Genomic DNA, 144,179 nt, shown 5'->3' on the forward strand with positions numbered 1-144,179 from the left:
CGATATCATAAATTTGGATATCTGCCGATACCGATATGAATCCGATATAGTGTTTTTTAATCAACAAAACTGTTTTTTTAAATATCTTGCTGCATTTTGTATAAGTTCATACTCAAGTTTAAAACAACAACTACACTAAAGCTATTCTGTTATACCTGTATGCAAAAAAAAAATTTCATAGTTCAGCAATACTGATCAATCTAATAAACTTAAACCTACACCATCCTCCCTATTCTGGTATTTTAAAGAGTACTTAGCATAAATATTAAGCAACCTAACTAATAGGGTTCCAACTCCCAGCAACAACAAAAATAAATAAATAAAAAATAGGGAACCACCCCTCACGCTCCACCTCATGATGCTCCTGAAGAAATTCTATGACTCTGTTGTGGCTTCTGCTATCTTTTATGGCGTGGTCTGCTGGGGCGGCAGCATCTCTGCTGGGGACAGGAAGAGACTGAACAGGGTGATCCAAAGGGCCAGCTCTGTTCTAGGATGCCCTCTGGACCCAGTGGAGGTGGTGAGTGACAGGAGAACGGCGGCTAAGCTGTCATCCCTGATGGACAACATCTCCCACCCCATGCAGCAGACTGTGACAGCACTGAGCAGCTCCTTCAGTGGGAGACTGCGGCACCCACGGTGTGGGACGGAGAGATTTCGCAGGTCTTTCCTCCCCACTGCTGTCAGACTCCATAATAAAGACTTTAACTGATCAAGCACACACATCCATACATATGCAATAATACTAAGTGCAATCATCCTTTCTGTCATCGTTGTATTTTTACTCAGTTGTATATAGTATTTGTATTTGTATTCTATTTTTATCTTATTGTATATTTATTCTATTTTATTCTACTGTATATAGTATTTTATTTTATTCTATTCTGTACAGTTGTGTACTGTATTTATTCTTATTGTATTCTAATTTTTGCCTCATAACTTTTGCACTGTCCACTTCCTGCTGTGACAAAACAAATTTCCCACGTGTGGGACTAATAAAGGTTATCTTATCTTATCTTATCTTAATCGACGTAATCAACCTTAATTTGATGCAGTGTGAAAAAAAATGCACAGAAATCAATTATTTTTCAAGAATAATTAAATAGATTCAACATCTTTCTTCAACAGAATTGCAGACTGCACAGATGGTACCTTCCCAAAGGAAAAAGTACTATAGCTTACTAGGGTATATATATTAGACTTTTTTTTTTTTTTTTTTTTTTTTTTTTTTTAATAAATAGGACAGGGGGAATGAATGAGAGAAAGAGGGGGAGAGAAAGAAAGAAAACCAAAGGGGAGAAGAGACGGTGAGAAGGGGGGGGAAGAGAGAGAAAAAAAAAAAAAAAAGAACTCCTGGGTCACCTGTATGGAGAAAAAAAACAAACAAAAAAAACAAACAGAGGAGACAGCAAACAACAAAGAGCAACATAATAATAGAGAAAACAAAGCACCATCACAATAAACTAGCTAGCCATAGATATCAATATTTACTAAATAATAAACGATATTGTGCAGCACGCAAGATAGACAGCGCACAGTGTGCTTTGAGGTAGCAGCCAAGAAAGCTTTAGTCCGCGTCTGTGAATACCCATGTGTGCATACCTGTGTGGATCAGCATGCTTGCATTCCAAAGGTTTCTCCATGTAATGATCTGCTAGGGAGTGTGGGGGGGCCACAGCCCCGTCCTCCAGGGTGTGAAGCGGGTATGGAGGAGATCAAAACTCCAGACATCCAGAGGCCCCCAGAACACAAGAGACCATGGAAGACCAACAGAGGGGCAGCCGCGCCACTGTTCCAGTAAGAGCTGAGGAGAGTCCCAGATGAGGGCTCGCCCAGCAGCCGCGGAGCAGAAGTCAGGGGGAGTTGCAGTGACGCGCCCGTGAGCTCCGCCGGCCCCCAGCTGCGCCTGAGTGACCGAGCCCCAGGCCGAGAGGCCGGGGGCACCCCACCTCCAAAGGGGCCCGAGCGAGCCCCAGGCCCCAGGCCCTGACAAGCGGCCGCCAAGGAGTGAGCCGGTGTGTACCCGGACGCCCACCCCCAGACACAAAGAACCACCAACACACCGACACCTGAGGGAGTCCGCCACCGGCAGGGGAAGTGGTGGTGGGTGGAGATAGGCCTCCAAACCTTGGAGGGCCTGAGGTGTCCCCAGAGAGGTGGCGTCTGATACCCAACCTGACATATAGACACAGACATACAGGCACACACAGACACAAACATCCATTCCCACCCTCATGCTCTCATATGCACTCACTCCACACTCAACCAACGTGGAGACAGACATAAAGAGACGCTGTACACACGATCACACTCCCCAAGCGTACTCTACAAACCGGGTCTAGGTACCCTTGCCCCTGGAGGGGGGAATTGCACCCAGACCCAGGTGGTGTTACCCTTTTCCCTGCGGTGGGGAAATATATATATTAGACTTAATAGTTACTATATACAGTAATGGACTTCTATTCATTTTGCATCAAATTAAAACTTTGGGTGTCAGATAATTATTTATTAAAAGCTAGACATTTTAAATGAGAATAAGAAAGAAAAGTATGTCTTTGTGCCCCCTTTTCCCTGTTAATGCCCTATCGGCCCCCCTGGCTAAACTTTGCTAGATCCGCCCCTGCACAGTTACCAGCCGTCAGCTACGTAGAAAAAGATCCTGGAGTAGAAAGTAATATTAAATACATTCTAACAACAGCTTATCAAGCTTAAACGTGCTGCTGCTGTTCAGCCGCTGGTTTCCTCTTTCTGGTGCAAAGTGGGCCAAAAGCAAACTAGAGACACGGACTCGCAACAGAAAAGCCGATCAGCTGATCGTTAAGCAGTTTCATGATTGAAGTAGCAGCAAGAAGAGGCAGTCGCTCCATATATCGCTTGTTAAGCTTAACGCAGGAATGCTTTACAAACATTCAGAGATGGACTTACACACTTGCTTTACTTCTCTCGGGATAACTTTGTCGGAGATGAAATGCCGGGTTGCTAGCGAAGCTCCAAATGCTATCCAGACCACCGACAGGTCCCGCATGCCACAGCCGCTCTATCACGTGATGCATACTGCTCCGACGTGCTAACGTTCTGAGGTGAGTTACGGCGTGTTGCAAGTTTTGTGAGGTGCTTTCATGATATTTAATGGATCGGATTACATTTTTTATTTTTCTCCGATATCCAATCCAGTAATTTAGGTCAGTATCGGACCGATACCGATACGTAATATCGGATCGGTCCATCTCTAGTTTATTTATACAGAAACACCAGATGAAGATATATACAGTGCGAGGGATCAGGGGCTCCAGGGATGCAGGGAAGGAAGGTGTTAGAGTGAATTGTTAAATGTTGTCATTTTATGCATGCCAACTCTGATGAAAGGAATTCCACTGCCCCCCTCCCCAGATCTCGAGGTTCTGGGTGGGGGGGTTGTAGTCCTTTATTACAGACACATCCTTGTGCTTTTTGATGTAAGCTTCCTGTGTTTACGACCCTTTGGTCAGCAGGACGACACACGCACATTCTTACTTAGATACAGAAGTTCACACATATACATACAATGCCTTGTCTTAGAACCATGTGGGCGTTGCTTTGCTGTGATGTGTTTTGTGTGAACTGTTTCTCAATAAAAGGCAGCGAGAGGAGGCCGGATTTGGGGTCATTTCATGGTAGACATCAACGAGGCCTTTGCAAGTGAAACGATCGATCGCTGTTGCCTTGTTTTTCTTTCACGGGAATAAGTCCTGGATACAGCGGGGTCTGAGTTTAGACCCAACAGAAGGGAAACAGGTCCAAAATACACACTCCTCTCCAGTGTTGGTCAAGTTACTTGAAAAAAGTAATCAGTAACTAATTACTGATTACTTCCCCAAAAAAGTAATCCCGTTACTTTACTGATTACTTATTTTCAAAAGTAATTAATTACTTAGTTACTTTTTAAAAACCCGATTTACAACCTGAATAGGTGATAAAGCGATAGATCTCTCAGCCCAATTCTACTTTTTCTACATAATCCATCATACAAAATGTAATCAAATGGAAAAGTATCTTTTTTTTAACTTGTTTTATCAGTTTTAATCTTTTAACTTTATGCATCAAGCAAAACTTAATTATATGCAACATTCTCTGACTTGACTAAATTAGTTTAACATTTAAACCTATTTTCTGCACATTCCAGCACATAAAATAAAATATTTTTTGTGTTTACACTCACTCTTTCAAATAGATGCAAGTAAAACACAGCAGAAAATAAATAAAGTCAAAGACTCAGCGGTCCTGTTGCTCTATTTTCACCTGTAAACCAGGACTGCGGTAGGCGGAGGTTTACCCTGGTGCAGGTGTGCCCCGGTCAGTTGAAGAATCCGCGAGTTTCTCTGTGAATTTCCCATTACGTCGTTGCGCACTCGGTGCTTGCTTGGAAGTTTAGGGGGTTTTTTTCGCTGTAAAAATAAGTTTTCTTCCCACGCACAACGGACACTAATGTTTTTGTCACTTTTTATGGAATCAAACTCAAAGTAAGGTCAGTACTTCCACGCTTTAAACGCTGCACGCTCATACTCTCTCCCACAATCGATATGTGATCCATTGTTGATCTGCACACAGCTGTTGTGACGGTTTTAGTAACGCAGTAACGCAGCGTTACTACGGGAAAGTAACGGTAATCTAATTACCGTTTTTGCAATAGTAATCCCTTACTTTACTCGTTACTTGAAAAAAGTAATCAGATTACAGTAACGCGTTACAAGTAACGCGTTACTGCCCATCTCTGCTCCTCTCCAAACTCCTCTTCACGCACTCGTGCTCACACTCCAAAAAACTCCACACCAGACTTCCAGACTCTCAGATAGGACAGGAAACAGGGATAAGTCCAGGATTATTGTGCAGCACGTAGGATTGACAGGGCACTGTGTGCTTTGAGGTGGGAGCCAAAAAGGGTGTAGTTTGTGTGTGTGAGCACCTGTGTGTACACCTGTGAGCATGAGCGCACTTGTATTTAAAAGGTTCCTTCATGTAATGATCTGCTAGAGGGTGTGGGGGGCCATAGTCCCGCCCTCCAGGGCATGAAGCAGGTATGGAGGAGATCCAGGCTCCAGACATCCAGAGGCCCTCACAAGAGACCAAGGAAGATCAATGGAGGGGCAACCAAGTCACTATCCCGGAAAGAGCTGAGGAGAGCCCCAGATGAGGGGTCACTCAATAGCCGCGGGGCAGAAGCCAGGGGGGGTTGCTGTGACGTGCCCGTGAGCTCCGCCGTCAACCAGCTGTGCCAGAGTGACCGAGCCCCAGGAGCTCCACCTCTTCAGTGCAAATCTCCTTACTTATCCAGTCCAAGAACAACTAGTTGTAGATTCTGGTGAGGTGGATCTGTGAGCTGGTGTGTCATTCACTCATGGCATACAGTGTGCCGTCATCCATGTACGGGAGGGGACTGACAGTCACTTCACTGCTGAATCAGTATCCATATCTGTTGTTAGTGATGAGCTGGCTTGGGCATAGAGACCCAGCAGAACAGTGGCAAGGACAGTGAATCACCAGCTTAATTAACCTTGCATACACAGCTGTGGTTCTGTGAGCTTTGCAAAGTGTCTTTTTCACTTGTTACTTATTTATTTATTTGCCTGTCCCATTCGGCACTGTAGCAATCAGAATTGTTGTCTGAAAGCCAAGAAAAGATTTTTCCAAATTCTTAATTATTTGTTTGATTTTTTTTTTTTTTTACTTTTAAGTTTTTACAAACGGAACAGACATGGCTGGAGGATAGGACAGGGAAAGATGTAGACAAGAGAAGTTCAAGAAAAGGTCCCAGACATCTAAAGGCCCTCCAGAGCGCGAGAGCCCAAGGAGGACCACTGGAGGGGCGGCCGCGCCACCCTCCTGGAACGGCCTGAGGAGATCCTCAGACTGGGCGTCACCCATCAGCCGCGGCGCTAAAGCTACAGGGAGCTGCGGCAATGTACCCGCAGGCTCTGCCAGCTGCGCCAGAGCGGACTGAGCCCCGGGACCAGAGGCTGAAGGGGCCCCCCACCCTTCAGGAGGGGCCTGACCAAGCCATGAGCGCCAGGCCCCGCCAAGCAGCCACTGCAAGTGAGCCAGCCACCAGCAGGGAGTGTGGTGGCTGGCTCAACGTGGAGACAAACAGAAATGAACACTGTCTTCTTGTCTTTTTCACTTGTTAAATATCAGTGTGGGATTTATTTTCAAGATAGACATCCAACATTTCAGTATAGAGTCATTTGGATTACTGAGCGTATTGCTGCTGTCACTGGGAATAAGAAGCTCAGTCGTCTGAGCAGCAAATATTGGAAAAATCACATTTTATTTTTTACCCTAATTTGTTTTAAGCTACTCACATACCCAATATAAAAGTCTTTATAAAGAAAAGGAAAAGTCTAAAAGAAACAGTTGTCGTCTTGTTAAGGTTCAAATATTTGCACACAACAATCACCCCCTTTATGCACTTTAACATACTTAGATTCAGCATAAGATATTAACCCCCTTACAACAACATATCATCACTAAACTATAAATTTCCTATCCAAATCTGCACTCCTGAACAGTCTGCTATACTTCCTCTCCTGAAAACCTCAGTCACACACACACACACACAGGAAGCTTCTTCGTCACCACTTACTCCAGCTAATTTGCATACTGAGTCATATCTCAAGAAGTTGCCGTAACAAGAGAAACACATGTTTAAACATTACCAACTTATTAAATTATTTTATTTCTTTCTACAGTGATCACTGGTTTTGATCACTCAGTACCAGGGCACTCCTAAGTCACTCTTTTAAAACTACTTCAATCACTTTTCTTTTTTCATAACTCACTCCCTTGTCATAAAGCTTCTTTTGGGCTATTCCTCAACTTCAAACTCAAGTGTATTTTATTAAACTTTCACAGCATTCTGTCACTCATACAAATAGCAAGCTGATCTTCATTGCGTATGTTTGTGTTCTTAGCCAGGTTTAATCAATGTCTATGCATTAATCTTCATGAGCTTGTCCTTGTAAGGTTAATGCATTTTCTGCTTATGTATGTGAATTTCCATATGTTGCTTTTTGCAGTGTTTCAGACTCCTCCACAATTCTCCACTTAAACAGTCAGTTTTCTCTTTCCCAAAATTTGCTAACCCAAATTTTAAGTTCCCACCTTAAATAACAGCATTCCTGGTCCTCAAACATAGGTCAGAGTTTGATTGTGAGGTTCAGGGACAGGGACACATGGCGCTGTGAACAATTCAACCAGAAACTTGCCTTAACATGTCCAGTCATGTTAACCTATAAGTTTCTTCCGACCACTGCATGTGGAGAATTGATCCAGGTCTGTTTCGCCCCTGAAGAAACACAACTGAGACATTTTCATTATTATCATGAGGCATCTGAATGCAATATCAATGCTGTAGATTATATTATTAATGCAATGGTAATGATGATGATTATTAACAATAGCAGCAAAATAATTTCCCTGATCTCCACACTCTTCAGTGAATAATGCTCATAACTATATCTTGTGACATGAGCTGTGTGTAGTGATGGTAAATTCGATTCTTTTTACTGAATCGAGTTTTAATGAGTCACTCACCAAAGTGAATCGGGGTTTTTGAGTCATTTGATTCACTGAGTCAGTTGACCAGAGAGTGCAAAAAATTTACATTTTCACTCAAACTTAATTTGTTTCTCTTTTCATGTAAATCCCACTGCTAAGATGAATGATTCTAAAAAAAACCCAACTATTTTATAGAGCAAAAAAAGAGCAAAAACATTTCTAAAATTAAGCAATTTCCTATCAAAATTGCTTAATAAACATTTATTTTGTTTATTTTTATTTTATTAGTATTTTCCTTAAATGTGTTAAATATATATTTTCTCATCGAAATGTCCACTGAGCTGCCAGGGGGCGGTAATGCACCTTAATATTGGTTGCCAACCAAGAAGAAGAAGAAGAAGAAGCTGTTTTTTTTTTGTTTTTTTTTTCCAAAAATTTTAACTTTATTAAGAAACAGTATACAGAACATGTATACAATCAGAACAAAATTAACATATGCCAGGGGGTGTAATACAAAGAATTACAAACATTCAAATAATTTGTAATTACTACAAATAGTAATAGTTTTCATAGCCTTTTTGTTAAGTGATCCACTAATCAATTTTATGTAACATAAAACATCATTATAGTAATGTTTAAAATTAGGTTTTTTGTTACTGTATTTGCATTTGTGAAAATAAAATTTAGCTAAGATAACTAACAAGTTTATTATAAAGTAAACGTCTTCTTTTTTTTGCCTTCGAAAGAAACAAAATACAACATTTTCCCATTTCACAGTAAAGTCTTTGTAGAGATGTCCAGCAATGAATCTACTGAAGTCTTTCCAAAATGTTCTAGCGTATGAACAGATCCAGAAGAGGTGTTGCACAGTCTCAGGATGGGTAGTGACAGGGTGAGAGTGATTCGTTCGTTCGCTCTATGTTTCAGCACAGGAGGGAGGGGGTGAGTGAGTGAGTGATTCTTTCGCTCGCTCTATGATTCAGCACAGGAGGGAGGGGGTGAGCGAGTGAGTGATTCGTTTGTTCGCTCTATGATTCAGCACAGGAGGGAGGGGGTTAGTGAGTGAGTGAGTGAGTGAGTGATTCGTTCGCTCTATGATTCAGCACAGGAGGGAGGGGGTGAGCGAGTGAGTGATTCGTTCGTTCGCTCTATGATTCAGCACAGGAGGGAGGGGGTTAGTGAGTGAGTGAGTGAGTGAGTGAGTGATTCGTTCGCTCTATGATTCAGCACAGGAGGGAGGGGGTGAGCGAGTCCTGAGTGATTTGCTTACGCTTACGATTCAACACAGGAAGGGAGCGAGTGAGTAGCTCAAATGTGCTGTTAGCATGTTAGCAGAGCGATGCTACTGTGAACCGAGGAGCTATTTTCTTGATGTGAGCTTCTACTCAGGGTTTTTTCTTCCAGTTCAGAGCAGAAATGCTTTTGTTAAGAAACTGGCTGTTGTGTCCCCCCCCCCCACACACACACACACAATTTTAATTATAAGCTAGATATATTTCTACTAAGCGAATTAGTTTGCTAACAAAAACAGGGATGAGTCAGTGAGTCAGTTGGGCTTGTGAATCATGATTCACGAGTCAGTAAAGTGATTCTCGAGTATTGAACGATTCGTTCACGAATCGAACATCACTAGCTGTGTGCAGCAGTCAGGAATGGAGGACCCAAATGCAGACTCCAGGACGCAGAAGGTGAACTCAAACAGCCTTTTTGCTGGACCCAGTGAAAACTAACCTAACTGAGGAACACAAAGGCAGACATAAAACACAGCCTGATGAGGGTACAACATAACACTGACGAAGAGAAACACACTTTTTTAAATACACTGAAAAGCCGGCGATTGAGACACAGGAGAAGAGCACAGCTGGGAGCACAGCTGGGAGCAAAGCAAAACTAGAAACACTAACATGAGACATGGACTTTCAAAGTAAAACAGGAGTGACACAGAGACGCAGACTTGACTGAACTGAACTTGAATGAACATGACACATGGAACACAGGGAAGGTACAGATACTGAAACTAGAAACTACTACAACGAAATAACCCAAAAAGAACTAAAACCACGAATAACAATAATCAAGAAATATAAATAAAACACAAAACACACCCAGGACCATGACAGGTTAATGCCTAAAGCATATAAACTTAGCACAAAAAGTAAGGAAATTTATTTCGTTTGCTTATTTCTTTGTTGTTCATGTTGGCCATAAATCTTATACTGTTGGAAAACTTATTTTCCCTCTGTATGGTGCCATATTTGGAAGTACAATGCATGCAGGTATGTGTCCAGAGGGTATTTGTGGATTGGTACTACCATTATATCTGGCAATATTAAGGGTCAGGTTAAAGCCTTGACTTTGACTTTTCCTTTAAATGGAGAAGAATAATTTGCATTACTTAGTCCAGATTTCCACAGGCTTTGCATACTGAGGAAGAATTATTTGCGCATACAGGTAAATGTGTCAACCACTACCACCTCTTTCTGATAAACCCTTGTCAGTATCACATTTAGGTCCAAAGACTGAATCAGTTCTAGCATAGTAACAACTGCAGTGCAAACTGCAGAAATTTAGGACACATTTGCTCGTAAATGTAATTTTGGGACAGATCATGAAGCAGTTAACATTAGGTAAGATTCTTTCATTATCTTCTTTCATGTCATGTTTACATTACTTTTTGAGAGATAGATAGTTGACTGGCAACCCTTTCCAGGGTGTACCCCTAGGAAAGCTTGGATATTATTTAAGGCAGTACGTAAAGGTTCTGCTTTAAAGGATCTTGATTATTTAAAATATGAGGAAATAAATGTTCTTACATTATTCTTATGAATGTCTTTACAGTCTTGGAAACACACCTAATTCTACTTGCAGGTCAGTGAACTCCCAGTATTTCTGAAAGCCCTGTTTCTCCTCGGGTAGTATCTCCCACAGCAAATCCCTGTCACCTTCTCAAATGATAAAATTTACTATTAGTTGTTGTCTTAATTTCAGAATTAAGTAGCAATGTGTTATGCTGGCGTAAAATTATGACCTTTCTTCCACAGGGATGTGTTTTCTACCTTTGTATCCCTACCAGATCCAAAACGTCTTATTCTATAGTCCAAAAACATGGTATGAGGCACAAAGCTACTGCAGAGAGAAATGCATTGACCTGCTCACCTTTGACAACATGAAACAGATAGAAACAATTGTTAATTTTCTTGAGAACAAATACAATGATGCTGTGTGGTTTGGGCTTTGGAAAGGCAAGACTCAGAGATGGCACTGGTCTATGCCAAGTAACAATTTCTACAATTATTTGCCTTGGGGCTCCAACACAAATTACAACTGTGGTACATATGAAAATAGGAGTTTGTCTTCAGACCCTTGTCATTACGCCAAAAAATTTTTATGCTTTGACGGTAAGAGAGTACCACAGCTACAATATACCAATATACAAATTAAGTATATTAAGTTTGTTTGCTTTTCTTTAATTTTCCTTTCTTTTTATCAGGAAAGAAAAAAGGTGCTGAGCAGTATATTCTCAGTTCAGCAACAATGGGTTGGAGTGAGGCTCAAAACTACTGCAGAACCAACCACACAGACCTGACCAGTGTGAGGAATGATGCAGAGCATCAGATAATTCAGAGTCTAGCTAATGGTATGGATGTTTGGATTGGACTCTTCAAAGACCCCTGGGAGTGGTCTGACCAGAGTAACTCCTCACTGAGATACTGGCCAGTAGAGCAGAAAATTTGGACTGAAGAAACTGAGCACTGTGGTGCTTTGATGAAGAATGAATCTGGTAAATGGGGGCAACTGCCATGTTCTAACAAATACCCATTCTTATGTGTCTGTAAGGTCAAAGGTAGGTACTTAATTTACAGCATCTCTTGTTGTTTTTACTGTGTAAATATCTGAACTAAACACACAGAAATGATGAATGAACAATTTTCTGCTTATATGTTCCTTTCCACTTATAATAGAAACCACAGTCAAAGTGATTAAATTGAGAATCAGCCTGCAAGACTCTGGGCTGGATCTAAATAACCCTACCATACAAGAGAACATCTTGAAGCAAGTAAGTCTTGCAGATCTTTGCTCTAAGTGTTTTGCCTCCTACATTCTGCTCAGAGAATAAGAAAATACAGTATTAATGACCTACTTTAAACCAGGCCAAAACATGTTGTCCAGTCCTACCTGCAAGGTAGTAGCTGGGTTCAATGCAGGCTCCTCCAGTCTGTATGCCAAATATCCTTGGGCAAGAGACTAACCCTATGTTGTTCTCCAATGCATCCATCTGAGTATGAATGTTAGATACTAAGCACTTAACAAAACGTGATTGGGTGAATGAATTAGTTGAATAAAGCGCTTTGAGTGCTCAGATAGAGTAGAAAAGTGCTATGTAAGAACCAGTCCATTTACCATAGCACTCCTTTAATGATAATTTACTTGCTGTTGTTGTTGTTGTTTGGTAACGTGGCAAGTTAAATAGTTGATCACAGAAAATTTGGACATGTGATGTATCTACAAGATCTGAAGATCACATTATGTGCTTTTTGTTGTTCTGTTAGAACATTTTGTGTAAGATGTCAGATCTAAATGATCCTATAAACAGGTCTTGTTTTTTTTCTGTTTTCTAGCTGATGGCTTCAACTGGAGCTAACATAAATCTGAAGTGGAGAAAGCAATCCAGTGGAAAGGTTTTCATCAAAGAGATTCCCTAAAGTGGCTGAGCGCTTAACACCAGTTTTCTTATTTATTGATTGGTTTGATTTGATGATTTTGCCAAACATATAACAGTATGCTAAATCCAACAGCACAGAGGCAGTGTAGAAGCATAACCTACGAGTATAAAACAAATAATCCAAACTGACACTTTTTCCAGGTTTAATAAATATAGGCAACTATCTTACAAGCACCAAAATTAGATCTGTTTGACACTGTCTGAACAGCAAAACATTTCTGGATTTTTATATATATATACATATATATATATATTTATTTATTAGGGGTGCAACGATTCACAAAATTCACGGTTCGATATTTTTTCGATACAAAAAAATGTTCATGCCTTTTTAATTTGTCATTTATTAAAATTATAAATATATATTTTAACTCAAAAGTACAAGATTTCAATTTTATGTTGCTGAAACAACAAAGTAATAAAAAAATTTATCTATCTGATCGACAAATCACTCATCTTTGGAAAAGAGAGTTTATTACAGAGAAATGGCTCTTTCCAAAATAAAAGCTATACTATACGCTTCTTCTGGGCTATATTCTCAGCAGCATATTAAACATATCAGGTCCCCATAAGGACAATCATGTGCTAACTCAGTGAATCTGCGTTCGACTACGCCTAGGCTGCACTGTCGAGCGCAGATCCACTGAGCGCTCAACACAGACAGCATCGTCAGAAGAAAAGTTGATAAAATAAATTAAAATTCTTGTATTGTTCGATACATATGCGTACCAAACCGAAAGCACTGTATCGAACGGTTCAATATCGATACGAGTATTGTTGCACCCCTAATATATATATATATATATTCCTTACTTGGACTGACATTACAGAATGAAATGTCATTCATTTCATCTTCTCCTAATTTACATAATCCACACAGGTATCCATGTCTGCCAACTTCACAGAGTAGTGCAAGGATTCCTGTTTGGAACTCTGCAAGTAAACAACTCATGTTGCTGATAAGAATTCCTGATAAGTTTGCAATAACATACCGTTCAGGACTGTAGTTTTGCTTAATTTGAATATATATTTGTAATTTTGGCTTTCATGATATTTTAATGAAAGTATCTTTCTTTTAATTGTGTTCAAAATGAGTGTGCAGCACTTTTGCTTCCTCAAAAACAGTATAGCCTACAAAGAATTATTATTTATGTATTTATTGATTGTGTTCAGCTTAATTAACATCTTATAGTTAGATTATATTTTTATCGTATTTATCCAAGAATTAACTTTTTCTTAGGAGTCAATCAAGCATCTAATAAGAGTTTATTTTGTCTCCATGTAAACACCCACCAAGCAAGTTCTGTGTAGAATCTGCTGTTGTGGAGATCAGAGAAATATTTTACTGCTATTGTTCATGGTCATCATCATTATCATTGCATTAATAACATAATCTACAGCATTGATATTGTATTCAGATGTTTAAACATATTGGCACCCAATTAGCCTTTATTACAGGTGCAGTTATAACCACTTTAAACTGTTGAGTTAAATCTATAATCTTAAATGCTTTGGAATGCTTTTCATAATCTTAAATGTTTATATGTAGATTACATTGCATTATAAAAAAAGGCCTAACTCTGAGTACACTCTGTGCCAAAGTAGACAGGGATCGCAGGCTTTTGCAGAGCGTGCTTGTGAAAGTGAAACTAAAGCAGAGTCTAAGTGTAAGTTACTTTGAGGAGCTGTTGGGAGGATGCTACTCATTTATAGGTGAGAGGTTAATCATATTTTGCTTGTGACTGCAAAACTGTGCCTGCAAAAGAACAGTTTGTTGCAGAATGTGTGCCTGATGTTCCAGACGATAAGGCAGCATCCGGCAGCGACAGGAAGACACCTGGCATGGAGATGAGGCGATGTTGCTTTTTCAAACTGTGTTAAAAGTCATTGTGGTTTTGAAACTTATGCATGTGATGACCCATGAGGGGGCGTCATAAATTTCCCTGATGATATAAAAACAACTGATTGTGTATTGTTAGAGAGAGATCGATGCTGTCTGCGTACAGTGTTCATCTCCCACACGTGTGTTCATTAAAATCATCGTTTGACTTAACCCGGCCAGACCAGTGTTGTTATTTTGGATTTCCTCCTATATCCCTCCTCAGTATTTGAACCCTTAACACTGTTTTACATCCTTTACATTACCCACACCCTGTATCATAGTTGTATATAAAACAGACACATGTACGATAAAGCTGAAATTAAAACATCCAAGATCTTTTCCTACAGTTTGCTTTCCCAGTCAAATTGAACCATCTGAATTTTCAGTTTCACAGTCCCTCAGAGTCTTAGAATAATAATAATAAGAGTAAATCCTAACTATGTGAACTGATATGTATATTAAAATGTAAAATCTTTAAAAGCCAATGCCCTTTTTTCTTCTTTGATTACCTTTAATATTACCTTAAAAAAACAGAATAAAACAGCTTTCCACTGGAACCTATTTGTGAAAGCTGGTATGTAACTTGTAGCACTACGTAGTCTCTATATATGAAATCTTTGCAAAAATAAATTATTATAAATGCAGCAGGTCAAATCAGAACAGACTTTCCTGTCACTGCATCTACTCAAGTAATTTATTGTATTTATTTTATCTCATTTTATTCTTGTATACCGTGGCACATTTTTATGTTTATTTTATTTTGTTAATTTATGCGCTTGGATGACAATGAAACCTTGAACCTACTGTTCAACATTTGTTTTAAGTCAGTGTTTTTGACCACAAGTTGATGAAGCCTTCTAAATTTATTTCAACCTAGCATATTTGCCATTAACATGACTGTGGCTGAAAAGTAAAATGCCTACAGATTTTGACTTTCTTAAAAAGCTTTCGCATCACAAGTTCATACACCATAAACCTCACTACATCAGTAAACACATACATAATAAATTAAAAATTTAATTCAAATTTAAAAAAGAACACACACATCGGTCTCCTGTCTTTAGTATCTTTATTCTTATTATTTTGTGAAAGCTCATCAAAAAAACATTAATTTGAACTGTGGCTGATCTACGTGGGTTGGAGAATTTAACATCTTAGACAAAAAACTGCCTCAGCACTTGTTTATGACCTCTAAAATAGCCTATTAAATCAGGACTTCCCGAAAAAGAGCTAGGATGTGCCAAGATTTCTCCTGAAGCTCTTTGCATGCTGATGTCACAAACCTAAATCCAGACAGGAGACTTTGCATATAGTCAGGCTTCAATCTCTTCAGAGGAAATTACATGTATTTACTTTCATTCCAGTCGTCTAGCTCTACTTGCCTAAATATGATCATGAGATTTTAAGACAATATTATTTAATGATCAACAAAATGCATATAAAGTGAAATGCAAAGAGAATTCTAATCAAACAGACCAATTCACGTATGTACCGCGGCACAGAGGTTCGGAAACACTGGGCTATAATACATACAAATCTAAAAAATATTTTAATGAGGGGCTACATAAATAATATTTTTGTCACCTCAGACACATCACAGCAAAAACTTTTTTGTGTGATTTTCAGACATTAAGCTTGTTATTGGATTGCATTTAAACATTGATTAATTGAGGTATTTTATTTCCCTTTATCTTGTTTTACTTCTCTCTTTTCTTTTTTTTTCTTTTCTTTTTTGTCTTTTTAATCGTGGTACTTTATTTGTGTAGACTTAGACTTCTTTTTTTTAACTCTTTTGTCTTCTCATTGATTTTTTTTTTAATTTCATTGAACTATATTCTGCTTTTCAGTTATTTAATTTTTTTTTTATTATTTTATCATTTTAAATTAAAATATCAGAGAAAGTTTAAAGGGTAAATTGATTTTTGCTGGAATGGCAAACAGCTGTGAATCAAAGAGTCCCAAAATACACATTTGTAAGATATTATTTTATCTTCGAAGTATATACTAACTATTGTGCTACTTTACATTAAATAAATGTAACATTACATTCAAAATACTAAATTGATTAAAATGCTAAACAAGGTTTTTGTTTTTCTACTTTATATACCCTAAATAAAGGACAAATCTAATAAATGGTTGCTGCATTCCAAAGAATCCCCTGTGCTGAAGTAATATGCCTGTTATCTTATTCATGTTGCTTGAGTGTGTGCAACTTATTTTACGATTTCTTACAATTTGATGAGAACTAGTCTTTTTTTCTTCTTTTATTTGTGTTCTAATTGTACTTCTTCATAAGCACAAAAAAGTAGAAATGTTCAAAAAAGAAAGACAAGAGAAAACAAGAGATAAGACAAAAAACAGCTCACATTGTGTTTATGTAACCAATACGTCTACTCACCAAAGAATGACTGAAGCAATATGGATAACAGCAGAGGACAATTTATTTAGGGTCTGATGCCGATTTACCATCGGTGTCCAGCACTTTAAAGGATTGATGGACTGGAGCACATATCCCTCAAAACATTCTATGTACAGCATATAATCTTTTTCAAAACCCTGACTATAGATCCCCTGACCTCCCTGAACTCTTGGTAAATGGGCATAACATTACAGCTAACAGTCTAAAAAAACTCCCAAATTAGGGAATTATTCACCAATGTTTTTTTCCCTTATAGATCCAATCCAAATTCCATCTCACATCTGTTCCTTGGTGATCAAAAGAAAGAGATCAGAAACAATTACCTAAAACTTCCCATTCCTCAAAGCTAAGGAGGTCCACTACAAAATCCTTTCTGGTATTTACCCTTCCAAAGAATTTCTCAGACGTCGCTTTGCTATTGATAGTAATTCTTGCTCTTTTTGTGATGGGGATATTGAATCAACAGAACATTTATTTTATAATTGTATATTCTGTAAAGCCCTGTGGAACGATGTGCACTACTGGCTCTTCCCAAAGATTCCAAATTTACTTGAATTTTCTAAAAATGATATTATCCTTGGTTCTCTAAGAAAAGAAAAGAAGCTTGAAAGTGTTCTAAATGTAATAATTATTATGGGCAAATTCTTCATTCACAAATGTCGTTTTCTGAAAACAAAGCTGTCCTTTTGTACTTTTCACAAAGAACTCTGCCTCTTCCTCTCATCTGTTAAATTTATGGACAAAAAACAAGCTCTGGTTCTGAATCATATGATTATTGAATTAGATCTGCTAGAAAACCCCTAAGGTATAACGTCTTTTTTTTTTTTTTTTTGCTTGTTTGTTTGCTTTGATTCTGTTTGGGGTTTGTTTTTATTTATTTATTTGTTGTTGTTTGTACTTCCTGTTCATTATCTATCTTCTATATGTTGGAATTCAGCCTGTTCTGATAATATTTCATGTTGGGAAAATAGAATCTTTGTAGAGATTGCCATAATTGTTGTACATTTCTGTGCAATTAAAAAAAAAAAAACAACAACAACTTTCTAGACTTCTGTGGAACTCATCAGTTTTTTTTTCAAAATTAGATCTGTTTGACACTGTCTGAACAGCAAAACATTTCTGGATTTTTATATATATATACATATATATATATATATATATTTATTTATTAGGGGTGCAACGATTCACAAAATTCACGGTTCGATATTTTTTCGATACAAAAAAATGTTCATGCCTTTTTAATTTGTCATTTATTAAAATTATAAATATATATTTTAACTCAAAAGTACAAGATTTTAATTTTATGTTGCTGAAACAACAAAGTAATAAAAAAAATTATCTATCTGATCGACAAATCACTCATCTTTGGAAAAGAGAGTTTATTACAGAGAAATGGCTCTTTCCAAAATAAAAGCTATACTATACGCTTCTTCTGGGCTATATTCTCAGCAGCATATTAAACATATCAGGTCCCCATAAGGACAATCATGTGCTAACTCAGTGAATCTGCGTTCGACTACGCCTAGGCTGCACTGTCGAGCGCAGATCCACTGAGCGCTCAACACAGACAGCATCGTCAGAAGAAAAGTTGATAAAATAAATTAAAATTCTTGTATTGTTCGATACATATGCGTACCAAACCGAAAGCACTGTATCGAACGGTTCAATATCGATACGAGTATTGTTGCACCCCTAATATATATATATATATATTCCTTACTTGGACTGACATTACAGAATGAAATGTCATTCATTTCATCTTCTCCTAATTTACATAATCCACACAGGTATCCATGTCTGCCAACTTCACAGAGTAGTGCAAGGATTCCTGTTTGGAACTCTGCAAGTAAACAACTCATGTTGCTGATAAGAATTCCTGATAAGTTTGCAATAACATACCGTTCAGGACTGTAGTTTTGCTTAATTTGAATATATATTTGTAATTTTGGCTTTCATGATATTTTAATGAAAGTATCTTTCTTTTAATTGTGTTCAAAATGAGTGTGCAGCACTTTTGCTTCCTCAAAAACAGTATAGCCTACAAAGAATTATTATTTATGTATTTATTGATTGTGTTCAGCTTAATTAACATCTTATAGTTAGATTATATTTTTATCGTATTTATCCAAGAATTAACTTTTTCTTAGGAGTCAATCAAGCATCTAATAAGAGTTTATTTTGTCTCCATGTAAACACCCACCAAGCAAGTTCTGTGTAGAATCTGCTGTTGTGGAGATCAGAGAAATATTTTACTGCTATTGTTCATGGTCATCATCATTATCATTGCATTAATAACATAATCTACAGCATTGATATTGTATTCAGATGTTTAAACATATTGGCACCCAATTAGCCTTTATTACAGGTGCAGTTATAACCACTTTAAACTGTTGAGTTAAATCTATAATCTTAAATGCTTTGGAATGCTTTTCATAATCTTAAATGTTTATATGTAGATTACATTGCATTATAAAAAAAGGCCTAACTCTGAGTACACTCTGTGCCAAAGTAGACAGGGATCGCAGGCTTTTGCAGAGCGTGCTTGTGAAAGTGAAACTAAAGCAGAGTCTAAGTGTAAGTTACTTTGAGGAGCTGTTGGGAGGATGCTACTCATTTATAGGTGAGAGGTTAATCATATTTTGCTTGTGACTGCAAAACTGTGCCTGCAAAAGAACAGTTTGTTGCAGAATGTGTGCCTGATGTTCCAGACGATAAGGCAGCATCCGGCAGCGACAGGAAGACACCTGGCATGGAGATGAGGCGATGTTGCTTTTTCAAACTGTGTTAAAAGTCATTGTGGTTTTGAAACTTATGCATGTGATGACCCATGAGGGGGCGTCATAAATTTCCCTGATGATATAAAAACAACTGATTGTGTATTGTTAGAGAGAGATCGATGCTGTCTGCGTACAGTGTTCATCTCCCACACGTGTGTTCATTAAAATCATCGTTTGACTTAACCCGGCCAGACCAGTGTTGTTATTTTGGATTTCCTCCTATATCCCTCCTCAGTATTTGAACCCTTAACACTGTTTTACATCCTTTACATTACCCACACCCTGTATCATAGTTGTATATAAAACAGACACATGTACGATAAAGCTGAAATTAAAACATCCAAGATCTTTTCCTACAGTTTGCTTTCCCAGTCAAATTGAACCATCTGAATTTTCAGTTTCACAGTCCCTCAGAGTCTTAGAATAATAATAATAAGAGTAAATCCTAACTATGTGAACTGATATGTATATTAAAATGTAAAATCTTTAAAAGCCAATGCCCTTTTTTCTTCTTTGATTACCTTTAATATTACCTTAAAAAAACAGAATAAAACAGCTTTCCACTGGAACCTATTTGTGAAAGCTGGTATGTAACTTGTAGCACTACGTAGTCTCTATATATGAAATCTTTGCAAAAATAAATTATTATAAATGCAGCAGGTCAAATCAGAACAGACTTTCCTGTCACTGCATCTACTCAAGTAATTTATTGTATTTATTTTATCTCATTTTATTCTTGTATACCGTGGCACATTTTTATGTTTATTTTATTTTGTTAATTTATGCGCTTGGATGACAATGAAACCTTGAACCTACTGTTCAACATTTGTTTTAAGTCAGTGTTTTTGACCACAAGTTGATGAAGCCTTCTAAATTTATTTCAACCTAGCATATTTGCCATTAACATGACTGTGGCTGAAAAGTAAAATGCCTACAGATTTTGACTTTCTTAAAAAGCTTTCGCATCACAAGTTCATACACCATAAACCTCACTACATCAGTAAACACATACATAATAAATTAAAAATTTAATTCAAATTTAAAAAAGAACACACACATCGGTCTCCTGTCTTTAGTATCTTTATTCTTATTATTTTGTGAAAGCTCATCAAAAAAACATTAATTTGAACTGTGGCTGATCTACGTGGGTTGGAGAATTTAACATCTTAGACAAAAAACTGCCTCAGCACTTGTTTATGACCTCTAAAATAGCCTATTAAATCAGGACTTCCCGAAAAAGAGCTAGGGTGTGCCAAGATTTCTCCTGAAGCTCTTTGCATGCTGATGTCACAAACCTAAATCCAGACAGGAGACTTTGCATATAGTCAGGCTTCAATCTCTTCAGAGGAAATTACATGTATTTACTTTCATTCCAGTCGTCTAGCTCTACTTGCCTAAATATGATCATGAGATTTTAAGACAATATTATTTAATGATCAACAAAATGCATATAAAGTGAAATGCAAAGAGAATTCTAATCAAACAGACCAATTCACGTATGTACCGCGGCACAGAGGTTCGGAAACACTGGGCTATAATACATACAAATCTAAAAAATATTTTAATGAGGGGCTACATAAATAATATTTTTGTCACCTCAGACACATCACAGCAAAAACTTTTTTGTGTGATTTTCAGACATTAAGCTTGTTATTGGATTGCATTTAAACATTGATTAATTGAGGTATTTTATTTCCCTTTATCTTGTTTTACTTCTCTCTTTTCTTTTTTTTTCTTTTCTTTTTTGTCTTTTTAATCGTGGTACTTTATTTGTGTAGACTTAGACTTCTTTTTTTTAACTCTTTTGTCTTCTCATTGATTTTTTTTTTAATTTCATTGAACTATATTCTGCTTTTCAGTTATTTAATTTTTTTTTATTATTTTATCATTTTAAATTAAAATATCAGAGAAAGTTTAAAGGGTAAATTGATTTTTGCTGGAATGGCAAACAGCTGTGAATCAAAGAGTCCCAAAATACACATTTGTAAGATATTATTTTATCTTCGAAGTATATACTAACTATTGTGCTACTTTACATTAAATAAATGTAACATTACATTCAAAATACTAAATTGATTAAAATGCTAAACAAGGTTTTTGTTTTTCTACTTTATATACCCTAAATAAAGGACAAATCTAATAAATGGTTGCTGCATTCCAAAGAATCCCCTGTGCTGAAGTAATATGCCTGTTATCTTATTCATGTTGCTTGAGTGTGTTTACGATTTCTTACAATTTGATGAGAACAAGTCTTTTTTTCTTCTTTTATTTGTGTTCTAATTGTACTTCTTCATAAGCACAAAAAAGTAGAAATGTTCAAAAAAGAAAGACAAGAAAAAACAAGAGATAAGACAAAAAACAGCTCACATTGTGTTTATGTAACCAATACGTCTACTCACCAAAGAATGACTGAAGCAATATGGATAACAGCAGAGGACAATTTATTTAGGGTCTGATGCCGATTTACCATCGGTGTCCAGCACTTTAAAGGAATGATGGACTGGAGCACATATCCCTCAAAACATTCTATGTACAGCATATAATCTTTTTCAAAACCCTGACTATAGATCCCCTGACCTCCCTGAACTCTTGGTAAATGGGCATAACATTACAGCTAACAGTCTAAAAAAACTCCCAAATTAGGGAATTATTCACCAATGTTTTTTTCCCTTATAGATCCAATCCAAATTCCATCTCACATCTGTTCCTTGGTGATCAAAAGAAAGAGATCAGAAACAATTACCTAAAACTTCCCATTCCTCAAAGCTAAGGAGGTCCACTACAAAATCCTTTCTGGTATTTACCCTTCCAAAGAATTTCTCAGACGTCGCTTTGCTAGATTAGATTAGATTAGATTAGATTAGATAGAACTTTATTAATCCCTCGGGTGGGTTCCTCTGGGAAATTCGATTTCCAAAAAGCACAGCACCGACAGAAGTTTCAGAGTTACAGAATATTATATATATATATATATATATATATATATATATATATATATATATATATATATATATATACATACACACACACACACACACACACACACACACACACACACACACACACACACACACACACACACATATATAAATACAGAGACAATATAAATAAAATATACGAAGGGGATAAATAGAATAAATAGGAATAAAAAATAAAAATACAAGTGAATGAATTGCACATTTCAAGTATTGAGTCTATTGCACCGTTGACTATTTACAAAAGTATTGCACAAAAGGTATTGCACAGTGAGGTGAAGAGGCACTACAGCTTAGTTGTTCCCTCCTTTGTCCTCCTGTTTCCCCTCCCTCTCCCCTCCAGAGAGGAGTTAAACAGTCTGATGGCGTGTGGGACAAAGGAGTTTTTAAGTCTGTTAGTTCTTGTCTTTGGGAGAAGCAACCTGTCACTGAACAGACTCTTCTGGTTGTTAATGGCCGTGTGCAGAGGATGCCTGGCATTGTCCATAATGTCCATCAGTTTCTTTAGTGTCCTTTTCTCTGCCACTGTCACCAGAGTGTCCAGCTTCATGCCGACCACAGAGCTAGCCCTCCTGATCAGTTTCTCCAGCCTGGATGAGTCCCTCTTTGCTGTGCTGCTCCCCCAGCACACCACAGCATAGAAAAGTACTCCAGCAACCACCGACTGGTAAAACATCCTCAGGAGCTTCCTGCAGATGTTAAAAGACCTCAGCCTCCTGAGGAAGTACAGTCGGCTTTGGGCTTTTTTATACAGGTGCTCTGTGTTGCATGACCAGTCCAGTTTATTGTCCACCCACAGCCCGAGGTACTTGTACTTGTTGACCACCTCCACCTCCTCCCCCTCTATCTGAACCGGCAGTGGACCTGCTCTAGACCTCCCAAAGTCCACAACCAGTTCCTTAGTCTTTGAGGTGTTGAGTTGCAGGTGGTTTGTGTGACTCCATGCGACAAAGTTCCTCACCAGACTTCTGTACTCCTCTTCCTGATCATCCCAGATACACCCCATGATGGCTGTGTCGTCTGCAAACTTCGGAATATGGCATAATTCAGAGTTGTAGCAGAAGTCAGAGGTGTACAGGGTGAAGAGAAGAGGGGACAGCACAGTTCCCTGTGTGCTATTGATAGTAATTCTTGCTCTTTTTGTGATGGGGATATTGAATCAACAGAACATTTATTTTATAATTGTATATTCTGTAAAGCCCTGTGGAACGATGTGCACTACTGGCTCTTCCCAAAGATTCCAAATTTACTTGAATTTTCTAAAAATGATATTATCTTTGGTTCTCTAAGAAAAGAAAAGAAGCTTGAAAGTGTTCTAAATGTAATAATTATTATGGGCAAATTCTTCATTCACAAATGTCGTTTTCTGAAAACAAAGCTGTCCTTTTGTACTTTTCACAAAGAACTCTGCCTCTTCCTCTCATCTGTTAAATTTATGGACAAAAAACAAGCTCTGGTTCTGAATCATATGATTATTGAATTAGATCTGCTAGAAAACCCCTAAGGTATAACGTCTTTTTTTTTTTTTTTTTTTTTTGCTTGTTTGTTTGCTTTGATTCTGTTTGGGGTTTGTTTTTATTTATTTATTTGTTGTTGTTTGTACTTCCTGTTCATTATCTATCTTCTATATGTTGGAATTCAGCCTGTTCTGATAATATTTCATGTTGGGAAAATAGAATCTTTGTAGAGATTGCCATAATTGTTGTACATTTCTGTGCAATTAAAAAAAAAAAAAAAAAAAAACTTTCTAGACTTCTGTGGAACTCATCAGTTTTTTAAAGGGGTGTTATCTCTTGCACTTCACTGTTGTGACATATGATGAGAAAATGTGACATTATATCTAATCCTCATATTTCTTAGATTTTTTTGTTGCATTGTTCTAAAAAGTCAAAAAGTCCAGACGGTGGATTAAACGTTGACGTATTTTTGACTGTGACACATATCCTCCCTACTAGGGGTTGGCAGTGGTACGTTCCAGATGACAGCTCGTTCTGAGCTAGCCTTCATGCCTGAGCATCAGCATACTGTCGGAGCCACGGACAGTGTAGAGTTATTTGAAAACTCGGTGGTTTATTTGTGCCATTATCGTCTCGTTTGAAGCTAATATTGGCCAGAATGTCTGCTTTAAAGAAAGGAGACTTGTCACCAAGTGAAAAGGAGTTGTTTGAGGTTATTACTGCAGGTAAGCTGGCTAACGCTAATCCCTGAAAACACCATACAGCAGTTAGCTCTTGTTAGCTCTTTGGAGAAAATGTGACTGAATTAAATAACTGAACCGCAGTTAAAGCCGTGATGCATGTTTGCAGCTTCTTTATTAATAGCAGTTGACTTTAAAATTAGCTGTGTCAAAGCTTGTGAATAGCTGATGTTAGCTCAAAGCTAATCATTCAGGCTAAAATGTAGTCCCACCTCACTAATGCAAACTTGCAGGATAACATGAGTTTTAAACGTGATCTAAGTGGACCGAACTACATGGTAGATTAGAATGATTATGCAGTGTATAAGTTGGACTATGGCAGACTAATTTAGAAAAAAAATCTTAATTTAATATAGTTTAGTAGCTGTAAATCGTAGTGTTGTGTGTACTGAAATAATACTGAGGGGTTTTTTGTCTTTAGGAAACGTTCAAGAGGCCTCAAGGTTGCTGGGCTGTAAGGATGTTCGAGTCAACTGTTTGGATGAGGTAAAAGAGTATGTCTGATCGCAATATCGAGAAAACAAAACATGCACATGTAACAAAGCACGTTATCTGTCTCGTCTCTTTTACGTATTTAATCGAATGTTGACTTGCAATGATAATTTTTAGTTACGTTTAATTTATATTAACAGCGTATGCACTAATAATTCTTTTTTTGAGTACAGATACTAAATCTGGTGTCATAAATTGACAACTTACTGGACATTTTTCAAAAGCTCCTCTCTACCTCGTTTACAAGGGTCAGGGGGGCGGGGGCATCGATTTATATTATTTCTTGTGTCTTATCCTTGTGACAAAAATCGCATTCATCTCTAATTACGATATAATCATCAGGCCAAAAGGTTCAAATGGTAAAATAACTACATCTGAGACACCATCTGTGGTTTCATCTAAAAAGTAAGTCTTTTCATTTCAGGACTGCAGTGTATTTGTGGAGCACACATGATGAGCTATTTAAGACAAGGTCAAACACATGTGTTGCTGAATAAAAGGACAAATTATAAGTCACCACTCTGAAGGACTTTAGAGGACGTTTGTCCTGTCCACCTGTCAGAAGCAGATGGTTGTAGTTTGATGGTTTTTAACTTTACTGTACCTGTAGCAGATGGTGAAGGTAAGTACAGACAGATAATAAAAACAAGCATTTTAACTGTTTAGAAGCAATTGTAGTAACCTTTTTTTTTAATCTATTAGTTTTGAATTTTTTTTCTGTAAATATTTCCTTATTTCTAATCTTTGCTTAAATGCAATAAATATCAGCAGCTTTTCTTAACTTTTTTGTCTTATCCACAGTATGGGATGACTCCTCTCATGCACGCCGCTTACAAGGGAAAAGCAGACATGTGCAAGTTGTTGCTTCAACACGGTGCAGATGTGAATTGTAATGAGCATGAGCATGGATACACAGCGCTGATGTTTGCTGGCCTGTCAGGTAAAACCTGTGTGTGCATGTTGGTTTTAATCGCTCCAGCAGCATCACTGAAGAATCAGTTGTTTCTTTATGAAGTGTTGTGACTTTCCTTCTTTTGTGCCTGCAGGAAAGACTGATATCACATGGATGATGCTGGACGCAGGGGCAGAAACAGACGTAGTTAACTCTGTCGGAAGGACTGCTGCACAGATGGCAGCTTTTGTTGGTACGTTTGGAGTAACGGTTAGCTTTTAGGTCTAGTGGTCTACACACAAAGACAAAAAGACAGAGACAAAACCTTTTTAGTCAGATTTTTTTTTCTTCTTTTTGCATTGGAAAAAAAACTAGAGATTGGCATTAGCTTCAGTTTTTTTTATGCATTTCTTTTTCTTAACATCCCTTACCTACCTACTTGACCTACATTAGATACAAATTATTGGAACTGACTGATCTTGGGTATGATCACTTTTTTTGATTACATCACTTCATTTTTTGCTAGCTGGTACATTCCACCATCCGTGCCCTCCATACACACTGAAGAAATCTTAGAATTGCCTTTAGTATTTCCGTTTGACTGGTCATTTGTTGTACATGTGCTAAAACAAATGAACAAACTAATTTGTTCTCTCTTTAGGGCAACATGATTGTGTCACAGTGATCAACAACTTCTTCTCCCGTGCCAGACTGGATTACTACACTAAGCCTCAGGGTTTGGAGAAGGAACCCAAGCTACCACCCAAACTTGCTGGACCTTTGCATAAGGTCATCATGAGCACCAACCTGAACCCTGTCAAGGTAAAGCTTCCCTGGTTTCTAAAAGGTCATGATATAAAAATATATAATTGATGCAGCTATTGTTATTACCCACTGATACAGATTAAAGTGCTGTTGCAGTCTTTATTTATTCATTTGCAAATATTACTCTGATTTCTTCTGGTTATGGGCATTGTGCAGCAAACTTTCAAATACATTTTGTCACTGAGCAATGGGGTATAGTTAAAAACAGCCAGATACTGGTTTAGCTCTGATTGACTGGTCAACAGCAGGGATGTCCTGTGGTGCACTTGGAGCTATGAACGGAACTGAAAACAGATTTTTACATCACAGATTATGAGCAAAGACATGTAAACTGCATTTCTTTTACTAAGAAGAACCTCGGTGTTTGATTTGTTTTCCAGATGGTGATGCTGGTGAAGGAGAATCCTTTACTGGCGGAGGTGGAGGCGCTGGACAAATGTCGCCGGGTGATGGAGCTTATCTGTGAGAAGTGCATCAAGCAGCAGGACATGAACGAGGTGTTGGCCATGAAGATGCACTACATCAGCTGTGTGCTGGGAAAATGTGCCTCCTTCCTCAAAGACCGTGAGGACAAGCTAGACGGTCTCCTTAAGAGGTGTGTGATCTAAAAATGATCTTTGTTAGACCTACAATAATCTAGTGTTTACTTTCTGTGCTTTTTGTGTGTGTTAAATAAATGTAATGATAGCACAGGTTAGAATGTGTTCTTAATTAATTTTTTTAATGCTTCTAAGCAGCTTTTCATGGTAGGGCATTTGTTTTTGTCAGTGTTGTGACCAATATGGAGCGTAACAACACTGATGGTGACAGAATTGTTGGTTATTCTACCCACTCTAAGGCTACATTCACACTGCAGGTCTTAATGCTCAATTCCGATTTTTTGATCAAATCCGATTTTTTTGTCTGCTCGTTCACACTACAAATAAAATGCGACAGCAAACGCGCTCTAGTGTGAACGCTCAAAGCGGCCCGCATGCGCAAAAGAAGACGTCACACACAACGCGCTCTGTTTAGACCCAGAGCAAACCGTATTGTTTGACTGCTAGCCCTTAATATAAAGACTTCGGACTTCATGTTTCCCAATTTTTGCTTTAAGTTATTTTGTTATTTACATAATAATGTAGATAACCTAATAATGATCCTTATTGCTGTTTTAGAGGAGCGGTGCTTCAAAGGATAGTTGCAGATTTCTGTCAGAATCTGCAGGTTATGCAGTACAAATAAAATGTTCACGTTTCTCCAACGTTGTCTTCCCAGCAGTCTCACCGGATGGCCAGGAAGCATTCGCAATTTCTTCTCGGGCGCTTCTCCGGCGCTGATAATTGGCGTCTGTCTTGTGTCAGTGACATAAAAGACGGATTTAATGCGACATGACCGTTCACACAGCAGTCGCTTTCTGAAACATCGGATATGTATCAGATTCAGTACCACATACGAAAGTGACCCAGATTGGATTTGAAAATATCGGATTTGTGCCGTTCACACTGTCATACCATGATCGGATATGGGTCGCATAGGGTCAAAAAAATCGGATTTGATGCGCTTTCGCCTGCAGTGTGAACGTAGCCTAACACTCAAGCCTGATCCTGAGTGGAGCTATGTCTGTTAAAACCAAAAATTCCAAAATGCAGTGAATTTTATTATTTTAAGTTATTTTTGAGATGACATCCACTGTACAGTTATAAATGCCTCTAATCCTTGTTTTCCAGCTTGCTGAAGGGTCGGGACTCTGATGGTTTCCCCGTGTATCAAGAGAAGTTTATCAGAGAATGCATTCGCAAATTCCCATATTGTGATGCTACTCTGCTGCAGCAGCTGGTGCGGAGTATCGCTCCTGTAGAGATTGTGAGTTTGCAAATCCAACTCACTGGAAAGCTAAATGGATCAAAAGGCTAAATTAAGCAATGTGTATCTTTTCATGAAAAAAAAAAAAAAGTCAGAACTTTGTTTTGAATAGGTTTCATTCAAGCTTAATGTATTTTGTAATTAGCTGTGTGTGGTGGTTGATTTGTGTCTTTCTTTCTAACATCATTGCAGGGTAACGACCCCACAGCTCTGTCAGTGCTGACTCAGGCCATCACCGGTCAGGTCGGCTTCATGGACGCAGAGTTCTGCACGACCTGTGGAGAGAAAGGAGCCGAGAAGAGATGCTCCATCTGTAAAATGGTGAGCGTCAGAGCTACAACAGATTGTCGGTTTTACCTCAACAATGAAGCCTGTTGTTGTTTCTTTGTTTTAATTTGATGTGAAATTTTTAATTATGACCTTTTCTGAGAGTCCTTTCTTTAACTGACTGCTTGGATTGTTTACCTTTTATGACATAAACGGTGTACAAATAAAGTTGTTGTTTTTTTTTTCTCACCAGGTGATCTACTGTGGCCAAGCTTGCCAAAAGATGCACTGGTTCACCCACAAGAAAGTTTGCAAGAAGCTCCAAGAGCAGAGAGAGAAACAAGAAGCAGAAGCAGCCAAACTGAGGATGCAACAGAACAAAGGTATTTTCTTCATTAGAAAGCTAAAATAAGTCACACAAAATAGTAACGCAAACATTTGTCCCACAGAAGCTACTAAATGTAGCTTCTGTGTTAAATGTTACAAAATGTGTGTAATGACAGCGTTCTATTAAAGTAGAATCAGTTCCATTTTAAGGTCATTTTAACATCAATATCTGACTTTTTACTTAAAATCGTCTGCTTCAGGATCAGTGTGAATAGAGCCATCATGTTTCAATATTTTTCTTTAAATTTCACTTTTGAGAAAACCCTTAAAAGCTCTAATTTTCTGCTTATGGATTTACAACAAAAAATATTTTCAAATTTAAAAAAAAAATTATGCTTTTCTTTTTACATTCTTAAAAAAAGAAAATTAAAAAAAGGGAGGCATACAAAATAACATCACTAATTAAGAGCTCATTTGAATTTTCTCCCATATTTAAATAAACTCACAGTAAAAGCATGCTGTGAAAGACTATATTAAAATATGATCAGTTTAATATAGAATTTTAACTGACGGTCATCAAGAGTTGATCAGGGATAAAACACAAAGCTGCATGTGATTAAAATAGGTTTGAATGACTTGTCTTGTTTGTCTTTCAGAGGAGAGTAAAGCTGTGCAGGATGCCACAGACTCCATGCAGGAGCTTTCAGTAGACACTAGCAGTGAGGTCACCCCTTCAAACACTGCAGCAGAAACGGTAACATCAGACCCTGCAAGCACCCCAGCTGCTGGCAACTGATGAACATCTGACAGTTGAAGACAATGACCATCTTCTCTAGGGTCTATCCACACACCACAGATAGAGAGCAAACTGGCCATAAGAATAAACGCCAGATAAAGACTCGAAGAAGGACTCATATTTATTAACAATCTAAGACTCTCACCATAACGGCAAGACACATCCGAGGAATGCCACAGTCTTTGTGTCCTTTTTCTAAGTTAACTTTTCATATGGAATTGTTATAATATCTGAATGTGAACACTGCATAGGCTAAAGTGTTTTTGGTAGACGTCACTGGGAGGGATTCGTAATGGCTCACATCCATTATGGAAAGCAATTCTGCCTTAAACTGTAGCAAACTGTGGGAATGAAGTAACCAATCAGAGTTGTTTCTTTGCAGTTATTTGATGTATTTCTGGGACGTCTTTTGTACTGAAAACATTATGGGAGCTGTGAGTGAAAGGCATGGCTGAAAAATGTTGACCAAAAATGTATATTTTTAAATATAAATGCCATCAGTTTATTTTTCGTGAATGATGAGATGTGACTTTAATTCTCAGGATTTTCCAAATTCCGACTAAATGGAAACATTTACTCCAGCATCCACTGTTGAACAAGGACATCATGTCAGGATGGCAAGTGTCAGTTTGTCTTGAAAGATCTCACTGTTTTAGTTTTGATGTTCTTTCATTTGTTGTGCACCATGAATTATTAGAGAAGCTGAAGTCAAAATATCAAGTTCATTAATGCTGTGATTGTTCTGAGAGCTGGTGACTTCAAATACATTAAACAGAGACCAACTTCACTGAAATATGCTGTAGATTCTCATTTTTTAAGTGTATTTATTTATGTTTGTTCACTCACTCCTGAAATTATCAGGGTGTGTTTAGTGCAATCGATGGCATGTAAATCCTGTGAAACACACTTGCCCCTGATCACAAATCATCACAAACTGCACATTACTTTTGTGTTTCCAGCTGTGCTCGATGTGCCCTATTGATTTGTTTCGAGTCTTCCTGAGGCCTTGACAAACATATTCAGCATAGCTTTCCTTTATTGTTCAAAATGCCAATTAACACTTTAAACCTTTACCTATAAACATTAAAAGTTACCAAGATGCATTCTGGGACTTGACACCTTTTCATAGTTTAGTAAAGACGTGGAAAATCATTTTGGCATAAGCATAAATGTCAGCGATGGACAAGGAGGCAGAGCGGTTCTGCTAATCAGAAGGTGTTTCGATTTATCCAGTATGCATGCCAAAGTGTCCTTGAGCAAGATACTAAAACTCAAATTCCCCCTAATGCATGGATCTAGGTATGAGTCCATGATGGGGTAAAGACATTCAAGGAATAGAATAATGAGCTGTATTGATGTGCAAATTTGTGAACGGGTGAATTTGAGAAGTTCTTTGAGTGCTGGTATTATTTATCAAGTGTATTACTTTGAGTTTTTTTGGTCAGAATAAAGTGGAAATATGTATTTATGATATATTCTGAGTGATAACTGGACTATAAATCAGTTTTTATTCTGTAATTGTTAGCTTTAACTTTGCTAATTAGGACCAAGCATGAAAACATCAAGTATATATGTGACTCACATTGTTTGTGCTGCTGTAACTTTACTGTATGGTTTCCATTGGTGGTATTTAACATCCAGAAGTGACGCATGTGAAAGAGCATGGAAATATCTTTTACAAGGAATCTGTAGTTCCGAGTATGTTGTCCAGGAAAGAACTGGTTAAAATGCGACGCTTCCTACTGATTTGAAATCAAGTCTGAGTATATCCTGTTCAGCAGACATAAACCACATTCTCCTGTCCATTAACCCATTAAACTCTCTTGTTTAGTGCACACTTAAGATGACTGTACAAACTGTTACTGCCAGTTTGCATCTATCATTTCATTTTGCATTTTATTCTGTTTGACATTTGTTTTAATTTCTTTTCATCTCTGGGGTCATCTGTGGCTCACTTTGTGTCAAATAACATTTTGGGGTATTTCAGATTTATTTTTACGGTCAACTTCTTCCTGTGATTGTTATTGGTCTTGGGGGAAATCTTCAGTTGTAGCTCTTTTTTTTGTCTCAATCCTTCACTGTTTTGGTTTACTGGTACTTTAGGCTATTCAAATTTACGTTTGCAGTGCACCTTTTGCTCTATTTTGAACATATCACAGAAATAATGAGAATGGAGGAGAAACTTTGCACTGTGTAATGACTGAACTTGCATAGGAAGTTAGGAAGCTATCACTGGCATCTTCCAAAAGCCACAGACTGGAGGATGCGGTGACAATCCTGACTGTAAATCTGGAATGACGTCTTCCTCTCTGCTGGCTCCACTTCTAATAACACAACAGAGACAGTTCCTGTGTTTGTAATGACAAACCGCGTGTCCGATATGTCAGAACATTTCAACATCTTTACCTTTTCCATCTAAGATCTGGAGTGAGGGCAGGCGATGGATTACATGTTGGCGATAGCCAAGTTCATGAGAGATGGGATTGAGGAAAAAAGCTGCATTTTAAAATACACAGTATAGTCAAACATCCACATTTGCAAATGGATCTTTAAAGCATGAACAGAATTTCTCAGGCCAGGTTGTTGATCGGTGATGGGTGTGGTTGATGGTTCAGGACTCACTGGCATTTTGGAGCTGCTGCATCCTCCTGAGCTCGTGCATTGTGTCCTCCAACCCTCTGATCAAGTTGTTGTGAAGAAACAGGATTTGCAGGCAGGTCAGATGACTTAGAGCACCTGTGTGGGAGAGAAAGTTTTAAAAAGTCATGACTACATATGTCTTCTTTTCTAGAACTTTTTCTTCAGGTCCCTACAGCATATCTATATGCACAAATGTGCACGTCGAGGTGAAAAATTACTTTTAATAATTAAAAATAATTTAAGCATTAATTCCAGCACATTAGAGTAAAATGTTTTTTTCACCACTTTATATTCATCTGATTTGTGTAGTAACTTTAAAAAAAAAAATCAAATAACTAATCTAAAAATACATAAGTAAGTATATATGAAAGAAAATAAATTGTTAAATGTTAAATCATTAAAAAGATGGGACTGTGTTATAACAGAGGAAACTATGTATTATTTCAAAATAAAAGTACAAAAGTGTTTGCCACAAATGTGTTGTAGCCTCCCCCAGTATTTCAGGGAGTTTCAGAATTTAGTTTAATAAGGACCTTATATACATGATTTTTTCTTGTAATTCAGGTGATGCTCTTTCTTAAAAGAAAGACTGCAGCGCTTGTTTCAACACCTAAAAATTAAAGTACCTAACTAAATATGTTGCAAACTGTGAGTAAAAATAGAAAAATATATTATACGCATATTTTAAAAAAATCTACCATTAGACTTTCTTTTGACCCAGTAAAAATTATGAGTTTGTGTTTCTTTTTGTTGTTGTTGTTGTTTTTTGTTTGTCTCTTTTTTCATTCAGGGGAGAATGAGAGGTTAACCTGAGACAGACTTGATGTTGTTATTTTGAAGGTAAAGCTCAGTCAAGCAACAGTTGACGGAACGGCAGCTCAGCTCTCTAATCTGTAAGAATTAGAGAGAAATAAATTTAATCGTCTGTTCCATCCTGTATGCAAAAAAAAGCTGTAAGTAGATTACCTTGTTGTTGTTCAGCCACAACGTCCTCAGAAAGTGAAATCTTGATAAATCAGGAACACTGGTGAGTTTTCTGTTTAACACAATACAAACCGTCTAAATAATCTCTGGAAATTTTTCCTCTGTAAGTTAAAGATATACATATATTTTAGAAAAGTAAATGCTTTTCTTACTTTGTGGCAAGGCTGAGTTGACAAACATCGCAGTCCCTTCTTATTCCACGCTTCTGGAGAGAGTCTTCGATGACCTGTGGGTAGTAGGAAAAGGAAAAAAAGGGGTAAAACATACATTCATGGCTGTGAAATGGTTGTGAGTGGTGTTGAGGTTAAAGCCGATTCACCTTGCCCACCTCCATCTTCTGCTATATTTCCTGACCAAGGCACACCTGTTGCCAGGATACACCTGTTGAAATCACAACAAACACAAAAGTTGCTCTTCTATTTCAAAAAAAATATGTGATTGTGATATGTGATGTTGTTGGTTTTTCTCTCATAGGGCTGTGGGAGATTTACGCACTTTTTGTTCATTTTTGCACAGGTTAAAGAGTTTATGTTTGTAACATCTGCAGGACAGCCAGAGATCCAGCAGAGGGCAATGCTTCACCAGACCTGAGTGGCAAAGTCAGTAGAATTCATTTAGGTTAACACAGTACATGCAGCAACCTAAATGATTAGTCAGATTTTTCTATTATCGCCAGCTGCATTTCAGCCACTTAGTGCAGTGATTCACATTTAAGTAACAACAGTTTAAGTCTCCATATGTGGAAAGTCATGTTTAAAGTACTTTTTTCCCATTTACTTTATCTGAAATTTGACTGTTTGTTTTTATTAACGTGCTTGCATGAACTATGTGTGCAACAAGGATGGCTTTTTGACCCCAGATACTATGTTTAGTGTCTGTTAGTCATAAGTAGAAACTGTCTCTTATGCTCTCAGACAGTTAACTGTTATTTAATGTGACTGGGCATGAAACAGAGCACTAAAACCCATTTGTGAAACTGACAACGGGAAAATTTGCTAAGTTACTTGTTCTACATTTCTTTCTTTGTCATGGCTCACTCGTCTTCACATTGTTGGAAATAGTTTTACTTGCATAAATGTAAAATCAGGCTACACTGTTACATCTTCAACATTACATAAATATTTTAAATAGAAAATATGTCTATGTAAAGTTTTAATAATCATTTTCATTTACAAATATTTACATTATTATTTTATTTATGTCCTTCATAGACTTCCATACATAAAACTGAAATTATGGCTCTTGAGGAACTTGTGTTTGGTCACATCTATTCTCAATCTAATCTTAATTGACTTAATCGCTTTTGATTAATCAAAGTACTGATATACTGTAAATAGCCTCAGCTTGCGGTCAATTTGATGGGTGTTCAATCACATTTCATAATCTTCTTTATCAGCTGGAACAGGCTGATTGTAAAGTGGTTGCATAAAAATGAAAACTGTCAGTGGGAAGCATGATGATGACAAGAGTGATACCACTCCCCCTCTTTTGTTTGTATTATACATACAGAAGCTGACTAGCTTTGTTTACCACAAATGCTTGAAATGCAAAAACAGCTTGTTATAAATGGTAACTTAAGACAGCTAGCAGCATTTCTAAAACTCACAAATAACAACACATTTATTTGCCTTACATTGGCGTTTTCTACCTTTCCTTTTCACTATAACATTTCAAAAGTGTAAAAAGCAAACTGGCTAAACTCTGTATTGGATTCCACTATGACACCATGAAATCTTGTTGTTCTAAGCACCTCGGAGGACCTGCCAGTGTTCCTCCATAAATTTCGTTTGTCACATTCTCTTTTATCTTTTTGTGTAATCCGGGATTATGATGTTGAAATTTAGGGCTGGATCAGGTGACCCTGAATCCTCCGTTAGTTACACTGCATTAGGCCTAGGCTGCTGGGAGTTCCCATGATGGACTGAGTGCTCACTCAACTCTTTTCATTTCAACATCATTTCATTTAATCATTAGTTATTATTCATCTCTTGCCGTCTTCCAAAGTGTGTGTTTTATGCTGTCTTCCCAGCCGGTCATGGCAGATGACTGCCCCTCCCTGAGCCTGGGTCTTCCGGTTGTTTCTTCCTTTTGAAAGGGAATTTTTTTCTTCCCAGTGTCGCCAAGTGCTTGCTAATAATAACAGTGTAAATACCAGACAGGTAAACTCGGGAGAGAACAGCAGTGACTGAGACACCAGCCACGTTTTGTTCAGCTTCTGCTGAGAACTTTTCCAAACTGTGTTGCCACATTGACCCTTCCTTCTTGGCTTTGTTCCAGGTGTTGTGCATACCTTTTGTACCCCTCCGGTTGCCCTCGCCTCACCTCTCATTACTGCATACGGGCACTTCCTGGTCATGCACACACTCCTGCTTGTCAATATGCTGTTAACCCGGCCACCTTTCATTTCCCATGAGGGTTGGGGGAAGCGTGTTCCTGCTGCTGAGTTAGAGCGTGTGCAGAGAGGGAGTCGCTCTCACCTTTTTTTTTTCTTTTATATGGTGAGGACACAAAAGGTAGAGCCTATCATGTTTACCCTTCGGCTTTCACCCACTCCCATAAGAAGCTCAGAGGGGCGTCAAAGTGTAAATAGTCCTCTGAGAAGAGTTGGCCACGTTGTCCTTTATTTTCTCTCGGAAGTAGAGTGAATGAGCCCCCGGTGTTCCTGTTTGAGGAAAAACAAAAGAGAGAGGAAACAATAACAGAAGCTCAGTGTCAAGCTTAATGACAGAAACCAATCATCTGCGGAAGGGATAGAAAGGAATTACATTTATGCAGGTGTGGTACTACACTGCAAAAACACCACTTATGAATGAAGCTTCCAATTTAATGTCCATCTCCAAAGTCATATTAATCTGTCTTGAGAATTGTATGTAGTCAGTAGCATTGATCATGTTAGAAAATCCTGAAAGGTGTTGAGCAGGCCAGTCAACGTCTTTCTCACAAACTGGGAAAACCATTTCATTATGAACGTTTCTTTCTCTCCTGCACAATTAAATTTTTCTTTTCACTCAAACTTTTTTCTTACTTTCCTCCCTTATTTTGTCTTGTTTCTTTCCTTCATTGTTTTCTCCTTTTATCTTTCCCATTTCTATTTTTCCTTACTTTACTTAATTTGTTTTTCTCAAGTCTCTTGATATTCGTTTCATCCTGCTAATGTTGTTTCTATTTGTTTTTCCTTCTTAATTTCCTTTTTCCTTTCCATTTTATCGTTCTTCTTTCTCTTTCCCTTTTGTTTCTGCCTTTCTGCCTTCTTACATTCTTTAATTTGCCCATCCTAACCCACTTCTTTCCTAAATTTTTGACAATTCTTATTAATTTTTAAACAAATTTGGAAAATTTTGATTTTTAACATCGTAGTCCATCTGAGTATTTCTTCCATCTCACTCAGCAGAAGAATGACATCCTCAGGCTGTCTCTCCTGAAAAGGGAGACCAGCCCTAAAAAGTGTTTGTGTTATAATAAAAGCAAACAGGTAAGAGATCTTGCATATCAACTTTCATTCACATGAGCAACAATTAGTGCCTGTGCATGACACCGCTTTTCATATCTGTAAGACAAGCCTGGATTGAGTGTTCCCCACAAAAGTAATTATATCTCTTGTTGTTTTGTACAGCGAACATACAAAGACTCCAGTTAGTCTGGGCACTTGAATCATTAGACGTGTAACTGACAGGAACTGAGGGGTCGGCAGAGGGAGGATACAGCAAATTACCCACACACAGTATCAGCTTTCATCACTGAATTCAAGGCAAGTCCCAACGTGGAGTATGTCTAATGTGACAAACTGAGCAGGAGGTACAGCTTAACCCGGTGTCTTTAACCGTCAGCCTTGCAGACGTTTGCAGTTAATTTTCTAGTATCACTACTGAAGACGAGCACTTTCATCTGCACTTATAATTATCAGGTTTAGTCATGAGTGATGCATTTTTTTTTTTAAACTTTCTGCGATTGGTCTGGAACACAGAAAGTCAGAGAGGTTAGATTTTTCTTTTATTTTGAAGAACATGCTGTAAAATTGTTCATAGTTCAGTCATATTTACCTTTATTTAGAGTCAAAGAGCATATTATTATAATTAATCCATTATTTTCATTTCCAGCTCAACTCTATTTTTATTCTTGGACTTCATTAGACGAGCATGAGTCACCATTCTTATGTAGCTTATACTGAATGTTGGTTCAGTCCTTAAGTTCATGCACAGTTTGAAGCCAGCTGTTTTAGCTCATGTTTTTTTAAGCCCACCGTTCCTTTAAGCCTGCTTTGGCTACTCCTCACAAAAAAGAAGGTTTGAACAGCAGGTGGGTGAGGCTGTGTGCCTGAGGTTATCATATAAGGGACATCCACTCTTTGACATGATAAATAGCCAAGAGCAATTTTTTTTTAGGGTAAAACTGAGAGTTTAGAGCAGTTTGAATCTCGAGATTCTGGCTCACAGGGACTCTGCACATACACAGACCTCATTATTATGAGGTCCACTTTATAGACTCTACCTATTCTGGACAGAGTATATATTTTTCAGCCGCATGCAGTTTGGATTTGTCTCATGTTTTAAATTTCACTGTAATTTAGGAAATCAAATTCACACGCACATGGATAGATGGATGGATGCCACATTGTGAATTATACTGACTTTGCTTTGCTGACTCCTGCTTCTCTCGTGCCACCATTAAGTTCACAATTGAGGTTGTATGAGTGCCATGAAATAGCATGGAGATGGTGTGATGGTTTGCACTGTTGCCTCACAGCAAGAAGGTTCTGGGTTCAAATCCAGACTGAGCCTTTATGTGTGGAGCCTGGCCAGCCTGTGTTACCTCCAGTTATTTGAACTTCCTCCTTGTATAAAGACATGTAGGTTGAGTAAATCAGTGACCCTAAATTTGCTCTAGGTGTGAATGGTTATCTGTCTCTATGTGAAGGTGGTATACCGTGCAACTTGCCCTATGACAGCTGGGATAGGCTCCAGCTTTCCTGCAACCCTCATTTAATATGCAGAGGCGAACAGATTTAGCACAGACATTTATGATCTTCCCAGGATGAGCCTAAAATTTGATGACCCTAAAACTTTCGCTGTAGTACCATGTGATCAGGTATAATTATTAATTTGTCAAATCAGTAATGATGTTTATAAGCTAATATTTACATTGCCATTGTGTTCACTTGTAATCATCACATTTAGGAGTAATTAGCAACTTTGAGGAAATCACAGGCCATCTTCCCATGAACCTCTACCAAAGAGTCTTTTCATGACTAGATGAGCTGCGCCCTGCTGGCGCAGTTGGAATCAACTGGAATCCACCATTTATGTGTTTGTGTTGAAAACACAGACGTTCCTGAGCCTCCCATAGCTACTATCAAAACTGTTGCTTTTTCTCTTCTTCCATCCTTATACAGACCACTTCGTGTAAGGTACTTTTTTGTACTTGGTAAGAATCAGCAGGTTTGGCCTGAAGTGAAGTCCCGATGGCTTTAGCAGATATCACTTACATTGGGAAGAGGCTCTGCACTGAAGAAATCCACCACTTTCCAAAGAGCTTGGGAAAGCCAATATCAGCTGCCATGACCGCAGTAATGGCACCATATTGGGAGCTGAAAGTTGACCTGGAGAAGCAATTACAGTCAAAGTTGGTAAAACAACTTCAAGGTCAGACATGGCGCTCATTTGTTTCATGAGGAGGATTGTTGTTAATGAGCCAGCCATCCACAGGGGCCAGCAGGCAGGGGCTGTTAAGCTGGGCAGTGTGGTGGCAGAGGTTTTGGTTGGTTCTGGGGAGCCATGAAGCTTCCCAAACACTGTGTGATGATAAAAGATGTGGAACAACCAATGACCCCAGGAAGCACCATATAAGCTGTACAGGTGCATTAAGAGTTTCATGAATTATTTCTACATCTTTTTCAGCTGACATAAAAAAAAGCCTCAGAATTTAAGGTATAAGACTTTCACCCAACAAGGACCATTGCTGCCGATTGCTTTCCAGGATGCATTTCCGCCAACATAAGCAATTACTAACGGTACACTATTTATATGTGTTTTAGAACTTATGTAATGATGCTCACACTTAAGCGCATTTAACCAATTTGGGTTTTCACTGCTCTGTTATGTTGTATATCCAGTGCAGGTCTGGAATATTTTAATATTTGTGTTGCTGAGAAATTATTATCTAGTAAATAATATTTAATTAGAGCAAACAGAAATCAGTCATGGTATTCAGAGTTGAAGTAATCTGGAATAAAATGCAACCACTGATTTAGAAACTATAACTGTACGAATAAGCAGCAAATAATTGACTTTGATTGGTCAAAAATGTTTATTTAAATCAATACTTTGTCCTCCTCTTTGGACTTAAAGTGGCCCATACACCTTTAAAGTGGCCCATACACCTTTTTAAGCACCTTATGCCCCTTCATGCCACTTAAAGGATACACTGAAACAAACCAGCTTTGCTTTTTTATAATATCAACAGCAGGAGTCACTAAAAGCTAATCTGTTTATTATGGGAACCCAGTAGCAGTCAGTCTTATTGTATGACACCTCAGTGAAACTATTACTTCAAAACACTGGCACACAATAGAGCCCTTTTTTTTTTTCTTAAGCAGAGGAACAAATCTGATTTAAGAACGTTTTGGAAGTCAGAATCATTCCTGATCTCTAATAAAAAAGGACTGACTACTCAGCTGCCTTTTCTCGAGAATGGAAAAGTTTTATATGATTTATCTGTTTTGACTTATTCTCTGTATTTAAGATGTATAGCTAAACTATTGCATTCAGCTAACTCAAATTCAGACAAAAAGCTGCAATGGACTTCCAATCTAATCAGCATTTCTTGGCTTTTCTGCCCTCCTGTAGCAGATTAAATTAAAGGTTAAGCTCTCTGATATTTGATTTTGGTACGCCGTCTCCAAAGAATACATGCAAACTTGTAATCTTGTTTCCATTCACTTGATTCTGGTATGACAAATGAGATTATAAAGAATTATTCTGAATCATGATGAAATTTCTTTAATGAAATCCCAAAGATAGTTTTACCCACACTGTGCCTGTAATTGCTGTTCTTATTTGGCTGAGTCAGAAATTAGTTTTTATGCCGATAAAGGTCAGAGCTGTGGAAACTTGGGAGCATTATATTTCTGTTTACTGCTGTTTGTTAATTTAGCCCAAACTGAATCTGAATGTTTAAGTGAATCAGCAAAACCTGTTGATGTGCCAACTGCTCACATAATCCCATCATGCTCATCACCCTTTCTGCATACTGTTTAGCTCTCCAAAATGAAAAATAAAAAACTGGGCGGGGTTGTCTTACTGGGGTATACTTTTGGCGACCAATCAAATCTTCTCGATGAAACGCACCTGAGAAGCTGCCAAAGCGAGAGGCGGGCGGGCTATATAAAACCCACTGCCCTCACATGTGTCCCTCAGCATCGGTTCGCTTATAAGAGGCGACTGCTTCTCGTTTCCAACGTTACACACTCTCTCTGTCCCCAAACGCAGCCATGCATCTCAGCGCGCACGAGTCTTGCCATTCCCTCTTCTTGTTTTGCATCCTGCTGAGGAGTTGCCAAGCCTTCAAGAACGACGCAACGGAGCTCCTGTTCTCTCACGTGAGCGCCCCGGTGCCGGAGGTCCAAAGCAACGTCTCCATGAACCGTCCACGAACCGGCGGGAGAGGAGCGGGCAGCGCGGCGCACGACAGAAGCGGTGAGTGGAGTGAAGGGACGCATCTTGTTTCAGAGGACCAGAGGATGCTCCTCTGCTTTGGCATTTTTGGAGTTTGCAATGAAGTTTATTCTGCTTTAAACTTACTTTAGAGAAAAAGGTTCTGCTTTGTTGCAGAATGTGTGTTTTTTTTTTAAATTGCTTATTGTAAATTTCTGATGTTTGGAGGTGTTTCGCATGATATGCGAATATATCCTACCATGTGTGCCTTTAGCACATTGTAGACTGTTTTTGCATCTTTAGAAGCTTGAACGTTTTTAATTTATCTAGTTATTCTTCTCTATGAAAAGGTGTTTGCAACTACAACTAAAACCAGTTTATGAAGATCAGGTTATAATACTTTTTAAACCACAAAGATCAAATGTCTTTTAATCAGGCACTTAATCCCATCATCACCATACTGTTCCCATTTACACATTCCTACATTCTTAAAAGGGATTATTTTACACTAAATCATCACCAGTTTGCAGACATGACTGGAAGCTTATCGGAGTGTCTAGACTGGAAAGACATGGAGCAAATTTAGGGGTGTTATAAAAGGGAAAGATGGGCAGTGAATGCAGTGAATTTGAGCACACCAACCCCCCCCCCCCCCCCCCCCCCCCCCACCCCCCCTCCCCAGTGATATATTGCTCAGTGTAACACACACCTGATTGGCTGGGGTCCAGACAGGGATGCAAGGCTCTATCAGGCCGAGCAGCGGACTGGATGAAAGTGTTCTCCCATACCATTGTGGCGGATTACTAAACAGGGGGAGGGGGTGAAGTGGCAAAAGGAGGGAGAGATCAGGCTGGAGCCTTCCTTCATTCATCAAACACTGTCACTGAGAAGGGAGGGCATTGTATATGAAGTTGTTTCAATGGACTCAAGCTTGGGTTACAGTGACAGAGGGGAGAGCAGTGGGACACTGTTTGTAGCCTACGGGAGAATAATGTTGCTGTACAGAAGTAGACCCGCTTCCCAGATTTAAAGAAGAGAGTTTTTCTGTTTCACAGTGCTGTAATTACTGAAGTAGAAATGTCAGGGTGCTCCTCTTGTATCGTGTGACTTGCCAGAGGCTGCAAAAGGACTTATGACTAGTACAATGGGGGTAATCTTCAATCAGACCAAAAACTAGAGATGCAAAAACTCTAAGTATAGCACTTGATTGGAGCTTTGCAACTGTGAGAATCTTCTGCTTTTATTTTTCCCTTTCAAAAAGAGTACACAAAGAAATCTGTGAAGTAACTAATAGTCAAATAATTTGTTGCAGCCCAGTTTCTGTCTAGCTGCCTACATATATTTCTTCATATTCTCACACGTCTTTGTTTCTGCCTACAGAGCAAAGTCAAATTGGATGCAGAGAACTGAGGTCCACTAAGTACATCTCTGATGGTCACTGCACCAGCATCAACCCCATCAAGGAGTTGGTGTGTGCAGGCGAGTGTCTCCCAGCTCAGATGCTGGAAAACTGGATTGGCGGAACCCATGGCAGAAGGTTCTGGAATCGACGGAGCAGCAACCAGGACTGGCGGTGCGTCAATGACAAGACCCGTACCCAGCGCATCCAGCTGCAGTGCCAGGATGGCAGCACAAGAACTTACAAGATTACAGTGGTCACCTCCTGCAAGTGCAAGAGGTACTCGAGACAACACAATGAATCCGGAAACAAGTTTGAGGAGTCGGCCCTGTCGCCACCGAGGCTTCTCCACAAACACAAATCTAAGAGCAAGAGAAGGTCGGGGAAGAACAGGCTGAGTGAAAACTGGCACGAGACTGAACCCTGAGAGACACTGAACATGCAGAGTGACTCTAAACCTCAAGAAGTTTTGTCTCAGTGATGTTAAGACACGACATCCAGAAACAGCAGTTGTGGATTATATGTGTGTGACTGGGACTTGATTTATGTGAACTGGTTCCTCACCATGATGAAGAACTCCAAGCAGGACTCTGAGAACTTTTCTTGACATTTTAATCCACATGCTTAAAGCTAATATGACCAGGACTTGTCTGCAGAATGTTCTCCAGCCATGAACCATGCATAGACTGTCCTCTAGCCCTGTGCATGTGTTCATATAGTCATTTGATATGCAGATGGAGATCTTTAACTAACGAAGCGCCAACACCAATAAACACTACCCAACATCTTAAAATAATATTGTGTAAATAGATGTACATATATAAAATTCATGCTTTATAAAGTATGTCCATTTGTATAAAATTTTACCATGTAAGATTTATGATGTAATATATTTTATTTGGCAGCGAACCTGATAAGTGTGGCTTAAGTGCAGTCAGCATGTGGGTGAATCCTCTGGAAAAAGCTTTGTCATCAATCAATCGTGTAAAAATAACATTGTATGAAATAAATATCCTTTTTTTTTTTAATCATATGTGTTGTTTCTAGTAGGAATTTTTGGTTTGATGTGTTTCATCTTCAAGAGGGCTCTCATTAAAACTTAAAGCCTCGGACATAAAATGCACCAATAAATTTATATTTTTCAGGTAAGAAAGCTGGATGGATTCAGCACTGGCATATAGCATGATTTCTGCCATAAACACATTTCCACCTATCTGCAGTGTAAATGGTCTTGAAACATCTCAGGAATTAGGACCTCCCAGTCCTGACCAGTGGTCCTGCGGACAGGAGCAAATATTTCCCATAATTCTTTTTTGGAATTACTACGTTACTAAAATGGGAAATTAAACACCGTAACGTTTAAATTATACTAATACAAACAATAAATGAAAGAACAGTAGATGAAACTGATTATGATGCTTCTGGACTCAATTAAATAGTTTGAGTATTAACATTAGGGAATTACCGGGCTAATTGTGTTAATCAAAAATAAAAATCCCCTGGACTTTTTTGGAAACCAGAAAGACATACGTACAAATGAATGCATAGAATAAAAAGTACATTATAGGTGCACAAATGTAAGTATTTCTAAAAGTTCTCTCTTTTACATCCTGCGTTTTCCTCTTTAAGGACCACATATTAAAGGGAAAACACTGTTTTCTTACTTTTCTTCAAGTCACATAAACTTCACAAAGCGAAGTTCACAAACTGTTACCTTTAATCCTCTGTTGTGAAGTGTAGTTAACTTTTTAAAATCAAAATAAATACTCTACGAGCTGTTGTAAGTTCATAAATTTTACATTTGCAACTTTCAAACGCTTTTATATTTATTTTGAAGCGTTCACCGGAAGTGTTCGCCATCGATAATCTGCCCGCTTCACAGCGGTGGTTCCCCCTTTTCCATCCACGTTTTCGGTATCTTACCCACCCCGCCCATCAGAAGGGAATGGATAGCTTTGGAAAGTAACCTACAGTGAAACCCCTCACACCCCTATCTGTAAACATATTGAGGTCAGTAATATGAACACGCGGGGTGATAACTGTGAACCGCACAGGCCCGCTCATCCCCGGATTTTCACAATGTGCGAGGCCGGGAAGAGCGACCACCACTCGGCAGAACGCTGCGTGGACTTCCCTGTATCGGTGGTTCTTCCTGCCGGAGGCACCGGAGAGAGAACGGGACTACAGACACCAAAACAGTTCTGCACGTTTCTTGGCAGACCGCTCATAAGCTACACTATTCAGGCTTTCGAGAGGTAGGAAACGTCTACGATAGGAGAGGCGACAAGATTCAATCCCCGTTAGTTATTAGGGAGACACGGAAACAGAAGGAAAAATGCCTCAGCTACTACCACCATGGCCGGATTAGTGGCTCGGGTGGCCCATGGGCAATATTTAATCGTTGGGCCCCCGCAGTGCACAGTACAGTCAATATCTGATTGCTCATTAATAATCATATTAAAAATATATATAAATACTGAAATTGGGGGGAATCCTGGTTTCTAATTCAAAAGAAAACAGCTTTGGCAATTTGAGTATTTGCTTTGGCTTCAGCAAATATGGTGGGCATATTCTCCTATTTTGTGACATATGCACAAAAATTGTGGATCATTTCTATTTTCAGTACATTTCCTGGCTTCCATTAGTTATGAAAATAATTTAAAATAGAAAAATATCTCATTCCCACTCATGCATTTTCAGCCCTAATACAGCAGTCACCCCTATCCATTTGAAAAGGAGCTGTACTGAAAAAATCTAAATCTGGTCACTTGTTTTACGCAGTCCTCTATTTGATGTGCAGATGTGGCATACATAAATGTTATGCTTTGCAGGCGACTGAACCCTAAGATCAGGTGTACTGTAGAACTTCTATTTTTACAATAGAAGTTTTTATGTCGTCATCCGATATATATCGTTATATTGAACAGCCCTATGTACTGATGCAGTATGAGGAAAATAATTACTTGGAAATAAGTTGCATAATATTTTTTTTTGTTCCAGAAGATTTTTCTTTGCATGCATATTGGGATTAGCTAAATTTTGCACAACTGGCAGAGGGGGTCAATTGATAACTTTTTCTCTGTCATGCTCCTTCAGCTTTTCTAGCATGTTAATTCTACCTTTCTTTTTCAACCTATAACAGTCCATTAAGTGTTTGTACCCTTTCACATGCTTTGTCCAATTTGGTGCCTCATTCTGATACACCAGAGACATTTTTGTGACTTATTAACCTTTGTAGGAGTAAAATCTGCTCACTCAATTTTTTTATTTTACTCAATTTATGATTGTCAAAGCATTAGGGTATTTTTGTTCAGCAAACAAACATATTTTCTACAGATTTTTGGCTCAATAACTAAAGTGATGAAAAGATGGAGCTACTCTGTGTTGTGATCATTGTTTGACCTCCATTACAACAATACCAAGACAGCTGGTTTTTGAAATCTGATGTGTCTCCTAGCTTGTTGTCAGTTTATGTGCCTGTCAGAAAATTAACAAGCAGAAAAGACACAGCCTGTGTGCCCCTCCTCGAGGTTACAGGGAGGCTGCCAGGGGTCAGGGGCTGCCAGTTTGCTGGTAAAAAGTGGCTTATTTGAACCCAGAACTTTTATTTTGTTCATGTTTTTCATGCATTTTACAATCAGCTACAGCTGCAGGTAGTACCTTATTAGCTTGGTTTAACATTAAGATCCAAAGCTTTTAATTTTCTATAAAAGATGAGATGATACATTATAGTTATAAAACAAAGGTGCTGGCTGGCAGATTTTTGAACTAGTGGACATCCACTAGTCCCCCCACTTCACTTCTCCATGCTAAGCTAACGGTCTCTTGGGGCTACTTTCCTATTTAAGTCAAGTATGTGAATTTAATGTAAACTGTTTGCAAGAGAAACAACTATACTATTTTTTACCCAAATGCATATGTTTTACTAAATAATAAGAGTACTTTAAGCTAAAATAAAATTAAAACAAGCATTTTTAGCGTGTTAATTGTCATATAAATATTATACATATTTATATTATACATGTTTAAGTGGTCAGAAAATGTCATCCAGTGTTTTGGGAACTTTTCAAATCTTTCCTGACTTTTTCCACATTACACAGCCTAAAAAATACTAAATATTTGAGTACTTGCAGTCCCAATTCTCCATCTGAGGGCTCAGTTTACAAATCAGGCATTTCTGAGCTGATGTTTCTTTTTCTTGCAGTATGCCATGGATCCAAAGCATTGTGGTCGCTGTTGCCAAAGAAAACATGGACCTGATGATGGACATCATCCAGCGGTTTAAGCACAGAAAGGTTCGTGCGGTGCCAGGAGGCTCGACGCGTCACAGGTCGATATGTAATGGTGTCCTGGCTCTGGGTGAGGAGGAGAGGCCAGCAGTGGGCAGACCGAAGGTTGTCATCATACATGATGCTGTTCGGCCTTTTGTGGAGGAGGATTTTCTGTGCAAGATAGCAATGGCTGCCAAGGAACAAGGGGTTAGTGTGACTAAAATGATTAATATTTAAAAGATTAATCACGTATTGGAACCTGACCTGAAATCCACCCAACATGTTGTTACATTTGCTGCTTATTTTGTGTGTTGTTTGGAACAGAGTTTTCATCCTTAGATTGTCTTATTTCCAGCACCTCAAATCTGACCTTTCCTGGAGTAATCTGTTACATGGTCATGTAATCATCCTCTGTGTGTATGTTCCTCTTTTGCTTCTGCCTTGTAATGATTGTTCTTAAAATATCTTCAAACGTTAATATGTACACAAGCTGGCTCATAGCCAGTAAAAAAGAGGGAAGACAACATTGGTTGTGATGCCAGTAATACTTTAATTTACAAAAGTAAAAAATAATAAACATGACATCTGAGGAATCAGAGGTATAAGTCGTGGCATGGAGGCATAGATAAGTGAAGTGTAAGTGAGGTGGTCTGGGCATCAAAGCAAACAACAAATGGAAACCTGGAGGTGTCATTCCGAGGAGGTAGAGAGAGATGACGCTCAGGCTTACTTGAGGTATAATGCAAACCCTGCACAGATCAGTCAGTGGAATGACTCTGTCCACCACCGAGCCTCTGCAGGAGAAAACCTGGCAAAGTATACAGGAAAGGTACTCGGCCTAACTCGACTCGCTTATCTATAGGGAAAAGAATACAGAGCTAGGGAGCACACAGCTCGGCAGGAAGACTGTAACAATATATACATGAGAGGTAACGAGGGAAGGAGAAACAGATGGGGAACTAAACACAGCTGAAAGCAATCTAGACAACGAGCAGGGGGAAGGTTAAACACAATACAGTAGATGTACACAAGATACAAACAAACCACTATCAAAATAAAACAGGAAATAAAACAACTAAACATGGAAACAGCAAGGCAGTGGAACACTAAAAGGCAAAAGAAAACAGAGACAAGACTGGAGGAACAGAATGGAAACAGCAACTGTTAAGAATAGTAAAGTATACTAACCCAAACATAGAACCACAAACCTAAACTGCACGTCCTGAATAATCAGCTAAACACAAACAAGAGCCACTGGGAAAGTATAATACATAAAACCAACATATAAACAATGTTATATTTAAAAATAAACATCAGTCAAACATAAATCACATCAAAAAAACAATGACAAAAACAGGATATCTGAAGGTGCTACCGTCAACTAGGAAGGAGTCATTACTTAAAGCTAGGTTCTAAAACAAAACTTCCTCATTTTTCTATGGTGTTTCCATCTTCTCTACCCGTCCTGCCACCACCACTTTTGAGTCTTACACTGCCATTACATTAATAGCAGTGTAAGGTTGGACAGCTCTTTTAAACTCGAGAAACAAATCTCCTCTGTGGTAAAAAGCAGTTTCTACCAGCTGCGTCAGATATCTAAAGCAAAGCCATAACTTCCTTTGAAGGACCTTGAAAAGCTCATTCATGCTCTTATCACTTCCAAATTAGACTACTAATTCTCTCTACTCGGGCCTCCCATCTTCCTCTATTCACCAGCTCCAGTTAGTTCAAAACGCAGCTGTGCGTCTCTTAGCTGGTACTAGAAATTCTGCCCACATCACACCAGTTTTAGCCAACCTACATTGGCCCCCCGTTGATTATCGTATCAATTTCAAAATTCTTTTGCTTACCTTTAAAATTTTAAACAATTTGGCTCCCAGCTATCTATGCGAACTCCTTCATTTGTATATCCCTAACAAGGCACTTAGATCTTCCAATCAAAAGCTCCTGACGCAACCGAGGTCTCGTCTGAAGTCCAGAGGTGATCGGGCCTTTGCAGTCATAGCTCCCAGACTCTGAAATAACCTCCCTCCTTATATTCGTTCTTCCGAGTCTTTTAAATTGCGTCTTAAAACGTATTATTTTAGTCGGGCTTTTGATTCAAACTAGTATGTTATTTCGTGGCTAGTTTTTGTTTCAAACAATTGTCATATTGTTTCCTGCCCTCCTTTTAACTGTTTCTTTTGTATTCTGTCTTATGCTATTGCTCTGACCGACTGTGAAGCACTTTGGTCAACTTTGTTGTATTATTATGTGCTATGGAAATACATTTTGATTTGATTTGAATAATAGTGGCATCATTAGGACAGATGTCATTAGATGTGAAGGTTAAGTACCACATGACTGTAAACGCATACAAAACAGCAGAGTGTATCTAACAGCGATGGCAGGTTGAAGGCAGGATTGGACACCACTGGTGTGTCTGCTATGTGCTCAGCAGACACTGGGTTTGCGGTGAAACCCAGTGTCTGCTGAGCATACACAGTTATTTTCATTACAAACGTGTTCTCTGTTGTCGTAAACAACACACCTAGGGCCTGTTCTTCGTACCTCGCTAAGTAAGTTAGCTGGATTAGATTGTTGACGATTTCGCGTGATCCTGGATCGTTCGGTTCCCCGAAGCTCATCCGGGACTTGCTGTCATAGCAACAGAGCCGTAAGCGTAAACCTGCTCGGGAGCAGGTTCACTTTATGTAAACAGGATTAGATCGCGGCCACGCAGGTATGTCCGCTTCATTTATACGAAAGCAACAGCGATATTCCACCACTGTTTCACCATAAATAAATAACATCAATGTAACTAAAGATAATGCAGCACCTGATCCTTTTATTGATGTCACACAGATACATACAGGTCATTTCCTAAAAAAGGGAAATGTACTATTAACATTCTATTACATGTATGTGATTATTACAGATGTAATTCATATTTCAGAGTAGTAATTGTAAATTACTTCGTGTAATCAAGATGAGAGACCACGGCTATAAAAGCGAAGGTGGATTTGGGAAGCCTGTCGCAGCCATGTCCTGTCCGTTTACGCGAGCCACCCATTGCGGAAGGTGCAAGATTGATAAGGAGAGTCCTCAGAATCCAGCGTATATTGCGGGATAGACAGGATCCTTTAGCTCAGCGCGACAGTGTGCTCATTGAGAGATATCGATTTCCCCGTGAGGGTATTATTTACTTAACCAACTTGTTGACGAGGGGGTGCAGGACCACCACCTGTCTTTTTTTGCTCTGCCCTTTTCTTGGTTGCTGTTATAAACTAACAGATTATTTCAGGGTCTCTTTCCAAGAGACGAAAAGCAATATAAGTGATAAATATTACCATTCTATAGAATAGTCTTATATTTCACTTTTACTTGTTCCCATGTTCTAGTGGGTCCTGTTGTGGCTCTAATGTGAAAGAGGATATAATATAACAATATAATATAATGTAATATAATATTGGATAATATAGTGTAATATAATAAATCTACCCTACCGCCTACTGGTGTTGGCCAGAGGGGCCGATGGCGCGATATGGCAGCCTCGCTTCTGTCAGTCTGCCCCAGGGCAGCTGTGGCTACACCTGTAGCTGCCTCCACCAGTGTGTGAATGTGAGAGTGACTGAATAGTGGCATTGTAAAGCGCTTTGGGTGCCTTGAAAAGCGCTATATAAATCCAATATATTATTATTATTATTATTAAATTACTTACGAGTTTAATTTGTCAGCAACTTTCTGCCAGCCCTCTCTCCTTGCTTTTGCAGCCTTTGCAGTGTTCCCTTGCGTTCTGATTTAACTCTGAAACTCCTGAAATCCCTCACTCAGGAGTTCTTGCTCTGCTGCCGAAAAATACCGAGCCGAGCGCACTCCTTCGACATTTTCGCCGACCAATCAGAGGGTTGCCGATCACTGTTTCTGCTATCGATGCGTATCCCCTTTTACGGCACCCAGTGATCGCACATTACTTCATCCAGCTGTACTAATCGTCAACAGCAGGTGTGTTCGGGGAACCGGATTAGCGCGCTCACGGTTAGCGCGATGGTTTGGTCTTGGATGTTTCATTTGATCTTGGATGTAGTAAGCGACGTACGAAGCACAGGGCCCTAGAAGAAGAACGACTATTAGTGGCTCTAGCTGAATTTCCCATTAATTGAATTCCCCAATGAATGAGGTGAATTTCCCATTGATTTTCTTCACTGAAACATAAAAATTTATAAATCTATGAATTTTAAGTCTTAAACCAAAACAACAACAAAAAACAACTGCAAGGTGACTTATGACTTAAAAAAGACATATTTATGTTTAACAGTAAAGGAACGACACATCCCATAACTCATTACAAATCCCAGCGTCCACAACAAACAACTTCCAACCTTCTCAAATGTAATCCTGTCCATTACTGCAATGTTAATATGGTTAATATTAATGTTGTATAATAAAAATTATTTATATATATATATATATATATATATATATATAGTAAAAGGCAGAATAAAGTCAGAATAAATTAAATAATCTTTATAGTAAGGTAAAACACACAGATTTCTTTCGGCAAGTTTCACTTTGCTGGTGCATAGTTGTGTATTTAAATCTCAGAAATTGTCATATCATGAAAAATCTGGTACGTATTCAGGAAACCTCTGTTTTCATCACAGGAGAGAGAAAGATCTTAATCCTCCTGCAAAAAGAGGAAAAACCACGAAAGCCACTCGTTCCTCACGCTTGGAAAGCGTACCTAAATGAAATTGCAACTTTAGTGCATACTTCATTTTTTCTTGTGCTTTAGCAGAAAACCAGAGAAGGCCAATTAAAGCACATGGTGTAAACACATCAGACATCCTGCTGTTTTATTTTTCTGTGAGGAGTACAAGAAAGTTAGCCACACACTAAAATACAAGAAGTTCAAGTTCTCCCGTCAAAGAAAAACCAAAGTGTTTTTGATTGCACCTTTCACTCACCCCTTTAAAACCAGATGAATCCATCTTCTCATAAACTGTTTATGAGACCGACAGCTCCATTGCTCTTGGCGGTGGTGTTTATGTCACTGGTAACATGCAGAAAACATTTAGGCCGAAGCCACGGCCTCGTTGATGAAGAAACTCACAGATTAGCTCCATTATGAGTCATGATTGAAGAACCCAAACTGAGAGAGGTCACACAGGTTATGAAAAAAGCAAGCGCTCCTTTACACAGGTCAAACATTTGTGGTGTTTCTGAGAGTCCATGCGTGCTATGTGACGTGCATTCACAGCGGGCGATCTGGTCTTCATTATCCTGCCTGTGTCCACGCTCATGATAGAAAGCCAGTCTCTACTAAAACGTAACAGATTAATTTTGATTCTAACAGCGTGTGTAACATGCAGAAACACATGTTTGCTTTCCTTTCATTTGTTTCTTCCACACAGGCTTGCTGAATGCCTACTCCTGGAGTCTGTCTTCAATCTGCCACAGAGAGATGAAAATATTATCGCAGAAGTTGTTATTATTTTAAATATCCAAGGGAGGAAGTGCAGAGTGTGTAGTGCGTACTCTGGCTGTTCTGGTTACGATGGATTTATTGTTACTGTGAAGCTGCCAGCTCATGTGATCAAGGAAATGTTCTGTCCTCGAAATTTTCACTCTTGGCTGAAAAATAATCAGAATTATTTGATGAAAAAATATCTGAAGTGAAGGCCAGTTTACTACTTGTATAGTAATATTTCATGATTCATGTACATGTTTAGTAATATTGTTTTAAAGGTCACACTTTGATCATAAAGGGCAAAAGTTATACTAAAGCGTTGACATTAACTCACTATAGACTTTTGCTTTGATGGAAGGTAACTGCATGTGCTAGAAAAACTCTGGAAATAACTCTGGAAGCAAATGTGATCCTTGTCTTATTGAGGATTTTCCTGTCTAGATATTTTAATTTTTCTGTGTATTTTTGCATGAATATGTTGATAGATATGTATCAGTGTGCTCCCAGTATGCTTTCTCGTAAAAGGCTTTTTGTTTTTTCTCTAGTCTCCCTTCAAAAACTATTAACTCATTCACTGCCAGCCATTGGCAGTGAATGAGTTAAACCCATTGACTCATTCACTGCCATTGACGGCTATAGACGTCAATGGCAGTGAATGAGTTAAAAATTGTTAGAAGCATCTGTGATAGTTTTTACAGCGAGCTTTATGGCAGTCAGGTATATATGTATGCAGAAATGTTCCATACATATGCATGCTAACTGTGAAATTACATTCCAGAGCTCAAGATAACACTGCTTTTATAGCATGAAATTATTTCATGTTCTTTTGAAGATAGTTTGGGACTGACTTCATTGTTTACAGAGCTTTTCTTGTTCTCTTTTTTCTCTTATACATTCTGTCCTTGTGAACTATTGAGCACAAATACGTTAACCTAAATGCTTTGTCTTTTGTCCAAACAGGCAGCGGGAGCTATCCGACCTCTTGTTTCCACAGTAATCGCCACCACATCCGAGGGCTACCTAGACCACTCTTTGGAGAGAGCCAAGTACAGAGCCAGCGAGATGCCTCAAGGATTTACATATGATGTCATCTCTCAGGCCTATCAGAGGGTAGGACCTATACTCTGATGTATCTTTAACAAACAAATGGGCTGTTTGAGGCATCTTGTTTTGGGTCTTTCTGGTTTGATGCAGTTATATGCACGATAAAAAGAAACCTGACATTCTGTATTTAGCTAAGATTTCAGTTTACAAAAAGGAAAATACGAAATACTTGGCTGTCAAGTCTTGCTGTAAACACAGGTCTGTGTGCGACCATTTCTGTAACACCCACTTCACACATTGATTGGTCAAGTGTGGGAGGTGGAAAAACAAGCTGGATTTGAGCTTTTCTTTTTCTTGTAGTTTTGTTTTGTAATTCCTTTCAGGACAGAGCGTCTGTAACTGTGTGCCTTTTTCACCATATTTGGCTCTTTTCTGTGAAGGCTGGCTCCTCACCCCACTTTCAAAGGTGACTGAGGGTACACATCAGTTTAAATATTGATGTTTAACCACAGTTTATCTCTTCCAGTTTTGGTCTTTGTTTTTCCACCTTGTACTTCATACACAACGTTCACATTTTGGACAGAGAAGAAATATGGTTTGAAAGACGAGTGAAAGAAGCCATCTATGTCCACTGTGAACGGCCATCTTTGAACAGAGGCGGTGGTTTACGGCACCAACTGTCTGCCATCTATAATCCAGTTTTGAGATCCCTGCTCAGACCCCTTAATGTCCACTCACATCCTGGGCCTGTTGACCTCAGGAAATCACATGATAGGGTGGGGCTAGACTTCACAATGGGTTCACTTGAAACCCTGGTTGATTGTGATCTTCAGACCTTGGCTTGTGTGTGGTAGAGGATCAATAGGGGGTCCATGACCCTCTCGGGGGACACTCCCATAGGGCTTAAAATCTGGGACTCTTTACCAATTGCTCTTAGAGCTGAAGAAGCTTCTTGGATGAGAGATGAAACGTCTTCAAGAAATCTGAAGAAGTCTAGACACTTTTCTTTCCAAGGTCCTTAGACTGTTTTGCTAAAGATTAATTTTAGCTGTTAGTACAATGGTATTTTCAACCAGAGAAAATATTACTTGATGCCACAGAATTGTCGCAACTTTATAAATAACAATAGAAATTTCCTTAGCCCAACCTCATTGATTTTCCAGTGGATTCCCCTATCTTTTAAGAAACTTCCTTTTGATTTACTGCTGCATGTAAATAGAAAGTAGTGGTCCTTCTATGCTCGCAGTCGGAGCTTGTTGCCTGAGATGAAAAAAGTAAAAGTACATTTTTGTATAAATTTTGTATAAACATATCACAGGATAGATGGTTAAGTCCTGCAGGCATGTGTGACTTATTTGTGGTGTCAAATAATTACTAAAAACCATCTGGGAAATCTTCTAAAATGACATATTGAGATTTATGCACTAAAGCTTACATGAGTTGGATGACAAAGGGCTTTATGATTCCCATACATCATAACGGACCCTTATAGTCCTTCATGGTTCAGCTGATATGCCAGAACCTGCAGGGTTTCACTTTGAAGAGCTTGTGGCATGGGTGCTATCACTTTCTCTTGGCCTCATCTGCATCTAGGAAAGAAATCACACACGATTATATTCTGCCACAGTGCAGAAGATTAGTTTGTGGAACAAAAGTGAACAAAGGCTAAGTTGGAAAAATGGTAACATAGGACTGAAATTACACGGAACGTCTAGGTGGATTCAGATTAATGTTCTCGCATGTATAGGGTGTTTTACTATGTGTACCTGAAAAATGGAAAGAATTATACGCTGACGTAAACTGTAAATGCGTTAATTGTTCTCTGAAAGCAGAAGTTTATTGCTAAAACGTAGTGGGCCAACGAAATGTGAAACTTAAGTCGATGAAGTTGACCTTATTTATTTTTCAGACGCTTCCAGTTTGCTATTTCAACCTTTACTTCATTAGATGGTTCTTCCGATAGCCACTTTTTTCAAGGGCACGGCAAACTTTGAGCTAAGACGTTAAGTATGCCTTAAATTGGAGCGCCGTGTGTCTGCAGTTATTTTTACTCCTGGCACACATGGATCTTCAGATTGCTCTGAGAGGCCTGTTGGCTTTGGCCTTCTCAGAAAATGAGCTCACTTTTCTGCAGTATTTTCAAGGCACACTGGAGAAGGAGGTCAAGTAAGATTGCGTCCCCCTCGCCTCCTTTTCAAACTTTTCAAAAGAAGGGAAAGTGTAAGGTATCTGTCAGGTTAAGACTCTAGGACATGCACATGAAAAATCTCTAGAGCTGCTCATTTGTAGCGTGACATCTATTGAAAGCAGAAGAACTCAGGGCTGAAAAGACAAAAGGGAGGACACTTTATCCAGTCCCCAGCAAGAGCCTTTGTACCAGGAGAAAATGCTAAAGGTTAAATTACCACAAAACCAAGAGCATATTTCTGCTGTAATTTCTCTCTGCAGTTCCATGGTCCCAGATATAAAAGACTCCCCTCTCTTTTATAGCTTGATAAAATATTACCCTGCTATAATCTCAGGTAGCCTGAATTTGTCTTTGTAGTAGAGAAAACCTCATCGCCTCAATCCAAACTTGCATGTGATCTTCAGAAACGGAGCCAGCAAAGCACAAATAAAATATTCATTGGTAAAATTAACTCTAATGAGTTTAGGGAGGGAAATGACACAGAGTAACAAGGACATAAAAACACTAGAACATTAGTCTAATTGCTCTAATCAGCATAGTTTCCAGCAACAGACAGCAAAAAATCTCATATAAACCCATTGCACTTTACCTGCTTTGACCCAAACAGCAAGCAGACACAGTTAGTGAAGAATTTAGCAGCTAAATATGGAAGTATTTTCCTTGGAGTTGATATTGTTATTCAGTGCTGTTTAATGTTGGTTCGTATCTGCTGGATGTGTTCTTAAGCAACTCTTTGCTATAACCCAAGGTCTTTTTTGCCTAATTAAAGCTAAACTTTTTATTTTTTAAACTGAAATAATAAAAACTAAGTAAAACAGTACTGTGTTCTTAAGATAGCTAATTAAAATTAAATGTATGTATAGACAATGACTTGAGTTTTAGTCTCGGTCAATTTAGTCAAAACAAGAAAACCATCCTGAGGAGGCTTTAGTGATTATCTTTATTGCAACTGTGACCTTTACATTACTGTGAGTCGGTCATTTTTAATGTAATCCATGTTTTCAGACACTTAAATTGTGCCGCTGAAAACTACACTACATGGACAAAATTACAGCACCTATTAATCTCTGAATTCAGGTCTTTTCAGTCCCATTGCTGCAGGTGTATACATTCAGTGACCTAGCCATGCAGTCTGGAGGAATAGTAACTGTCAAGGCTCGGCTGTGTGGCAGGCAGGAGGAGGACCCAAAATGCAAAACTCACACACACGGGGATGAACTCAAAAAGCAGCTTTATTGCTGACCAAAGATAATAGGAGATACAAAACTAAACTGGGAAAAACTAACATAAAGCTCACCAGGAAACACGGGGGAATCACACACAGCATGAGGGACGACGTCACGCTGAACAGAGGGAGACGCAGACAGAAATACACAGAGGGTTAACGAGGAAAGTGGGAACACACGGGGAACACAGGTGACACTGATAATCATAACGAGACAGGGCGGGGTGAACTGAACATGACATGTACGGGCGTGAGAGTCACAAAGTAAACAGGAAGTGCACAGAGGTTCAGACAGGAGGAGAGAGAGAGCACGGGGAAAACACAGACATAACGGGCTGGGAAAACATGAAACAACCACAAAGGGAGACGAGGGCTCATAAATACATAGAGGGCACACAGGGGGAAGAGAGAGCACGGGGAGAACTTAGACATAATGGGCAGGGGAAACATGGAATAAAACATAAGGAGAGACGAGGGCTCACAGATACACAGAGGGGCACACAGGGGGTAAAAGCCATGAAGGGAAAACACTTAGGGAACAACACAACAGGGCAACTCAGAAAACATGGCCTAAGCAAGGAACAAAATACAAACATACAAGAAAACTAAGAACACTGGGCCAACATGGCCCAGGACCATGACAGTACCCCCCCCTCAAGGGCTGGCTCCAGACAGCCCAAACACAGAAAAACAAAACCAAACAGAAAACAACCCAGGGCGGGCGGCGGGGGCCCAGGACGGAGGGCTCGGAACAGAAAACAAAAGAAGAGCACAGCAAAAACCGGAGCCCAAGAAAACAACCCAAACACAGAGCAGTTCAGGGGGCCGACCATGCGGAAGGCAACGGCGGAGACGTGGAAACAGTTCAGGAGGCCGGCCGTGCGCAGGGCAACGGCGGCGACGTGGAAACAGTTCAGGAGGCCGGCCGTGCGCAAGGCAGCGGCGGCGGCGAAGGAGACAACGGAGCAGTTCAGGAGGCCGGCCGTGCGCAAGGCAACGGCGGCGGCGAAGGAGACAACGGAGCAGTTCAGGAGGCCGACCGCGCGGAAGGCGGAGGCGGCGGCGAAGGAGCAGTTCAGGGGGCCGACCGCGCGGAAGGCAGTGGCGGCCCTCCAGTCCCAGGCGTGCTGGCCATGGCCTGGTGGGCACAGGACCAGACGAGGCAGGACCAGACGAGGCAGGACCAGACGAGGACGAAGACTCGGAGGCAGGACCAGACGAGGACGAAGACTCGGAGGCAGGACCAGACGAGGACGAAGACTCGGAGGCAGGACCAGGCGGAGCTGCAGAGGCTGAGGCCGGACCAGGCGGAGCTGCAGAGGCTGAGGCTAGACCAGGCGGAGCTGCAGAGGCTGAGGCTAGACCAGGCGGAGCTGCAGAGGCTGAGGCTGGGCCAGGCGGAGCTGCAGAGGCTGAGGCTGGACCAGGCGTAGCAGAAGCACAGGCAGAGGCTGGCCCAGGCGTAGCAGAAGCACAGGCAGAGGCTGGCCCAGGCGATGACGAAGACTCGGATGCAGCTGGACCAGGCGACGACGAGGCGGTCGCAGATGGCGGCTGGACAGGCTCCTCGGGCCCTCCAGCTGATGCGGTGTGAGGCTGAACGGGCCCCTCGGACCCTCCAGCGGAGACAGGAGGCTGAACGGGCCCCTCGGACCCTCCAGCGGAGACAGGAGGCTGAACGGGCCCCTCGGACCCTCCAGCGGAGACAAGGAGGTGCTGGCCGGGCTCACTGGAACCCCCAGCGGACGAGGTAGATGGCGGCGTGGGAGCCGCGGAGTCCTGGATGAGCTCATCCGAGCTTCCAGCAGGAGCTGATGTAGAGCCAGAGAGGTTTGGGACCCCTGGCTGAATGTTAAGCCGAACAGAAGACCGTATTGCTATCGGGGACTGGGCCAATGGTTCAGGTGCGAGGTGAGCTACTGGAGATGCGGATGAGAGTGGGAGCTGAGCTACTGATGGTGGTGAAGTAGATAACTGCACGGGAGACTGAACTGAGGGCGTCTGCACTGGCACAGGGGACTGAACTGATGTCTGTTGTAACGGAGGTGGTGAGAGTGGAGTAGGCAGTGGAGTTGATGACTTCACAGGAGAATGAACCAGAGGTGAGTGCACAGGAGACTGAGCTAGAGGTGGTAGTGATAGTTGAGGGGAAAGTGGAGCTGGTGATTGAGTGGATGACTGTGCTAAGGGATGCTGCACTGGGGACACTGGAGGCTGCACTGGGGACACTGGAGACTGCACTGGGGACACTGGAGACTGCACTGGGGAAAGCAGAGCTGCAGGAGACTGCGCTAGAGACTGCAGTGATGGTTGTAGTGGAGGTGCAACGGGTGGAGGAGTGGCTGAAGTGGCTGTGGGTCGGGCGGCTAGTGGCTCAGCTACAGAGTATAGTAACGGCAGGGCTATGGGTTGAATGTCTGACTGAGTAGCAGCCTGAATGGCTGGGTGTAGTGATGGTTGGGGTGGAAGGGAAACAGGTGGTAGTGTGGATGACGGAACTAAGGGCGACTGAGTGGCAGACCGAACTGATGACTGAAGCGATGGTAGAGGTGAAAATGGAGCGTGTGGTGGAGTTAATGGCTGAGCTAGCGGGGACACAGGAGACTGAACTGAGGGGGACACTGGAGACTGAACTGAGGGGGACACTGGAAACTGAACTGAGGGGGACACGGGAAACTGAACTGAGGGTGGCTGCGAGGGAGCTAACTGAGCTGTGAAGGGCTGCGAGGGAGCTAACTGAGCTGTGAAGGGCTGCGAGGGAGCTGACTGAGCTGTGAAGGGCTGCGAGGGAGCTGACTGAGCTGTGAAGGGCTGCGAGGGAGCTGACTGAGCTGTGAAGGGCTGCGAGGGAGCTGACCGAGCTGGAAGTAGCTGCGAGGGAGCCGACTGAGCTTCTGGTAGCTGCACAGGCGATAAGCAGCTCGCATTGACATCCGCCACACAAAACACAGCCCCTGAATGAACAGTCATAATGTCTGGAAAAGACACAGAGTCCTCACTCACCACAGCAGGTGAATTAGAAGGCCGAATGTCCGGCTGTGGGGTGGCGCGTCGGCGGCGTGAATGCCGTTTTCTTCGGGAAGCCGGAGGTGCGGTGATGGAGGAAACCGGCAACGACGGAGAGATCACGGCCGGCTCCTCATCCTCCGACCACATTGCTACGAGAAAAGCAGCGGGTGAGTGACAGTCAGAGTGGAGGGTGGATGGAGAGGAGTCCAGTGGCAGCAGCGTGGAAACGTTTCCTGATTGTGGCGGTCGCTGTTGCGGTATGACGAGCTCGCGAACTTGTACTGTCTCCTTGGCTTTCTGTAGATTGGACAGTAGGCCCGAAAATCCTGAGAGCTCGTGAAGATGGGGATTCCCCTTGAGAATTGCCTCGATGGCGTTTATCCCAATGGACATTGCTTTACTGTCCGAGGCGTGGGAAACTCGCTCCCACAGGCTGAAGATGCGGGCCAAATCGCTTTCCCGGGAGGAGCCTGCTGGGTCCATGTCTGGTGACGTCGTACTGTCAAGGCTCGGCTGTGTGGCAGGCAGGAGGAGGACCCAAAATGCAAAACTCACACACACGGGGATGAACTCAAAAAGCAGCTTTATTGCTGACCAAAGATAATAGGAGATACAAAACTAAACTGGGAAAAACTAACATAAAGCTCACCAGGAAACACGGGGGAATCACACACAGCATGAGGGACGACGTCACGCTGAACAGAGGGAGACGCAGACAGAAATACACAGAGGGTTAACGAGGAAAGTGGGAACACACGGGGAACACAGGTGACACTGATAATCATAACGAGACAGGGCGGGGTGAACTGAACATGACATGTACGGGCGTGAGAGTCACAAAGTAAACAGGAAGTGCACAGAGGTTCAGACAGGAGGAGAGAGAGAGCACGGGGAAAACACAGACATAACGGGCTGGGAAAACATGAAACAACCACAAAGGGAGACGAGGGCTCATAAATACATAGAGGGCACACAGGGGGAAGAGAGAGCACGGGGAGAACTTAGACATAATGGGCAGGGGAAACATGGAATAAAACATAAGGAGAGACGAGGGCTCACAGATACACAGAGGGGCACACAGGGGGTAAAAGCCATGAAGGGAAAACACTTAGGGAACAACACAACAGGGCAACTCAGAAAACATGGCCTAAGCAAGGAACAAAATACAAACATACAAGAAAACTAAGAACACTGGGCCAACATGGCCCAGGACCATGACAGTAACTGCATGTGTATATAAAACCTGCAGATAGTCAGATTAACAGTATTTTGTCTCTATCTGCCATTCTGCAATTCATCTCATGTAAACAATAACGTGGCGCACAGCGTGACGTGAAAAAAGGCACATACCTTTGACGTTGCGTGATGAACTCTGTATTCCTCGTCCACACGTAAACGCAAAAAATGAGTTTTAAAAAATCTCAGTTTTCAGTGATTCGAAACGCCGTTTACGTGTGGACGAAAGACCCAAACAGCTGCGTTTTTAAAAATACCTATGTAGGTGTGGACGTATTGTAAGAGTTAGTAATGTATTTTATTACTACCTCTAATTTATTGCAGTTTACTTGTATCTGCTTAATTGTTTACTAAATGGTTGAGGTGTGAAATAAACCACAATGGAGTTTGAAAGGTGAGGGGGCGCGAACATTTTTATTTTAAAACCAAGGGGGGCCTAGCAAAAAAAGTTTGGGAACCACTGGTCTACAGAGTTCATGAAATCTGAGTGTGGTACTGTAATATATTGTGTAAGTGAAGTGACAGACCACATAGAGTTACAGAGTGACTGAGTGCTGAAGCATACAGGGAATAAAAGACTTTGGTAACACTGTAATTGCAGAGATCCTGTCCTACACTGGTATTAACATCAGCATAAAACTGTGTGCAGGGACCTTCAAGGCATGGGTTTCCATTGTCAAGCAGCTTCTGTAGGCGTAATGTGTAGATGGCCAATGCTTTTTTCCATGTAGCGTATACTCCAACCTAAACTAAAACTCACGCTGTAACATATAAGAGTAAAACTAAAGCTAAAGTCTTTCAAAACAATGAAAACTAAACTGAAAGCGGGATAATCTCTCTGGAAGCTAAGTTGAATTGCAAACAAAAAATCCCTAAACTATAAAACTCAAACCAAAAAACCCGATTCACTAGGTTACTTTTAAGATCCACCAGTCTTTGAAGTCCTTACACTGCAGTGTAAAAAAGATACAGTTGTGAGACGTACAATTTTGGTCATTCCTTTAACAATTTATTTATTGTTATAGGAATTTCTTTCAGGCGAAAACCTCAGAGCCTGCTAACCTTTTAACCTCGACAAAATAACCAAAAAAAGCTCCTCTAAAACCTCTGTACACCACATCTTCAGCAGCAAATAAAACATTTCACATCTCCCACAACAATGTGGGAAAATGTCTTATGAACCTGATGAAACCAGTGTTGCACATTTTAAATCTTATTTCAGAAAGATAAGAGGGTTACAATTCCAAGAGCGCATTAGCCAATGAAAACAACGTCCTGTGAAGCATCCGTTGAAAAATGTGGTGACGGCAGCTTTGTTTTATGAAACCTTTACTGTGTAAACATTGTCACAGTATGGAGAGTGAAATAAAAGGCTCCAGATATGGAAATCTTTTCAGCTGAACGTCTAACCTGTGTTGCACAAAGCCAACTTATCTGAGGAGCGCCCAGAGGAAAGAAGTACCTTATTTAGCAATTTGCACATCATACCAGCAGTACATAATAAATTAGATTGTACCTGAAGTCTTTTAGTAGTATCTATAAGAACTGTTTCACATTTGGTGCTTCTGCTTAGCGTAGAAATCGTAGAAGTCATCATTTAGTTCGCTAGTTTAAGAATTTGGTGCACAATGAACTTTCTCAACAACTACATGTAAAATCTCTAGGAAATTTGGGTTGGAAATGAAATGTCTCCAGGGGGTTGTTTATTATGATTTTGGTAATTGGTATAATCAAGTTTAGGTTCCCCATAGGCCATGGACAAGCATCTCAAGGTATAATGACCACATGTCCACAAATACTGGGAACAATAGTAGAAGCCAAAAATCAAATTTTCTGGCTGATGTGAAATTTACTGAGTTAATTAATTCTTCACGTTCCTCAGAGGATAAACAGTTTGGATGTGTTTTTGATGTCCCAAGACAATATATTTCTCTCTGGCAGCACATATGATTTAAAACTCCAAACAATACAACAAGTGATTGATTAAGCCACTCAGTGGTTGCTCTTCAAGCTTTTTGTTTTGATTTAGGCAACATTTGTTTTACTGTAGGTGTTGAAGATTGGATCAATGAAGAAAAGTAATGCTGTTTGCTTTCTGCATGGGCTGCTTTTCACAAAGACTGCTTGAAAATGGCTCTTGTCTGGTATAATTCTGATATTAGCTGGCATGGTGAAAACGGTTTTGGCAGTCACTGTCTGAGATTTCACAACAAAGGCATGAATCTAATATTTTTAGCCCCTCTACTATAGATTATGTCTAAAAGATGGATGTAGCCATGATGACTTCATCAAAGGACTGGATAAGTGTGTGTTTTAACAATGCCGTGGGTTTTTTTTTTTTAAGGTAGAGATGACCATATTTTGCTGCTGGCAGTACCTGCTAATTGGTGCAAGATTCGAGCACATACTATTTGGATGCTCTCTACTTCAAAGCGCACTATATTAATTCAATTAAGAAAGCTTCCAAAGGCCCCAGCACCACAAACACAGGCTGAGAGTTGTGGGTACGACTGTTAATCAAAGTGGTCCACACCCTTATCTAACAAAAATAGAGACCTTAACAACATTCAGACTGGTGAGTTATAATTTACTCACTGAAATATTCTTAATGAAATGTTATGAAGTAGGAAACTACCCATACCTACCTGTAAACCTGCTTATTTCTGCTCTAAAGTTGGGCATTTTAACCTGGTAGTTTATGGGAACTAAGTCAGGCAGCCTCAAGTGTCCAGCTGGAGGAATTGCAGTTTTTGACATTTATGTGTTGGATTCATTTTTCAACCCTGAGGTTTCTGCTTGTCCTTTACTGGCTCTTTAAATATGAGTAATCGTCCTGTTACTCAACTCAGATTGTGGTAAAAGGAGGATTACAAAACAGAACATTTTCAAACTTTTGTAAAAATCTGTTAGTAAGAACATATTTTATGTGAAGCAGAGCATACACTGTGGTGGTACCTTCATTCCGCTGAGTTTGATGGAAATACACTGGTGTCAGCGACCGTCCACAGCATCTGCTCTCTCTTGTGTCCCCTCTGCAGTGCAGTGAGTCAGACTTCGAGTTTGGCACAGAGTGTCTCCATCTGGCTCTGCAGTACTGTGGCACCAATGCCAAGCTCATTGAGGGTCCGCCAACACTGTGGAAGGTGAGCTCGCCAGGGGCCTGCTTTGGGTTTGGGATCGAGGATTTTGTGACATTTTGGCTAGCACAACTGCACGCCACTGATTTATCAAATGAGTAAAGATAAATCATGAATTGAAAGTTTGTGGGTGCTGGCAAAAAAGGAAACACACATAAATTGACTGTGACATCCAGGATAAGCATATAGAAATTAGGCTAACTACTGTATTAATGTTTTCTTCTCAGTTTTCTGTGTGATCCATTCTTAATGACGTGTGTTTTTTTAGTTAGACGTAATGTTAACTTGATATGAAGGCAATTTGGTTTTACATGCTGAAGGCTCTGCTCCATTATAACAGGTTGAATTTACTTTGCGGTGCTCAAAGCAGCACAACAGTGACCCACTGAGTCAGAGTTACGATGGATCGCTAACCCTTTTTTTAGCAGGTAGTTTGAATATTTATGGAGTCAAAAACTAAATCAAGAATCGTACATGTGTTATGAAACTGTGAGATAATGCATTACAAAACAGAGTGTAGTCTCAGATGATATTGTTTTTGCACAAGGGATACATTTGTGGTGTTGTTTGAGCACCTCAGTTTTACTTTCAAAGTAGGAACATATTCTATGGCAAACTAACAGAAGTGCTATCTTCTTCAGTCAAATAAATTTTCTAAATACTTAAAATGCTGCTTATTCCACTGGAAGTTACAGAGTTACTATCATATTGTCTCATTTGAATAATCTTTAGAGATGTGAAAGTGCATCATGACATAAAAACTGGAGGAAAGTCCAAATCTGAGGTCCAAATCATTGATTGAAGCTAAACGGGTTGTTGTTGTTTTTGGAAAAACACATGTATGGCTTGTTTTGTATTTGATGAACACATTAATTTTACTCAGAGAATATTTCTAATAATCTGAGAAAACCTTTAAAAAGCAACATAATCAGCTCAATTGTCAGTGTAGCTCACAGATAAGATTCCAGCGAGTTTCTGGGAGCAGATATCCGAAAATCTCTGCACATAAAACTGAAACAATGTGCACAGATCTCCATAAATAAAACGTTCCTTTCTCTCATTTGGGTAAACTGACTGGATAAACCCAAGTTATTTTGTCCTCCAGGTGACCTACAAACGGGATTTGGCTGCCGCAGAGTCCATTATCAAAGGTGAGTTTCTTTTGTGGATATGCTTTCATAGAACTTCCTGTATGTACAGTACAAAGTACAATAGTTTTTCATCCTCTTACTTATATAAAATGTGTATGCTGACAGGTAGACATGAATGGTTGATTCCACTAGGTCTTCTCACACAGGTTAAATGGTCAGAAATAAGCAGTGTAGGAGTGTCTACATTCTTTTTGTGTGGTCTGGAGTTGTGAATAGGTGACATTGAATTAAAATAGGCTATTGTTTTCAAAGGAAGAAATTCTTTGTAGTATTGTTTAGCCTGGGATGAACACTATGGATTTACACAGTCAGTGAGTACTATAGAAAGCAAGTCAGGACAAGGGAGACTATCATAATCAGAGAAATGGAAATAAACACAGCACTATATTTCACCCCGCCAGCACCTGGACCAACAAGTACCTGTTTGATGATGACATAAGTGATTATTCTCAGAGCCTCTGAAGTGAATGAATTCATTGTTTGATTTTTAGAAAGGACGTGGAAAAAAGTTCTCATATCTGTCAGTACAAGAAACTGACGAGAGCTTCAATTTGTGTTTGCATTTCTGTGTGATTGCATAGAGCCACCACAGAGTGTGTGTGTGTTTGTTTGAACATTTATGGCTACTCTACAGAAGGCTTTCAAATAACAACAATATATTTAGTCTTACTTTTTTTTTGCTGCAGCAGTAGTGTGCAATGGGATGAATGTCACAGTGAAATTGTGTTATTTCTATCTATGGACTTTTAATTTTGATTTGTAGTCCTCCTTTGAATCCTCAAAGGGCCCACAACACAGTAGGTGACGCTGTTTGCCATCACTAAAATTAAGATAAAAGTCAAATTGAGGTAGTCATGTTGGACTTGCTGCTGTTCAGTATTTGTTAGCTTTAACTTTAATGAATTCAGGAAAAATAATAAAACTTCACAAATACTTTTTTCTATAAATTAATTGTCATAACTATGAAAAGTAGGAATCAGGCTTTGTCTACAGTGCTATTTTTATAGCTATTTTTAGCATTTTGAGCGTGCAATATAAGTAATATGTTGTTTGCCCCGGGCTGGCAGACCCTTGCGAATAAGGGAGCACTGCATATTACTACCAAACATAAAGTGTCACCTGAAGAAGCGCAGTATTGTGTCAGCGTGTAATGTCATAATTAGCTATGTATTACATTTGGTGCTCGCCTCTCCTGATAAGCTGTTAAAGTAGAACAAGTTTGCAAGTGTATCTTTCATTTTCATACTGAGGAAAGAACTTTGACTTTGAGTAAGTTTATTTTCTTGTTTTGAAACTATGGCAAAGTGTATGGATCCTACCTTATTTTAGTGCAGTTTGATTCAGACAACTCAAGTAGAGGATTTCAGGTATCTTCTGCTTTTCTTTACAAATGAGGGAAGGAGATGAGAAATTGGTGCAATATCTGCAAAAGTGAGGGCTTGGTTTGTTGTAGTGAAGACTTGTTTGATTGTGAAACCTAAAGCTGTCGATTTGCTTGTCAGTCCACATTTCCCCACAGGAATGGCCAAAAGCTGGGGGCGAGTCTCTCTCTGACTGCCGCCTATTTGTAACTGCTGCTTATCCATGTCCAGTGGGTGATGGAGGGTAGCTGAGGGTCTGGGTGTCTATAAGCTACGTTTTCCCACACAAACTGACAACAAAGATGTAAATTTACAGAAATAACTCTCGAGAAAAAATGATCAGTGATGTATATTTTACTACACATCACTGATAACTGTACCGATTGTTTTTTTTGTAGCTACTATTAAGTCAATGCTGTTTTGATAATTTATATTCAATCTCAAATTCTAATTGTTTTCCAGGCAAGCCAGGTTGTGGTGCAGTCATGTTAATTTTTCAAGTGCACCTCTTGTAATGTGCCAAGATTGATTTATTTGTCGTTCAGAGTTTTGCCATTTTTTGTTTATGTGGAGGAGTTTTTAAAATCACACGTCTTCTCTTTCAGAGACTTTATCACGATCAGCATGCGTTATCACAGGTGGATTGGCAGAAGCTGTGAACCTGGCAGATGCTCTTCGGAAGGCTGTTGGAGCTCTGGATATGGTACGTACGGGGCAGTAACAGCTAATTCAAGTGTTGTTTGTGATGACAACAAAACTGTAGAGCCTCACCAGTTTACCATTATGTTTTCCTCTATCTCACCCGTATCCGTCTCCTGTCATATACCTCAAATCTCCCCATAAACTCTATGCGAGCTCCACTTGGGTGGCCCAGTGGTGAAACTTGCCATTTGTGGTCACACCTCTAATGGAGCCTGTCTGGGACTTCCACACCCTGCAACTTTCCTCCCCACAGCCCCAGCCTCCTCCTCTGACTCTGCACGCAGGAGAGCAGATGCCCCTTCTCCTTAACTTGTAGTCACTTTGTGGGCACATCAAATTCCCACGTTGCCTTCAGTCCATATAGCAAACATCCTTTATTTAATTTGTAAAATTGTTCCTGATAGACAATGAGTAAAGTGTCCATGTGCAAAACAGAAAAGAGTGACAATCTGGGACATCTGACAGCACAGACCACATAGAGGCTCCAAATATGAATTACTCTCCTCTTACCTCAACAACCGTTGGGTTTCCTTAGAGGAAGCCACGTAACAGGTAACTCAAACAACCTGGATTTTGAAAAGAAGGCAAATAAACAAATGTGGCAAATTACTTTTAATCAAAATAAACTGTTCTTAGTATCCAGTTAGAGGGATATCCAGTAGGAAACAACTGTAATAAACCTACAGTCAACCATTTTAAACATTTTAAACATTGTTGTACTAATAGGCATAGTTTGCAAATGAGCATAAAACAATTTTAGTTTGTTTATTGTACAAAACAATTCAATGAGTTCAGATGAATTTTTGAAGACTTTGACGGTGAACTCAACTTATTGCTTGTCTTCGCCAGCAGTGATATTCAGGGATAAAAAGTAAAAAGTTGATTAGCCTTACCTAACTGTTAAAAAAGCCAAATATTTCGAACTGTATCGTCGGTTATTCGCTGCTTTTTCTTGCCTATAAACAGTAACCTATTTATTATTAATTATCGGGATGTGTTGTCTGCATATAGCCACTGATGACTGTTATTGGTCTGTCGGCAGGTCTGACAGTAATGCAAATTATTTGTCAGCTTCACATTACTAATGAGAAACTGCTTCTCCACCAGTGAGATCTGGTGACTGTGGAGACCATTTGAGTACAGAGAACTTATTGTCATGTTCAAGAAACCAGTTGGAGACTTTTTGAGCTTTGTCCATTATTCTGCTGGAAGCAACCATCAGGAGATGGGTACACCTTGGTCATAAAGGGATGGACACGGACAGCGACGATGCTCAGCTGTGTCATTTAAGCAGTGCTCAGGTGGAACTAAGGGACACAAATTGTACTTAGAAAATATCCCTATGCCTGAGCTGTTGATCCAATTGAGGATAGATCCATGCTTTCATGCTGTTTACATCAAATTCTGACCCTACCACTAGAAATCAAGACTCATCAGAACAAGCAGAGTTTTTCCATTCTTCAATTATTAGAAGTTTTCTGCTCTTAGCTGACAGAAGTCCCACCTGGTGTGGTCTTCTGCTGCTTTAATCCAATTGCTTCACAAATGATATTTTGGATGCCTCGGTTGTAATGAGTGGTTATTTGAGTTACTGTTGCCTTCCCATTAGCTTGAAGTAGTCTGGTCATTCTCCTCTGACTTCTGGCGTCAATATTGTATTTTTATCCAGAGAAGTGGCTTTTTCTGACCATTTTCTCCAGAGATGGATCTGTAGGAAAATCTCAGTAGATCAACTGTTCCTCAGATACTCAGGGCAGCCGCTCTGATACCATCAACTATGCCAGACTCAAGCTCAATTTGAACTTCGGTGGGCCGATTTGACCATGTCCACATGTTTTATTGAACTAACTACACCGACTGGCTTCCATTTTATTGGATGACTAGATATGTCACCCAATAAAATTGAACAATTGAACAAACAATTGAACAGATATATCTAACAAAGTGGTCAGTTAAATAGCTGACTTATTTGATCCCAACAAACACCTTAAATTAACAATTGCAATGGACGACTGTTGATTTGTAAACAAATCATTGTTGCCTAATAAATTAGAAATGTAAATGTCTTCTTAGTAAGCAAGAGTTAATTAACTCAATTTAAAAATAGTCTACATTGTCTGCGTACCATACCTTGTCTTTTTTGTTAATATAGCACAAAATAGTGTTGCGGGAAAAATTGATGCAGCAAAGTAGGTTTCAATTCATTTATTTATTTAAAAGAGGCAATGCACTTTCACATATTCCAGTTTTGAGCATGAAACTGATCTGCGGTCATTAGTTTCTGCACAGTTTAGAGCTGCTGCTAATTTTCAACCCTTGTCTCTTGTGGCTTTTACATTCCCAATACACAAACAAATTTACAACATTCAATTACATGAAACCAAAATACACTATGATTCCAAATCTACAAAGAATTTAGTATAAAATATATTTTGTTTAAAGCAAGAGAAAGATGGAAAAAAACGTATAATTTTAAAAAGTATGAATACTTGTAAAATATAATATGGTATTCTAGTTACATAACTATAGAGCAAAACGGGTGCTGAGGGCAAAAAAATGGCAGACGCGCAGTGAGATTTTAAGTACACAGTGTGAACGCTGATTGAACTGAAGAAGGCCAGGAGAAAGATGATTGGACTAGACTACAACAAATTTGTGACTTTCAAAAATGTATCACAATTAATTGCAATATTATCATAAACAGGCTACAGGTAATTGCCAGCTTTACCCCTTTCAGACACACACTGATATCAGACTGATATGGTTCACAATATCATTTTGTAGCAAAAAAATAACTGAAGTGAAATAAATGTATCTTATTGGATAAAACGGATATTGACAAGTAGAAATATATGTTTTTTCAATACTCGAATATCACAGAATGTTAAAAATCCCAATTATACTGTATCATGAGTGAAGTACTGTATTGGTATTACATCGCAGGGTTTGAGATGATTTCCATCTCTGCCACATAAGCAAATAATTATGGCTCTAACATTGTTTGAGTTGCAGCAGCTGGGAATGAAAAAAATAGTAGTTTTTTAGGATAAAATAATCCATGCGTGCTTTAAGCAGTTGAAGAAGAAGAGTTGACTCATCAGTTCTCTTACACTATGAATCGTGCGTATTTACATCAAATGTATTTTCATAGTGTTTATTATACACTGAAATTTCACATCCATCAGTTATTACACATCTATACATGTTTAGTAATGTTTTTCCTGTATTTTTTGATGTGGTATAGATATTCGCTGGGCATTACTGCAGACAATGGAGTGCAGTGGCACAGCAAGCTGCAAGTCATGATTCCATATTTGTCAGTGATCCAAACTGTTCATCCTCCTTTAAACTTGCTCCAAGTCCCTCCTTAGCTGGTGTCAGAACGAGCGGATCTTGCTGTCTGGTGCTGGAATGGGCCCCAGAGATGGATTTGGGGTCATGTTTTCTCCTCCTTGGATCGGCTGATTAGACCTATTCCAGTCTGTACTTAGGTGGCCGGTGAGGCTGTGTTTTTTTCCGGAACACGTGTTCGGAACCAGATACATCCTTTTCAGGGAGTATGTGAGGGAGGAAGAAAAATGGGGGAGATGAAAGGCAAGTGGAAGAAGCGGAAGATGAAGAATTAGCTTTGTCCCAGTGCCATTGCCTGAATCTAATACAGGGATAAGTGGGATATGTGTGTGCAGGTGGATGATTTGGCAGCATGTGTGCACAAGAGACAAAGACCGTGCAAGTAAAAATATGATTAGAGATTCTTTCAGCAGGATATTATCTAAGAGATCAATTTGATGCAGTTTAAAGGGCCGGTTCACCTCAAAATCACATTTACTGATTTTCCACTGGCCTGTGGTGCTATCTGTCTTTCTAGATTTGTTTTAAGTGTTAGTTGCCCAGTTTTACTGGCTGTAGAGATGTCCAAAACTGAGCATCTCTTAAATATAATGGAGCTCAGTGGTACCTTGTGGTAAACCTTGATGTGAGTAATCTCATGTGGAAACCAAAGAGTGAAGAATGAAGCGTGCACCTAACCATGACGAGAAGCTTGTGGTTGTGACAGTGTGATAGAATGTAAACACTTGCAGTGTACCCCACACCTGAGCCACAGTCTTATCTAGCTGTGGTGGCTGTAGGTAGTATGAAAAATAATTCTCCCATGAACTTGCTCATTGCAATGTTCAGATTTTTATGAGCCACGAGCTCTGAAAAGAGACATTGTTGCTGAGTTTTTCAAAATTAAATTCAGGAAAAGGATTGATATCTCTACAGATGCAAAACTGGGTAGCTCATACCAAAACAGTCTGCATACAATGTATATGTTTTATTGAGGGACACAGGACAATTATGTGCATTCAGTTATGGAGTGAAATATTCCTTTTTAAATTTCTAAAAAAATGTATAAAAGAAGATTCTCTCATGTTAACTCCTAAAAATACCGTACCACCACCAATGTGTGAATATGTTTAAAACCTTAATAGAAGCACTTGCTCTTAAATTCCCAGATATTGTTTTCCATACTAACATTTACCCACGTTTGTGACATTGGATTGGTGAACACTAGTGTGGTTATTTTGGCCAAACAATGTAGCGGTTTTGTCATTATAAATACTTAATACTGTCATTGACATGATATGCAGCGCACACATGTCTTTGTTTAACCTCTTAAGACCCAAACTCTTTCATGGCATGCATTTTTTTTTCTCTTTGCTATTTGGGCTGATTGGGACCTGATGAATGTAAAAGCAAAGAATTACTATTTTTTTTTTTTACCTGATTTTTGTTTCCGAGAAAAATTAGATCCACATATGAGGATGTTCGTTTTAAATTTTGATAGAACAGTGGTAGTATAACGTCCTCGTAAGTGGATATCAGGCCCTTGTAGAGCAAAATTTTGTATTTTGGTCTAGACAACCCAAAATGTGATGTCCACATATGTGGACACCAGGTCCTAGGAGGTTAACCTACTTTACTAAATATGAAACAAATATTTTTGTGTCTAGTATATCCAGTGTTTGTTTCCTTCAAGTGACCACATCTAAATACACTGAAAAAAGTTAACATTGTGATAAAAACCTTAACCTCTTCCAAGAAAATTACTCTGCATTGAACAGTGTCATTAAATACCCGACAATTGCTTTCTTGTTTTATTAAAAACACATTTTCAGTATTTGATTGGAGTAAAATCGAAACAAAGACTGACACAGACAAGTAGATGTTTTATGGGAGGAAAAAACACATTAAACTTTTTTTTTTCAAATCAAATTATCTCCTCTTTCTTCCCCCTGGTATCGTTTAATCTTGACACATGTTGTTATTTTAATATGCTGTGCACATCAAAGGGAATCCTCAGATCCATATCAGCTTAGTGAAGGTTTTTGATAATTACTTTCAACTCAAGAGAATTTGTCATTTAGACAGAAAACAAGTAGTATGATTGGACAGACAGTGTGCCAGCAAATGTGCTTTTTTTGGCTGTCAGCCACAGATAGTTTTAAATAATGGGTTCTAAGCTTTGCTTGCAATTTGCCAACAAGTTGTTTTTTTTAGACTAGATGATTGATCTTTGAATATATTTTAGGGCCAAAGTGTCTGGTAGCTTTAATAAACGTACCATATTCATACTGTCAGCAGTATTTGTAGCTTGCAGATGTTGTTAATGTTTCATCTTGATGCAAACACAAGCTTAAATATGTATATGTATATGTAAGTACCTGTGTCTGATATAATAATTACCTTTCATGCTGGAATCTGGACTTAAAGCACATAAACTTTGTTTAAGAAAAGAAAATGATAAGAGTATGCGATACAAGTCACTTTGGACATATGAGACAAATAATAAATAATGTATTATTCTTACACAAAAAATTATGTAAGAATTGGACATAAGTATCATAAAGACAGTAAAAATAACCAGTCAATAATGTTACAAAGTAAAAGCTTTGTAAAAGAATTCACATTGTAAGTCTGAGTACCTTGTTCTTTTTGTACCTTAGAGAAAAAAACCCAATTCAGGTATTAATTCAAGATGGAGTCCGTTTTATTCATAAAAGTTGGATTCCTCTTTTAAATCTTGGAACTGAGCAATTCTGTGGTCACCATCTTGTTGTTTAAAGGAATAGTGGTGAACCAGTGACAGGCTCATGGGCAGCCAAGGCTCACTGATGCATATCGGAAGTGAAGCATGTGGTCTGATCCAACAGACTAGATACTGTAGCTCAAATTGCGGAAATTAGTTCTGATAGAAAGGTGTCAGAATACACAGTGCATCTCAGCTAGTTGTGTTTATATATATATATATATATATATATATATATATATATATATATATATATATATATATATACACATACAGTGGGGCAAAAAAGTATTTAGTCAGCCACCGATTGTGCAAGTTCCCCCACTTAAAATGATGACAGAGGTCAGTAATTTGCACCAGAGGTACACTTCAACTGTGAGAGACGGAATGTGAAAAAAAAATCCATGAATTCACATGGTAGGATTTGTAAAGAATTTATTCGTAAATCAGGGTGGAAAATAAGTATTTGGTCACCTCAAACAAGGAAAATCTCTGGCTCTCACAGACCTGTAACGTCTTCTGTAAGAAGCTTTTCTGTCCCCCACTCGTTACCTGTATGAATGGCACCTGTTTGAACTCATCATCTGTATAAAAGACACCTGTCCACAGCCTCAAACAGTCAGACTCCAAACTCCGCCATGGCCAAGACCAAAGAGCTTTCGAAGGACACCAGGAAAAGTATTGTAGACCTGCACCAGACTGGGAAGAGTGAATCTACAATAGGCAAGCAGCTTGGTGTGAAAAAATCAACTGTGGGAGCAATCATCAGAAAATGGAAGACATACAAGACCACTGATAATCTCCCTCGATCTGGGGCTCCACGCAAGATCTCATCCCGTGGGGTCAAAATGATCATGAGAACGGTGAGCAAAGATCCCAGAACCACACGGGGGGACCTGGTGAATGACCTGCAGAGAGCTGGGACCAAAGTAACAAAGGTCACCATCAGTAACACACTACAACGGCAGGGAATCAAATCCCGCAGTGCCAGACGTGTTCCGCTGCTGAAGCCAGTGCATGTCCAGGCCCGTCTGAAGTTTGCCAGAGAGCACATGGATGATACAGCAGAGGATTGGGAGAATGTCATGTGGTCAGATGAAACCAAAGTAGAACTTTTTGGTATAAACTCAACTCGTCGTGTTTGGAGGAAGAAGAATACTGAGTTGCATCCCAAGAACACCATACCTACTGTGAAGCATGGGGGTGGAAACATCATGCTATGGGGCTGTTTTTCTGCCAAGGGGACAGGACGACTGATCCGTGTTAAGGACAGAATGAATGGGGCCATGTATCGTGAGATTTTGAGCCAAAACCTCCTTCCATCAGTGGGAACTTTGAAGATGAAACGAGGCTGGGTCTTCCAACATGACAATGATCCAAAACACACCGCCCGGGCAACAAAGGAGTGGCTCCGTAAGAAGCATTTGAAAGTCCTGGAGTGGCCTAGCCAGTCTCCAGACCTCAACCCCATAGAAAATCTGTGGCAGGAGTTGAAAGTCCGTGTTGCTCGGCGACAGCCCCAAAACATCACTGCTCTCGAGAAGATCTGCATGGAGGAATGGGCCAAAATACCAGCTACTGTGTGTGCAAACCTGGTAAAGACCTATAGTAAACGTTTGACCTCTGTTATTGCCAACAAAGGTTATGTTACAAAGTATTGAGTTGTATTTTTGTTATTGACCAAATACTTATTTTCCACCCTGATTTACAAATAAATTCTTTACAAATCCTACTATGTGGATTCATGGATTTTTTTTTCACATTCTGTCTCTCACAGTTGAAGTGTACCTCTGGTGCAAATTACTGACCTCTGTCATCATTTTAGGTGGAGGAACTTGCACAATCAGTGGCTGACTAAATACTTTTTTGCCCCACTGTGTGTGTGTGTGTGTGTATATATATATATATATATATATATATATATATATATATATGTGTGTGTGTGTGTGTGTGTGTATGATATGCCTTATTATTTGTATAAAAATGAGAATAGTTTCTTAACACTTTTAAATTCCGTATTAACCGTATGTCTCCGGTTTGTTTAACTGGTCTTTTTGGTGTTTGGGGTTCTGTGGCTTCTTGGCTCTCTAGGCCTAAACTAAAATAAACACGTCTACTCTGCGATTTCATGGCCAACCTGTTTTAGATCATGTCAGATTTTTTTTTTTAGAACCCTGCAAATCGGCATGTCGGACCAAAAAGATTTTCCTCCTGAAGCTGGGGGCAGTTATCTTTCAAGAACAATTAACCATTGAGCATATGGTTCCCATAACCATTTCACATTCTCATTTACTTTCAGTTACTTTAATGAGGAGAACAGTGACATCTCAATGCCACACATAGATTTTGAATGTTTATTTCTGTGTTTATTTCCTGAATGTTTGACACTATAGTAACAGGTTATATTTTTAAGGGAAAACAACAAAAATGAATTCAAAATGGACATTGTGGGCTATCCAGTTGCCTCAATTTATTTGTGTGCCAGAGCCAAAATTAAAAGATCAGAACGTAAATGTCTCATTTCTCTAAGTAAAAAGGCTTTTACAGTTCTTGGCTGCATGTCGGCTTCAACTCAATTTGCAGCATAATGAAATTTAAGTTGGCTTACGTATGATTGCTGTTCCCGTTTTTTGCGTATGACAGAATTTTTCTGCCAGTTCAGAAGTATAAGAAGCCCAGAAATAGTTTCTTTTTTACCCTGTCTCATTTGTTCTAATAAGTTTCTGACTGCAGTTGATGGAAATAAGCCACTCAGTTATGTGATCTTTAGGCACAAATCTTTTCCTTTTTTTAATAACCTTTTTCTGTAATCATAGAATGATTCATGGCAGAAAAGCAGGTGGATGTACTCTCGCAACAGATGACTGAAATAGTGGCTGAAACAAAAACCAGAAGCCTCTTGACCTTTGAGCGTTGGAGTCGATCAGTCATTCTATATGAAATGCATTAGGACCTTGGCACTGGTGGACCTACCTTAAATCTTATCAGTCAAGCAAGATACATCAGCTGAATATTTAACATGAGGGTATCTCTCATTCACAGGAGTTGGACATCGTCCCAGATCTAATGGGAGACAACGCCAGGTGTCTGTTAAAGGAGTGGAACTTCATCCAAGTTTCTGTAAGTTCTTATTCTATTTTCTACAACTTCTCTGTGAAAGTAAAATATGCCGCTGTAAGTAGTCATGAATTTTTTTGTTTTTGTCTTTGGTCTTTAGGTCAGTCACTCATGCTTGTCTGAAGTGGAGGCGATACTTGTGGCTTTAGAGGCAGAAAATCGAGCTCTTCTCCACCCGGTGGTTGTTATTTGGGTGAGTTGAGATGTAGATTCTATAACCGTACATCTCACAGTTAGAGTGCTAATCCATGTCCATCATCTTAGTGTGGCATTTTTCTAGGTTCCTGGACTGGAAGACAAGTTATGGGGGGTGTAAAAACTGAGATGTAATGAAAAACCCAAGGAGAAATTAAAGCCTCTAAAATTTAATGAAAAATCATCCAAATGTTGTTGACACATTTGACTAAAACCACCCAAGTCAAAGGCTTCGGTGGTTTTAAAGGAAAATGTCAGTAACAATCATCCTCTAGAGCCCACGAGTGTTCATGCCAAATTTCAGGGCATGAACTTATTAACATATTTCAGTCAGGACCCAAGTGGTGCACTCACTGACAGATGCAGCCATCCTTACTGTGATTTCACATACAAATCTACTCTACGTCCCCCACAACTCTGTTTCCATTCCTTGCTGGGACCTCGTGTATTCTTGTTGTTGTCAGATTTGTAAACCATTAAAAGACAAAGAATGTATTGCTGGCAATTACAGGGACAGCACAGCAGCTCTTGCATGCAGTTATGTGGGGAAAACGCATCATTTTTTAAGTCATCATTGCCATTCTCAACTTTTTAACTCCTACAAACTGTGTACCTAAAAAACAAAATACAGTTCAGGAATCTAGTTAACAGAACCTGGAAAACCTGCTCTTGATTCTGTTATGTACAGTCCTGCCTTGAAAGCATCCACAGGAAGTATCCATAAGAAGTGTGCACACTGGCTTAGTTATTGCAATAGACATATAAAATAAATGGGCATAACTTAAAAAAATCCTAGTTGGTTTAACAAGTTATTTTTATTTTATCAATGTCAAGCATTATTTACACAGTCAATTCTGCTGCCTGTATGATTTTTTGCTTCACTGAAACTAGACAATAGTTTCCTTCTCCCATCTCTGCTGCCTCAGATGTTGTAAGCCAGCGAGGCATGAAGAAGGTCTAATGACATTTGGAACAACCATGATTCAGTAACTTTTAGAACCAACTTTAACAGCAACACCTAGAAGTAATCATTTTCTGACTGACTTTATCAGTCTCTCATATTATTTTGGAGGAATTTGTCCCACTTTTTTTTTTTTTATTAATTCATGCACAGCTCTCTTAAGTTCCTATCACAGCATTTCAATCTGGATGAAGTCTGGACTTCAGTGTGATGGACTGAAATCAGCCATTGTGTTGTAGATTGCTGTTGTGCTTGGGATCACTGTACTGTTGGAATGCCAAACCTTAGCTTGGACAGATGGCCTCACGTTTGTTTGTTAAATAATTTGGTAAACAGAGTTTAAGGTCCCCAAGACGTGTTTGTGCTGATATGCTGACTTTTCTCCAAATGTGGCTTTGTGCATCATCTCCACTTTGGTCTTGTCTGTCCAAAGGACATTGTTCCAGAAATCTTGTGCTTTGTTTCGACGCAGCTTTGCAAACCTTAGTTGTGCTACCATGTTCTTTTCTGAGAAAAGAGGCTTAGCAGCCCTTCCAAAAAAGGCATACTTGTTCGTACTTGTCTTTTTTTCTAATTGTTCTGTCATGAACTTTATAATTTAACATGCAAACCAAGGTTTCTAGTGTCTGAAATGTAGCTCTTGAGATTTTTAGCATTTTCTCGGAACATTGTATGATCTGACCTTGGGGAGAATATGCTGAGACGTCCACTCCTTGGAAGATTTTGACATATTGTTATAATATATACCTGAAAGCCCCAGACCAACAAACTGTCAGAACTTGTCCAGTGACATCCATGTTAGGCTACTAAATTGGACAGATGGATGGAGAGAATGAAAGCTATAGGCTATATCATACAAATGTTATAACCAGTGCATTAGTACAATAAAAAGGCTTCTAGGTATACTTAGTTCAGTTTCTTTTTAACAGGAGGGGACCTCTGCCAGCTGTCTACTATGGCTGGATTGAGAGGTAAAGGGAAAAAGAAAGGGGGGGGGGGGGAAGAGTGCATAGAGAGATGAGGACAAAAAACATACTATTCGAACGAGAAGACAAAAGTTAACAGCGTGGATTAGTGTTATATATACACACGCAGTGAATGGAAAGAAGTGAGTACTGAACAAATGCTCTGTGCAACATGTTAAGACCCACAGGAGCCTGAGCCTATTGCAGCATAGCTTTGTGTTGTGTTGACTTACTGTTATCATCATGATTCAATCCAAAATTGATCCAAATGGGACTGAATCATTTTCCTTTTACAAATAACTACTCGCAGTCTCACTTTTTCCCAGCTCACTGAGCTCAGCTTCCTGTCGGACCAGTGGAAACTGCTCCAGTGCCACAATACAGTTTTTCCACACCATTTTAATAAAGCCTGAATCATGAAATTGACAGAAAATAGCATTTTTTTAAAACTGAAGCATTCAAACGTAGCATCTTAACAAGTTTTTTTAAACCCAATTAAATATTAATTTTCATATATGTTTTAATTTGTATCATATTTGCTACATCCAAGAAATGATACCAATGATGTAAAGTCTCAAACTCACAAAAACTGCATACATCAACTGTGATACATTAACATTAGGGGGTTCTGTTTTTTCAAGTACTGAAATTCATACCGTTGGGAGTTTAAACTGTTATAATTGATACTACTCAAGCCTTCTATACATCGCCACTCTCTTTTCTTGGATATCTACATACAGTTCAACTCACTTGTAATTCAAAGCACACAGGTTTGACGTTTCTTTAAGCAAACATTTTTTCTTTTTTATATGTAGTGTATTCAGTATGTACTCTTTTTTTTCTTTCTTAAACGAGCTATTAATACCATTTGAGGACTAAAGGTGTGTTATTTGCAGTTGTGTGTTTGTTAGAGAAGCCACCTAAAGGGTTACAAGTTTGTCTCTTTAATATATAAATAAAAGCTCATAAATCTATAACATGTCCTTAAAGTCATACAGTATATAAACTACTGTATGTCTGTGCATATAATGTCTCAGTGTCATTTCCCCACACAACTGGTGCAGCACAGATTAAGTTTCATTGAGGTACATGTACTGCATAGCATTGAAAACCTTTTCTTTTTTTTTTCTGCTTGTAAAAATCTAACCTGTGGTCCACCTCACGTCCCTTCTGGAGCTCTGTAGCTATTTGGAAACTCTACACCTCCCTTGAAAGCACCTCTGCACGACCTCTCTTACGGCTCGCTTTCCTTCAAACTGTGGCTGATCCCACCAGAGCTACACTAACCTGAGAGCTCACTGAGGGAAAAAAAGAACAAACTGCTTTAATCTGCTCTGGGAAACATTTAAATGTTTGTGAAAGGCTTGTTTACTTTTTTTAATTTGGAAAATGTAACTCTTCATCTAAAACAAAGAGCCAGCATCAAAAACAATGCCAGGTAATGAGAACAACATAAACCCACAGAGGCTGATTTCTGTGACAAAACAAGCCAGATGTCATGCAGAATTGCTCCGCTAAAGCCCCTGTTCTTACTTGTGTTAGTTTTCAATAAAGATTGAAGCACATAGATTCAGATGTGTAAACACACGGTTTGAAGCTGTGGGGTTTAATGGGATTGACTCCCTTCCACATCAGAACAAACCAGGTTCCCACAAAACTCTCACTGGTAAATGTTGCTAGTTCATCCTAATCTTATTCTGTTCTAACATTTATTCCGATCAGCCACAACAATGAAACTGCTGACAGGCGAAGTGAATAACATCGATCATCTTGTTACAATGCAATGTTCTGCTGCGAAGCCTTGGGTCCTGAGATTTATGTGGATGTTACTTTGACGTATACCACCCATATAAAGATTGTTGCGCACCAAACTGCAACCTCCAGGGATGAAAAATTAAGCCAATTAATTAACTGTAGTTCCTTGGGAGGCCACTTGAGGCTATCTCATAAAGAGGTTCAATGCTTGTAGACTGCACTGTTTAAATGCCAAACTTTAAAGCAATTAAAACATTTTTAGATGCATCCATTCTCTGCCACTTATCCTTCTCAGGGGGGGCTGGAACCTATCCCAGCTGTCTTGGGGTGAGAGGCAGGGTACAGCCTGGACAGGTTGCCAGTCTGTCTCAGGGCTAACACATAGACAAAGACAACCATTCGCACTCATATTCACACCTCCATTCACACCTATGGGCAATTTAGAGCTTCCAATTAACGTACCCCCACTAACTGCATGTCCTTGGACTGTGGGAGAAAGCTGAAGTACTCGGAGAGAACCCACATGCAAACTGCACACAGAAAGGCAGGTTTGAACTCAGGTGGAATTGAACTCAGGACTCTATGGATAGGTCTTGATGCATGCTCATTCATCCAGGTAAGTAAATCTCCAAAAGTTGATTTTGTTCATCTGGACGTAGCGTTTTTAGTGGGAGAAACATTTAACTACTCATCCAAGTGACTTCTTCAGTCCCAGCGGACTGCAAGTTTCCCCAATCTTATAAACAGGGAGGAACGCTGTTTTGAGCGCGGAGTCAAGGAGGCCATTTACGTGAAAAGGGAAAGACCATCTTTGAATTGAGGAGGGGGCCTAAGGGTACATCTTTCGCCATCATACAGTGATGTGATTGCAGCCATTGCCCAGCTCTCTGTGAATGGTTCTCATGGCCATTGATCAGTGGTTGTTGATCAATGGTCATGAGAATTTTCATAATTATGATGAAGGAACTGACCTCCCAGCCCTTTGTTCCTTCAGTGGTGCTGGTTTCAGTCATTATGCAAATGTACCGTTTATAAGATTGGGGAAACCTGCAGTCAGCTGAGACTGAAGAAGTCACTTGGTTGAGTGACTAAACGTCTCTCCCACTGAAAACGCTACGTCCAGATGAACAGAATCAACTTTTGGAGACTCTATGGATAGCTTTCACCTTCCAACAACTCTACTGAGGCGGATATTTTTAGTAACGCCATCCATCCATAAACAGCAGTATTGTTTCTTGGTGGTGAAATCGCTGAACTAGATTTCGCCACCATATTTGTGCTGTTTGTGCCTCCTAGGTAGTTTTAGGTTGAATTTTAATTAAACAATTAAGACACAAAGCTTACTGTGTGATATAGCCTGTCCAAGCAGTCTGGGATTTGAAAGAGAAATTCTAGTGTTTTATCAGTTTGTTACTTGTCTGCCTTTCTGCATCTGTTTTTTTTTTTTTTTTTACTGCTGAATGCAATTTGCAAGCTTCTAGCATTAGATGATATGTTAGCACCCCCCCCCCCCCCCTTTGCACAAAAATGGTTAAAAAAAAAAAGACAAAAAACACAACTATGGACAAAAACTAGAGTTAAGGATTGAAATTGTTGAATCCCAAACTAGTCCATCTTTTGTGTTGTGGAGTGACACTCTGTTGCTCCAGCACTGTCGCCCAATGAGAAGGACCTGCAGAACACAAACAACAGCCCAATTTGCTGACTGGGCTCCAAACATCAGAGTTTGTGGTTCAGTAGATCAGAGTTCTGTTGGCAGCTTAAAGGAGCCTGGTTGCTGCATATTTCTGTTGTCACTTTTTTGTCTTTTGTTGTTGTCTTCTATGCTGCTGTATTAATGAGTGGTGTCCTTTTCTTATTACATGAAGAAGATAGAAGTTATTAGAATTTGATTGCTCCTGTAATTGTATTCTATCAGTCTATATAGACCTAGTACTTCCTTATGTAACATGCAGTGATGCTCTGATCTACAGTGAGACTGTGAATTATAAAACCACGCTGGATTTCAGATTATTTTTTGTTACCAAATTGCTATTTAAAGGATTGATTCATTGATTGGAATATAAAAAATGCCTTTAGAAATTTGCAGGGGAAAACCAAAAGGGAGAATTAAAGCGTATTCTATTAAAGTAAATCACATCTGTCATTTTTCCCCCCATCTATGCCTAACCTAATTTCGTCAACATTCAAATGTGCATAAACTCAGCCTGGAAAGTTGAGAATATGGCAAAACATGAGGCAGTCCTCCTAAGCGATTTGATCCTGCACCAGAGTGTCTGGGTTTTTTGGGGGGGGGGGGTTTGCCTGGGGCTATTATTAGATTGCATATGCACCCCGTTATTTATCCCAGGCTTGATCACATGGTAGTGATCACTGAGGGATCATAGAGTTTCAAGTGTTGGTGTTATCCATGTGATGGTGGTAGCCTCAAGGGGAGTAAAGGAGACCGGATAATGGAGGTCACTTTGTTTTACTTAGTCTAAGATGTTATGGCCTTGAGCAAGACATTTCAAAGAAAAAAAATGTTGCTGTTGAGTTTACGCTATAAGAAATCACCAATCTATGATAAACATTTGCCTGAAGTTTATTACCATTAATATCAATAATATTATTATTGTATAATTATCACTCAAGCAGCTTGTACTTGATTGATTGTCAGGTTGTTGGGGGCTCTTCAAGTATATTTTACATCAGCTTAGCATCCCCTCTAAGTCATTATGGAAGGTGCCCAATAACAATAGTGTCTATGTTCAAGTTTTTTTTAATTTCTGGTAAAATCCAGTCTAATAAGGACAAATACTCTCATTCTTCATGAGCTCGCTCACCGTTGAGGATTCTTGGCCCGAATAAGACAATTTGGTGTCCTACCCCTGCGAATGTGCTGAATAATCAGTTTTCAAGTTGGAACTTCAGCTGATGACAACCAACATTTGATTGATATTCAAGGAGAGTGCAATAATTGTACGTTTAAAGCAGATGTCTTGACATTTTTGAAACTATTCTCCTGACTATTGCATCTCACTGCCGCAGTTTTTTACGATATGTGACAGAATAATTGAAAGGAATAAATCTCCATTTAAGTTGCTGTCAGCAGTATGGTTATGGAAATCGACTAAAGTTTAGCTGCTCATAGAGATGACACAGTAACCTGAACCATTGTATCTGGATTATGCTACCCTAATTGAGGAAAATAAACCCCAGAGGTCCATAAGATTTACAACTCAATTAGAGTCATTATATCCTCAGACAGGATTGTGTATCAACCAACCTCTGTTTACTCTAAGCAGACGCTCATGCTTCCTCGAACTTCCCCAAACATAGCCCTAAACAAATAAGCCTATTGAGCTGCAACATGTTTAAACTACTGCTTGAACAATGTCCTGTAATTGCTCCAAAATGGGGCGTAATTGCTATTCTTTATTGGCAGTTGTTTTCTGATTGGGTGCGGTGGTCTTTGTTTTGATAGGTGCACTTCAGCAGGACTGATGAGCTCCCTGTCAGCGAGAGAGCACCCACGGCAATCACGGAGTTGGCCTCAACAGCCAAGCACAGAAATATTCTCATCTATGGCATCCAGCTTAAACAGTCAAAGGTAAGAGTGTTGTCTTTTCTCCATCTTCTCCATTCCTTCCTTTTATTTCTTTTTAAAGTGAACTTAAGAGTTATTGAGAAATGCACAACTAAGAAAGGCCAAATTTAAAGCAGTGGAAAAGTAATTTTTAACTGTGTAGTTCCAATGTCTTGTCTGACTTTTTGTCTTTCAGGTAATGTTGCTGTCTTATATCAGCCATCTGTACATTTTAGGATGCACACACATCCTCATTTGCATTGGAATAAATGTGCCCAGTAGTGCGACTAAGAGGATGGATAGAAACTTTAAATCCTCTGTTATACGAGTTGTTTTTTGAACTGAATGACAGGGATGAAAAATATGCAGAGGTGCTTTAGGTCCAAAGCACTGTGCAGTTCGAATGAAGTACATGTAGGCCAAGTCACAACAGTTAACCTGATGTGGGGATCCTATGTAAGGCCCTCCAAATGTGTACTGGAGTCATTAGGATGGATGTGACTGTCAGACTTGATCTGAAATCCATATCTGACTTCTTACTTATTGCAGGATTATATAAGGAGAAATTATTCTTCCCCCACAGTGAGAAATATCAAGATTCATGCTACTAAATCCATCAAATCAAATCACTGTTTTTGGGCCAGATGTGTAAAGCAAACCTAAGACAATATAAATGAATATTCATGGCGTCATTGGCCTTAAATATGACATTCGTTGTGATTCATGTTCCTGACAAATTGGCAGCTGCATCACTTCACAAATAAATGGTAAAAACCTCTTTGCCTCAGGCAAGAGGATGTTTGAGCATGTCGGGTTTGTTCACATTGGTGAGAGGAAAAAGAAGAAGAAGAAAAATGTGATGGGTGAGCTGGTTTTGTTCGTGGTCAGTGAGATGGTATGTCGCATCAGGTCTTGACACCGCACTGTTGTTTAATTAAAAAGAGATGTTTTGTTTTCTCGGTAGTGAGGCATGCAAAATGTCGCTGCCCCACATGTGAGATTGATTCTACTATCGGATGTTGGATATCATGGTTTTCCTGAGAATTGCGAAGAGTAAAGTTGTTAATTAGTCATCCTGTTTAACTCCTTAGAGAGAAAAGAGGAAAGGGAAAGGGAGTGACAGAGATAATGCGCATTTCGCCATGATAAAGTTCTTATCGTTATGAGATAGTGGAACAACAGAATACAACCTCCTATAAATCACTGATAGCTTTTTGTTATAATGAGGATAATTCTTCCCAGATGTCCTTATTCATACTTGCGGCGATGCCTGCCAACACACGCTCCATCAGCCGTACACCTTATATGAATATTGCTTTTATACCTAAGTTTGCTGCATGTCTTTGACTGAAAGCAGACACCACTATTAACATTGCTGTTAATTTGATTTTAATATTAGTGAAAGATTCATTAGCTCCACGTGGATTATTAGTCTTTAAATAAACAGAGCCATTAAAAAAGAAGCTGGGGTGGCATGAATTCACATGAGTGAACATGTAACTATTGTTAGTATCTTTGCCATGATTTTCAGAAGTTTGTCATCCAGAGAATTATGATGTCTACAGTTTGGTCGCATGAAGACGAACATGTTGTGTTTTCCCCATGACAACATGGTCTGGATTGCATTTTCTGTTCCTTGCAAAGAAAGGTCAAGTTTTCCTGTTTGGATTTCTCAGAATGTCTTTGTAAGGGAAGCCAGTGCAGACTGCAAACATTTAGTTATGCCTCTGTCTACAGCTTTATACATATATCTTCCCTGTGACACTTGATAGCTTGCTCTCTATTATTAAACATAGTTAGTGTGCATTTTTTGCTTTTTATGACTCTGTGTATGTGTAGAAATTTCACCACTACCATGCAATTTCTAAAGAGTTCCCTCCATTCTGTACAAAACAACTCAGTGGTCTAAATTCTATCTCGCTAAGAGAATGCCTGGCTGTCCTGGATCCTAAGATTGGATGGAGGTTATCTTGCTTATTAAACTATTGCCAGTAACCAATAATCAGCTTATTGCAAGTAGGGCTGATGTGCTGATTAAATGTCCAAAGTAAATCACATAAGGACCCAAAAGACTTGTCTCGTCCTTTATTATCTTTAAGATGAACAAAATTAGTATTTCTTCAGCCACTGTCCAAATTGTTATTTTTACACATCCGTATTGATTTCAACCCAAAATTTCACAATTGGTGCTTTCCTGTGCAGTATTATGAGGTCATGTTGTACAAATCAGATACACAATCTGTCACAATTTGAACTATGACTACTGTTAATGTGTGTAACAGTAATGATGAAGGATTATACTCCTGTATTATCAGCACTGAGGTGTTCCTGGAGAAGATGGATAGCTGCTCTAGGGGACAGCAAATCAACCAGAATAAATTATTGTGTAAAAAAAATCATATATACACGGAGGGGAAAAAACTACAAAACTGCTGATGCTTTTTTGCTGACCTGTTGTTTTAAGGTTTGGGCTCATTTTGGTGTCTAAAAACCACTAATTTACTTCATTTTAATTTTGCCTCCTTGTTGTCTTACTGAAAGAAGATCAGCACAAGGGGTGTGTTCAGTCTAAAACTACAGCCAGGAGTAGGTTAGCTTAGCTTACCTAATAGTAGAAATATGACTAAACTCTAAAGCTCAAAGTGCAAAGTCTAAGTTCATAGGTCAACACGTTTCTTTATTCTATGCAAAAATTTGAGTTTTACTTACTTGATAATTAGCCAGGCTAATACTGCAATTAGTAAGGCAAGGCAAGGCAAGGCAAATTTATTTGTATAGCACAATTCAACAACAAGGTGATTCAAAGTGCTTTACAGAGACATTAGAAACAAAAACAAATAAAAAGCATGATTTAAAATTGATTAAAACAAGCAAACAAACAAACTAACTAAACACACACATTTCACACCTGTTTGCGCGATCTGAACCCTTATCGTAAGGGGAGCTACCAGTCCTTCTGTGGACGAGCTACTTTCTATTTTAAATTCCCTGAATTTAAAATACTCTCTAGACCCAGTCTAGACCCAGCTGGGGAGCTACCCAGAGCTCTAAACCCACTTAACAAACAAACAAACAAACAAACAAACAAACAAAACAGTATATAAAATCAAAACAGATAAAATCAGAAATAGATAAGATCAGTAGTTAGTGTAAGTTTTGAAATTTAAGCTTAAAAGTGTGGATTTGGTGCTTTATTCAAATGCAGCTGAGAATAGGTGAGTCTTCAGCCTGGATTTAAATAAACTGAGTGTTTCAGCTGATCTGAGGCTTTCTGGGAGTTTGTTCCAGATATAAGGAGCATAAAAGCTGAATGCAGCTTCTCCGTGTCTGGTTCTGACTCTGGGAACTGATAAAAGACCGGATCCAGATGACCTGAGGGATCTGGAAGGTTCATACTGGGTCAGGAGGTCACTGATGTATTTTGGTCCTAAACCATTCAGAGCTTTATAGGCCAGCATCAGAACTTTAAAGTCTATCCTCTGACGGACAGGCAGCCAGTGTAAAGACCTCAGAGCTGGACTGATGTGGTCCACTTTTTTGGTCTTAGTGAGGACTCGAGCAGCAGAGTTCTGAATGAGCTGTAGTTGTCTGACTGATTTTTTAGGTAGACCTGTAAAGATGCTGTTACAGTAATCAAGCCTACTAAAAATGAATGCATGGACTAGTTTTTCCAGGTCCTGTTGAGACATCAGATCTTTTATCCTTGAAATATTCTTGAGGTGATAGTAAGCTGATTTTGTTATTGTCTTAATGTGTTTTTCTAAGTTTAGGTCTGCATCCATCACTACACCCAAATTTCTCGCCTGGTTTGTGGTTTTTAGATGTATGGATTGAAGTTCTCTGGTGACCTGTAATCGTTTTTCTTTGGCGCCAAAGACTATTACTTCAGTTTTGTTTTTGTTTAGTTGGAGAAAATTGTGGCGCAACCAGTCATTAATTTCCTCAATGCATTATCATTGAGTATCAAAAAAATCCTTTAAAGTAAACAATCTGTAAGGACATAGTGTTAAAACACTAATGCTGGTTTTGAAAATTAAAAATAATAATGAAAATATCAAGGATTCATTATAGAAAAACTGAACAGGTACATTATGAGAATGTGTTTAGTTATAATTTCTCTTCAGTGGAGTTTAACCTTTAGGATGTTACTACAAAGTAACGTGGTGCTGTATACTGCTGACCAGAATACTGTTCTGTGAGAAATGTGAATATTAGAGCCACATTCCAGTGAAAATATTTATATAAACACTTTACAAAAAACGTAACAACGCTTTATAAATTTAAGATGTTGTAGCTTTATTCTCAATTTGCCATCAATAGTAAAAACATGTGTAGCATCACCACAGTGTCTATTTTCCAATTTTTTACACGCATCATTGTTAATCGTCCATAAATTTTGGGTGCCTTTTGTTCCTCCCTAAATGATTTCATCCTTTACTCTGACATGACTGCTCGTTGTCAACTGCACACAAGTGAAAAGCACAACTGGGGAGTGCATTTAAGTGTCCCTCACTTCTCATTATGCATCGCACTGAGGAATTATTGGACGCACCCGCTGCTTTGGAAAAGAAAAGCTGTTTGGCTAATTGAATTTTAACCTTCTGACAGCTAAAATGCATGAGCACATGGAATTGTGCTCGTCCCAGTGAGGTTGGAAAACTGATCCACCTCATTGACCTTCGGTGATGTCTTTTTGGATAAAAAGTGTGTTTTTCTTAAATGAGGCCCGATTGTGGTTTTACTTTATAACACCCAGCCGCTGAAGCACAATGCATCCAGCAGCACGTTGCCATGCATGGTACTTCGCTTTGTCAACAGGAGAGAGTGAAATGGAGTCTTTGGGCAATGAACAGCACTCTCTCTGAAAGGATCAAAGAGCTTCTCTAGAGCTCTTTTCCGTTTGTGCTGTTGCCTCTTTGAAGATGCCCACAAGCCAAACATCAGGTGCAACAATGTGTGAAAACCTCAAACCGATCTGAAGACGTTGGCTGAGAATGCGAAGACACCGGATCCTCATAAACTAACACGATGTTGTGAAAACGGTGACGGTATATGCTATCGGTGTCTGCTGTGTTGATAGGAAGTGTCATTGGATCCTTTCTCGCACAGGGTCCTGGTGACTTGTCATTTGTTGAAAAGGGAGTTGTCTCAGTGATATATGGGTGTTGTAATCCCTGCAGTGAGAGCCCTGATGTTTACCCAACCCCATATTTCCTCCTCCTCAAAGAGCCCGAACCGGGAACCCTAAACCTGAGAAGAGATTAGCCGGCCAGGAAGAAAAGAGAGGGAGAGAAAGGAGAAGAGGGAGGGGAGGGAAGAGGAAAAGAAGAGGACTCTATAGGCCTATTCTCCTCTACCTGTTCAGATCTGGGTCTGAAAGGCAGACAGGTGAAACCGTACACGACCAAGTGAAAATCTTGCTGTGACGCCCGTGGAGTTGTACTCCTGCTGAAGTCGGGGGGAGATTAGGGAAGGCTGCTGTCTCTGTGTTTTCAGCTCACTCCTGACTATTTCACATCCTAAATCCAACAGTTATTCTGTGCCGAATAAAAGAATGGTTTTTCATGGCGATGCAGAGCATTGGATAAAAGGAAACAAGTTCAGTGAACTGGATATCTCTACTAACCACATATCACAAAATCTTTGCGTTCTTAAATGATTTTTTAAAGAAAAAGTCATTTAAGAATGACTGCCGGTAAATTCCGCCAGAGCCACTGCCGCCCCTCAGATAAATCTGAGGGGCGGCAGTGGCTCTGGTATCAAGCCAAAGCGTTTAGGAACTATTATGATTGATGATCGATGCAAACAAGGGTACTTATGCTTGTCAAAAAAATGAAGTAAATGTAGCCAGGAATGTGCAGGGTTGTTTTACTACACAAACGTTCCTACTTTCGCCCATTAGTAACAGTGTCTAAGTTGTTTTTTTTTTAAGGTTTTAAAGATAAAATTGTTTTCTAAAAATCCTGCTATGCTAGATGCCATAATACTACCCAGGACTAATTGACTTGATGAAAAGTTAAGAGATCAGTAAATCACAATATATACCAAATTTTATTATAACTACTTTGGTTCTTACTGGTACTTTTTAGTACAAATACCAGCCTAATAGTAGTCCTACTGAAATAACTGGATGGCAACTACAGCTGATGTTTAAAAAAAGAAGAAGCAAGTGGATCACCAGACATTAGAAACAAACAAGTGAAGCTCTTTTCGTGACATCTCTGTGTTTGCCTGCTGTTAGGGTCAAGAGAAATCAAGGATGGTTGCTGTCTCCGCTCACTGCTAACCTTTCTGTTAGATGTGACTGGTGTCTGGTGTTAATTTTTCTGTTGGAACGTTAATAAATGTATTCAATTATAACCTACGATTGCATGCAGTAGTCTCCTCTGATATTTTAGTCCAGTTGAAAATAAGAGATAAATTGTGAGTTAAAATAATAAACACTAAGTAACATCATATAACTTAATCCAAACAGTGCAGAAAACAACACAGATAAGAAATGACGTGGCATTACACAAATCTGTTTATTGTTACCAAAATGTTTCTGAGACACATTTGGCAGGTCTTTCAGTGGGTTCAGAGAGTAAAAGTTCAGTATCCACCCTGCCCCTTCACATAATTTTTCCCCTGTTGTTGTCTAAGTACTTGGCTTTCTTCTGACAATTATGTCGTTTTTACTTTAAGATCCTTCTGGAAAAGTGGATGAGAGCACTTGGCTCCCTCAGTTGAATCCTGACATCTCCATAAAGACAGAAGCCTGGGATCACTCCCCTCTTAGTAATGTATTTGTAGAGTTAGGGTCGAGCCATTCACTGCCTTGACATGTGCAGAATATCAAGCTTGATCTTCCACGCTGAGTGCTCCAGATGTGTGTTGGTATGTGTGAAACTTGACCGCTGGAGTTTGGCTCAAAGAATTAGACATACCAAAGCGGTGTTTACTCAGCTTTGATTTCATAGATTAAAAAGACCAGCAGCGTTGTGTTTGGGTTGATGTGTCTTGAATCAGGGAGAATCTTGCAGACAATTGGAAAATGACATTCCAAGAGGGAATATATTTGAAACAGAGAGTTTATTCTTATGGAAGATCGGTTTAAGCCAGTTCTTCACAATGAGTTTGTAAACATTCAGTCACGCAGAGAAAGAGCCGAACATACATGTATATTTGTTTTGCCAATTGGTTTTTAGGCCTTTCTGACCACCCACGGTAGTCCTGGTTTCAGTTTACTTCCAGTTATGTGGTAGGGAAGTGCAGCTCTGCTGAAATTATGCTTTCAGTTAACGGACCTCATCAAGGTTTGTTTTTGTGCCACTCACCTTCTTACTCTACTCGTGCTTTTATTTGCAGAGACCTTGGCACACGTGCTTGCGTGGCTGTTTATGGTTGAAAATAGCTGTAGAACAGCACGTAACAAGTTCAGACCAAAAAAAGTAGAGCAGAAAGCCCCAAGAGGTTGGTAAAAATGTGGCCGTCCTCATCAGTCCTTATGGAAAATTAGAAACGAGGATTAAAATCCATATTGCTTTCCTCCGAAAAATAAAAAATACTTTTTCTCATGTAAACTGATATCGATATGTATCCCAATATAAATCAAATCACTATTTCTGTTAACCCTAAAGGTTCCCCTTTAAACCTAATTTGATATATAAACATAAGGTTAATTTTTTTCCTGTCAGAAGTTAAATATGATAAATATACTGCAACATTGTACAACTTATGTTTATATTGCTAGGACCTTTGCATGATAATTATGTTATTGTTTTATTGCCTAGCTCTGTGTGCACCCATGAAGTCAATTGATGCAGTTTTCTTGGTGCTAGCACTGAACCCACTCACCAAAATACGGCCACTTCTGGCTACAAAGCCTCAAGATGACAGTGGCCATTTGAAGCATCAAAATGCAAATCCACAAACTATGATGTTATGTCTCTGGATCTGCAGCCATCCTCTATATACAGTCTATGTGCCCAACCGACGATTTTCCACAGCTGACATGTTGAATTTGCCTGGTTAAAACTGCAAAATGAGTTTTTCCAAGAGTTTTCTCACGAAGCCTTGTGTAAAAACATTTTTCTTAACAGTTTCTTGTAGCAATTCTGTTCACTCTTCATCTCTCAAACCACATGGGTAGCATCCCCCTGTTGTTTAGTCTGCAGCACACTGGTATTTTGACAGGAGTATAAAAACATTGTGTTGCACCTATGTTTGCATGTTTAGCATTAGCGATGGAAGTGAGGGCACCGAGTCTTGGCCAGGATGCTGCTGAAAACCCAGGTAGTAATAAATGTCTTGTTTTCTAAAATCTGCCTGCACCTGCAGCTGACCTCAGATGACCTGCGATATGGAGTGTATTTAGCCTCCCTGGGTTTCTGTAAGTGATACAATGTGATCAGTAAATGAGGCTTCTGTGGCGAGTGTGTGTGCGCTTGTTCTTCTCTCTCAGCGCACGGAGGATTTGGTATGTCCCAGTTCATAACTCCCCACCCATGCCTTCATGCATTCATACCTCCTCAACTAAGGATCCATTGTTCTTGCACACTGTTTTGAGGTCTGTCTTTCGGTGAGTTCAATTCAAACAAAGTCATCTCTCACCAGAGCTTGTTCAAAAAGTTCTCACTGAAGGGCTCCGGTGGAAATACAGACCACCTCAGTGTCCCATTCTTAGCAGAGTTTTCCTTTTCTCTGGAGGGTACACAGAAGGAGAAGTCGCACATGGAACATGACTAACAAACTGCTTTGTTTGCCCGACGGATGCCCCTAGACAGGATATTTTGGAAACCCTTGTTGAAAGAGCTTTTCCAGTGTACCGTGAAAAGGTTGTGTGGCAGCAGTTGTTCTCTCAATGTGATCTCAAAAGGCAGTTATCAGGACAAAAGTTCTTTTTTTTAACCTGTCAGCTCTTTTGGACTTTTGGAAAGTCTGAGGAAGCCTCACAAAAGTAGGGCGGGATACAGACTTATTCATTTTCCTACATTATAGTCCCTTTCAGATGAAGTGAGGCAGAATGGGAATGATGGGAATATCTAAAATACAGACATTCAGGCAGCAACACTAAATACCTCAGCAAAATTCAATAAAAACACACTCCCTAGAGACGCTTCATCTCTGAGAAGTACGAAATAATACTTATGTCACTGTCATCTCTGTCAGCTTTAGGTCCCAGTCTCTTAGCTTGGATACAGACGGCTTTTAAATTTATGGCTGAACTTTCAGTGTAAGCCTGATATATACTCTGAAAGTTGTTTAGACCTGAAGCTCAGCAGTAAATATTAGCACTGTTTGGATCTAAATCTAATATTTGGATGTATGTGTGTGAGCGTTTTCTTTCTTCTCTGTCTCCTGTCACTTTAATCCAAGTGCCTGACTGAAGTTTGGCAGTTATTGGTCATCTTTTATTCATTCCATCTCAGTAGATTGAAGATAGAGCCTCTGTTCGTTTGTCCCATAATGTGCTGCGGTCAGTATCCCCGTCATTATCATATCTGGAAAGTATGTTTACTGATATGAAATACTTTTATTTTTAGTTTTATTTCCTTTCTTCTTATCTCCTGTCGTTGCATATTTTGTTTTTGTCTTTCAGTTAGATTTACTATCTTTTCTCCAAGCAGCAAAACTGAACATTAGCTTTCACATAAAACTGCACGTCTTGGTACAGATCACAATTATATACATTTCCTTTCCTTGCTCTTTCTTCTATCACTTCCATGTATTATTTCTAACTTCCTGTAGAGCACAAATTTACCATGGATCTGAAATGTTATGTGCAAGAAAATAAATTAATCTTCATAATTGATTTATGTTGTTTTTTTAAGCACAGAATGCAAAAACGATGCCAGGACTTTTAATACTCTCTGTTGTGGGTTATGTTGATCAAACAAAGGGAGTAGTTTAAATGGAAGAAAAAAAGTATGACGTGTAGCCTAAAACTACACTAAAACTACATTTTAATACTGATGCCTGGACTAAAAGTACTCTTAATGCTCCAGCTAGAGCTGAATATAAGTTTACCATTTTGGCAAAACGTTTCAGTTTTCTTCCTGCTTTGTGCACATTCCCATTACATTTCTTTTCTTGAACTGCTCTGTAATCTTCATGCAAATTCTGTAACACAGTTCTTCACTATTACTGTTTTAACTGTTTTAATATTCTCATCTACATCTACTTTTTTTAATCCCAATAACCCACCAGTCTATTGGCTCAATGTGTCGCTAATTATATGCTGCTAAACAAATCCACTAAACCAATCCACAGAAACTTTTGTCAAATTATATCCGAAAAGAAATCCCAAAGTTTCCAAAATTAACTTGACACCAAAGAATAAAAAATAAGATAAAATGTATTGTACTGGTGTATTGCTTGGTGCTGCTTTCAGTAGAGGGAGTTAGTCATTCTGCCACAGCTCCTGATTACATCAATGAATCTCTACAGGACATTGGTGGTGTAACATTCAGGGCTCTAATCAGACTGACCAGTAATTGAACCTGTTATCCCCCTCTCCTTTCTCAGTTTAGCCCCTAGCTACTGCCTGTCTTCAATGATACACGGAGAGGAGGGAGAGCAAGAGGACCACAATACCCACTCAGGGACGAGCTGTCAGAAGCCCTGAAACACTATCCTCTCTGTGTTAAAAGCACTGGGTGTTTTTAGCAGTATTATATCACTGGGATTCAGTAAGGCAGGTCGTTTGGGAAGAGTTTTCCTGAGAAATGACTTCTATTAAAGAGCATTGCTCACCGAGGCTCACATTAGGTGATGGTTTTGACTTTTAAGACTCCCAGAGTGGAGAACGCTGTCTGGCCACAATGCCAGTAATGATACTGCCCTCAAGTGGATCCTACAGCCGTTTGTACTACAGCACTTTTATGTCACAGAGAAAAATGCAGAGACAGTAAAATATTAGGATGATGAAAAGAGGTGATAAAAACTCTCCTGATGTTCTTGGCCACTTTAGCTATGGTAGCTAGTGTGACTCTAACAACTCTTTCCAGTTCTCTTAGCTTGGGGTCAGTGCCAAGCCTTTCCATAAGCTGTTTTTATATTAGGACCTGGTTCTTGGCATTTTATAAAGGGAATATGAGTGGACCAGAGGGCCCAGGTTCTCATGAGAATGACAGAGATGTGCAAATTATCACAGCTAAAAGCCCTAATTGCCTGAAACCTTTCTGCATCAAAGCTGGCCCTTCTTGTGTGGCAGAAGTGCCGCTGCGTGCTCTTTAAGATGGAAAGGTTGATTGCATCAGTGGCATTTAGAAGTAGAGAGTTTGAGGATCGCTTATTGTGTGGTCCACTGATGCTCTCCTCCCCCATTCTTCCCCATGTATTTCAAAGACCTGTCACCTCACGACTTGTCAAAATCTTTCCTTCAAACAGTAAGCAAAAATAGAAGCTAATGATTGAAGTTCCATTCTGTAAACTTGCGGTTGCCGTGTGGAATAACAGGCCTGTTGCATGTGTTGCATTTGTACACATGGGAATGATTGGGAACATTTTCCCTTTAGTTACTGCACCGTCATAGGATTATACAGTAGATCGCATTGTTTATGTGTCAAAACAAAGCTGTAACTTAATTTTCTAATGGGCCTGCTTGCCGCAGCTGAAATCCGCGTTTTTGTAGCACAAGCCTAAAAATTAAAAGAAAACCCTTAAGCTCTCCACAACTCTCTCCAGCTGTGGTTTGTATCCAGTGGTATTTTCCCCTTGATACCAGTTCATATATTGTTTTCTCTCTGTTCTAAAATATAAAATCTGTGAAGAAAAACTACATGAATGCCATTTTGGCCACCGAGAGATTGGACGTGTCACTAATGGATGTAGCAGACAGTGTTGGGGGGAAAAAGTGTTTCAAAATGTAAATGTGTTGCTTTCCTATTTAATATGACATACACTAGCGATCGTCCTTCCACTAATGTGAATAAATGATGATACTTTTGGCTTTAAGTGAGGATTTGTGGCAGTTAATCATTATGAAGTGGAAAGTGAGGTTCCCTCACGAATAATAATAATAAAGTGAATCTCGTAAAATCCAGCCCTTTTAAAATAAAATAAAATACCCTCCTGCTGTCTGCACTTAGACTTTGGCACATGTGGATTTTCTGCCTTTGGAACATCTGATGATTAATTCCACATTGTAAACAGGTGAGGAGTGCCTATTAGCTCATAAAGGACCATCAATCAAACTAATTTGCTTGTGGGTTTCGTCTCACGGGGGCTCAGTTATGCTTTGGCTTGAGGTTTCATCTCATGTCAGTCCAAATGCCCACTCCCAGTCTGTTTATCTCAGCTCTGCCACAGTGAGAAAAATTCAGCTTCGAGTTAACTGGTTTATTCATCTACATACGACTGGAGAGGCCGGGTCTGAAACAGTGGAAAACCATCTCAGTCAACGCTGGAGGACATGGGTTCTGATGATGATGAAGATCTGGAGACATGCAAATCCTCCAGGATCACATTCCACCTCCTAGTGTGTGTGTATGTGGGCGCATGCATAGGCTCATGCACACTAAAGTGTCTATGCGGTCTGTGCATGTGTTCAGTCTTCTGTAGGCATCTGTCCCAACACATGTAATCCCTCTCATGGATGTTTGCGTGCCCATAACAATGAGCCAGTGAGCTGCTTTATTCATCCTGTATGGTCCACAGTGGAAAGAGGAGACACGAGCTGTGGCACCCCCGCCAGCGGCAGCTAAACAGACATACCAGCTCTTGTATGTCAAGAAAATCTACTTGCTGGAGTAAACTGCGGCTCTTCCATCAGTTTGCAAGTTCCTCACACTTAAGTCATATAGATTTCAGCCTGAAAGCAGTTTAATATGCAAATGTCTCTGAGGGCTTGGAGTTTGTTGTTGTAGTAAGTAATTCTACCCTTTTTCTTATGCCTTTTCCTCAACCGCATTTGAAGCCTGAGTGGCAGTTGTGACTACTTAAAGCTGTGCCACGAGTCAGTGAAGAGCTAAAGTCGTATTTGTGTTCCACTGTGCAAGAAAACTACTGGATTTAATAATGATGTTTTATGAAGCGTGATTCATATTTCAAAGGCTGCATATCTGGAGTGGAAATAATTCAGCACTGGGTCTTAGGCAGGCTTAAAACTTTGATCCTCCCTGGTGATCTTGACTTGATTTTTTTCTGTGTGTTTTTGTGTTCAAATTAAAATGTTTGGGTTTTTTTTTGCTTGTCTATTAGAAGACAGACTTCTATAATTGAGCGATTAGTTGTGGTTTAATAGCCGTAGCTGTCTTCCATTTGCAAAGAGACACCCGGCATTCTTGCTACTTTCCCAGGGTCCTCGTCCCGTACACTTGGGTGGTAATCAGCTGATAATCGTGCTCATCACATTTATCATACCCACAGTATTTCAGATCATCCAAACACATGTAGCATTTCAAAAACCTTCCGTGTGAACATGTAATTGGTTTTAGATAACAACTGAAGGAATGCTTTCATCTAATAAACAATGAAAAGACGCAATCACATTTACCAAAACTTTCGGTTTCTCGCACTGATGAACCAGTGCATATTCCTTAGTCTAAATGAGTAACTTTGTGCTATCAGCCACATTCTGTTGACTGCTTACAGATGTACTGCCCAATCTCCTCGTTTCATTGTACCATTGATTAAACCACAGAAGAATGGCTTGGGTACACGATAAAGAAAAATGGCACCCTTGATCTTATTCCTCAGAAAAATCAAAAGGCATACTAAGAAGCGGTGGCATATGACAGAATGGCTCTGGAGCCCATTCATCATATTTTAATTCCATATATTATTTATTTATTTTCTTCCATTTCACCTATGTTACTTTAATCAATGAAGCTAAAATTGGTGATCTGTACTCCAATACCTCAGTTCCCCCTTCAGTTTCTTGGTGTGGAAAATCAATGTCATCTGATTCCTCCTCCTGCTGGTTCTGATTATTGAGGAGTGCTCTAGGAGCTCTGGATCCCAGGTTTTCTTGCTCCCTTTAACCACGGTCAGGCCCAATTCCACGCTCATCGCTCTCACACCTCGTTGCACTCCCATCCAGGCCCTGCACAAGCTGGCTAGTGGAGCTAGGCTTTAAGGTCAAGAAAGGACAGAGTGACAGAAAGCTTATTTTCTGCTCCAGATGCGTTAAACTGCCGACACCAATCTGTAATACTAAATGTATTTAGAAGCCAGGTCCAAATATGTGCTAAACAGGATGTTCCAGATCACAAATCACAGATGATTTGTCATTTTAGCAGGATATATTTTTAATATATTTTTATTTTCCTCTATGTGGGTGTTAGAAAATTAAAAGCTTTGTGAAAAGCCCTCCTAAATGTTTTTATTCCTTTCTAAGAAACCCTTCATTTTGAGAGTTGGCTGATGAAAGCGGCTGCAGACCCAGGAGAATAGCTGTCAGCCTGGTTGGTGTTATTTTGCTGAAATACTGCAAGTCTGATTCAAATCTGTTGTAAGGGATAATTTGCCATTACTAAAACCTGGATTCTGCATTGTAGGTTTGACCATTCTTTTTGTCTGACAGTATTGCACTTTGATAGGTTTGTTTTTGGATCTTAAACAAGACAAGCGAAAGTGGGAATAATGATAAAGACTTCCTGAACAAAGCATGGTGGGTTTCTAAGTGACAATATGTTGAGTGGATTATATAGCTTTTGGTGGTATGTCTTCCACCGCAAACATTGCAAATATGTGCAATGTTTTGGAAAGCTTTACAGACAGTAACTAAAGGTTGAAGGGCTGAGCTAGTGATTACTTATTATAACAAGGGTTGCATACCTCTGCCAAGGCAGAAAATTCCCTCTGCACTATGCATGAGTTGAGTACCAGGATTAAGAAGAACATCTGGACCCAGTATAGTCTCTGATATTTTCTTGGGAACATCCAGGCGATATCTCACAATGTCTTCTTATTGCAATCTCTGTGAGTTCGATGTGCCCACTTCAGGCCAAAAACAAATTTACTGCCACAGCTGGAGGAGTTTAAGTATCACCGGGTCTTGTTCATGAGTGAGAGGAAAGTGAAGCAGGAGATCGACTGATGGATTGGAGCAGTGTCAGCAATGATGTGGACTCTGTAGCGGTGAAGAAAGACCTGAGCACGAACGCAAAACAGTCGATTCATTGGTTGAGCTCTGCTCCTACACTCACCTCGCGGTAGTGTCAGAAAGAATACGATTGTGGATACAAGCATTGGAAATTAGCCTCCTCCTATGGGTGTCTGGGCTCAGAGATGGGATGAGGAGCTGGCCATTTGGGACTCAGAGCTTCCTGGGCACCTCCGAGTATTTGAGATGTTCCAGTCGTGTCCTTTCCAGGAAGAGGACCTGAGACACCCCCAGGATATGCTTTCAGCTGGCTCAGAAGTGCCTTTGTGTCCCCCTAAATGTGCTGGAGGAGGTGGCCGGAAAGCGGAAGGTCTGGATGTCTCTGCTTAGACTGCTGCCCCTAAACCCAGATAAGCAGTGATAGATGGATCTGATATGTATTTGAGAGGTATAGAGATGGTCAGAATCAATTGCACAGATAATAGGGTGCCAAGTGAGGAACTGTGATACTGCACAAGGAAGTCACAGTAAGACAGTGGTGAAGTGTGCAGTAGGAGTGACAGATGGGTTTAAAGTGGGAGTAGGATTCGATCAGGGATCTGCTCTGAGCTCCTTTGCGATGGTGATGGACAGGTGAACAGTTGAGGACAGGTAGGAGTTTCTGTGGACTATGATGTTCATAGACAACATTGTGATCTGAGCAGGTGGAAGAGAACATGGAGGGGTTTATTTATTTATTTATTTATTTAGGACAGTGCAGTTTAATGAACATAAATGTAAAAAAATAAAAAATTACATGAATGTAAACATACCAGATTATAGCCAAGGGCTAATTTCCATCTGTTGTCCTTAAGCATAAAAATAGACATAATAATTCATAAAAATTCATCATTCATTCATAATAAAAACTCCATCACCAAACTTACACATACACACCATTCTGTTCCCAAATAAAACATTAAAACTATACAACTTATACATGATCACACACTTGATTTGTCCATAACCAGTTTTTAACCTTTGCCTTAAACAAATTGAATGTCGAGCATTCTCTAATGGGTTGAGGAAGACTGTTCCACAGATGGCCACCCTGGACAGAAAGGACGTTCTGCCCAAATGCTGTCCGTCTGTGGGGTATAAACAAGTCTCCTCGGATTGTAGCTCGAGTGGTCCTGTCTGAGCTTTCTTTATGCCTAATGAACTGCTTTAGTGGTGGTGGAGCAAGGGAGTGTAAGACTTTATATATTAAACTCACTCTTTTAAGTTTCACTAAGTTATTGAAGTTCAGTAATTTATGTTTTTTTAACACATGACAGTGGTGGTGGGAAGTCAGTTTTTTGTCAAGTAGTTTTAAACTTCTTTTATAAATGTTTTCAATAGTTTTAAGTCTTGTTGGACAAGCAAGTGACCAGGACGTCAAACAATAGTCCATATGAGAGATGATCATTGAGTAAAAATAAGTTTTTGCAACATTCATATTTAAATTATTACGTATATGATTAAAATTTCGATTATTTAATTTAAGTACCTGGGACACTTTATTTATGTGACTCTTGAAGGACAATGTTGGGTCTAGAATGACCCCAAGATATTTAAATTCTGGAGCTAATTCAAGCTCTACTCCATCCAGGAATATGTTTGACTGCTTCAAGTTTAAGGGGCGTTTTGAAAAATACATACCGACAGTTTTTGAGGTGTTCAACATTAGGCATGAGTCCTCCAGCCAGCTATGCATTAATGCTAAAGCAGCTGTAAGATCTTTTGCCACCTGCTGGACACTATTTGCTTGCGTATATATAACTGCATCATCTGCATACATTTGAGTAAATATATTTGGACAGACTTCAGGTAAGTTATTGATAAAAAGAGAGAACAATAAGGGCCCAAGAACAGATCCTTGAGGAACCCCTGTATCACAGTCTAAATATGGAGATTTAACCCCATCCAACACCACACACTGTTTCCTGTGTGAGAGATATGAGGCAAAGCACTGAAGAGCCTGACTGGAGATATTAAACCGAGTCAATCTGGATAACAATATCTGATGGTTTACAGAGTCGAAAGCCTTCCTCAGATCTAAAAATACAGCTCCAACACAGGGACTCTTGTCCAGCAAGCTCTTCAAGTTCTCCACTAACATACACAGGGCAGTATCTGTGGAGTGATGTGCCCGAAAGCCAAACTGCAATGGATGTAATGAGGGTTGGGTGTTTTCTAGGTGAGCAGTGAGGAGTTTAACCACCCACTTCTCAGCTATTTTAGATACGACCGGGAGTATGCTTATGGGGCGATAATTAGCCATGTCAGTCTTCACACCTGCTTTGAAAATTGGTGTAACTGCAGCAATTTTCCAATCTGTTGGAACAATGGAGTGTTTGAAAGACATATTCAAAACATGAGTTGTTGGACGTACAAGAAAATCCATATGTTCCTTTAGGAAGTTTGTGTTAATACCATATACATCAAGTGCTTTTGATTGTTTTAAACCTGTAATTAGTTTAGCAACTTCAGTGTCTGAAATATGAGTGATGGTGAACAAATTTTGACCAACATCATTCACATTATCAGAGCATATGACTGAGTCAAAGCTCTGACTGATCTCCTTAACAGATGAAATAAAGAAAGTGTTTAAGTTACTGGCAATAGATAGAGGCTCTCTAACAATAGAGTTATTTACATAAAGTTCAATTGTGTTTTTACTTTTGTTTGAATGACGGCCAAGTAATTTATTTAAGTGTTGCCAGATAATTTTACCATTACCTTTGGCTCTTTCAATTATATTTATAAAAAATTTTGCTTTGGCCTGTCTCAAACTTCTTGTTACTTTATTCCGCATTGAAGTAAATCTCTGTCTATCCAGAGTTAGACCTGTTTTCAGGAACTGCTTTAGTAATTGATCTCTTGTTTTCATTAAATTCTTGCACTCTTTGTTTAACCAGGGCAAATTAGATGTTGTCTTTATTTTTTGTCGAGCTCTAATGGAGTATGTTGATATAACATCCTTGACAATGTCAGTGAAGTGACTGCTGCAGAATTGTGGATCATCACTACACAATAAAGGCTCCCAGTTAACTGATGCTAATGCTTCTGCTACATTTTGTCGCTGACTTCTTGGTATGAATTCATAAAAGGATCTCCTATTAGATGAACTTTGAAAGTCATTCTTAACCTGTGATTTTATAAGTTTTCTAGAAAATAATATAAAATTGTGGTCTGAAATACCAGTGATAAAATTATAAGATTTAATAATTCGCTCGGGCTTATTACTGAAAACCAGATCTATTTTAGTTTTAGAGTGTCTTGTTATTCTTGTGGGTTGTTCAATGTGTTGAGTAAAGTTCAAAGTCTCCATTATGTCCTTGAGTGTTTTTCTGTCCTTTTCACAGTCCCAGTTGACATTAAAATCTCCCATTACAATTATTTCATTAGACTTATTATTTATAGCATGATATTTAAGTAATATCTGTAGTTGTTCATAAAAAATATTCTTTGCTGAAGGAGGGCGATATAAACAGATCAACGTAAATGACATTTCTGGGGAAAGAGTGATTTTAACAGAAATATGTTCTATTTCGACATCTATTGGTGAACTAAGTAAAGAGCAATCCAGGTGTTTATTTTACATACACAAGTATTCCTCCTCCTCTTGTTCCAATTCTATCCCTTCTGAATACTGTGTACTCTGGAAAGACAACCGCAGACTCAGGAGAAGAACTTGTGAGCCAAGACAGACAGCCTAGGTGGAGGTCCGAGCAGCTGAGGTGGAAGCCCAGGCAGCTGAAGTGTAGGCCCAGCTAGCTGAGGTGGAGGCCCAGGCAGCTGAGGTGGAGGCCCAGGCAGCTGAGGTGGAAGCCCAGGCAGCCGAGGTGGAGGCCCAGGCAGCCGAGGTGGAGGCCCAGTCAGCTGAAATGGAGGCCCAGGAAGCTGAAATGCAGGCCCAGGCAGCTGAGTTGGAGGCCCAGGCAGCTGAGGCGTAAGCCCTGGCAGCCGAGGTGGAGGCCCGAGCAACTGAGGTGAAAGCCCAGCTAGCTGAAATGGAGGCCCAGGCAGCTGAAATGGAGGCCCAGGCAGCTGAAATGGAGGCCCAGGCAGCTGAAATGGAGGCCCAGGCAGCTGAAATGGAGGCCCAGGCAGCTGAGGTGTAAGCCCAGGCAGCCGAGGTGGAGGCCCAGGCAGCCGAGGTGGAGGCCCAGGCAGCTGAAGTGTAAGCCCTGGCAGCCGAGGTGTAAGCCCTGGCAGCCGAGGTGTAAGCCCTGGCAGCCGAGGTGGAGGCCCGAGTAACTGAGGTGAAAGCCCAGCTAGCTGAAATGGAGGCCCAGGCAGCTGAAATGGAGGCCCAGGCAGCTGAGGTGTAAGCCCAGGCAGCCGAGGTGGAGGCCCAGGCAGCTGAAGTGTAAGCCCTGGCAGCCGAGGTGTAAGCCCTGGCAGCCGAGGTGGAGGCCCGAGTAACTGAGGTGAAAGCCCAGCTAGCTGAAATGGAGGCCCAGGAAGCTGAAATGGAGGCCCAGGCAGGCCTAGGCTAACTAGGCTAATTAGTTGTAGCCAGTCCAAATCACTGATGTTTGAATTAGGTCCAGGATTTAGTTCTATATCACCAGCCAAAAGTAGCATCAGAACAAGTTTCAGAATCTCCAGCGACAGTTGTGGTATATCTGATTGTTCATGTTTACCTGGGGGTGGTCTGGCATGACCAAAATCCAAGAATCTTGTGAACAAAAGATGTTGACTCCATTTGGCTGGGAAAGTGGTATAATTATCCAGCTTTCTTGGACATGTCGAACTCCACAGAAGATAAAAATGTATAAAAACAAAAAGACAAGTTGATGTCAAGATCCAGGGGTTTTTAGATGGTTTTTTAGGTGGGTTTTTTGGTAAACGCACAGGACCTGCCAAGCCGTGTGTCTGCACCCTAGCAGCCATCTTGTTCTTTGTTCAATTCATGGTAACATGGTGTATGTAGGTTGAAGGTATGCAATGGAGAGAAGAGGAACAAAAGTAGAAGCAAGACAAAGTACAGTTGGAAAGGTGAAGATGCAAGGAGAAGAGGTAGTCAAGGTAGAGGATGATGCATGGTTTATAGATGGTGGCAATAGTTAAAAAATTCAAAAAAGCTTCATGCAAAGAAAAGAGGAAGACAACAGAGAAGATTAATGCAAAGCATTAGTGTGACAGGAGGTGACGCTTGAGATAATGTTGGTGAAACTAAGGCAGTGGCAGTCCCTAAAGTGAGGAGCTGAAAGATCTCATTACAGTCTAATTATCTGCTGGGAAACACTGGATCCTTTGGGGTCTTGACGTGTGCCTCCACCCCCAGCCTCAACAGTTCAGTGCTGATTTGTCAGCACGAGGGCGAGCTGCGCAATATGAAGGAGGTGGTTTTTAGCCATAAGCTGCAGGTGCTGTAGCAAACAAAAAACATGAATGTTTTTTGGTGTTTGAGTAGAAAACATTTTACTGCATTACAAAAATTTAATCTTTTCCAGACCTTTGCTTTTCTTTTTCTCTCTCTGTGTGTGCTGTTTTGTGTTCTGAGTATACTCTTTGCTGCGTGTTGTTGCACATTTGTCTTTAATGCTTAATGCTACATCAGCTACATCAAAAGCCATAATGAAGTCCACAGTTTCTATATGAAAAAGGGCAGGTTGAGCATGAAGCATAAATCTGTGTAAGGAAACAAGCCATGGTTTTAAAAAAGCGAAGCTCCTTGAACTCCATTCCCTTTGAAAAAATGGAAAACAGGTCACTCACTGACGTCATCAAGAAACTAAATCAAAGTAGGGAGTCAATGCAGCCTAAAAGGAATGAAATCAGGGGAGTGAGAACCATTTAAAGTGCATTGCGCAGGCGGTCTGCATAGAAAAAAGAAACAGATACAGACGAGAGGAATCACGAAAGCAAAACAACCACAACAGTGGAGCCCGCCTTAAAGGGCCAAACTGGTCTCCTTTTGTCTGAACGTGTGGTTTACTGCAGATCTGTCCAATATCATGCACCATAAATATCAAAGGAGATCTTATCGGTTCACATTAAGAGAGCTTGACCACATTTCTGAAAAAAGAAACTGGTTTACTTCTGTTCCGTTCTGATCTTTTCGCCCTTTTTTGAAAATTGCTTTCGGCTGTTGATTGAACAAGCTGTGAAACTGACACGCTAGTCGAGAAAATCCACCACCAGAATTTGCGATTGTTAATATCAAATTAAAGTGGTGAATTCAGAATACCACGCACTTCATGCCGTGTTTAGATTTTTCTCTCGTTAGGGGAATTCTTGTGGATAGCGTGCGTGTAAATTTTAAACATCGAATTTGTCACTCGTGTCTGTGTAGAGCAGAGCACAGCCAAGCCACTGATGTTACAAATCCAACTAACAGATCTGTTTCTTTCTTTTGTCATTACTGCAAGTGGAACAACATGGGTGTGCTTGAACATTGTTTCCAACTGTTTTGAATTGGCTGCTAATGCTCACTGGATGCTTCTGGCTGAAGTTTTGAGGTTACAAACCCTGTGATGACTTAAACACACTCATGTCTCCTGAGAAGAGACATAAAAGTGAACAAATGGTTATTTGAACTGTTATGTTGGGACTTTATTCACACTAGCAGTGTGTTGTTGTCTTGTTTTAATTGAATGTTCTTTAAAAAATGACCTCACTGTCTTTTGTTTTTCTCCTCCTGTTGTCTCTCTGGCACCAAGCACTGGGAGAGGTCAGCGTCGCGGGTCGCCGAGATCGCGTCAGCCTTAATTCGGGAGAGGAGCCCTGCCCTGGTGGGACAGCTTCTGCAGGCATGAAGGAATCAGCACAACTGGAAACCACGCTGTGACTCATGAACACTCCTGGGATGAGATCGTCTGAGACTTTTCTTTGTAACCTTGAATCAATTACTGTAAGGTTAAATGTGTAAATGTATAGATCATCAAGAAGCAGACTGAAAAAGAGACTTTTTTCTCTGTTGTTGGCCTATTTATCTGTGTGTGCGTGTGTGCATGTGTATATAAAAAAAAAACTGTTGTGGTTCATCATAGTAAAAAAGAACCATGTCATCAGTTGGCTTATTTTTTATTTTTCAGAGTTTGTGTTCCCCAGACAAACAGTGTCGCTCTGTCGCACTGATGATTAAGATATGTGGCGCTTTGGCTGCAGATGATTCTTGTTGTCGGATCAGTTCAGTTCTGGTTTTTAATTGCTTTAAGAGTTATTTTGCTGCGGTTGTCACAGATATGCAATAACAGGCCACATCGCTTTGAATTATTACTGTGGAAATGTGAACTGCAGCGCGTATGCCAAAAAAGCTGGGTGTCAAATTCGCTGCCTTTACCACTGGATGAAGCTTTTTATGACTGAAACATGAACACGGAGCTGCTAATATTTTTGTACTTGAATAAAACAATGAATATGTCAAATCTGTGTTGTTCTGTGAGTCTTTCTTGAACATAAGTCATTCAAAGATGTCAGGAAAAAAAATAACATTCGAGAGTAGATATTACTAATACTGTTTTCAGAGAAACTTGATTGGTAATTGAAGTCCGTGAAGTCTGCCTGCGACCACATGCATCAGTGACGCCCTCCGGTGAAGCCGCTTAGTGCAGAAGAAGCTCGTGTTTCCTTCAGTGAGCCAACTCTGGTGAGCTGGTGGAATCCCATGTTCTTCTTGGAGAGACTTTGGAATAATTAGCATTCATTAAAAGTATGTTATTATTATGCAGTGCAGCTTTGTTCTGGAGCTTCCCTGCTCTTCCATGGATATATACAGAAAACTGACAGCAGGGAATAAAGAACAGAGTAGATATCAATGACAGCAGATTGGTATTTCTTTATATTTAACCTTTCATCATCTAAGTATCATACAGGCTGCCTGGATGTATTGTTTTACTGGCTGTAAAAAATAAAAAAAAAAGATCTTACAGGATCCTTTGGATTTTCTCTTTAGCTCAAAATGGTTGAAAAGTTAAGGTAATGTTAATACTGTAGCTGGTAAAATCTTTATGTCTTGATTTCTGTGTTCAGACAGATTGCTTTGTGCATCTGTGAAGGTCCTCTTCTCTCCAAAGCCATTCAATTTGAATTTTGTCTCTTGGACAGAACAGTAATAGAGTCACAGCCTCTTAAGATGTACTGGGATCCCTATCTTGGGGGTTTGTTTGTGCTGCAGTGTTCATGCTGGGCTTCTGTCCTGAAACACCATAAAAATGTTCCCTGACTTTGCTCCATTTTCATTCCATCTTTGCTTTGTTCTTAAATCCATTTGAAATCATACCTTAACAAGATTAACCAGAAACACCGGCCTTTATAGTGAACAGCTTCAGCATTAAAACCACCTGTGGCCCCACCTCACAGCCCTTGTAATAGGTCAGATTTGTTAGGCCATGGACTCCAAATCCTCAGAAGATGACTTTTGATATGAAGCAACAAAAAGTAACCACCAGATCCTTTAAATCCTCTGAGATGCTAGGTATGACTTCCATGGATCAGACATGTTTTTCCAGCATGTTTTCCAAGATGCTTCATCAGATTGATATCGGGGAAATTTGGAGGTTAAGTCGTCACCTTCATTTTTCTGTGTAATGTTTCTCAAACCATTCAAAAGACCAATATTTATAGTGGATCAGAGTGTGTTAGTATTCTGAAGGAGGCTAATTTCACATCAGGATGGTGCACAATTAAAAGAAACATTCAGGTAGCTGGTATGTAAAGTCATAGCCACATGAAAGCCAGAACCCAAAAATTCCCAGCAGGATGTCTTCTATAGTGCATCCTACTGCCTTTCCTTCCCACAGATAAACAAGAGAAAGAAAGAAAAATGCCAGGCTACTTACTTCACCTTTTCACAGTCCAGTTTTAACATTTGTACATCTAATACAGTTACTGTCTATAATACAGTCCCGATCAAACGTTTAAGACCATTTGAAAAATGGCAAAAAATCATATTTTGTATGGTTGGATCTTAAAAAGGCTTGAAGTAGAGCTTCAACATGCAACAAGAAGAAATTGGAATGAGACAAAGAAAATTTTTGAGCATGCAATTTATTGAAAACAACACTTAACCTGAAACAGGCTGTTTTACAGCTGATCGAAAGTTAAGACCACATGTCTTTAAAAGGCCAAATCTGTATAAAAATGTGGATTCATTGTCACTTTCTGCCAGGTAGTCACACTGTCACGACGTTCTGGTGGTAAAGGCAAATAATCTTTCCCTTTTTGAACACAGTTGGGTTGTTGAACTGCATAAGCAGGGTCTCTCGCAGCGCACCATCGCTGCTGAGGTGGGATGCAGTAAGACAGTCATTTGGAATTTCTTTAATGATCCTGAGGGTTACAGAACTAAAAAGTCAAGCAGAAGACCCAAAGAATTTCACCAGCAATGAGCCGGAGGATCCAATTAGCTGTCTGTCAAGACACTGGACGATCCTTGACCCAAATTAAGGCTGTTACTGGTGCCGACCGCAGCCCCATAGCCATCAGACGACATCTGAGACTGAAGGGCTTCAAAACAAAAAATGTCTTCAAAGGCCTCGCCTCCTTGAACGCCACAGAACTGACTGTTTGGACTTTGCAAGAGAGCAGCAAACATGGGACATTGAAAGGTGGCAAAAAGTTTTATTCTCTGATGAGAAAAAAATTAACCTTGATGGTCCTGATGCTTTCCACCATTACTGGCATGACAAGCAGATCCCACCTGAGATGTGCCACAGTGGAGGGGGCGCCGTGATGGTCTGGGGTGCTTTTTCTTTCAGTGGAACAATGGAGCAGGTGCGTCAAACAACCACTGGCGATGCCCAGATGTTGCAGAGAGCATCCCTCATGACTGAGGGCCATCACCTGTGTGGTAATGACTGCATTTTTCAGCAAGACAACGCTACAGTACACACTGCCCGCAGGACAAGGGACTTCTTCCAGGAGAATAACATCAAACTTTTGGACCATCCTGTGTGTTCCCCTGATCTAAATCCAACTGAGAACCTTTGGGGATGGATGGAAAGGGAAGTTTTGAAAAATGGACAACAGCTCCAGACAGTAGAAGCCCTTCGTGCGGCCGTCTTCACCACTTGGAGAAATGTTCCCAGTCACCTCATAGAAACGCTCGCATCAAGCATGCTGCAGCAAATTTTGAAGTGATCAACAATAATGGTGGCGTTACTGAGTTGATGTTTGGAACTTTGGTTTCTGTTTTGGGGGGTTTACGGGGGGTTTTGGAGGTGTGGCCCTAAATTTTTGAACAACTTTCAGTTTAAGGGTTGTTTTCAATAAATTGCATGCTCAAAAAAATGTTCTTCTCACTCCCATTTGTTCTTGTTGCATGTTGAAGGTCTACTTGGAACCGTGTTAAGATCCAACCATGCAAAATCTGATCTTGTGCTTCTTTAATATCTGCATTTAGTTTAACCATCCTGAATTAATTAATTTTTCCACGTGCATGGACTTTTCTCTAAACTAGACACAAAACAGGTGCTGCATCTTCTCGGATCGTGGTTATTAGTGCATACTCCTCATTGGACTTTAAACCCACCTCCACTTAAGACTAGTTGGTTTGGAAGGGCACCTAATGCGGTGGACCCCAAGCAACAGCACAAAAACATTACTAATGAATGTTAAATGGAAAATATTAAACACAGTAACCACAGTTTATATTATTTAATAGATTATTTAACAAATGAGTCATTAAAGTTTTCATGTGCATGTGCTAAAGCACAGAGGATGTTCATGTGTATATAAAATGTGAGTCATTCTCAGGCTCATTCTCTGTCACCAGAGTGGCGAGAAGGAAAAACAACCTTGGACATCAAAGAGCCTTTAAAGACTGTCGAAGCCGGAACATTCCTAAGGTCGTCACAAAGACCTGGCCGTTTTGCATACACTTCTCACACTTCCAGGGCATCTCCAGTTTCCTGCACTTCTCCTTCCTCTACAGCTCGCTGGAATTCCAGCTGTTGATAGAGAGTCGCCTGAGGCGAGAGAAGCCCCGTCTTTGCGTTCAGATCCCTGTAATGAACTCCTCAAAACATATACTTATATTTCAGTTCAGTGGCAACCGTAACCCGCAGTGACATGTGATGAGAGCTGCAAGCTACAATATGTAAAGTGCAAAAAGTACGAAAACCCAGACTTGTCTCTGGAGCTCATATTATGGGATGAACACAAATCTTCTGGCAGATACTCACTTTTTGGTGTTTTGGTGGAGGAGAATGTTTTTAAAGATGCAGAGAGATCATGCATTATTAATGTGTTGAGATCTGGGCCTGATTAGCATTATTTTATGTATGAACAGAAAGAACCCGTTCACAGAGTTTCTCTCCTTATGCCAATTAAAGATTGTTAAAGTGTTGCATGGCTGCACTAACTTGTTTAAACCTTTGTCTAAAGATGTATAATACATGTAAACTGAGGTACCAACCCCTCTTTTTTCTTAAATGTTAATCCTCAAAGAATTTTTACCTTTTTTCTTTTTTTCTTTTGGACCGTTGAGCCTCTTGGAGATTTTTTTTACTTTTTTAATGGCTCATTGTTCTAGTTTTAAATCTCTTAACTCTATTCTGTTGGTTCACTCCAGCTTCCACTCATCAATCAACTTAATATCCACCAGCAGGAGAAGGCAGCCTTTTTCACTGAAAAGCTGAAACCATCAAACTCCATGAAGACAAAATCTGCATCCAGAGAAGCGGCAGAAGTAGAATTGAAATCCCTCTAAGTGCTGGGTGAGTAGAGTAATGGTGCACTCCTGAGTATTCAAGAACTCTCTATCTTCACTTATCTCAGCGTTTCAGACCTGGCAGGTTATCTGCCGGGGGCCTGGATAGGTGCAGCTTTGACTTTGTTGTCATTTTGAATGAGCAGTTTTCAAATGTTGACTAAAGGTTCTTCACCCATGCGTTGCTGCTGTGTGCCAGACAAACAAAAAGTATTGCCAGGCTTTTTACCCCAAAGTTTACCAGCACAGCCAAATGCCACTTTCTTACAATAATCTGAACCTAGTTCTAATTTAAACTAATTTAAAAAATGTGGTTAGAACATATGGTTTCCTGTTTCACTTGTGTTGTTTGGGTGAGTATTTTTTGTTGTTGTCTTGTTTGTTGGTGAAATCTGCAGCCCACAATCTTCATGTTTTTAACAGACATAACCACACACACACACACACACACACACACACACACACACACACACACACACACACACACACACACACACGCAAGTGTGTTTTTTTAAAGCTGTCTTGTTTTTTAATTGCTTGCATGTGATGTGTTCATGGGAACGTATATTTCAGTTGTAACAAATAACCTGGGCTACACTTCCTCATAAAGGGCTGTGCATACTATAAATAGTATTTTATTTATAGTTTTTTTTTAATACTTTATTACATGATTATTACCATGTTAGTCTCTCCCTAGTTGTAAAAATCAGTTACCTTTGATCAAGTTCTTCAGTTTTTGTTACAGAAAATGTAAAACATGCATTTTCTGTAATGATGCTTTGATGTGAAGCTGGTGAAACATTTACATCAACTTCAACAACTGACAGCTTTGGCTCCTCCTAATACAGCCACCACTTCCCACCTTCACAGGAGACATGCTGTCCTAATTTCAGTTCAGTCCCTAAACAAAAAGGATACTTTCTTTGTTCTTTTGAAACAGAGACACACAATAGGATCAAACTATTGAGAAAGGCCACATGATTCAGCTGTGGTGAAACATGTGGAAAAAAAGGGGGGGTCTGATCTTACAGTGGGAGGAAGGTGGGTGAGGCCGAGTGTGAAAAATCAGTCTGAATGACTGAAACTGCAGGAGAGAGAAGGCCAAGCTGGATGGGATGACAGAATAACTAATGTGTAAATACTGAATTTGTTTGAGTATGCTGACACCTGGTGGACAGAGCGATTAAACTTGAAGACCAGTTCAGTCTGGGTGTTTAGACATACTTCCATCACTAGAGGGAGACACTGGATTTACTTTTCTGTCTGCAGAAAGGCAGATTGTACCTCCTTCACTGAGAAATGCTGGATTTTTTGGTCAGGCTTGTTACAAACCTGTACTTTTGTGATAGTGAAAGAGGATTTTCTAGTTATTTAAACTTGCAACTGCACATTTTTGTGGCATTTCTGTACTGTACTTTGGTCATTTATCAGATAAAATCTATTATGGTGTTGGAGAGCTGTTGCATATTCTTTTACACCGTTTACTTGGTGAATCTGTCCTGTGTAAATACTTGAATAAATGCCCTTTAAGTGTATCTTTTTACAATAGTAGTTAAAAACCCTGCAGGCTAATTCAGGGTGTTATTTGATGACCACTGTCCCTTTTAATTAAATGGACTATATAAAACATAACCACCCACCCACTCCATGACATGCTGGTCAGTCACAGGAGCACGTTCAGTGAGAGACTGAGATTACCGAAAAGCACCACTGAACGACACAGGAAATCATTCCTGCCTGTGGCCATCTCCCTGTACAACGCATCCACTTAACACACTGTTTGCTGCTACAACTACACATGTTTCTTTTCCAACTATTTATTTATGAGTGACTTATGTATGTATGTATGTATGTATGTATATATATGTATATATTGTACTATTCTTAGTTAGTGTATTGTCTGTCTTGTCTTAATGTTGGTTTAAAATGGAGCACTGTAACAAAAAATAATTTCCCCCAGGGATCAATAAAGTATTCTGATTCTGATTCTGATAACGGCCCATTAAATAACTGCAAATAAGAAGAAGAACAGGCCAATGAAAAATATGTTTCACTACAGTCAAACACAATTACATAGAGATGAATTACTACTAGCAAAACAAGATGCAGACAAGGGATAAGGCAGAAAAACAGAACAAGTTAACAACAGCAGCAGCAATTTAGCATTTAGTATATGACCTAAGTCCCAGTTGTGTTAAGTCTCTCTGACTGGTTTATATTCAATATTTTAATGCTGATATTTGAACTGAAACTCATAAAGATGTTTTACTAAGTGGACAGAAAAGCTATCCTCATTAGCTCTCCCCTCTCTACTTTCAAATCTTTACTGAAAGGCTAAAAACACTTCTTTGAATCGAGATTGTAATAGTTTGATCCATTTAACATTTCCTTTGCATCTTATTTTTTAAAATGAGAAGAAAACATATCCAGTTCTTTAATTTCTTCAGCCTGTGACTAACCTACAGTGTTACGGTTGTAGGTGCTGCCAGACTGGATGAGTTCTGGTTGTTTTAGCTGCTGTAATGTGCTCTGTCTGTGTCCAGTTAACTTAATGCTAACCAGAGACACAAACCTTGGCTGGAGCTGTTTAGATAGCGCCACTGCTGGTGCTACAGAGAGGAAGACCAAATCCAGATCCCACAGTTTGGCTGTCTGTAGGTCAGCCAGCTGAGCCAACCACAGCTCTGATTATTGCCTTGTACCCGTCTGAACAACCAGATTTTTTCCCCCTTAACGCCTGTACAGTGTGTGACAGCAAATAGGACGTCTGTAAATTTAGGTTCCAGGTGTCTCAGTTCATCCCAGTCAAAGGATTCCCAAATCTGGATTAGAGTAAAAGTGACAATTGTATTTCTGCAAATCCAAGCACAGGCCACGGAGACAGAGAGAAAAAGTACAAAAAAAGCTCTCCTTCCTGGATACTCGAAAACAAACAGAGCGAGGAGGTCAAAAGAGCAGACCGAGAATATGAGGGGTTTGGACAGGTCAGGAAGCTCCGTGAGATGAGATGCCAAGTAAAATAATGCAGGCATGAATGTGTTCAAGAACTGGACCTTGTTAAGTCACTGCAAACCCACAATGTCTGGCATCCTGGACTGTAAAGCAAACTCTGATTTGTTGGATTCAACATGTGTTTGTTTTTGCTGTAGTAAAAACCCTAAAGCAGCAGCTGCAGCACTTTGATTTCTTCCCATTAGTTCATGCAACACCAACATTAGAGGCACATGAAGTCACTTCGCATTAGAGCACCTGAACCCTAAGAGGAACATCTGTGGACAATAGTGCCATCTGCTGGATATTATGTTTCAATTTCATGGTGGATTTAAAACAAATGCTCCCTGCTCAAACCGCCAAATGCAAACAACTGCATGCAAGTTTGTTGTGTCACATTCAAGCTGCAATAAAAGGTGCTATAATACTCAGATTATGCTTCCCTTAAAGAGTCATCAGACTACGGTAACAGACGGATGTTGAAACAATCCACCCCTGAGACACTGCAGCGTAAACATCATGGAGAGAGTTTATAAAGAAACCGGGAAGCTAAGCTGTGATTTTGGTGCTCTGAGGGGAGGCTTACAGACATCAAAGAGTCATCTTGGGAAATTCCAGAACGGGGGAATTCAGTGACACTATTGCTGTGCATTTATGTTGCACTTTCAAAGCTGTTTTCAAGTCTTTTGGACATCCTGGTTTAAGTTTTTCCCATTTTTTAAAGCACAAGATGCAAATTCAGCTTTCAGTTAGGGTGTTGTGCAAATTGCCTATATCTGTGCACCCAATGTCCAGCAATGTCTCATATAACAGAAAAATCTGTATTTCATTTGTTAAAATTCACTCTGAAAATGTTTAATGAACGCTGTCTTGTGTTTAACATACCTGTGATTCAGCTGATATCATAATAAAGCATATTACTGTTAAAAAAAAAAGTTGGTTAGGCAATTTTGTTTCATTGTATTTTTCTCCTGTGTATGATAAAATCACCTTTCTGAGTTTATTTTTGCTTTTGTTCAGTGCCACAGTTTCACTTCAAGACATATTTTGATCTCTGTTGAGTTCCTAATTGTAAAAATTGCACATACATTGTTTTCTTGAGGCCAAGAAATCCTTTTAAAAACATGGATGTAGCAATAAAAAAACAAACCCTTAAATATGAGTGAAGAGTAGACGTTTACAGGATCATCAAAACCTTTAACAGAAAAGATAATACTAATTTATTTAGTCTGAGTTTAGTCTAAGTTAATTTATTTTTTTGGTAATTTAGTTTAAAGACTTCAGTAAGCAGAACAGAGGGAAATCTTTGGATCTGTTGGTCACTATAAAAAAATCGAGTTAAGTCTTTTAATGTTTTCTAATCTTCTTCAGCACTTTCACAGGAAATTTATTATCTGTATCTTAATCCTCTTTGTCCTGGAATGCAAACAAGCAAATGCTGCAGCATTAAAAAGTGGTGACAGCGATCAGCATTGCGGGGGAATAACTTCCACTCAGTCTTGCGTCTTTAGTTACCGTACAGTAGAATTTGGCAGGTTTCGCTCTATTGTATTTCTTTTATTGTGCTGTCTTCTCCAGCCCCCGTACCCACTCCTACATATTTTCTCCATCCCTCCAAGATGACTGTTCCTGAGGGCTAGATGAATTCCACATTTCTCCCCCTCCGAGCTGTCACTGCTCCACACACAGCTGAGGCTCGCCTTAAAAATGAGACTCAGCAGGACGTGGGATCTCGCTGACAGCTACGTCTGAAACAACCTGGTGGAAATGGAGATTCAGTCAGTCACTGTGAGGCTTCATCTGATGCTCTGCTCGATGCAGCCTCGAGTAGCTACCCAGGGTGCACGAATGTGGACAGGTCTGGGGGTGCATGGCGGTGCTGTGGTGAACCACTGCACCTGGTGCTGAGTGGCAATATTGTGAAGATCTGCCACAGCTCGCTGCAGATGAAGGGAGCGTTTTACTTAGTATGCTCAAATTAAGGTTTTTTTCTTAGCCACAGAGGTAATGCAGAGCCAAAGTCAAAATTGGATTCACAAGTAGTTCTGAGTCATGTCCTACAGTATTATTACTGGAGCATTCACTCAAAGCCTGCAGTTTAATGTGTGTGATGGCAGAGTGGAAAAACACTTTTTGTAAAATGCTAGGAATAAAATGTACTTGAATGTTCTTTGTAAATTGATGTTTGTTCTATTTGGTATTGTTTCTTTGACATTAGGTGAAGAATGGAAAGAGAGATGATATTAGCCTTTTTTGGTGTGTTTTGAATGTGAAATCCTGAACTCCAACATAAGCAACTTGACTGTGATTGTTTTGTGCTAAATTAAAAACAATTTTTTGAACCATGTTTTACAGGAAAAGTCTTTCAAAAAGGTAATACTAAACTTTATTTCCAGTCTGTACTTAAAGCTGTTTTAAAGGGATTTTTGACTACTAGAGGGCAGAAATATGTCTTGGCCACAAAACCGTATTTACAAGCATAAACTAGGCGTTGGTGTAAAAAAAAGAAAAAAAGAAGTCTTATCTGTTTTAACAAAAAAAGCACAAGGCCAAGATTGTGTGTGAGAGGTAGCAGCTCTGCTACTTTTGTAACTGACCCTGTTGCATATGTATTTTATAGGAGTTCCTTCTCAAGGCTCAGATGGGGAGGAGAATATTTAAATCAAGCGCACAAACTGATTTGCTAATGTTTGCGACACATCATGTACCACTAATGTCAACTATTTGAAGCTGAAAAAAAGCATATCCTATGTTTTGCGCTTGACATTGAGATGAACTGACTCCACCTGTGTTTCTAAAGCAGCATAACGTTTGTAGAGCACCCATAAAACCAACCACAACTATAAGCAAAATTCACCTGGTTCACTTGTTTGTGTGGGTTTTTTTTATGTCCAGTGGATGAAATTCAGTATTTACTTTCTATTTGGCTTCAGTTTTGGCCTCAACCAACTCCTGGAGGGAATATCTGGCTATTTAGCTCGAAGCTGTTGTCAAACACACGTGTATCTAAAAGCTGAGAATCTTCCGTATTTGATGACCTGGAAGCCAAATTTACTAGAAGGACCTGCAGCTAACTTTAGCATATCACCAACATATAAGAAATCGAACCCAAGGATGATGATGAAACTTTTAATGAGACATCAACAGCTTCATTGATATGTTCTTTTGATCATTAATTAGGTAGTTGGAGAGCTTGTCAGAGAAATGAGGCTTTTTCACTGTGTTGTTTGACATTTTAACGTAACATTTTTAGCTGACTGCACTGACATTTCTAGTCAGCACGCCACTTCAGCAAACAAACATTTTCTATCCAAAACCTTAGTAAATAACCATAAAAATTAATCATTTAACATTCCTATTTTATATTGTGTATATTGAAACACAGTGACAGTGACCTCACAGATGTGAGAGAAAAATTACAGGTTTTTATTTGAAAAAAAGCACAAATACTAAATTCCATGACCCGATACTGGTATTGGTTCAAACATCAAGGGCAAAGACGAGTGCCTTTTGCTTTTGTGCAACATTCTGACATAAGTGCACTAGCACATCAGGGCAAAAGAAACATCCATATCAACCACACTTTGTTTTCCATTTCATTTACAGCCAGAAAGTGTGTGTAGACCTGTGCCAGTATGCTTAAAATCCATCCCCAACCATTAGTCCACACCAGCACAGATCAGTACCTTCAAAGGCTGTGATTTGTTACAAATCACAAACCTTCGGTGTCCGCCTGGCTGACAGACCAAATAATATTTGTTGTGAAGCTCATATTTCATGTATAGTAATGTAATCCCATCATCTGAATCTCCTCTGCTCATCACATACCACGGCCATACAAAAACAAAGCAGCAGACACTCAGAAAGAGAAATGGTGCACATGCATTGACTGATTTATTTATTTGACCCAGTAGAAAGTTGCTCTTCAGTCTCTTAATAAACATGGCGAAGGTTATTTGCATGCATGGGCGGCCAGACCAGCTACCAAAACATAGAGAGGCTCAGATTACGGCACAAACAAAGGGAGTGCAACTTCATTTGCTTCTTAGGATGCCATTTCTCCATTTTATATTTGCATATACTCGTGAATAGATTATATTAATCTTCACAATCTTTAGATCCTGTCATTTCTAACTAAACTAAGCAAAAAAACTGGCATTATCCAGTGTTTACTTGTGCTCTTTGCAGACTCTATCAGTCAGCAGGTCTGACATCCAAACATTGTGTATATTACGAGTGCCAGAAAGAGGGATTAGATGTAAGAAAGAGTTTAGCAATAGGGAGAATTGGTCCAAATTAGGTCCAACAATTATCTTCAATTATGGCAGTGGGAGGACGCAATCGCACATCAGCACTGATTATTTGTGTTTGGAGGCGGAGGGTGCTGTGGGATAATGGGTGCTCCATCAGAGGAGGGAATGACTCATCTTCTGTGTACATCTCTGTAGGGTTTCTTCTGGGTCTGATGTTATAAACAAGGATGTCCAGAATGGTGAGCAGGTGAAATGTGACAGATGAAAGAATGTGAAAACTATTTATTTAGAAGAGAGATGAGAGGATTAGGGATTAAAATGAGTGAAGTGAGCAATTGAAGGGTGGAAAAGGAAATAGTGATCGGACAGCAAAGGCTTGGGTAGTGAAAATAATAATAAGCAAGCAGAGTAAACAGAAAGAAACTATAGGCAGAGGAAGAAAGGTTTAATGAACCATAAAAAGACAGAAAGAAGGAAGAAATAACAAGGAAAGGATGGAAGGAAATGAATCAAAAACAAGATTTTGGCAGAAAAGAAAGCAGGGGTGTGGCGCCAAATCCAAGGAGCAAAAAATAAATAAAAGAAAAATGAATAAAGAGATTTCTGAAAAAACGAAAAAGAAGGAAATAAATGTAAAACAAAGAACAAAGGAAAGGAGGCAATGATCTAAAGAAACAAGCCAGGGCAGAACAATAAAGCCTAAACATTTATTGAACAAAAAAACGCTTGACGGGAAGAAAAAGAGACACAAAAGAGAGAAACAAAAGAAAGATGATTAAAAAATGCGAGGAAAGTGGGAACAGAGAAAGAAAGAAAAAACACGAAATACTAATAGTTTGGTGGAGCAGGCAAGAAAGAAAAGCAATAACATTTGGAAGTGAAGACAAAATTAAAAAAAATGAAGGAAAAAAACATATGAGGGTGGCCGCTAAGAGCAACAGTGAAAAAAACAACAAAGGAAAGTAACAAAGTATGATGATAGGAAAGAATGAAGGAAAGAGGGGAAGAAAGAAAGAAGAATGAAAAAAGTAACTGGGAAGAAGGGACAGATAAAAGCAATGAAGGAAAGAAGAAAAGACAAAGAAAGAACAAAAGAATAAAGGGAAGGAAATGATGGGAAGAAAGAAGAGGGAACAAGGAATAAGGGGGGAAAGACAGTGAGGACAGAAAGAAAGAATGAAGGAAGAAACTGATTGTTTATGGTTCAGCTACTGAAACATTTGCTGATACAAGCTCATATTAGAACAGAATTAGAGTTAGCACAAAAAGATGCTTTATCTGGAGTTACGTGATTTCTTGTTGCTTTCGATGCCAGTAAAGTTCAGTGAATGGATCTGAAGCTGAAGCAGAGCCGAGCTAGTTGGAAGCAGCTGTGGATTTGACTTTTGTGATGCGAGCTCAGCCCCCCACCCTTCGATAGGATCTCCATCATGCTGACAGCCATGTTGCAGCTCTGTTCATGATTCAGATGATGAAATATCAGCAGGGCTCGGTGGCTCCTTTCTGCATTCATCTCCTGGGTTGTTTTCTTTGCTCCTCAACTCCTCCGACGGCATTCAATCAAGCCCACCTTCAGTGGGTGAGACAGGACGTCCATCCATTACAGCTCTCTCACACACACACACACATGTGAACACACACTGTAATAATCCACATGGCCATATTAATAAATGTTGGATTGCCTGTTTAATTAGCAGTGGGTAATTTGAATCCAACAAGCACAACTATTAACCTTTTAACAATTCAGCCTTAAGAGGGACTAAAAAAGGTGAACCCATTCATCTTTTAGCAAGTAACTAATTATGACAGGCAGCAAATGTGCAAAAATCTTTTACCGTCACAATATTTTTATAATTAGGAACATCCTGGAGCAGAGTTATGTTGATTGTGGTTATATAACAATAATTATTTTTAAATCAACATATCCTAATGTCTCTGAAACAGCTCAACTTGGTGAAAATGCTGTAGTAAGAAAACTAACAGGAACTAGAAAAAGAAACCATATTAGCTTCACTTTGTTGGTTTTAGAATCCTCATAATCACTCACCTGCTAAATTGAGAGGCCCCGTTGAATTTGTAAATAGCTCAAAGTACCATGTTATTCCAAAAAGAGCACTTTGTTCTTACAGTGTGTTCAGACTGGACACAATTCAATCCAATTCAGTGTCGTTTATTACAATAGTTGCCTCGGGGGGCTTTGTAAAGACACAACAATAACAATCACACAACCTCCTGAGAGCAAGCTCTAGGTGAGCGTGAGAAGATAAAACTTCCTATTAAGAGGAAGAATCCTCCAGCAGAACTATGTTCTGATTGGCGACAGAGGGCATAGTGTTTGCTTTTTTGTGTTATTCATGCAAACAGAGTCACTGAATTTCTTTTGTACCATTTTGGAACCAAATGTTCAGCCCTAACAGCTAAAGCTGACCTACTTCTTTCCAGTGATGGAAAGAATTAAGTAACTGGAATTAAGTAACAATAGCAAACTTTCAGAGTGTCCTACAATTTTGCTCTCTTTTATTCAAATTCTCCCTTTTTTCTCTTATAACAAAGCAAAACTGAATCCAGCAGATCCAGCTGCCAGCAACTGGCAGCAGTTATATAGTCCTCAATTTCTTATTATCAGTAGCATCATAAAAACCCCATAGTCTATGAGAAAATCTCATAGCATCAAGCTATTGTTTCACAATAGTTTTTTGAAATAAATTTTAACATTTTATTCATGACCTTGGGCATAACTTCTAGGTGTAGCCTGTGGGTGGAGGGTATTGGGTTTGGTGGGTTCGAGAGATCATTTCTCCTTTTTTGCAGATGAATATGGTTCTGTTAACTTTATTGAGCCATGACCTCCAGCTTGTGCTGGAGTGGTTTTCAGCGGAGTGTGAAACAGATGGGAGCAAAACCACCTCCGAGTCCGAGGTCACAGTTTTCACTTGGATAAGGCCAGAGTGCCCACCTGGTGGACGAGTTTGTTATCTTGGAGTTTTGTTCATGAGTCAGTGGAGAGTGGAGCACGAGACTAACACATGGATTGATGTAGAGTCAGCAGTGATACAGATGGCGTACCGGTCTGTTGTGGTGAACAGAGAGCTGAGCATGAAAGCGAAGCTGCTGATTTACTGGTTGATCTACGTTCCAACTTTCACCTTTGGCACTCTGGGAGTGATGGAAAGAATGAAATTGCTGATACAAGCAGGCTAAATTAGATTTCTTCATAGGGTGTGAGGCGCTCAGTCATTTGGGAAGGATTCAGAGTAGAACCTGCTACTCCTCCACGTCAAAAGAAGCTACTTGAGGTGGTTCAGGTATCTGATTTGGCTGCCTCTTGTGCGCCTCCTAGGTCAGGTGTTTCAGGGATATCTTAGGGAGAAGAGGCCCCATTTTGGCTCAGGACACGCTGGTGAGATTACACCTCTTGGCTGTCTTGGGAAACCCTTGGTCTCCACCAAGAGAGCTGAAGGACGTGGCAAGAGAGAGAGAGGTCTGAGGGAACTCAAGATCTCTATTCACTTCTGCCGTTGTCACCCAGAGCAACAAAAATACAGCCATATTTGTGTCATCACTGCGCCTTTGCGTGGAATTTGTACCAAAAGAAAACTTCACTTCATGTTTGATCTGAAACAAACCATGAGATTGCAGGCCTGCTTGTTTCCTGTTGAATCAGCTCTTTTGATGTGTTTACTTTTAAGACTAGGAGTAAATCTTTCTTTCCTAACCTCAGTTTCCAGGGGACCTCCAATGATGCACACTACCGTATCATTAACTTTGTGTCTTCTCTCTGTTCTGCTGTTTGTGTTTTTTTTCTTCTTGGTTCTTGCTTTCCATAGCTCTCCACCTCAGAAACGGCATGTTTCTGATCTGTGGTTGGCCCAATCAGTGTGCCCAGTGTTTGTTTATTGTGCCTCAGTGCTTCTCTCTCCATTCTCCCCTCACCCAGAAGCAGACACCCGCTGTCCCTAAGCCTTACTCTACTAGGAATAAAGAGTTTTCCTACTTTTGACAAGAACTGCTAATTTTTGTAAGGCCTTCCAATTTAAATTGCCCCAAAATAGCAGCTTTCAAGATTTGGTCCTACAGGAAAGCCTGAATGAAAGCAGTGGCTGCAGTAATAACATCTGGAAGAAAAGGAATACATATGACATAATGTGACATAGTCATAGTGTTAAAAACTCCATGAAAGGAGGAGATAGGTTTTATTTTTCTCTTTCAGACCATCAGGTGCTTATTTTTGTAACCCCAATAAAAGACGTAAAGACACATATACTGATTTCTTTTTCTTCAAAACCTATCCAAATGAAATTAGATTGGTAAAGGTGCAGTGTCGTTTTGGTAACTTCCCACTAAAAGCATTCAGACTTCTGCCTTTCCAGTGTTCACAATGTCATCAACCATAAAGAGCAGTATATTTCCATTCATCATCCTATCTGGATGCATCCTATCTACTCTGAGCTGTACGGCAATGTCTTTTTGAATTGTCCTGATTAACATTTGCCTGTAAAACTGGCTCTTTCTTCTCCTTGTAATCTGTGCTACCTGGCAAACGACAAGCTTTTACCCGTCCGTCTCAGGGTTGTTCATTTGTGTCTAAATATAGTTTTTTTTCTGCGCTTAAAACAAAACAAAACCCACCACAATATGAAACTTTTATAGAGAGAGAATTTTTTAAAAAGAAGCTAAAACAGAAGCTTGTTGTGAATGGCTGTCCCAAACAAAGAACAAATGATTTGTTTTCAAATTTATCTGAATTACTGCAGCCATAATTTCAAACTCAGCTGCACTCCCACACACATACACACACACACATGCATTCACAGACTAAGTACACCGTAGAGACAAATTCCCCCCTGATCTTTCCCATGAACATGTCTCTCCGACTCAGGACTCCCTCGGCTCCCTCCGGGCCACGGTGAATGACTCTAACTATTTTCTCCACAACGAAAACCTCAAACACAACAACAGCAAGTTAGTCATCGCGACCTGCCATAACATCTTGATTTGTGTTATAGCGTGGGAGCTGCAACATGCACACACAACACCGTTCTGCGCAGCACCTTTTGAGGGATCAACTAATCAGTTGTGCATGAAAAAGACTCCCGGTTTTGGAAGCTCCCTGCATCTCTCCCCAAAAAATGATTTATGAGGCCAAATCATTCACAGCACTCACTTCCTGTCAGTGAAATCTCCAGACGTTCTCTTCTGTTTTATACTGTCACGTCCCATCTAGATGGCTGTCTGTGGAATTTAGTGCACTGCTGGATTAGTCTTGTCCGCACATGTGTTTCGCTGCGGGAAGCTCTGTGCTGTTTGACTGTCCTCGTTCGCTTTTAACAGTTTTCCCCCCTCTTTTTATGCACAGACTCACTTCGTGTTTTCTTTACATTTCTTAATCATCTCCTTTGGCAGTGAGTTAAGCATTCGTACTGACAGAAATACAGTGTCCTGTAAGACTTTCAGGCTCCTAAATTGTTCATACCCTTGGCTTTAACTTTGGCTTCATCATTTGGCTTGACGACTTCCTTTCCGATGCTGCTGTGATATTTTATGGCCTTCTGGTCAGGCACTTGAAGATGCTGAAGCACTTGCGCAAGAGCAGACAGAAAAGACAGACAGAAAGGTAATATTTCAGTGACTTCAGTATTCGTCCTGTCTAAAAGATCCACTTTTGCTTTTCACATGCGAATTGACTGTTCACCTCCAAGTAGCGACATGCTCTGGTGGTATTTATTGATATGCAACAGCTTCTAAGCACCTAATTGGCTATTTTGGAACACACCCGACCTGTGATGGCTCCCTCAGCTGCCAGCTCTCCTCCCAAAATGGCTGTCCCAACCACAAGCCTTCGGTTGGCCCAGCACTTTTCATAGAGCTCGGCTGTAAATCCTTTTTCTTTTCCCTTCTCTCTCCCTTGCCCTCTAACGTCTTCATTACCCAAGTTGTTTTGTCAGCACACCATTGGGTGTAACAGAATACCATACTGACCAACATTTAGGTCATTTCCTCCTCTTAAGAGCAGATATTGCTCCGCCGCAAAGGTAGCCGGATTGCCAGATTGGAGCCCTGGGTTGCCAGATTGGGGACCCGGCTAATCTAATTAGAGAGTGAGGGAAAGAGGCCCATGGGGCCCGCAGGACTGGGACTGTGGTGGAGCCAAGACTGGTTCCCCCTTTTGAAAAACTATGCACTGCAAAATACAATGTGGTAATGTCTGCGGGCCTAATTCTTCCGGAGGGGAGAGAGCCGGACTCTGTGCTGCAGACAGCCACATCCCTCGCTTCAGAGAGAAAGAAGGGGGGCAAAAAAGAAAGAGGGAGCAGAAGAAAGAGAGTCCGAGGATGATTTATGTCCTTCTCTACAGACGCAGGAATAAATCCAGGGAACCTAGTGGGGGGGGGGGGGGGGGGGGGGGGGGGGGCAGGCCGTAAAGCACGAGATCAATTCAGAGCTGGTTCCCTTTTCTGAAAAACCCCAAATGAGCTAAAATCTCCTCCCACGTCAAAGTCAGTCGCTTTGTTTTATGTCATCAAGGCCTTTTATGATAGTGTTCCCATTCTTAAGGGTGGGGGCGTGGTCGCCTGTCTGTTGACATATGAGGTTCAGTATCTGGAGTGAACTCAGGGCTCACGAAGCTGATAATTAGGGTCTTCAGTAGTGAACGTGGTGATAGCTGCGTGGGAGGCCCCTTTAAAAGTGCACCTCTAATTTGAGCCGTAGAAGTTATTGGGGTTATTGCTCCTCGCTTCACCTCCAGCTCTCAGCGGTGTGTGTGTGTAGCCTGCAAGGTGTCTTAGATGTCACTCACGTTTTTATGCATGCGCACGCACACACTCACATGTGTGTGCACCTCCAGGTGGCTGAGCGCTGCGCATATATTTCACACCCACTCTTCTACGATCAATTTCACCTCCTTGCATGCGTCCAGTTAAGTGTGCAACTTTTACAAGTGGGAGAGGGATCAGTTTTCAACTCCCCCAGAAATCCCAGCTTCTTTCCATCTCTATTAAATGGACCTGATGTTGACCAGTAAAATGATCGCTATGCTTATATGTGACCCCTTGAATCTGTCTACAGCACAGAGGCAAAACGCAGCCAGAACATTTCCAAAAGGCAGAATTAAACAAGTGTATATATACAGATTAAGTCAAGATTTTCTTATTTTGCTAAACAGTCTCACTCACAGTTACAAAGAAATGTCATAAAATAAAATGTACTCAGTGGTGCAAATATGCTTTGGTACAAGTGAATTCAAAAAAAGAAACACAACAAAAATTAAATGGTATGATATTGTTTAAAATATTAAATAGCAGCAACACTGTAATACAATTTTAAGGACAACATTGAACTGTTTGTGGGTTTCTTTTGACATCACTTGTTTAATCAGCAAAACTGAATTTTGAGGAGACTGTAAAGAATAAAAATAAGAAATGAATAATAACATCGGACCCGTAACAGAATAACAGAACATTTTTATAGTCAGCTGAGTTTTTTATCTTTCCTTGCAAAGGCTGCATGATTCAACAATAGACAAACAAACTACAGAAAAAAAATATACAGTAAATAATATTGTGAATAAAGGCTTTTCTTTTCCCTCAATCATTTGTTATTATTTATCTCTTTTTGCTTTACTTTGGACTTGTGTCCTGTATTTGATCAAACTTTATATAATACGTAGGTTAATAGCCTAATATTACGAGCTCATTTTCTTTATTACTTCATTTTTTTAAACCTTTCTGTCTATATTTCTTTTTAATCGCTTCTTAAATGAATCAATCATTTTCACTTCAATCTACATGTAAAGTTCTTGATTGAATGAGCTTTTTAATCTTTGTCTCAGCAGCCTGGCTGTACACAATGATATATTTCTGTTTCCACTTTCAGAAGTGTGCGATCAACCTCACACAAGGTGCCTCCAAGACCTACCAAACCTTATGATTATTGATGCACATTGGCCAGTTCAAGCCTTAAACCAGAAAAAACAAAGGACAAAAGGATGTACAAAACCACTTTTGAGATTTTGCAGTCATGTGACCTTGAACTTGTATGTCAACATAAGGTCAGCTTAGGACTAGTAAGGCCACAACTACGCAGGCCTAGAGACTGGTCATTGACACCGGTCATTATGGAAATTTGTATTCCCAAACCAGTTGGTAAAAACCTCCTCGGGACAGCTTTGGTCGCTAGCAGCCACTGCTACACAAGCCAGAAACACAGACTTTTAGTACAAAGTACAAGCTGCAACTTTTGAAAACAGTTGACATCAATGCTTAGGCACAACTTTTATTTTGAAGGCATGAACATTACTCGTCATTGATGAGAGTTTGCAGAAAAATCAGTATTTTCCATGCAAACTGCAGGTGACTATGGCAACCTGCCAGCGACTGAAACAATCGTAAGGAGGTTTTTGGTGCAGCAGTCAGATTTACAGGAACCACTTGCTAACCAGCTGGGAAATACATCCTCGTAATGGCGAACAGCTCTCAGATATGTGACTTAGCTCTAGAGCTGGCTATTCCTGACAAGTTGATAGGCTATCAGATCCAGTATAAATGATGTATAATTAACTGAATACATTTAGTTCATTGGTTAAAGCTTCAACCTTGCTCACGTTCTGGGGATTTTCACGACTAAGATGGTTAACGTGTGATTTAGGGTTTAAATAAATAGCAAATGTTTTGCATAATATTTTCATACGACGTTGAGTCAAATGAGCTGATATCCATCATGCCACACAGCAGACTAAATAATTTGGCACTAGCTGTCATATGACACAACTAAAGAGTCAGAAGTCTTTCTCAGGAGTTGATAGAGACCAAAAGACGGTCACAAGAAAGCTGGATAATTGACTTGGATTCATCAAGTGGCTCCAAACTAAGGCTAATTGTTCCTTTTGTCTGGTGGTTATGTTAAAAGGCGACCATTCACTAATGTGACAGAAGCGGCAAACACTAATAGTGCTGTTTCAATAGAATATGTTTAATTCAGCTGAATTATCAGTGGTTTTCATTTTTAAACAGGAAAAATCATTGTGCAAAATTTTGTTTACCCCTTACGTTTCCCCAGAGCTTTGATTTTGTCACCATGGAAAAAAACGAAGAAAAAAACAGAACATGCCCCTTTTCAAACAGTAAAAAATATTTTGAGTACATTTCACAAACTGTGATTAAAATGATGAATCGATTCCTCAGAACAAATCGCAAACATGCTCCTTTCTGATATTATCATAAACCACACATATCCATTGGTTATGTGTGGAAGCTTTCAGTTTACAGTGGGCTGAACATGAATTTCCCTCATTATAATATAATCGCAGGGATCCCAGAGGAAAACATTTTTTGCTGCAACACAGTTTCTGGCACAACAGCCTGTCTTCCTCTCTCCTTCTTTCTCACACGTTGTAAGTCCCGGACCAAACCCCCTCATCACTCCTCCTCTCAATCTCTCTGACGTTGACTGATTGTGCTTTGTTGTGATTAAAGCGGCCAGATGCTCTGGAGAAACTGGCCAAAACCCCCGTAAACTCACAGCTCTTCTTCTATGCCTGCTCTTTCTTGTGGAGAGCAGCAGGAATGTCGGCCATCTTCCCATCAGCACGGGATGCCACAACACGCTCGCTTTTAAGAGCGTGTTTACAGTGAAACGTTCCGCTGATGTGGGATAGATTTATTACTTATTTACTCTCTGGCTTGGCCCGGCTTTTTGTTGGTCCCACTTCTGATCACTTTCGATGCCTCACGCCAGACCACGAAGTGATGGTGGCATGTAAACACATCCCAGGAGAACTAGAATCAAGGAATGTGTATGTTAGTGTTTGTGTGGGTGTGAGATTGAGGCAGGGAATCAGTGCAAATATATCCATGCAACGTGTGAGTGAGCGCTTGTGCACTTTTCATTATTTGTTAATTCATAAATCTGCGCGCCGGTGTGCGTTTGCACATGCACTTGTGCTTTTGTCTTTAAACTTTGTGTGTGTTTCTGCAAGTTTGAGTGTGAATGTGTGCGATCTGCCTCCCACTCAGCGCTCCCTAATTAGTCGGATGTAATCAGCGCTTTATAAAGGATCAATCAGGTGGAAGATAAACATGGCATGGTTGTGTAACACACTTCATTAGGAGAGAAAATGGAGCCTGTGATCACACAAACAGCTGCACTTTGTGATATTTCTAATGTTCATTTAACTTTCACACTCTGGTTCAGGGGTGAAAATTTTAGCAATTTTCCTAATAGACTGTCTATAATAATAGTTTTGGTTCATTATAAACTGGGTCGTATGTTGTGTTTTCACAGTTTTGGAAACATGGTTTAGCAGGAAAAGAAACACAAACAGACAATCAGGTATGTTGTAATGAATCCAAGTTTAGCTAGAATATCTAAACCACATTTTAACCACATTTGGAGACAGAACAAAAGCAACTGCACTTGTCAGTACGGTCATTCCTTATTATAATACATGATCGTGAAGCAGGAAGTTGGTCTGTAAACTAGGATGGATGTTTACATTGGATAGTTTGGGTAATAATTTAACTGTCCGCCTTTGTTTTTTGCTTTCAGATATGTTTGGTTAACTTTGACGTTTGTCTAACTATCTGACTTTTTGTGTTTCTTTGTTGTTGTATTGTTGGACTTCTTTTTGGCCATTTTCCACGATAACATATATCTGTAAATGACAGGGTAAGTAATCAATAGGAATGGAGACATAAACTAGAAAATTTATAGTGACTTTGTTGCATGAATCTAACCACACAAGTGAGGCGAACCTAGCTCTCGGGTGTTGGAGTTGTGCGTTTTGTATGCCAGCCGTCCGCGCCAACCAAGCCCTTAAAGTTTGATAGTCAAAAGAAGATTGTTTCAATCTACGGCAACATAGCGGGCCTCGGTGACGACAGTGATGACATCTGTTAAGTCGGACACAGCATAAACATGAGGAGCTGGGGTAGCGGTGCAAAGCGGCCTGCAAATGAGCAGAAACGGCTGGTAGGTGCCTTAAATAGTGTCCATTAACTGGATGCAGATCATTTGAGCCATCAGCTGATGTAGAGTGCCCATTTTTTGTGGGGTAGGTAACCTGTCTCTGTGTTGCCCACACTCAAGATTGGATAGCAAACTGATTATGATATTATGTTTTTAGTAAAGGGTTGTAGTTCCCCATCCGTCCATTTCAAGTCAAAATGTCTGTGATAATTAAGTTGGGTCAGAGCAACATTTGAAAAAAGGGAGGACTAACTTCAACTATGGTTTTCTGCATGACAGCCTCTCACTTAACTGAGTTTTGCAGGCATTCACACAACGGTCGAGTCAAACTGCACTGACTTGACTCTTTTCTTTTTCAGCTGTTCTGTTTGCTGCTGTATTAATGCTCATTATTCACTTATAAATCTTTGGCTGTCAAACATATCATCTCAGATTAGACTCTAGAATACGTTCATGATTGACTCAGTGACTGCAATGTGCCCCAGTCGTCATCACCATCATCATCATATGAGGTGTTTGTGTTGATAGGCAGCCTATCAGCTAATATACTGATAGCTTTCACCAGATGTGACGCTGTGCTTTATGTCCAGATATCTCCAGTTTGGTGTTGTGTGCCCAAAGGACATTGTTCCAGAAGTCTTTTGGTTTGCTCAGATGTCACTTTGCAAATCTAAGATGTACTGCTATGTTCTTCTTAGAGAGAAAAGGGCTTTATGTCATGAACTTTAACATTTAGCATGCCAAGTGAGGCCTGTAGAATCTGAGCTGTAGCTCTGGGTTTTTTGCAGTTTCTCTGAGGATTGCACAGTCTGACCTTGGGGTGAAGTATCAGGGACATCCACTCTTAGGAAGACTGGCAACTGTCTTGAATGTTTTCCACTCGTGAATAATCTTTTTTCCCTTCTAGACTTCAAATTCTTGGAAATTTAAACCTTTCCCAGATTGACGAGAAGCAAAAAGCCATACACCTGAATGCTCCAGACCAGCAAAATGCCAAACCTTCTGCTTTTATAGAGCCAGTCACACACATGCTCATGATCAATTAATGAAGATGCATGTGCATCAGCAACCAGCTGCTATGTCTCTTCTTAATTTCCATGGAAACAGTGAGAGTGTACTTCACTTCACATGCAAAGTCAGGTGAACATTTGTTTTCACATTGCATTTAGCACGCTTTTTCATCCACATGGTGTCTTATGGTGTATTAGCACATTATCCTCACAGTATTAGTCAAGTCTATCTTGCATGTGTCGTGTACACCAACATGTAATCTGTACCTCCTCTCTGTGTTTGCACTGTAATAATTTGGTCTTTGTAGAATGTAGCGGAATTTTGGACAAATTGCTGAGAAAGTTATCTGGTGATGGACAAGTAAAAATAAACAGTTACCTCAAAGGGAATTCATTGTATGCAGCTGTTTGTATACTTGGCAAATAGCTGTGAAGCATGCAGCAAACACACATAATGAATTTTAAACTAAAGAGTTTATTTATTCAGAGTTTATTTATTCATTTCACAGAACATCCAAAATTACAGTAACAGTGAGTTTTTGTTCAAGACCAGTCTTTATCCAAATGTTCAATTCTGTCACAGTGATGGGATTTTTTTTTTTTAGGCCTTGATGGTTTTGCAGTGGTTTGCAGGAACATTGTCAGGTCACGGTGGCCGAGGCATTTTACACCCACTGCTTTTAATTTCAGTGTGACTTGTGAACCGTTTTATTTTTCTTGTTACACTTTCTTGACATTGCAGCTTTAAAAATAGAGACGTAAATCAATTTTATGGAAAACTATCTGGGATCCAAAGTGGCAGGCTTCCCACTCTGGTTCCTGAGTGAGTCTGTTGCTTCAGACCGACAACATCCCCATTGTTTCCTGCCGGATGATGAACTGCAGTAACGCAACTGTCAAACCCCAGGTGTTGTTCTCTTCTTCTCTCCCTTTCTGTCTCTCCTCTCCTTTTCACCATTTTCTATCTTAGTATGGAGTCATTTTAAGCTTTGTGTAATCACATTTTGCACAAGCACGCAACATTTTCTGTCTCAAATGTCCTACAAAATATCTGCAGGGAGTATATGTAGTTATCATCACCAGTGAATCATGAAATAATGCTCTGTATTGATGTTTCTGCCTCTCACTTTCTGGCTCATTTTGTTTTGGAAAACAGCAACATGAAATCCCTTTTTGTCCCCCTCAAGCTACTCATCAAGCTATCAAGCTGACATGGTCAATACTGCAGGACAACAAAGCATGAACACCCTCAGAATGCATGTAAAGTGTATAACGGGTAATTATGGTTGGTGAAGGCTTGCAGCTACAGGCTGTTGCACCTGTCTAAGTTGAACCAGCTCACAGTGGAAGGTGGAAAAAAAGCAGAAAGAGAAACTGTTAAAATGTGTGTGTTCCCCTCTGTGCAGCCCTATGTTGTGATACCAAATGCACTGGAACATAAATTATAGGAAATCGCTGGAACAAGGTGACCGCACCCTGCCTGTTCTCATTCATTCTCACACTGTAGTGAACAAAAAGCGAGCTGTAGTGAGGTAGGTAACTCACTCTCTGCTTGTCACTTATGGACGCTTGTACTTTAAAGGATCCCTAGGCATCCCATTTAAATTTGATGGGTACTGATTATTTTTCATCCTGTAGGTTTAATGTTGTGAAGGGCCACACTTTAACTCAACCAATCAAACTAACCAAGTATTTTGTGATACCTAAACATAAACTGCAAGTGATGACAAAAGCAAAAAGCAGTGAAATGAAGTGCAAAACACAAATCATGGTCGCTTAACTCACCAACATTTATCTTAGCCCACATCCACCCCTCTAACAACCGTGCAGGCTGCACCAGACAATGGACTTCAAAGAAGTATAACAGGAATCACTACTCAGCCATCCAGCTGTCTGTGTCCGAGTCCACAACAGAGTAAAATCAAGGCTTAATGTAAATAGACCCAGTATCAATGAGTGTCTACATTTGGCAGAGCACTACTTAACATCTTCTTAGTTTCCCTACAACACCAGGAGCATCTAACAGGATGGCAGAATTTAATGCCCCAGGATTAGAAAGTGTTGCCAAGGGCTTAGTGGAAAACTTAGTGTACTGTCACATTTCACTTGAATTCTACAAAACTCTTTCCAAGACTTGGGCCCAAACAGGATTGTGTTCCAATGGCTGGTTTCATTTTTGGACCTGGCTCCCTGTCTGCAAAATACCAGAATTTATTAGGCTCAGATGCCACTGAGGCAGACTTTTTATCTCTCAAGCAAACAAAGTGTAAACAAAGGCCATGCAATGTTAACAGCATTTCATTAGACAAACGATGACTCTTGTTTATAAAATGACAAACGTTATAGAGGATAATTAGTATCATGTTACTGCTATAACAACTACACTGAAATAAATATTTGCTGTTCAGTGTACTATCTTCAAGCTGATGACTGAATTCTTCCAAAGACTCACAGAGATTGTAAAGAAACGATTAGCTGATTGTGGTTTGTGACACAACAAATAAAGAATGGTCCTTTTTAAGTTTTAAGAGCGGCTATGATGAAGCAGCTTTAAATCAACAAAAAAAGCATGTGAACAGTGTGTGAGCATACAATAAAATAACTGCTAAATAATTTGCAAATATTGTACGACAAAAAGTTTATTAATCAGCCCTGCCTTCAAAGGTGAAAAAAGGTGACGTATGAGTCTGCATGAGGTGCCAGGAGATTACTTTAAAAGGAGAAAGACAGACGATTATGAGCCAACATATATATCCAACACAGCATTTAGTTTATGTATGACTTTAAATTTAGATGAAATAGGTGTAATTGATAATTATGTAATCCTTACTATTCCTCACTAGAGGTCAAAGTTGTTATACTTCTGTATTACAGCAGGTTTGTGCTCAGAGTAGGTATCATTATCTTTAGAGATATATACCATATTACTGTTGAGTGTAGTCCTTCAGTGCACATTAAACATTGCAGTTCCTATGCGGTCATGGTTGGTCTCTTGCATTCCAACAGGAAGTCCCTCCTCCTCCTCCGCCTCCTCCTTTTGTTTTAATGAAGCCCCTGGGAGGTTCTGGAAAGCCCTGGAACTGAATGCAGTCCATCCCGTCCAAACCGCCGCCTCCTCTTCAGTCCCAGCGAGCTTGGACCAAACCCTGCACTACCTCCTGCACACTACCCTGTTTCCACAGCAACTGCAAACAGGACGAGGACAGGGTCCTGTTGAATACAGGGCTATGATTTCAACAGATGTCACGACACGCAGGCAACAGAAAGGCTCAGCTCTGGTCAGTTTATAGCGTGACTCCCCATGGAAACGATCCACGGGCAACACATTTTATATATTATCAGGGTTTCTTTTATGGGTCATCATTTTTAATAGGGCAAAACATGAAGAGGACCTCAGCTGGCTTAAAGTGTCACCACATAAAATTCAGGAAATCGATGCTACGCTGTATGACAACCTATTTAACCCTGCTGGTATTTGCACCCTTACAGCATGCCTCTGTATCCTCCTATTGTCCTGGCCATGCGTCATGTCCACAAAGCTAAAAGGCTGTTTCTCCAGTCTCTTGATTGGGCGACGACTTGGGATTGTTCTGGACCACAGTCAGGGGAAATGCTTGGGAACTCCACTTCCCAGCGTGAGAGGAGACCGAGAGCAGAACGGCTCCCGGGAGGCTCAGCCAGTGACCCCTCTGAGTGCAAAATATGCAGAGGTCACGGGGTTTCTATTGGGCAAGAGTTAAATCAGACTGACACCGAGCAGCAATAACCCTTGACTCAAGAGCTGCTGGGGAGACACGCTATTTATTTGCAGGCAGATAAATGTCAAGCAAACGGTGTTGAATTTTTAAACATGCCTTCAGCAGAAAACAATCTGTGATGTAAACTGAGCAGAGTGAGGAATTTCAGCTCAGTCAGAACACGGAGAGGAGATGCCAGAGGAGGAACGTTTTATATCTCTTCACAATCATCTAACAATTTGCACTTTTAGTGATTGGCAACCTTCACATAAATATTGTATTATAAAAGATCTAATCCAATACATCAAATATATAGTGGAATAAGCCAACGTTTACTTTTAAAATATGGGTTTAAGATTAGGCTTATGATCACATTTTAATTTCACTGATATTATTGTGACAGAGACGACAAGCTCTCACATGCTAAAATATGTAGTAATTATAATGTTTCAGTCTATCTAAACTTCAGTGTCTTCAACAGACACTGGACATGTTGCCTACAGTGGCAGGTATCTATATAAATAATGAACGTAGGATACAGACAAGAATATTTCAACAGTTCCATTCAGGATCAGAACTGAAGAAGCTTCCTGGATGAGAGGTGAAACGTCTTCAAGCAACTTAAAGAAGTCCAGACGCTTTAATGATCGTTATACCCAAAATACAATGAAATTATGTGCTGGGCCATTCAGTGTAAAGAAAAACAAGGAAAGCAATTCAAAAAAACTGAAAACATAAACGAAAGACAAAAGAAACGTCAGCCAGCTTAGTCATTTTCATGGATAATTGCACATTTCAGTAGTAGTTTAAAGTACGGTCCATGACTAATATATTAAAATATATTTACATACAAATACCTATACTTAATACTGGTAGATATACTCAAATAAAGTGGTAACAATTCAGATTTTGCAGACACAAATGAGACTGTCAATAACTTTATAGCATGAGAAATGTCAGATGTTTTATAGGAAAGAAAAAAAAATGTAATGTAAGTAACTTAAGTCATAACTTCCATATGTTTCAGTGTAAAAATCGACAATATTTCCCCGTCACATTGTAGATAAGGTCGTTTTTGTCTTATGGATCGATTTAGCTTCCTACTCTTCCTCTGTAATTATGCATTATTTTGGAATGCATGATTTTTGACTATCCGATTGCACTCTGATAATAACTTTGGGGTAATTTGTTTCTTCTTTCCTGTAAAACACCTGGTTAATGACTTCTTAAAATGAAATGCAGTACAATTATTTATTCTTTCCTGTAAAAACTTGAATTGTTACCCCATTATTCTAGTGTAGCTACTGATAACTCTCTGTAGGTAAATATAATTATATCAGAATTTGACAAAAGTAATAAAATTCCATTTAATTCTAGGGGAATAAGAATCTCAATTGTGGGTCATATATTGCTGTGTTATTGTGTTGAAATATCTTATTCAGTTAACTGTACATGAAAAATAACAGTCTAAATGATAAAATAATGAACTGTAATACTATCAGGGGCTATTGTGCCTGTAGGAACTTTAATTTTGTTGCTATCAAGGTTGAATCTGAGATGAGTGGTGGTGTGTTTTTACTTAAGTAAATGATCTGAATATTTTCCACCACTCCTCAGGGCCAGAAATCGAAATATTGTTCTCTCTAGAGAAGCGTGCATAGTGCACAACAAAAAATACCAGAGCTCACTAGCCGATGCCGCATTTTCTGTCTATTAATTTGGATTAGAAATGAGTTAAGTGTAAATATCAAGACCTAGCTTAAAATTAGAGCCCCTTTCTATATAAACATAAAAGAGTGGTCCAAGTTGATATTCTTTAATGTCTATTTGGATCCATGTGTGTCACTACCAATACAGGTAACTTTTGCAAAGGACTCTGAAGCATGAGCCAGACCACAGACTTTCAAAAAGGTTTCTTTTATTGTAATTCAGATCAGGGGGGGGGGGGGATCTCAGGTGAGCCTCTTTTAACAGAACAGAAATGGTCTTCTTCCAGACAGCAGAGATGAGAAATGGATTAATTATGGCCAGAGTAGTACTGAGGGTTTTTTTTAGCAGCGATTTTGATTTGAGTACTTGAGCTTTTTTCTTTCTTTCTTTTCCCAGAACAGGCAGAATAGGGAGTTTTTTCAGGAAATACAGGAAGCAGTGGAGGGTATGGAGGCTGTTGAGTTTCAGGTAAGTGAAAACATAACATGCCAGCTCAGGATTGCAGGTGAGTATTTTCCAGTAGCCCAGGGAGGTCTCAAAGGGTCTGGTGGCAAAGTAGTAGTAGTATGTTTGGCGCACTTGATCCAGGGTAACTGTGAACTCCAAACAGAAGGATTTAGGAAAAAAACACATTGTAAAGCAGCGTCCAGGTCCTCGCCATTATTTGTAGGATGAAACCCAGAGGTCAAACTCAGAATAGCTCTAAAGGCTAAAGGAAAGATTCTCCACACCTAAGAAATTAACTGAAGTCCTCTAATGTCTATGTAACTGGTAAACATGTTGAACTAGGAAGTTACTCGTTTTAGTGGAGGTTGAAAGTTTATTTAGACCAAAAGATGAGCTGACTTAGAAGATTTGTCCAAGTTTATTTTTATAAACAGCAGTTGCCTCAAGGCATTTTTTTATTTTAAGGTAAAAACACTAAATGAACACAGAGAAAACAGAAGACCCCAACAATCAGATGACCCCCTCAGAACAAGCACTTTGGCGACAGTGGGAATGATGGTAGGATTGCTTTAGGTTCCAAAAGTTTAGCCTCTGGACAAAACTTTCATAAGAGGGCATCAGGTCTAATTCTGCAAGAACCAGGGGAGTAGGTAAGGTTAAACCTGAAGTGACCAAAAAACAGAGACCACCTTGCCTGTCTGGAGTTTAGTTGTCTGGCGGATTGCAGATAGGAACGATTTCAACATTTGACCAATGCCTCCGCTCCACAGCTGACAGCTTGCAGGTCCCAATATTTTTGCTTTGCTCAGCAGAAGTCCGATGTTGTGAAAGGAAAGAGCAGGAATGTAACTTACCGTGTGGGCCTAACCACACCAGAGTCAGAGGCCTCCACCTCCACAATGAACTGTTAAATTAAGCCATTGGTTCCCAAAGTGGGGGGCTGGGCTGGGCTGTCCAAATCACGGACAAACAGTATCCCACAGTTGTTTATGTTTTTAAACCTACTTTGCACAGAGAGACATTTTTTGAAAAAATTGATAGCAATGTGGAATATTATTACACAGTAAAGAAAAAAAAAACTACATGTAAAATATTACACCATAACAATGTTTTTATTTCCTGTTATTTAAAAGAGGTAGCAGTTTATTTTATTGCAACCTGTAAATTATTGCAGTTTACTTTAATTTGTTTAATTGTTTACAGAAAGTTTGAGGTGTGAAATATAATGCAATGGAGTTTGAAAACAACATCTGCTTCAGTGGAAAAGAAAAACGTTTTTGAGGTGATGCGAGTTTTGTGACGGGAGCATCAACCTTACTGTAGTTCATGATGAATCATTGGCAGAAGTAAACAATTCTTAGGAATCAGTGCGAGTGCGATTACTGCACAAATGAACCAGAGTTTGATTAAAATGAACTAAATGCCGTAGGTTCAGGAGTGACACCCACCATGTAAGATATTTTAGTCTGTCATCAGGAAAGGAACAGAAAGACAAAAAAATCCCACCAGTTGCCCGAGTCTCGGGAGTCTCTGGATCAGAGTGATGTAGTTGGTTCTGTTATGGGAGCCTGAGGTAAGTTTGCATGAACTGACTGAACCATGCTACACCACTAACCAAGGTGTTCATGGGTAACTTGGTGCTACCAAAAAGGGCTTGATCATATTGGCCAAGCAACATGCATTGATTAGATATCATATGTGTGGCTGCAGAGTCCGTTTGGTTAGATTGTTCTGTCAAAATCAAACAAACAAGCGAGTTTTTCAAAGGACTCTGAAGCAGGGCTTAGATCACAGTGCTCGGTTTTAAAGGCTTTATTTTACTGAATTCAAATCAACTGAGGGAGACTCTGTAGTTGGAAAAATCTCAGGTGACTGTTCACTTAACTGGAACGTTCTTCTCCCAACGAGGAAAAATAGATTAGTTTTGGCCAGAGTTGCACCAAATAATATTTTCTGCCCTCAGTTAGACCACAAGGTAGAACCAGCCCAGACGCCACCTGAAAGTGCAGAAAAGGGGAAAGGCTACAGAGAGAGAAAAAAAGCCAGCCACCCATGGAGTGTGAGTGCTTACTGCTACTGGGTTCACATTGAAAAGCTCAGTATAAGCAACACATGTTTACACAAACACAGGAAACTAAGACAGTGCTGGTTGTCTTGTTGTTGAAAAAACACATTCATTTATCTTTGTATTGCCATGTTCAACATGAAAATCACATTCATATGTATGCAGATCACTTTCATAACCCACCAGTGGAGGTCACTGTTCTCCTGCTGCACTTCCTGTGACCTTATGGACAGGAAGGCTGCAGGACCTATAGGTCCTCAGGTCACAGTGTGGAGAGATTTGGTAGTAAGGATGGATCAGACACAGTGTGGTCTACACACTGGATATAAAGTCAAACACACCGATAATACAACTACAAGACACGTACGTGTAAGTGAATATAATATGGCTGATAATCACAGCACAAGAAGTGACTGAACTATGTTAGCAACGTATTCAGTTTGGATTTTAAGACTGATGCTATGATTGCAGTCTATCTTGCTATTCTACATGCATTTTTCTATTTCTAGACTAAAACCACTTGAAAGTGTTGCAGATGCTCATGATCAAAAGCTTAAACCAACAAATTTGCTTTGATCATAGTGCAAAGACATGCGGAGCTCTTACTATTCAGACCACCAGTAGAGTGTGCGGCTGTAAAAACATGGCAAAATGGCATTTAATCCCACAGACATCCATTACGTAGTACCTTTGCAACAAACAAACTTACCAAAATCTAATTATTCGACAAAAAAGACAAAGAAAGATAAAAAGAACAACTCATGCAAGGAACAATATGTCAGACATATGTTACATAGATACATGCTAAAGATGAAAGGATTTTCAAAGAGACATATTTTAATCACAATGTACAAATATATTAATGAAATAAGTCTCACTTTTTTTACTTTCTTGTTGTAATTTCTCTGTTCCTAAAGTTGTGCTATTTTCATTGATAAATATCCACCAAAACAAGAACGTGGGGCACTGTCAGGCTGTATAAAATAAAATGCAGCTAATTCCTCTTCAAACTCAAACAGCTGTTTCCAGTTATTTTGATTGATTAGACATCTGGTCAGACTGAAATGTGAAGAAAGAAAAATAATGTGAAGAAAGTGTATTAATGATGATATTGGTGTTATTTGTCCCACCTTAACAGGTGCAACAAAGCTAACAGGAGGGTAAGACATCAGCCAATCACAGCCACACCCACACACCCTACACAAGAGGTTTACTCGGGACAGAACAAAAAAAAATGCTTTAACAGCTGAAATAAAGACAAAATGAAAATTGATGTTGACCTTACACAACTGGAAGTGAAAAAAAGTTGGTTCAAATTCAAATGCAATGTTGCCGTACTTTACACTTTATTATCATTAGCTTCAAAATGTGATCTAAGCCTGCTTTTAGAGCACCAGGTTAAAGTACAAGTATAACCAACCTGGGAGTTGATTCACTGGATGACATTACCAATGCATACATACCCATCCATTTCTGATTTGGTAATAAAGATTAGACTAAAGTTAGGAAAAGATCATCTTTTTGGCTGAAGTTGCTGTGGACATTTTTCCCTGTTAAACCACACTATCCTTCTAATTATATCCAAGAGGTGCCAGTGCCTGAGCACAAAAGTACAAAAGCTGAGTAGTGAAGGATGTTTCACTGGAGGGTATTTTGAAAGAAAGGAAATGAAATCCATCATCCATAAACAAGTTTAACACCAACAGTTTTGCAACTCATTGAACAACATTTCTGCGTTATGTAATAGTTTTTTTCTAAAGCTGTTGCAAATCAGTCCTGTATGAACGTAGCTTCTAAGAGACAGTGTTGTAAATGAAACTATCATTGATCCACTATGAAAATAATGATGATGCTGAGCAGAAATCAGACCGATGGCACTGGATTAGGTGTTAATGAGATTTACCAGCCCTAACACGTTGACTTGCATTAGTCAGAAAACAAGTCGGTCCCCCGTATGGTAAGTCGACGGAACAAATTCTCTGGGAATCGTCCAGAAACCCCCAAGAACCCAAAGGGAGAAGGAAGCCGTTAAATCATAAAAGGTTGACTTCACTTTTCTGAATGATTTGCCTTATTGAAACAGCATGTTGAAGCTAGACCATCAGAGGGATGCTGGAGTGATGCAATACGACCAGAGCTCTTCCACAGCGACTGGACCAGGCCTGCAGCATTATGTGCTATAGTGTGGAGCAGGAAGTGTAGTGTGCAGGGTGGTTTTGGTTGGGCGGTAGGTGGGCAGGCGATCAAATCGAACAAATAAAAAAATCACTAATGGGCCGGTTCACAAATTGAGAAGTCTGGAGTTGTTCCCCGCCTGGCAACCATTCCCACTCGTTTGGAGATGGTGAGGAGTGTGAAGGGGGTGAAATGAAGGAGGGCGTTTACAAATTTAGTCTGGGAGGAAACGAGCTTAGCACTGCGGCTGGCTGAAGCCGGTGCCGCTTTTGGTTTTGGCGGTTGTACTGGGTCCAGATCTAAATGGAGGTTTTAGTGTGGCGACCCCGGGCTGTTTGAGGTGTGGTCTGACTGGGTGCGGGGGCCCTGCACAGCATCACACACGTCTACTCAGGCTCCAATTCCTTCAAGCTGGAGGCAAAGGGGAACCATCACACCAGGCATTTCCAACCAACCCCCCCATTATAGATGATGATCTCACCCCGGCTGTCCACGGCCATTACAGACACAGAAAATGGCCACCTAAGAGCAGCAAGTGAGTTAGATGACACCATTAGAGGAGCATAACAGACTCTAGAGACACATTTTTGGCAGAGGCATTATCATCAGCGCTGTGTTATGTTTGAAATAACACCTTTTCGGGGGGAGAAAATGAGCCTGTTTTTAGCTTGTGTTTTGAATCTATCAGATTAATTTTGTACATTTTTGTCAAAGGAGCCAAATCATTTTTTCAAACAAAACAAAAGTAACAGGAAAAAGTGGAGTGTGCGAATGTTCCCGGCAGCAGTAATATTAAAAAAAATACTTTGAAAGTAAAAAGGTTTATGTTTAACAAGTGCATTTTAAGCAGAAAAACCTTCCTTCTCAGAGTTTAAACAAAACATTCTTTCCCCATCATGTAAACAGAAATGTGTCGAATCTCATGCGAGTAAAAGCACAAATGTACTTTGCCCATCTCAAGCCAGAGTTAGTCAGATGAAAATGACAAAATGATTTTAAAGCCGTCACAGGTTTTTCTTTATGCTGTCTCACTGTCACTCCCTGAGAGGGCTGCCGTTCCCTTTATGCAATTGAGCTGTAAACGGAGACAACTTTTACTGTCTCTCTTCATCATATATCATTGACATCCCGCGATCCTGCATACGGACAATATTCCTGACAACTGCTGTAAATCTGCGGCTGAAGCTTGAAAGGAAATGAGCAGCGACGACAGCTTCCACACCACCCGCATACATTCATCCCGACACAGCCACTGTCCCTGTTCTGTTATTACTCACAAAATCAGCTCAGTGTGATATGGTATTTGTCAACGAAGCTGTAGCACATTTAAGTATTGTCTCCTTATTAAGAATCTGAGTCCTAAAAATATGTTCAAGTTAAGGAGCCGGACAAAAATGAGTAAAAACTACTTGCTGCTACTAATTTTAAAGTGATTTTCTATTGATTACAATCATGAAAATTGCTTGTCTTCTAACACATTTAATGCTTGCAATTGTTTTAAAAGAGATAATAATACAATTTATTTTAAAAAAATCACTGCACTCACTCCATCTTGGGTCAGGAGAAATCAGTGTTCTAACTTCTGCAGGTTTCTACTTATTTACAAAGACACTTCAGTTATCACGTCTGTACTTGGCTGCACGCTTTAGAGGCTCACTGAGTGTTATACACTCTGAAGTGTTTCCATATTAGCCGGAGACTATAACAAGAGGAAAATCTTTAGTACTGATTACGCATACACTGGGCCTTTTTAAATGCTCATATTAGACTCCGAAGCCGAGAGAGCTGGCATCAAAGCTTTTCTGTAGTGAAGCATATTACACATCCGGGCCCGTTAAATTTGGGGATTTGAGTGCAGCAAGTGGCAGCAAGAATAACTGAAAGGATTTAGTTTTATCATAAAGTCTGGTAAGCTGGTGTGCCAGCAGATTTCTTTTTAAATGCAGTGTATAAATATATAGTGTTTTGTAACACACTCTAAAGTTGCTGCATGTGGACATACAGGCAGCAATTATAACTTTTCCTAAAAAAGATATTTTACATTATTACGTCTGTGTTTTTCTAATTCGTGTTTGAACACGTGAGCCCCATAACGACATATTTGTTACATATTAACAAATATATAAACATCTTTGTTCACTTCCAGGTGCCATATAAGGCTAATTTACATGCTGAATAAAGGAAATATGAAAACATACAGTTACCCTTCTCTCATTTTTTCATTTCTTTAATGCGTATAACAAACTTTCAACACATTATTTCTTTTATGGCTCTGTTGGATTTTTGTTGTTAGCTCTGTTTGCTTTTGATCATATCATTGCTTGTGTGCTTATCCGTGTACCTCTGTATTGGCCTATTTACATTTCCAGTTGAGATTTTTCTCTTCCAGGCTCTCAGGGGCTTTTAAATCCAACTACACAACTTCCTTCTATTCTTTTCTTCTAATTTTTGCTCTGTTTTGTATTTTGCCTACAAGAAAAGAAAAAGAAGAAAAAAAGAACCCTTAGAAGTTTTAATAACATGTTAAAGAAATGCAGATATACTTTTTCACTGTTTTATCTTTTGGCTAAAGCCAGAACTTTCACTGTTGCTGGCTGGTAACATTTCAGCAATTAGACAAAGTTTGGTAATTTAGCAGCAAATGACGATGTTAACTTTAAACACCATCACACACTCCTTAAATTAGTGTAAGAAAAGGAGTAAAGTGGTAGTTGCATGTTTGTGTTGGTGACGGTGGCACTGAGCTGTGGTTGCTGTAATCTGTCCTGCCTGTGGGACTGACTGACAGCCACAGGTTGAGCAGCAGGTCTTTTACCTTCAGTTTCTGTCTACTGTAGAGAAAACATGCTGTCCCGAGCCCCGCTTTAAGATCATTGCAAACACAGCCTCTTGGTAGCCTCTTCTTTTGAACTTTTTATGCTTTACACACACACACACTCACCTTAAAACGTCATGTCACATGTCATCACATTAAAAGTCAGACAAACGTGTGCTTTTGGAGGCCAACACAGGTAGCGGTGGATTTACAGCACCACGGTTTGTGCCAGTATTCAGAATATCATCAAATGGGGCCATTTTTATTTCCAAATAAGAGTTAGGTTGTTTTTTTTAATTTCAGAGTTGAAACACATTTGAAAATGCATTTAAACCATCATGCAACACTGAAAATCTTCACTGAATACAAACTAATGACGTTTACTTTTAGGGTTCGGTGCTCTTAAAGGCACAATATGTAACCAGTGTCAGGGATTACATTTAATTTAAAAAAAGAAAAGCTAATTAAATATATATAAATGTCTGAAATATTTAATTGCTTTTATGAGGGCAATAAGACTCTTTGATCCTTCTTTTTTAACAATAAAAGATGTCGGCTTTAACTATGAGTGTATCCCTATTTTACACACCAACACTCTCGCACTTATTCACACACTAGAACATTTTGCCTCATAAAGCTCACAAGGGCCAAAGACTCGGACCGACTGAAAACACCCACACCACAGGCCATCGGTGCAGCGAGACCAGCAATAGGATTGGAAACACGTGTGTATTAATACCTGCTCAAGACCCTGAGCAAATATATAGCCTGGGCTAACCTGCTAATAGCCTTAATTTGTAAGATAAACAGTAGAAGAGTTTGACACTCACTCACCTAAGGTGCCTTTCCTCTGCTGCGCTGCCTCTGCTGCCTTCAGAGGCTTTGGAGGGACTGGGGGGGAGCGACAGCGGCAAAGTTACAGCCTGCCTCCGCCATGCTATCTGTTAAAGTAATTTTCCCTCAAAGAGGAATTAATTTCCTTTCTCAGGCGGCTCACAGAGCCCCATGGCACAGCCTGACTGGATCCCCAGAGCGTGGAGTCATCATGACCGTCTCCCTCTAAAACCTGGCCGAGCCATGAAAGCTCTGAAGCAGCTTTGACTTTTAATTTTGTTTTATAGATTATATTGATTTAATTTATACTGTGTATTCTTTTCATTTATACTGCGGGCAGTGTGCAAGTGTGCTTTTGAGTTTTAGAAAACAGAAGTAGGAAGGAAAGGAGATATCTATCAGATGATTATTCACCTGTATTTCACCGAAAATGTAAAACC

The 144,179-nt window shown here is 39.7% G+C and overlaps 4 protein-coding genes across 5 annotated transcripts; 3 read left to right on the forward strand and 1 right to left on the reverse strand.

The window, feature by feature from the left end:
- Positions 1–24,263: 24,263 nt before the first annotated feature.
- On the forward strand, positions 24,264–30,739 carry ankmy2a (ankyrin repeat and MYND domain containing 2a). The gene is made up of 10 exons (XM_085292536.1): positions 24,264–24,488; positions 24,925–24,989; positions 25,797–25,935; positions 26,042–26,140; positions 26,549–26,709; positions 27,093–27,307; positions 28,422–28,557; positions 28,750–28,878; positions 29,078–29,207; positions 29,808–30,739. The coding sequence occupies exons 1-10, from the start codon at positions 24,422–24,424 to the stop codon at positions 29,945–29,947; spliced, it is 1,281 nt and encodes a 426-aa protein (XP_085148662.1). The 5' UTR covers positions 24,264–24,421; the 3' UTR covers positions 29,948–30,739.
- A 1,437-nt stretch (positions 30,740–32,176) lies between these two features.
- lrrc72 (leucine rich repeat containing 72) lies at positions 32,177–33,905 on the reverse strand. Its single transcript, XM_085290401.1, has 7 exons — positions 33,891–33,905; positions 33,724–33,797; positions 33,554–33,623; positions 33,397–33,478; positions 32,570–32,683; positions 32,354–32,443; positions 32,177–32,271 (listed from the first exon to the last, which is right to left on the reverse strand). Exons 1-7 carry the CDS (start codon positions 33,903–33,905, stop codon positions 32,177–32,179), a joined length of 540 nt encoding a protein of 179 aa, XP_085146527.1.
- A 7,087-nt stretch (positions 33,906–40,992) lies between these two features.
- Positions 40,993–43,652, forward strand: sostdc1a (sclerostin domain containing 1a). Its single transcript, XM_085290402.1, has 2 exons — positions 40,993–41,262; positions 42,601–43,652. Exons 1-2 carry the CDS (start codon positions 41,058–41,060, stop codon positions 43,044–43,046), a joined length of 651 nt encoding a protein of 216 aa, XP_085146528.1. The 5' UTR covers positions 40,993–41,057; the 3' UTR covers positions 43,047–43,652.
- Positions 43,653–44,494: 842 nt separating this feature from the next.
- On the forward strand, positions 44,495–106,454 carry crppa (CDP-L-ribitol pyrophosphorylase A). 2 transcript variants are annotated; one of them, XM_085292539.1, is made up of 10 exons: positions 44,495–44,874; positions 46,824–47,097; positions 53,300–53,449; positions 64,080–64,184; positions 65,284–65,329; positions 67,296–67,393; positions 76,508–76,585; positions 76,683–76,775; positions 83,925–84,050; positions 105,747–106,454. In XM_085292539.1, exons 1-10 carry the CDS (start codon positions 44,639–44,641, stop codon positions 105,840–105,842), a joined length of 1,302 nt encoding a protein of 433 aa, XP_085148665.1. In that variant the 5' UTR covers positions 44,495–44,638; the 3' UTR covers positions 105,843–106,454. The 2 variants fall into 2 exon arrangements, with proteins under 2 accessions (XP_085148665.1, XP_085148663.1); XM_085292537.1 differs by lacking the exon at positions 105,747–106,454 and adding an exon at positions 84,223–86,252.
- Positions 106,455–144,179: the final 37,725 nt, after the last annotated feature.

This window comes from Mchenga conophoros, linkage group LG11, assembly GCF_057382185.1.
Source record: "Mchenga conophoros isolate Kocher_MC1m ecotype Shallow Benthic linkage group LG11, M_conophoros_male_GT1.1, whole genome shotgun sequence".
In the NCBI taxonomy this organism is placed as follows: Eukaryota; Metazoa; Chordata; class Actinopteri; order Cichliformes; family Cichlidae; genus Mchenga; species Mchenga conophoros.

Bases quoted from the DNA above. Each gene is read 5' to 3' on its own strand.
- ankmy2a (XM_085292536.1), top strand. From the start codon at position 24,422: ATGTCTGCTTTAAAGAAAGGAGACTTGTCACCAAGTGAAAAGGAGTTG. The intron at 27,308-28,421 runs GTGTGTGATCTA...CTTGTTTTCCAG, and splicing joins CTAGACGGTCTCCTTAAGAG to CTTGCTGAAGGGTCGGGACT. The intron at 28,558-28,749 runs GTGAGTTTGCAA...ACATCATTGCAG, and splicing joins GTATCGCTCCTGTAGAGATT to GGTAACGACCCCACAGCTCT.
- lrrc72 (XM_085290401.1), bottom strand. The intron at 33,624-33,723 runs GTAAGAAAAGCA...TGTGTTAAACAG, and splicing joins CAACTCAGCCTTGCCACAAA to AAAACTCACCAGTGTTCCTG. The intron at 32,444-32,569 runs GTGAGTCCTGAA...TTTAAAATGCAG, and splicing joins GCAGCAGCTCCAAAATGCCA to CTTTTTTCCTCAATCCCATC.
- sostdc1a (XM_085290402.1), top strand. From the start codon at position 41,058: ATGCATCTCAGCGCGCACGAGTCTTGCCATTCCCTCTTCTTGTTTTGC. The intron at 41,263-42,600 runs GTGAGTGGAGTG...TTCTGCCTACAG, and splicing joins CGCGGCGCACGACAGAAGCG to AGCAAAGTCAAATTGGATGC.
- crppa (XM_085292537.1), top strand. From the start codon at position 44,639: ATGAACACGCGGGGTGATAACTGTGAACCGCACAGGCCCGCTCATCCC. The intron at 44,875-46,823 runs GTAGGAAACGTC...TTTTTCTTGCAG, and splicing joins ACTATTCAGGCTTTCGAGAG to TATGCCATGGATCCAAAGCA. The intron at 65,330-67,295 runs GTGAGTTTCTTT...CTTCTCTTTCAG, and splicing joins CGCAGAGTCCATTATCAAAG to AGACTTTATCACGATCAGCA.